Consider the following 102,707-nt stretch of genomic DNA (forward strand, 5'->3'; position numbering starts at 1 on the left):
GCCTCAGCTGGGCTGTCTAGGTACCAGGACCATCAGTTCTTCCAGTGGGTCCCTAGGGGGTTGTCTGAGCTGGTACTGTATTTGTATGGGCTCCTGGCAGGAGCCTCATGTCTGCCCCCATGGTACTCCCTTCACCACCAGCAAACTGCCCTAGGACAGGAAACCCTGTAAGTGCCCACAGGGCTGTGCAGAGGGCAGCATGCAGCCGAGGCTTCCCCCCAGTCATGCAGGAGCAGTGACCACACACCTGTATCCAGCACGTCCGAAGCCACACGCTCTTGCATGCTCCATAGACGGCCATGGTTGGACTCCCACCCAGATCGGGGTGGGGTGGGGCCCTGGAAGGTTCAGAGATCCCCAGATGCTACAGTCTGATAAACTGCTCCTGGGGGGTGGGGTGCAGTGGCTCCTGGGGGGACTGCCTAGGTGCCAGGCTCCATGCTGGGCATTTCAGGCACCCTGGCTCCCTAAAACTGCCCAAAGCCCAGCCAGGGAGGCACAGCAGGCAGTCCATTTTCTAGCTCTGAAGCCACGTGTCCCAGGTGACAGCTTGGGGACTTAATACATATGCCAGCAGGTCTGAGCCTAAGAGCCTGGGCCCCTCTTCCACTTGTGCAGAGGGAGCTGGCTATGCCTGCTCAGGTGAAGTGTGGCCTCCCCTGTCCCCTCCCCCTCCGCCCCAGAGAGGAGGGGAGCCGCAGGTCCAACAGGGAGGGTGCGTGGCCCCCTGGAAGCTGCTGCTCTTGTGCATTCTAAAGCTTTCCCCTTATCTGCTCGCTCGTGGCCTCTGCCAGCCAGCAGCGGGGAGTCGCTGGGGAGGGGGGAGAAGGGAGAGAAAAGGGGAGGGGAGGGGCGCCGCTCCTTCCTGCCCCCACCCGCGTCCCCGCGGCCTGGGAAAAGGCAGCATATTGAGGCGCGGGGCTCCCAGCATCAGGCCCCGGGATGCTAATGAGGGCGAGCGCGTTCCCACAGCCCGGACATTGTGCCGCGCGGCCCACCTGCTCCTCGGGGAGCGCCCATTGTGCCCGCGCCAATTCACAGGCAATTTAGCGTGCGCTAATGGGCCGGCGCCTTTGTGCGGCTCGCGCCGTCATTGGCCGCCGAGTGTGGGAACGGCCGCGGCGCCCGGGCCCCAGGCGCCAGCCCGCCGCCCGCGCCTATATAGGGGCCGGGGTCGGCACCAGCCCGGGACGCGCCCGCTCCGCTCCCTCCTTCCGCGCCGACTCGCCTCGCCCGCGCCAGGCATGGCCCCCAGCACCGTGGCCGTGGAGCTGCTGAGCCCCAAAGAGAAAAACCGAGTAAGTGCGCGCGCAGCCTGCCCGGCGCGCTGCGGCCCCGCGGCCCCCGCGACCCCGCGCCGACGCGGCCGCGCTGACGCCCCTCCTCCCGCAGCTGCGGAAGCCGGTGGTGGAGAAGATGCGCCGCGACCGCATCAACAGCAGCATCGAGCAGCTGAAGTTGCTGCTGGAGCAGGAGTTCGCGCGCCACCAGCCCAACTCCAAGCTGGAGAAGGCCGACATCCTGGAGATGGCCGTCAGCTACCTGAAACACAGCAAAGGTGAGCCCGGCTCGGGCGGCCCCGGCCCCGGCCCCGGCCCCGCCGCGCGCCCCGCGCCCCGGCCCCGCTCACCGCCTCCCCTCCGCTCCCCGCAGCCTTCGCCGCCGCCGCCGGCCCGAAGAGCCTGCACCAGGACTACAGCGAGGGCTACTCGTGGTGCCTGCAGGAGGCCGTGCAGTTCCTGACGCTGCACGCGGCCAGCGACACGCAGATGAAACTCCTCTACCACTTCCAGCGACCCGCGGCCGCGCCGGCCGCGCCAGCCAAGGAGCCCAAGGCGCCGGGCCCCGCGCCCGCGCCCGCCCCCGCCAAGGCGGCCGCCGCTGCTGTGCGCCAGCCCGCCTGCGGCCTCTGGCGGCCTTGGTGACCCGCGGGAGCTGCGGACAGGCTGCCTGCCGGAAGGACCAGAGGGCCAGCGCGATCCCCTGGCCTGGGGAAGGGCCTTCCCGTAGTCTGTCCCCCCCCCCCCCCCGGCTTGGACGGGCCCCTTCTCCGGAAGGCTCTCTCTCCAAGCTGGCGGGCCAGCAGGAGGAACATTCTCAGAGAATGTGCGCGCAGCGTCCTTGTTTAGAACAATCAAGGCCCATCTTCTGCCAAATGTCTGACCCCATGGGGTTGCTCTGTGTTTGCATTTCAGCAAGTGACTTCTAGGAAGTCCCCACTGCCGGGTTCTATGATATTTGTAGGCGGCGGGGCTCAGCCAGCCGGCACCCCACGCGTAGAGGGCTTTCTTCAGGTCCGGTGCTGCCCGGCCAGCGGGCCTGGCGCAGGCCGTGCCGTGGGCACATTTGCCTTTTGTGAAGGCGAAACTCAAGGTGTATCCTCATAGGAAAGAAAGTGTCAGCCTGGATGGGTGAGGAAGGGCCAGGCAGAGCTGAGGCAGAGAGCCCTTGCACGTGCCTGGTTGTCTGGTGGGGTCTCATAGTGGGCTGTGTGGGGAGGGTGGGGGTCTCCACCCCCCACAGAAAGGATTTCTGTGTGGGTGGGTGCACACGGGCACGAATTGGTACTCAGAATGTGAACTCTCCGTCACGTGGGAGCCACGGGACTGCTCTGCAGGCTTCTAATAAAATCTGACTATTCAGCCCCTCCATAGTCCGTCTCTTGTGCCTCACTCATGTCCTTGGCATCAGGCAGGCGGGGCTGCAGGGATGAAGGGGAGTGGGCACTATCGTGGTATCAAGGACACAGGTGTCCTTACCAGGGACCCTCTAGACACAGGAAGAATAGCCAGGCACCGGCTCAGGGACAGAGGGAGGGAAGAAAGAGAGAAGCTAGAAATGAGAAGTGAAGGGTCAAGTCAGGAGGCAGGGGGGAAGGACGAAGTGTGGAGATTGGAGTGAGAGGCAGAGAAGCAGGGGAGAGGCAGGCTGGAAGAGGAGAGGGCCTTGTGGACACATTAGCTTCCCCAGTGCAGTAGGAGGGGATGAGAGACCTGGGTTACCGCCCTAAACCTCTGGCTAGCTCCTGCAGTGGGGAGAGGGGTAAATGATGCTACAGGACCTTCCAGCACTGTCCAACTGAGAGAGACCTGAAAGCCATAGCCTGCAGTGGAACTCTCGCTGCAGCAAAATAGTTTTAACTGGGTCAAACACAGATGTTTGCCCCACCAGGGCCCTCCCCACACAGCCAGAGCCCCTGTCCTTGGACAAGCTCCTGGGGCACCTTCTTGGCTGGCCCACAAGTGGCTGCCCTGCCCTGCAGGTTGACCACTCACCACGGCTGAAACAGGCAGCGCTGGCGATGAACCTGTCAAGGCCAGGCCCATGCCTCAGAAAGGGTATCTATTTTTAGACAGGCCACTGGGTGTTGGTTGAGTCTGCAGGAAACTGGATGCACGCCGGCTGGCCCTCCCCCCTTCCCGCTCGGCACCTCTCTTCCCTCGGCCTCCCATCACTCTGTCCACAGCACCCCTTCCAGGCCAGCACGGTGCTGCTAGGGGCCTTTGGGGTCCCTGCTGAGCCCTGAGAATGGTGAGCAAGGGACAGGGAAGCCCCTCCCCCATCCCACACATTTACTGCTTGTGTGGCAGGCAGGTCCTGCCCTCACGGGTGTCCCTCTGGCCAGGCTGACCTGCAAGGCCGCCTCCCCCATCCCGAGCCTTGCCTGGTGTGCTGAAGCACCTTCTCCTCCCCTGAATCACCCCTAGAGCTCTGAATTTGTGCTGCTCACAGGCCTGTGCCCCCAGGGGCCCTGCCAGGCAGCTAGTGGCATGCTCAGATGGAAGCTGAGATCCAGAGACTCAAAGTAACTGGCCCAGGGTCACCTAGGAGGCAGATGCCAAGGCCACCTTAGGGGCCCTCTGTCAGCCTCCAGCACTGAGCTCTTTCTCAAAGTGCCAAGTGCCTCTGATGGGTACACATCCCTTAAGAGTCTCCACACCTTCCAGGGTTTTCTAGCGACTTATCCTGGAAATCACTCCCCAACACCATTCAGGAGCTTTCTCAGCTCTTTCCCCGCAAATTCCCATAGACTCCTTGTTTTGCCAGAAAGTGGCCTCCTCCAGGCAGGCTCCCCTGCTTTCCACTGCACTTTCTGAGGATCTCACCATCAAAGTACACATCGTCCCCAGCTGCAGGGGAATCTCCTACCTCTGGCGGGGGTTGGACTCCTAGAGGGCGGGGTCCCCGACTGCCCCTGTTTGCATGGGACTTTTAGCACCGACAGTCCTGCGCTCCTGGAGAACCAGGCTGGACCCTCCCGCGCAGGTGCCAGGCTTACAGCCACATTCACTGAAGGAGCAGTTCTCTGGTGGTCTGCAAAGCCCCAGGTGCCCGCTCTGCACTAGCTCAGATCATCTAAGGTCAGCATCATCGGGCCAGCTCAGTGAAAGAACAGAGACGACGACAGCCCAGATGTTTTGTGTTGAGCTGCCTCCCTGTAGGGCCTCTGAGACCGGTGCCCGGGCCCTACCGAGTCGGCCCTCCCGCCACGGAGGGGCGGGGCCGCGCCGAGAGCTTATTAGCATAATATATGCACGGGAGGCGTTTAGCAGTCAAATATATGCGCATATATCTCCATGGTTGATGAGGCTAGCCGGGCACATTCAAAATGGCGGAGTGTGGAGCGAGCGGCAGCGGGAGCAGCGGGGACAGCCTGGACAAGAGCATCACGCTGCCCCCCGACGAGATCTTCCGCAACCTGGAGAACGCCAAGCGCTTCGCCATAGACATAGGTCGCCGCGGGCGGGCGCGGAGAGCGGGGCGGCGGGAGAGGGAGAGGGCGCGGGCGAGGGCAGCGGGGCGGCAGGCCGGGGCGGTGGCAAGGACGAAGGGCGGGGCGCGGGCCGCCGACCCGCACAGCCTGTCGGGCCTTGTAGTCCGCGGCCGCCGGCACGCACAGCGTATCGGGCTCTGTAGTCCGCGGGCCGCCGACGTGTAGGCTCGCTGCGGCGGCCGGACTACAGCTCCCGGCAGGCGCCGCGCGGCCAGAGCGTGGTATGCCGGGCCTCGTAGTCCCGCAGGAGAGGCGGCCCGGCGGCCGCTCAGGCATCCTGCCTCAGGAGAGCCGCTGCGCTGGGCCTCGTCCCGCCCGCGGGAGATCCGGGGCCCGATGTCTGGGGCAGGGAGTTTGGACGACCTGGGCGCGGACCTCAGGTCGAAAGCCCCCAGTGTCCCACCCCAAGCCGCTGACGCCTCCCTCCCTTCCTCAGATGTGGACGCTGAGGCGCGGGGACCCGGCTGGTCAGCGGTCAGCCGTCGGTCGCTGCCGCTTTGCCCGCGGGCCGGGGCGGCGGGCTTCCCGAGGGCAGCTCACCGGCGAGACGGCCTCGCACCCCGTCGTGGCCGCTCAGCACACGCAGGAATCCCCAGAGGGGTTGGGCCGCCCCGCTCCCCTGTTCTTGGGGTCACTCGAGTCAAGGGCTTGGGAGAGGGTGGTCTCCAGGGAAGTGGGGAGTGGAGAGGGAACACGTGCAAACGGCTCAGAGGGCGGGTGCTCCGAGGGGACTGGCCTGGAGGCCCGGCAGAGCCAGGCAGAGGGTGGGCATGGGCAGCTCTGGAAGCGTCCAGCTCGTCCCTCCGTGAGGGAGCCTGCTGGAGTGGCCCCTGGCTGGGCGTCGGGCCGGAGATGGTGAGCGTGGAGGCCCAGGTTGGGGGCTCAAGTCAGCCCCTGCCCCCCATCCCCAGCTCTGCCGACACCCCGATGTGACGCAGTCGACAGGTGTGTGCTCTGCCTCCCTAACCCTTGGGGGTGCTGCTCCAACCAGTCTGAAGTGTGCAGAAAACCTGCGGCCACAGGGCTTACTCAGCTCCGTGTTCTGAGTGGTCCCCAGAGGCCGGCTTGCAGCTGTGCAGGAAGGAGGGCCTGCCTGTCCTCCGGGCCAAGCCTTGTCCGGGTTCCTTGGCAGACGGGCACCCAAAGGGATATTTTCAGCCTCGATATTTACCTCCTCTGAAACTTCACCCTGGGCCTGGGTCCTCTTGTCTCCCGTTCTTCAAAGGACATGTTCGTTACACTTTTGTTGGTGCAGCTGGTGGGAAGTCACAGCTTAGGGCAGGAGTCCTCAACCCAGGAATCCGCAAAGCTTGTCAGCAGAGTGGTTTAAAAGCAGGCTCCCCAGTTTCCTCTTCCCTCCCCAAGCCTCTCAATCCAGGAGAGCTCAGCTAAGCTGTTCTCCCTCTCGGATGGGGCACTCACGTCTGCTAGGGGAGTTCCCTCCTCTGAAGCCTTGGGGATGTTTTGTGTCTCAAGAGACTTGAAGCTGACTTGACTCCAGGTTTCTCCTGGGCGGAGGGGAGGATCCCTCAGGTGAAGCCGAAGGGGCCACAGGGCGGTGATGTGCGCTGAGGGGTCGTTTCCCCACTGGTGTCCAGCTTGGAAGGACAGCCCCGTGCCAGGCCCCCGTGGGTCTGGATGACCTGGAGGGTCTTGGCCCAGGTTCCTCCTGTCAGTCAGGGATGCTTTTGGTCCTGGGGTGGAGCGTGGGCAGGACAGGAGAGCCTGTGGTGTCCACCAGAGAGGATGGGGCTGTGCCTGTTCGCCTGGTCACTGCCCTGGTCTGGTGTGACGTGCAGGGGCTGGGGCCCGGCTGGCATTTGCTCTAATTCCAAGGGATCCTGAGAACAGAAGAGCTCTCCTGCCCCTGCAGACTCCTGCTGTCTGTTCTCTGAGTTCATTCCGGTCCCAGCTGACCACCCTGCTCCACCTGCACCCCAGACCTCCGTCTGTTACTTCCTGGTGGACATAGGGAGAGGCGTCTGGGCAGCGCTGGGCAGTGCCCCACTTGGGATATGTGATATGCGGTGCAGAGAAACTAGCTCACCGCCCACGGCCCCCCATAAACCCCAGTGCTTTGTGCTTCGGTTGTGATTTATAGCTGACTTAAAGAACACATCCTCTGGAATTGGATTTCTGTGACCCAGGACTTTGTTTATGGGAACTTTTGATGAGCTTCTTAAGATGTATCTTCATCCCTTTGTGTCACCTGTCTTTTTAGGAAACTATTCATTCACAGAGGTAAGTCGGGCAACGAGCGCTTCAGCGAAAGGCGCTCTGGACCAGGCCAGGACCGGGGGCGGGGAGGGGGGAGAAGGAGGCTTAAGACCAGTCCTGCATCTTGAGCTCGTGGTCCAGGGCTGAGCACAAGCCCGTGACGTCATGGGCCCCTCTGCGGCCCGATGGAGTGGGCTGCAGAACATCCCCAGAGGCCTGTCCGCTGCCAGGCAGGCATCTCTGACAGGACAAGTGTGACTGATCTCGGGGACGGAGGTTTGATTCCTGTTAACCTGGAAGAGCCCTGGCCCTCAGACACCTCAGTGTTTCCAAATGTTCTCTGACTTGAGCGTTTCTCGCATGTTCCCCTAGTATCTTGTCACACAGCAGCGGTTGCTGGTAACCTGAGCCTCCTCCTCATACCCAGGGTTTTCCGCCGTGATTTGTCGAGCTTCCTGGGAAGGGCCGTTTGTTCCAAGGCCACTGCAGCGCTAAGCCTTCTGCTTCTCCCTGCCCTGCCACTCGAGGGCCTTCCCAGCTGTGGGTTACCTGGAGCCACAGAAGCACATCCTGACCCGAAAGAGGGGCTCACCAGAGCTCTTCCTTGGAGAGGACTGCTCTGGGGTCTTTTTAACTTGTCCTGAAATGTGTTTCAGGCAAATAAAGTCCTACTCTGCCTTCTGGTATTTGGTATCTGGTGACACTACAGGGGCATCTGTCCTTCCGTCTGCGGGGCCTCCCTGGTGACTCTGGGCCTCGGGCTGCCTCCCCAAGCCGGGGAGTGGAGAATCGGACAGCCTCCTTTTCCACCTGGGACTGAGGAGAAACAGACTCTCAGAGAAAGCAGAGTGTGGGTCTCACTGTTCAGTCCCTTCCTCTGTCTGGCCCCCCGCAGGGCTTCAAGCGCAAGCAGCACCACGGCCCTGTGGGCGGGACCCAGGTCCCACGGAGGCGAGCACTTGCAGGTCCCCTCTGGCCCGCTTCTGAATCTGTTCATTTGTGTCTCCCCATAGGCGGGTCACTGACCAAGTTGGCCTACTACTCCACCGTGCAGCACAAAGTCGCCAAAGTCAGGTCCTTCGACCACTCAGGCAAAGTGAGCCTCCTGGGGGGCCAGGGCAGGGGCTCTGGGGTGAGCCCTGTGGTCCCGGGCCTGGTGCAGGTCCGGGAAGTTTGTAGTGCTGATACTCCTCCCTGCCTCCTGGCTCAGTTCTCCTTCCATACCAGACCCGACAGGAGCGCCCCCACCTGCTCGTGCTCCTGCCTCAGCCCTGGGGCCCCACCCTCTCTGTCTACCACCCTCCCCGTCTCCCACCCTCCCTGTCTCCCACCTGCATTGCCATAAAGAGTCCCCATACTTAGGGGCAGACAGAAATCACTGGTGCTGCTGGGCAGGTGCTTGGGGGCTGCGTCTCAGTGCCGTCCCCTCCCCAGGCCAGCACACATGGGTCCCCCAACTTCCTCCCCAGGACACAGAGCAGGACCATGAGCCGCCCTACGAGATCTCTGTCCAGGAGGAGGTTACCGCCCGGCTGCACTTTGTCAAGTTCGAGAACACCTACATAGAAGCCTGCCTGGACTTCATCAAAGACCACCTCGTCAACACCGAGACCAAGGTCATCCAGGCGACGGGGGGTGGGGCGTACAAGTTCAAAGACCTCATCGAAGAGAAGCTGCAGCTGAAGTAAGTGGAGACACAGGTTGCAGGGCTGGCCTCTGAAGTCATGGCCACAGCGACCCTGCTCCTACACCGCCCCCTTCAGCCTGCTCTGGGGAGTTCTGAGGCCCCACGACCACAGTGAGGCCGTGGGCGGCTGGTGGGGGCCATGAGCCTGAGGCCAGGCTCTGGACCGGCTGCAGCGGGGTTCTGGGGGCTGCGGACAGTGGACGGGCCCTGGGGAGAGGCGAGTGCTGAAAGGAAGGAGGTGGAGCCCGGACACGGCCTGTCCCCTTCCCATGGCGATGCTCCCCGTGCACCTGGCAGAGGTTCCTGGCTCCGTGGCCCTGCCGTGGGTGCGGCAGCAGGGGCCCTTTGTGCCACGGCCAAGTGCCGGTTCCTCGGGTGCGTTCAGCTGGCCCACCCCAGAGATTCTCCACGTGAGGGGTGGTGATTCGTGAGCTGCCCTGTGTGTGTCTGTCAGGGTCAGAAACTGAGTCCAGCCAGGCAGGCAGCACCGTCTCCAGGTGGGTCCCTGGACAGCTCCGCCTGGTGCTGCGCTGCAGCAAAAGATCGTGCCGTGGCCTGCGCCGGGTTCAGTGGCCGGGCTCCTCCCTCGCAGGGTTGACAAGGAGGACGTGATGACCTGCCTGATAAAGGGCTGCAACTTTGTGCTGAAGAACATCCCGCATGAGGCCTTCGTGTACCAGAAGGACGCTGACCCCGAGTTCCGGTTTCAGACCAACCACCCCAACATCTTCCCATACCTACTTGTCAACATCGGTTCCGGGGTCTCCATCGTGAAGGTGAGGCCTGGCTCCTGGACAAGGGCGGCACTTCGGCAGTATTTTGTCAGGCGCTGGTTGTGTCAGAGCCGTGCCGGGTCCAGGGACGTGGGCAACCTCAGGCCTGGCTCCCGCGTTCACGAGCCATCAGTGGGACAGGCCCTCCGTCCAGCATTAGCACCTGCCGAGCCCACCCAGATTTGACCATCAGGAGCGTCATCACCCACGTCTAGGGATGCGCTGAGCCAGCACATCCCGGGACCTGCTGGGTGGGGGTGGGGGGTCCCTACCCGCTAACACACCTGCCCGGTCTGCTCCCAGGTAGAGACCGAGGACAGGTTCGAGTGGATCGGTGGCAGCTCCATTGGAGGCGGCACCTTCTGGGGGCTCGGGGCTCTGCTCACCAAAACTAAGGTATTTTGGCAGCTGTGGGAGGATGTTCCTGGCTCCACAGAATGTTCTGGTTCCCGGTCCCTCAGGAGAGGATTGGTGGCTGTTGGGTTTGAGGCTTGTGGTTGGCTGGGTGTGCTGTGAAAGTGGCTCCTTCCTGGGCCTCATCCTGTTCCCTGAGTCTTGGGAGGACGGACATCCAGGAGGCCAGAGCATCGCCTGGGTTGGGTGGTCTCCAGGGCCTGCCTGTCTCTCCCCACCTTCGGTCCCACAGCCAGCAGGGCTTCCACACCCAGCCCACCGCTTGCTTCTTTTCAGGGGCTAGGTCTCCGGGGCCGTGGGGATTCCACCAGCTCCCAGTGCCCCATATGCTTCTGTCGGCCCTGTCCCCACAGAAGTTCGATGAGCTGCTGCACCTGGCCTCCAAAGGCCAGCACACAAACGTGGACATGCTGGTGCAGGACATCTACGGGGGCGCCCACCAGACCCTGGGGCTGAGTGGCAACCTCATCGCGAGCAGCTTTGGGAAGTCAGCCACCGCTGACAAAGGTACCTGCCCTCTGTTGCCCACTGCGCTCGCCGGGGTGCCCATGTGTCTGCCTGGGCCGCTGCCCAGCCGCTCTGCTTCCATCCCCTCCCAGAGTTCTCCAAGGAGGACATGGCCAAGAGCCTGCTGCACATGATCAGCAACGACATCGGGCAGCTGGCCTGCCTGTACGCGCGGCTGCACTGCCTGGACAGGGTGTACTTCGGCGGCTTCTTCATCCGGGGCCACCCCGTCACCATGCGCACCATCACCTATAGCATTAACTTCTTCTCCAAGGTAGCGGGATGCTGCTTCCTCCTGCTCTGCCTGGCGCCGCCTGCCCACCGCAGGAGGGGAGGGAGGCAGGTGCCGAGAAGCCAGCGCCCCTGCCCAGCTGCCCTGTCCTGCCCATCCCTGCCCGCTAGCTCTGGGTGTCGTGGCCGTGCTGTTTGGGCATGTCACCTGGTGAGGTCTGGGGACTGTGTCACTGCCCAAGAGCTCCAGGTGAGCTTTCAGGCCTTGGGAGCACTGCAGGAAGGAGCGCTGCGGGGGGTGCGCTGCAGGAGGGTGCACAGCGCCTAGCAGGCAGGGTGAATTGGGTGGGCGTTAACTTCCTGGAAGGTATTGTTCGCTCTCCAAACGGCAGGCTTTTACATCTGTGTTTGCATGTAGTTGCACGGACAAGTGCGTTGTGGGCAGCCTCGCCGTGTCCGGGGAGGCCTGCCCACGTAGGTGGATTTGCAGCCAGGGCCTTAGCCGTGTGCAAGGTGAGGCCCTTTAGGTGGGGTTTTTCCACGGCAGGGTGAGGTCCAGGCGCTGTTCTTGAGGCACGAAGGCTACCTGGGAGCCATCGGAGCATTTCTCAAAGGAGCTGAACAAGACAGTGAGTAGAGCGTGGCCATGGGGGCGTGGCCCGTGCTTGGGGTCTGGGCTGCCTTGGGCATGCGGCTAGGGGAGGTGGGGAGGGTGAGGGAGCTGCTGGAGTGGGTGCGCGTGCTACGTGATGATCAAGGGAGGGCCCTGCCCTGGCAGCGGCAGGAGCTCTGCTTGTGATTCTGCTGAAGGGCCTGTGGAAACTTGCCATGTAATCAACCACAGGGTGTTTGAGAGTGACAGGGCTCCATGCAGGGGACGGCCTCGGCCCTCCCGTGCCCAGGTCCTCATCACCATCAGCTTGGCTGTCTCTGCAGATGCACATCCGGTCTGTCCTTTTTGGAGAACACATGTAGGAATTGCAGGCCCGATTCTACCCCAGCAGGAGTCAGGCCGGCTGCTTGCGGGTCGGCACCGATCAAAACAGCTCAGGCTGACCTTCATGTCCTTAAATGCAATTTCTTATGGAAGTAACTCAGGGAGATCTTTAAGAAGCTTTGAAAGGTCTAAGTGATCATTTTACAAGGCCTCATTGCCATTGGGAAATAATACAACAGAACAAAACCCCGGCTCACCCAGCATCAGGGAGACCGTCGGCGGCTGGTCCTCTCCCAGATGTGGTCAGGCCATCCCGAGGTTTGCCCAGCCGCTTGACCCTAGGTTGACCCGGTCTCTTGTCCCACAGACCCGAACCAGTACAGCTGGGGAGAGAACTACGCTGGCAGCTCCGGGCTCATGAGCTCGTCGCCCGAGCTCTGCCCGACGCAGCGGGCCAGGAGCGGCACGGTGAGTATAGGACAGGGCGGTGCTGGGCCCCTCGGGGGCTGCTCACTGCACATGTCTCCTTAGTGGTCACCAGGAGTGTCCCCGCACTTTCCATTGCAGACCAGTCTTGAACCAGAGGCTCTGGGGCAGCAGTAAGACATTGTGTTCAGCCGGAGCCCTGGAAGCCATGCGGGCCACCCCCTGTGTCTGCAGAGAGAATATAGAGTTAAACTGAGGAGGACAAGGGTCTTTACTCAGGGCTCTGGGGCCGTTCTCAGCAGAGTCGGGTTAAAACCCTGGGTCATAGGAACTAGCCCAGGCCCCGTCTTTTAGACTGCGTCCTCTGCGTGGTGGTTTCAAGGTGGCAGTGAGCATGCAAAGTCTGCTCTCCGTGGAAGGGTCCCGCCTGTTCCTCAGTGCCCCCTGCTTGGGTGAGGCCTGTTGTGGGGCCTCCTGGGCCTGCTGAGCCAGTGTCTAGAGGGTCTCTCAGCTGGGGCCAGTGTCAGCCAGACAGGGTGGTACTGCCATGGCCCACGGAGGCGTGGGGTGCTGTTGTGTGGGCTGTTGCCGGCTCGTTAACCTTGTATCCCAAACGTTCTCAGAACCCGCGCGCTGTGCTGGAGGGCGAGGGGTGTGCGCTCAGGTGCTGGTCTGGGCACACAGGTCAGATGCCACCTTCAGGACTAGCCAGAGGGCTGTTGTTTTTGTTTTGTTGTTTTTTAATTTATTTTATTATTTTTGATGGGGGAGAAGGAGGTAATTAGGTTTGTTTGTTTATTTAGAAGAGGTACTGAGGATGAACCCAGAACCTCGTGCTTGCTAAGCATGCGCTCTGCCACTTGAGCTACACCTCCCCTCGCTGAGCGGCTGTGTTGAGGAAAAGGTGCTTTTCAGCTGTAGACACAGGTTCTCTCGTAAGTCAGTGTAAACGTGGCAGGAACATGTCCCATCTGATCTCACTCCCAGGAGAGCCCCCCTCTGTGGCATCCCCCATTCGCGTAGCAAGGCCCCTGCACTGCACCGCGTCCTTCGCGCCCAGCCGTGCGGCTGTAGCTGGGCCCTCCTGAGGGCGGGTGCCGTGGGCGGTGGCGGGGCAAGGCCAGGCCTGGTCAGAGCTGTGGCTGGTGTGCAGAGAAAGGTCTGACATCTTCCCAGCCCCGTTTCTGATCCATCAAAGGGCAGCTCGGATCCCTGCCCCACAGACTGAACTTAATCGGATGAGTGGGCAAGAAACCCTTAAACCAGCACTGAAGTGCCACATGGTCGCCCTCCACGACAGCTTGGGGGCTTTGCGCGCCTGTCAGGCTGGGCTCTCGCGTGGCCCTCCAGTGGGTGTGGGATCCCCGCATTACTGCGGTGGGGAGACCCGGGGCAGCGGACCAGGCCTGTTTCTGTGTTGTTCACAGCCAAGACGAGGCTGAGCTCAGATCTGAACTCTGTTGGGGAGGCAGGGAGACCTTGCAGACCAGCGAGGCGGGAGGCAGCCACGCCACCTTTCTTTGACCTCCACCTTTCCTGTGGAGACACACCAGCTCTTTCCCTGTGTCCTAAAAGCCGGGTTCCCCCTCGTGGTGGATCAGTTTGTCCAGACCGCCCCTGGCTCAGAGCACGCCTGCCTCTCCATCCCCGCGAGTTGGCCCATCAGAAGCCCTCCTGGCAGAGCAGGGCCAGCTCCCAGCTGTGCGGCTCCATGGAGGGCAGGGGCGAGGCCTGGCGGGTCAGCCCTGAGCTCACTCGCTTGTTGTGGCCTCAGAACGGCTGCCTGAACAGTTCTCGTCCGAGTTCAGGGCCAGGCCCACAGGACCATTCGTTCAAGAGATGCTCGTGCCTGCAGAGTGTTTCGGCCGTCGCAGAGCACGGCTGGGCGGTGGTTCTGGTTGTGGGGGTGTGAGCAGCACACGTGCTGCAGAGGAAGGGGCCGTGTGTCCAGTCAGGTCTCCATGGCCTGGCCCAGGGAACAGCCCTGGGCCAGAGCCACAGGATGAGGGCCTGCCAGGCAGGGAGTGAGGACGGCAGCCGCGGGGGCTCTGAGCAGAAGCGAGGACCAGGAAGGCGTCCGGTGTGAGTGGGGTCATGAGTGCAGAGGGAGGGGCACGAGGGTGCGGCGGTGGCTGGAGAGGCCACCTGGGAGCTCCGAGAGCCCAGGGCTCTGCACCTCGGGGTAGCGGGGAAGAGGCAGGTGTGAGCAGAAAAGTGGAGGGGGCTCTGCTGCTGAGAGAGGACATGACAGGGTGATGGGATCCAGAGATGGGGAAGAACGGGGCGGTCCGTTTACCTGCAGGCAGATTGTACTCGATCTCTGCCCTTCGTGCAGAGAAGCTGCTGCTAAAACTTGTAGGAGGATGTTTTGGTCTTTCAGGAAGAACACAGCTGATGTGCCCACCTGCTTCTCGTTCTCCCAGTTTGACTTGCTGGAGATGGACCGGCTGGAGAGGCCGCTGGTCAGCCTGCCGCTCCTCCTGGACCCGCCTTCCTACGTGCCCGACACGGTCGACCTCACGGATGACGCCCTGGCCCGCAAGTACTGGCTCACCTGCTTTGAGGAGGCCCTGGACGGGGTGAGAGCTCAGGCGGGGCCGGATGCCCCCGAGGAGGCCCTGACGTCTGGGGAGACTGGCTGTGGGCATTTGAGGTCCTGGCCCCGTCTCACCATCTCAGGTTCCCCAGGGGCAGTGAGAGGCACGAGGAAGGAGGAGGGGGCTTTTCCAGGAGCCCTTCCACCCATGTGTTGGAGGTTGAGTCGTAGTTCGCAGGTGAAACTGCGACCCTAGAGCGGTCTGTTGGGAGGTGGTGTTAGTGAGCGCGTCCTCGTGAGCTCGCCAGGCAGCTTTGCAGTCTGCTGTGTTTCTTCAGAAAGCAAACGACTTGCCTGGGGGTGGCGATGGCGGTAGCCCCTCCAGGCTCCAGTGGGTCATGTCTCAAGGCCACTGGAGCCCTGTGGGAACACCTACCCCTCCATGAAGCCCCTCGGAGAGGCCCGTGGGGTCTGTCCCCAGGGTGAGGGGGGTCGCCCTGCCCAATCCCTGCGAACTCTGAGGGCGCTCCAGAACCGCCTGCCCCTCTGCAGGGCAGGAGCCGGTGGCAAGGGGGCCGTGGGGCTGGGATCAGAGGGTGTGGATCTGAGCTTCGGATTGGGGCCAGCGGTGACCTCGTTTCCGCCAGGCCAGGGAGGCCCCCAGTGGGTAGCTGTCAGTGATGCCTGCTGTCCGCAGGCGGGGGCTGCTCTGAGCCCCAGTGACCATCTCGTCCTTGGCAGGTTGTGAAGCGCGCCGTGGCGAGCCAGCCTGGCTCCGTGGACGCAGCTGAGAGGGCCGAGAAGTTCCGCCAGAAGTACTGGAACAAGCTGCAGACGCTGCGGCACCAGCCCTTGTGAGTGTCCGCTGCGGCAGTGCCGGCCCCCCCCAGGGGCCGGACGCTCACCCCCCCCCAGGGGCCGGACGCTCACCCCCAGGGCTGCGGCGCCCTTGGGGCTGTTTCTCCAGTTCTCTGGGGGCTCTGCGCCCATCCGCTTTGCCCGCATCTGCGGGGAGGCTCGAGTGCGCCCACTCGGCACCGTTGCTCTGCAGGCTGCCTGGCTGCTCCTGTCGGTGCCTGGACCCCGCAAGGGTGCCTCTGGGGACAGGGGGTGTGATGGTCAGTATATTCGGCCATCCAGCCCGCTTGGCCTCCCTCACCTGACTCTGTCCCCAGCGCTTACGGGACCCTGACCGTGCGCAGCCTCCTGGACACCAGGGAGCATTGTTTGAACGAGTTTAACTTCCCGGATCCCTACTCCAAAGTGAGTGCCCTCTTCTCGTGGGTGGCTGTGTGCTTGCGGGGGATGCGGGGAGCGGGGGCGTCGGCCCTGTCCTGACCAACAAGCAGCTTTGGTAGCAGCCCTGACCCCCAGTGCTAGTGGCAGGCCACATCCGGGTCTCCCCTGCAGAGGGGCCATCTCCCGAGAGCGCTGTGCGGCCCCTCTGCCGGCAGCGTCTGCTGAGCAGCTGTGGGCACGGGCACCGCAGCAACTCCCTCAGCAGAGACGTGTCGGGGGGGCTCTGGTCAGCAGCCAGTTAGGGTGGTGGGCGTTCAGCGCTGAGGCCCCCCTCCCGTCTTCCTGGCCTCCTGAGGTCAGCTTGGAAACTCAGTTGGTACCTGAGGAAGTTAGTCCTGGTCTCGAGGGTGTGACAGGCCACTCAGGGCCTGAGGGGTGGCCTGGCGGGTGGCATGGAGGTGTCTCCTTGGGCTCTGACCAGGAGGCCACGTGCCCCAGAGCAGCGGGCGGGATCCAGGAGCGGCACAGCACACCCATCCCTCCCTCCCATCCCCCCCCCCCGGTCCCCTCGTGCAGGAGTGAGGACGGCGGTCTGGGTGCTGAGGGTTTCACAGCCAGGGCAGCAGGCACCCGTGCGGGTCTGCGCCCTCTGCCCTGGCCCTCCACCCTGCCCTTGGCCACAGCTCCGTCACACCCTGGCCGGCGCCCTCCTGAGCCTCAGCCCTCTTGCGTACGGTTTACATCTGTGTGGCCATCAGCATCGCCCACCTCTCGCTCTCAGCCCGTGCTGTTCCGAGTCGGGCAGTTTTCACCTGATGCAGCCTTGGTTTCTTTAAACTCTCGCAGTGATGTCACGTCAAGTGTTCTGTCCCCTTAGAGCAGGCTCACGGTTGGGGGTGTCCTCTGCAGTGTCCCCGGCCAGGTGCCCCTCCTCCCCTCTCTGTGCTGAGGGCCGGGCTGCCCAGACCACGACTTCACCCACATCTCCCCACAGGTGAAGCAGAAAGACAACGGCGTGGCGCTGAAGTGTTTCCAGAGGGTGGTCCACTCGCTGGACGCGCTGGGCTGGGAGGAGAGGCAGCTGGCCCTGGTGAAGGGGCTGCTGGCAGGCAACGTCTTCGACTGGGGAGCCAAAGCTGTCTCTGAGTAGGTGCCTACTGTCCTCACAGCCCCTGGGCCTCATCCCTACCCTGCCTTGTTCCAGCTTGGCCCGAGAGGAGGTAGCAGTGGGGGCACCAGGGGTCTCGGGGGGACTCAATGCAGCTCAGGGCTTGCTGGGCACCTGTTACTCGGGACAGGCCCTGGGACCCAGCCTCCCTTCCCTGGCAGGAGAGCAGGTGTGTGGAAGGCTGCAGGTGTGGGTGTTTTCATTGGCAGAACCCACGTTCACGGTTACTGCACAGAGTTGTGGTTAAGTGGAGAGTTCAGCGGGTCCCCTGCCCGTGGGGCACGCGCCTTCTGGGCTCCCCACGTGTCCTGTCCCGGAGTCCACCTTAGTCTCACTGAAGCAGTGCTCTTGTGTGGGGGTCTTGCTGCGTCCCCCCACGATGCCCTCGGGCACGGATCCCTAGAGGAGCCCCTGGCCTCCGCCCCCCCCCCCCCCGGTCACTGCTGCCCTAGGGTGGCATGCTGGCACGCGGGGGGCTGAGGCCTGGGCTTCTGGTGACTTGGTTCTCTCCTCTTCTGTGCAGAGTTCTGGAATCGGACCCCCAGTTCGGGTTCGAGGAGGCAAAGAAGAAGCTGCAAGGTAGGCCGCGGGAGCCCTCTCAGGCTGGGACTCGGCTGGCGGGGAGGAAGTAGCGAGGGGGCTGCGCGCATCCCCAGCGAGTTGGGGGAGGTGAGGACTGGCTCCCTGGAAAAGCCAGTGGTGGGGTGAGGGTGACGGCTGCTGGGAAGGCAGGCCTGACCGCGTACCCTGTGTCCCGCAGAGCGGCCCTGGCTTGTGGACTCCTACAGCAGGTGGCTTCAGAGACTGAAGGTACACAGAGTTGTCCCCGCCTCTGTCCCGGGGCCAGGACTGCCTCGAGGCTGGGAGGCAGGGCCCCAGACAGGGTTCACAGGAGACAGTGCGGGGGCCGGCATGGAGCTGCCGGGGGTGGGGACCAGGGCGTCCGTCCAGGCCCACACAGGGCACCAAGGGCCCCCGCGTCTCACCCGCGCAGCCCCGAGCTGCGAGTGCAAGTTGACCACTCCCTGCCCCGAGTCTTGAGTCCTGTGGGGCCGGTGCTTAGGTCAGCTGGCTTCAGTTCAGAGGTCCTTTGGGCCAGCAGTTCTGGAAGAAGCAGGGGCTGGCCCCACCCCCAGTGCACCCAGCGCCCGCAGGACCCGGCGGGCCGTGGGGAGGGTGGAGTGTGGAGGTGTCTGGAACGCTTGGACGCGCCTGTTCCCAACTGAACGTCCTGGTTTTGTCTTACAGGGGCCCCCTCACAAATGTGCCTTAATTTTCGCAGATAACAGTGGAGTAGACGTCATTTTGGGAGTCTTCCCCTTTGTCAGGGAGCTTCTCTCTAGAGGGACGGAGGTGAGTGTGGAGGGCTGCGTGGCAGGACCCTTGCTCCTGCGCTCGGTGGGGTTGGTGTCGCCGTGGGCCCTGGGCGGCGGCCCGGGCTCCTCCGTGAGCGCAGGTAGGTGCCGGGGAGGTGGCGGGAGGAGGAGAGGCCCAGCTGGTCACACCTCGGGGCTCAGGTCAGCCTGCCCCCAGTGTTGGAGGCCGTCTTCGTCCTGCCCCAAGAGCTGGCCCTCTCGGAGCCCCCGGGCTGCGTGTGGCCGCACCCTTCTGCTGGCAGCCCCGGGCGGGCAGGTGGGTGGGCGAGCCCAGGCCGGCTGGGTGCCGGCGGCAGAGGTCCCTAAAGCGCCCGGGCGTCCTGCCACAGGTCATCCTGGCGTGCAACTCAGGTCCCGCCCTGAACGACGTGACCCACAGCGAGGCCCTCCTTGTGGCGGAGCGCGTCGCGGCCATGGACGCCGTCGTGCGGTAAGCTGGCCGGGGTCGGTGGCCCTGGCACGGGGAGGGGGGTGTGTAGGGGCAGTTCCCCGGGGGCGCCGGCTCACTCTGCCTGGCCCCTTGTGCTCGGCAGCTCGGCGCTCAGAGAAGAGAGGCTGTTGCTGGTGCAGACAGGATCCAGCTCCCCATGCCTGGACCTCAGGTACCCGTGGCCCCTCCGCCCTGGTCCTCCCCAGTCCCCCCAGGTCCTCCCTGGTCCCCTGTGCACCATGGTGGGGGGGCAGAAGTCAGCAGTGCCAGCAGCAGCCCTGTGATGGTGTCTGGGCAGCCCTTCCTCAGGGACCTGGGCAGGCAGGCTCAGGGAGCCAGGAGGAGGGAGCAGGCACCCCTGTCCCTGTATGTAGGTGGCGGGGGCTCTTCCCCTTGAGTCTGGCCTTAGGTGATTAGTTCGTCGCTTTAGTGTTTTCTGCCCTGGGGGTTCTGGGAAGTGAAGCCCTGGGAGCCAGCCCAGTGCAGGACGGCATGTCTGGACTCTGGGACCCTAGCCTTTGAGTCTGTTTTGTGGGAGGTTCTCCAGTGCTGACTTAATCCCCCCCTCCAGGGCCCTTATTAATATAACAAGTGGAGAAGAATGATAAAGACCTCTGAAAAGGAGTGAGGTGTCTTGAAACTCAGAATAGGGGAGCGTCGAGGCCCAGTTTCCAGAACAGGCGCCTTGTAGTGACGGGAGCCGGGCCGCGGGGGGACAGCCCCCGTGCAGGCTGGGCTTAGGGCGTGTGGGGTGCAGGGGCCGAGGGTCGGGGTCCCCTTGCTGGGTGCTGCCCACCCCGGCCTCACTGCCCCCTTCTCCCTGAAGCCGCCTGGACAAGGGGCTGGCCGTGCTGGTGCGGGAGCGCGGCGCCGACCTGGTGGTCATCGAGGGCATGGGCCGCGCCGTCCACACCAACTACCACGCGGCCCTGCGCTGCGAGAGCCTCAAGCTGGCGGTCCTCAAGAACTCGTGGCTGGCCGAGCGGCTGGGCGGCCGGCTCTTCAGCGTCATCTTCAAGTACGAGGTCCCGGCCGAGTGAGGCACCTGCCACGCCAGACCGCTCTGCTCGTCACTTGTCAGGGACAGATCGCGACTGGACAGGGCGTCCGCGTTCGGATCGGAGTATTTATATCGTGCTTCCGTGACTCAGAGCTGGGCGCGCCCGGGCGTGGGCTGGGCGCTCGTGGCTCGGGCTCCGTGTTCCTTTAACGCTGCCGTGTTCGTGGTGGGGAGACACGACTCTTGTCCCGTGAGACGTTCGTATTGGAATATATTTAACTGTTAAATAGTCTTTTATATATATATATATAAAAATATAAATATATACATATATGCCTCTGACGGAGGACACGGGAGGCTCGGGCACGCACCAAATAGAGTTTCCAGAGTGAGAACAGAGCTGTCTCTGCCTTTGCTGTTCGGTGTGAGAGCAGGCAGCGCGCCCGGGAAGCCTTGCTCAGTCTGGGCGCTTGCAGGCAGGCCCTGCCCACCCCTGTCCGGGAACCTGAGAGGGGGTTCCCTCCCTTCAGTTGCCTCTGGAACTCTTAGGCCCACCTTGCCTGTGGGCCGTGACTGCTGCCCCATCACGTGGCCTCCGTCATCTGTCCCACCCCCTTGCCCCTGCTCCCTCGGGCTCCGGCCCCAATGCGTCTGTCTGGGGAGGCTCCTGCTGCGTCCCCCACCCTCCCGGGCCCCGCCGCACACAGGAGGACAGAACAAGGCTCTGAGCAGCACTCCTGACTCGGCTCACTCGGAGGGCCCTTGAGGGCTCTCGGGCTTGGTGGCTGGTACCCTCTCCTGCTCAGAGCGCGTCAGACCACAGGGGTTTGGTCACCACAGCCATGACAAGCGGGTGGGGGAGCTCACCGGGCCCGGCCTGGGGGTGCGGGGAGAGGGCAGGGCTCCCCCCAAGCTGGGTGTGCCCCTCAGGGTGTGGGCCTGAGCCCCAGACGCCCATCACTACAGGAGAGCTGGCCTTGGGGTGAGCTGTGCGCCATCCGTCTCAGGAACAAAGCTACGCAGGGGACCTGCTGTTGTGGCCCCCAGGCCTTGGGGACCAACCCTGAGCACTGAGGAGACCCCACAGCCCAGCGCCCAGGCCCTCCTCACCTCTGGAGAGCCCAGGAACGCGGGGGCAGGCTGCATAAGGGGAGGCTAGCAGGCCTGTGGCCTGCGGGGGCCTGATCCGGCCCTCTTTCCCCACTGGTCTTTCTACCGTCCTTGTCACCCAGACCCGCCCTGCACCTGCTGTCCTGCTGGGCCCCCTTCTAGGAGCCTGTGCTCAGCAGTCTGGGGCCTGCACTGAACCTCGGAGAGTGTGTGACAGGTCCTGCACCCCGCCAGCCCCCGGGGGACCCCTGTGCTGCACCCCAAGTCCTGCCTGCAAGTGGCTCCCAGACCAGCCCCAAAGCACCTGCTCGTTGGCAGAGGCCTGGTCCTCCTGTGGGCGGCCGCCAGGGGGAGCCGGGGGCGCGGCCATGTGCCAGGCCGGGCCGGACTTGTCTGGCAGGTAGTCCCTGCGGCCCCTTCTCTGTGAGCATGCCCTGACTCTGACCCCAGCACAGTGTGGCCTTGTGCTGCCATCAGCCCGCACCCCAACACGGCTCAGCTCCCTGCGGCCACCTTCGTGAGGCCTGGCCTGGCCCCCCCTCAGCCAAGGCTCTTCTCTGTCCTCTGTCCCTGGTGGTGGATCAGCACTGGCCTGGCTGGTCTGGGGCTCTCGGTGCACAGGCCGCCCAGCCCTGACACCCAGGGGAGCTCCAGAGTCCCGGCCAGAGTCCAGCTCAGCCTGTGTTGTGACGTTCGGTGGGTGCTCTCACCTGTCGGGCCCCGGCCCTCAGGAGGGGGCTTCAGCACCCCTCCCTGGGGGTCCTGGGCAGAGAGGCTGGGAGCCTGCGGCGGCCACACTGTGAGCAGGGCACCAGGGCTCTGAGCACAGGCTCCTGAAACCTCCCCTGCCCCCTGGTCCCCCTCCTGTGTCCCCCTACCCCTTTCCCAGCTGCGGCAGGAAGGCTCTGGGCCTCTTGGGAGCTGAGGGCAGCCGCCGGACGGTAACTGGGCACCAGGAGATGGCGCCCACCCAGGGCTGGGCGAGGTTTCCCGTCCCCGCATTTCTTCTGAGCCATGGCAGCCAGCCCTCACCCTCCTCCTGGGCTCAGACCCCTCGGCTGAGTCCCTCCCTGCCCCGGCCCCGCCACTGGCAGGCAGTCCACCCCTTCAGAGCACCTGAGGTTGCAGGGGCCCAAACACCCCGCCTCGGTGCTCCCTGTCAGGACGGGGCCATAGCTCCCCCAGGCTGAGTGCCCCCCAGTGGAGGAAGGAGGGGGGCTTCCTACGTTCCAAGGGGTGGGGTGGGTCCCCGGCAGAGCCCCCCCCCCAGGCCCCTTTGTGAATTTGGGCAGGCGGTCAGCACAGGTCCCTGGGGCCTATGAGGGACACAGCAGGGAGAGCCCCCCAACTCAGCACCCATACCCACCAACCCAGCCTTTCAGACATGGCGATCCGAAGACAGGGCTTATCCTGGTGCAGAGGCCCGAGGCCTCCCCGAGCTGAGCCATGGGGGGGGATGCCCCGAGCTCCCTGCCAGTGGCACCCAGAGCGCAGTCCCTTGCAGAGGTGCTTGGGCTGTCCTGACGCATCAGGTGGCTCCTGTAGAGGCCGGATGCCCAGGGGTAGCAGCCAAGCCCCCCCTTATGGCCCAGCCAAGCCCCCAGTTTCTCTAGGGAGGGACAGTCCAGGAACCGTGTGCAGTGAGACTTCAGGGGGGGTCAGCCCCACAGCTGGTGGTCCTCTGGCCTGGAGTCCCTGCCCAGGGCCATGGTCTGTCCCCAAAAAGTGGGACTGGGAGGGAGGGAAGGAACAAGGGTGTATGCTGGGGCTCATGGCTCCAGCTCCGGGGTGCCAGTCCAGCTAAGCCCTCTGTGGGCAGAGGTCAGTGGTCCTCTGGGCGCGGCACAGGCTGTGGCCCAGGAACACTGGGTACACGGCCACGGAGGGAGTGGGCCAGTAGCGCCCGCGGAGCAAGTGTCAACGTGTTTATTGGAGTTTACGAAGAGTCTGAAACATCCCGTACAGAGCAGGGTTTGTGCAGAACAAGCTGCAGTCCGGGTGGGGGCACAGGCAACGTTCTGGATCACCCTGGGCACATGACAAGCATCCCCAGGGGCCTCGCGTGGCAGGGCCAGCAGACGCGCGCCGGCACACGCCCACGCAGCTAAAACCAGGTGGAAGTGGAGAAGAACACGGCACCATTTTTGTGTTGTAGAAGTTTTGTCTCTAAAAGTTAAATATCTCTCTCTGTATACACAGATCTTAAAGCCCAGGGCGGGCTCCCTTCCTCCTCAGGAGGCGAGGCTGGGGGCCCAGGGGCACAGCCACACCAGGACAGGCGGTGGCTTTGGGAGCAAGCAGCTGTGTCCTGAGCAAACAGCGGCCTGCCCAGGCGCCGGGCTGCAGGGAGGGCGCACAAGTTCCCCGGGTCTGCTCAGAGTCTGAGCAGGAGGCTGGGGACGGCAGCACCTGATGGCCGGTCAGCAGCACCCTTGGTGGGGGTCAGCACGTCCCCGCAGCCCTCTTGGCCCACGGAGCAGGCACCCTCAGGGGTGCCCCGCTCCTCCTCCGGGGGTCCCCTCGGGCCCTGCAGCCGCTGCTGCCGCTCCTGGGCCTGGCGGGCCCGGCTGGCAATGGCACGGACGCGGCTCTGGCTGCGGGAAGAGGAGCGTCGCAGGAAGCCTTGGCCTCCTGCCACCCCCTCCCCAGCTGGACCCAGGCTGGTGGGTGACGTGATGTCACCGGCCTGCTGGAACCCTGTGAGCCAGCGTAGCTGCTCTGTCAGGGTGTCCGGCCGTGCACCCGGCCCTGCTGGCCTCTCCCTGGCCAGGCCCAGGCTGCAGCCCAGGCTCTCCACACGGGGGGCAAAGTCATCGGCGGTCAGGTCCCCGAGGCTCTTGGACTTGGCAGCCACAGTGCAGTCCCAGAGGCCCACCAAGGGGAGGCGGCCCCAGGGCAGCCTAGGAGCTAGGGGGCGGGGCTGTAGCTCTCCAGGCACCACAGGCAGCTGGCCCGCAGCCCGCAGGTTGGGGTTGGATTTGCTCTTGGTCACAGTGGGCAGGTCCAAGTGGGCGGCTGAGGCTGAGCAGGTCCGCAGGGGGAGACGTCCTGCCGGGGCCCCTGTGAGGCTCTCACGGCCTGGGCCCAGGCCCGGCAGAGAGAGATCAATGACCGTGTCACTGGATGACACGCTAGAGGATGAAGACACGCTGCCACGGTGGCTGCCTGGCTCCAGCCGCTGCCACAGCCGGTCATTGCCTGTGGCATCTGAGTACACGGCGGGACAGGGCCCGGCCAGGGGCCACCGCCCACCCGGGGACTCCGAGGGCACCTGCGCCTCGCTCTTGGCCCTTCTGGGCAGATGGGTCCGGGGGTGGCCCCTGCTGTCTGTCTGGCTGCTGGGGAACCCCTGGCCTGCCCTACCAGTGCCCCCGCCGCTGCACGCCCACTGCCTGCTTTCAGGGGCTGGCTCGGGGTTCCTGTGGCCCCAGGTCCTGAGCTGGAGGGGCCCAGAAGTTTCCAGAGCCAGCCCTGGAGGGCTCGCCGAGTTGGTGCTGGGACCTGCGGAGCACTGAGGCCCTCCAGAGGAGTGGCTAGGGGCGGCAGCCACCAGCGGTGGTGGGCCGGGACTCAGGGCTGGCTCCTCGGCAATGGTTTCCAGGCTGCACAGGGAGGAGACCGACCTCTGCACGGAGAAGGGGCAGGTGTCTGTAGGGGAGAGAGAGGAGTGTGTCGGGGGCATCCCTGTGGCTCCTATGCCCACAGGACCCCCCAGCCATCAGGACCCTCTATGTCCACACAGCTTTCCCCCGCCCTGCCCTCCAGCTCCACAGCTGCTGGGGTTGCAGGAGGGAGATGGGCCCTGTGCCCACAGGCAGGGTCTACCGGGCCGGCCGACAAGGGGGCTGGGGCAGCTCAGGACACACGGTGGGGCCGGGCCCTGTTACCTGGCACTCGGCTGCGCTCAGTTCCTAACTAGGGAGGCAGCGTGGGGACAGAAAGGAGAACAGCGTGGTCAGCGTGGGGGTGGGGCTGGCCAGGGGACAGGCAGAGGCAAGGCTGGGCGGGTGCAGGGAGGGAGTGGGAGGGGGCTCAGCTTCCAGCCTGCCCTCCCCAGGCTGGATCCGCTCCCTGTGCTGGGGGCCCCCAAGTTCTCTGTCACACCCAGCTGGGAGGGGGTGGGGCTTCCAGAACAGAGCTGCTCCGGGCCTGCAGGCCTGAGTCCGCAGGGCCAAGTGCACATGCGATCTGCTCCCCTCGGCACTTTGCGAGCTGAGGCCCCACTGGGGCTCTGAGCCCTGTCCAAGAACCCACACCAGACTTCCCAGAGGACTGTGGTGCTGGCCGGGAGCTGGGACACCTGCGGCTTGGCCCTGGAGGAGGCGGGAGGAGGGCCTGGAAGCTGCCCCCAGGTCCTAGCGGTCAGGCCGGGGAAGGAGGCTCGGCCCAGGTACCGGGGCCCTTGTCCAGAAGCCCAGCTCTGGGCTGTGGGCCTCAGCAAGCACAGCCTGGCCCTCAGACTGCGCAGTCCCCAAGCCGAGCGGGAAGCTCCAGGGTGAGTACGCCTGCGGCCAGACCTGCTCTCACTTCCCCACCCCCTCTGGAGGTCAGATGAGGGGCCCACGGGACCAGCCAGTGGAGCAAAGGGAACGAAGGCACAGAGAGCACATGGAGGCGAGGGTCGGGACACAAAGCGCAGCGGGGACTCCTGGCCCAGGCCATGCAAGGGCGGTGGGGCCAGCACGGGGCGCTGCAGAGGAGCGTCTGGGCTTACCGGTGGGGAACACGGGGGATTTACTCCTAATCTCCTCCAGCCTTTGAACGAACAGGGCATTCATCTCCCTCTGCAGGGCCCCCGCCTGCCTGCGGGCGCCCTCAGGCCTGCGGGGGGCTCCCTCGGGACTGCCCGGGCTGCTGGAGTCCGAGGACACGGAGTCGCTGCTGCCCAGGCCCCGCTGCTGGGCCCCGGGGCCTTTGGGGGCACCTTTGCTTCTCCCAGGGGCGGCACAGGGGGCCCCCAGCAAGTCCGCCCAGGCGGCACGGGGCTGCTGGCTGATAGCCACCTGCCCGCCCTCAGGCCCCGGGCTGGGCAGCTGCCCCCTCCGCAGGCCCTCGGCATCCTCACCAGCGCAGGAGCCCACCACACATTTCATGCAGGTGGCGGCCATCCCCGCAGGCCCAGGGCCCTCGGGCGCACGTGGGGGCCGCCCCTGCACCGGGCTCCTCTCCGCCGGCGCCTTACCTCGGGGGCTGCGGCGGCCGGGCTCCTCCCGGGCCGGGGCCTCGGGAGCAGGGCCGGGGCTGGAGGGTGCCGTGTCGCCGGCCTCCCCCTCGGAGCCCACGTCCCGCATGCCCAGGACCAGCTCTGGGAAGGCCCTGCGGCCTGGCTTCTGACTCTTGGTTGGGGCGCTGGCTGTGCGCCGCAGGAGCCTCTGGCTAACGGAGGGCCGGGGCGGGGGCCGCCCAGCAGCATGACTGTCCAGGGAGCCGGGCTTTGGGCCTCGGAGGAACAGGCCTTTTAGGCCCAGAGCCTGCTTGACCTGCAAGAGAAGGAGACACATAGCAGACGGCCGGGCAGCGGGGCCGGGGACCACCCAGCCCAGTCCAGCCAAGCTCCAGCAGGGAGCGGCCTGGGTTGGGCCTGCTGCAGCCCGAGGGGCCAGCTTGCTGAGGGCACCGGCGGCTGCGTCAGGCTGGGGCCACTCAGGGCTGTGCAGAAGGGAGAGGGTCCCCATGGCAGCTCTACCAGGGACAGCGGCTGCTGCGGCCTCAGCACAGAGGACCGCGTCTGCCCACACTGGCAGGGAGCCAGCGGGCGCTGGCGGGAGGGCTGCAGGTCTCGGAGCAGGTGTGCCAGGGAGGGCTGGATGGGGCAGGCCCAAGCAGGGACCTCGACCCTAGCCCTCAGCGGCCAGCTCTGGCAGAGCAGGCTGGCCCAGGCCCCCAGGGTGGCACTGGTGTGGAGAGAAGGACGGCCGAGGACCGGACAGAGCAAGCACCGGTCAGGTTCACCCGGCCTCAGGCACCGCGGCCGAGGAAGCAAGCACAGCCAGGTGCAGACCGCGGTCGGCTCGCCCATGCTCCTGCCCGGCCCGTTCCCCTGGAGAGGCTGCCTCTTCCAGGAAGCCCTTCTGGATTCCTGTCAGGCAGTTTTTCCCAGCCTCACCCTGCTCTCTGGTCAGGGGGCCTCAAGAGCAGGGCCCCCACTGGCTTGGTGCCCCCAAACCACTGCTGGCCCAGGGCCTTCCCGGACAGCCAGGCCCAGGAGGTCCGCACAAGGCCTCTCCCTGCGGCCTGCCTGCCCGAAGAGGGTAGCCAGGGGCCCCCATGACCGGCCTGGGTCAACCCCAGAGAGGCCGGCAGGGGCCTCACATGCAGAGACCCTGAAAACAGCCATGGCCCCCCAGGGACGCAGAGGCGCCTCTGGGCAGAGGCGGCAGTGGCCAGCACTTGAATCAGCTGCGCGATTCAAGATCCCAAATCCAGAGCAATTTGGTAAAAGTTGGCTGGAAAGTCATTTACAAGAAGGTCCAGAATTCAAGCTCGGAGCTCCTGGTCCCTGGGACCTCCCCCTCACCCCTTGGCACAGACAGAGTCAGAGGGGCACACAGGTGGGGTGCACAGAGAGAAGGGAGGGGAGAGGGAACGGGATGCCGGCAGCTAGGGGCCCCGACATAGGGAAGGACAGGGCAGGGAGGAGGTACGGGAGTTGGAAAGACCAAGGGGCCGGAGGAGACGGGCCAGACCTTGGGCAGGACACGCAGGATGCCTGGCTGAAGTCCTGGACCTGCCTCGTAAATGCTGCTCTGTGCCTGAGGATGGCCCAGGGGACCCAGAATCACGTCCCAACCCATGTCACATAAGCTGACAGTCTCCAAGGTGCTACCAGGAGTCACAGATGCTAAGGGGGCGGCCTGAGCATGCAGTGGGGACGGCAGGCCGCGCACCCCGGCGCTGGGGTACCTTCGAGCTCCTAACAGGGCTGTGCTTCTAAAAGTAGACTTTGGACATAGAGAAGCCCACTGCAAGACCAAAGAGACAGAGTGAGGCCGTGAGACACCGACAGCGGGCACGGAGCTGCAGAGACGGAGACAGGACAGACAGGACGGACGACAGATGCACGGCGGAGCTGGGAGGCCTGGGGGCCCACGTCCGGCCAGCCTCGGGGCCGAGAAGCGAGGCAGGAGAGAGACGGTTAGTGCTGGACCTGCAAGGACCCCAACGTGTGCCTGACAGACCACCGTGTATGGCCCTGCTAGGCCCTGAGCACAGAACCCAGGACCCATGGGCTCTGCAGACTGGGGAAGTTGGAGCGAGACCCCCATCCTGGGTAAACTAGGGACTGGTGGGGATCTGGGGCAAAGCCAGACGCCTTCAAGGAGGGATGGAGAACCTGGGGACCCTGAGAAGTAGAAGGGGAAGGCCCAGGAGAGATGGAAGGTGGGCAGGGGGTGCCCAGGAAGGGCTGTGGTGTCCATCTCCTGATGGCCACAGTGGCCCCAGGACATGGAGGTCAGGGCTGGCAGAGGCGTGCCAGGGGCCCAGCCACTCATTTCGCAGGTGGAGACACAGTCCCAGCGAGGTGACCGCTAGACCTCATGGCCCTGGGGGCATGGATCGGGTGGGGCTGGGGCTGGGGCTGGCGCTGGTGCGCCTCTTCTGGGCAGCAATTGGCCCTGCAGGTGGCACTCACCTTACCACTGATGTCACTGACGGCCACGTGAACAAAGATGGAGGCCTCTTCCATCCCCTCCAGGTACACATGCCGATAGCCTGAAATAGTCTGGGTCACAGCTCACCCCAGCACCTACCTGCCCATGTCCCCCACACTCTACTTAAAGGTCCTAAGGCCCTGAATACAACCTGTGAGTCCAGTCCTGGGGCCTCTGCCTCCTCCAGGAAGCCTGCCGGTACTGCTCTGGCCTGCAGGGATCTCTTCCTCTTCCTGGAGACTGGGGGACTCCGCAGCTGGGGCTCCCCTCCCCCACCCTGTCTATGGAGTGCTGTGGCCTTGCACCCTCCTCCTCTGCTCCCTCCGTGTCCCCACGCCCACCCGTGGCAGGAGTCAACTCGCTGGAGGAGGTTGAGCCCTGCCCTGTGCTGGAGCCCTCTGCTGGCCTGCAGGGGATGCTGACCCAGGGCTCTGCCCTCCCCATCCGCTCCCGCGGTGGCCCCCTGCCCACCTGGCATCATGCTGCTGAAAGCCAGCGTCCTTTGGCCGATGAAGTCACGCCCAATGGGGTCGTGGTCCCAGACAAGGAAGCGCACCAGCGCTATCTCGGGCATGTGCACCGTGAACACCAGGGTCTCTTCCCACATGGGGTTGAATCCTGGAGATCACCAGGAGGAAGTGTCACCTCTTGCCCCAGTGCCACCTCACAGATGGGCCTGTCCCCACCACAGCTCCAGCCTGGAGGCCAGCTGAGCCCATGCCCTCTCCCAGAGCCTCCTCCTGGGCTGGCCACCCGGCAGAGAGAAGCAACACCTAAAGGCCGGGCAGCCATCACTGGGCTCCCAGTCGGGGCGAGGGGCAGGCTGGCTGGTTACCTAGGTCACAGGAGGGGGCCCTCGCCCTTCCCTTCCCAGCTGACTAGCAGCACCAGCAAAGGAGCTATGATGGGGCTGGGGGCACAGGCTGGCACCTGGGTGCCCACAGCCCCCTGCAGCCCACCTGGGCCAGGACCCTCACCATTGTCGTCCACCACGCGGGTCTGCTCCTTGCTGCAGTCCACGGGGAGCCCGATGACCTCCACCTCCACAAAGGGGTCGATGATCTGCCACAGAGAGCGAGGGTAGCACCAGGGCCGGGCGGTTTCCCCAGCCCCCTCCCCGTGTGCGCCCAGGCCCCCCTACCTCCCCTCGGTCCCCCAGCATGGAGTCCCGTGGCTTGGGGAGCTGCTGCCCACTGATGATGCGAAGCACCAGCTGCTTTTTGAGCTGCCCTGGCAGGGGGTCCTCAGAGTTGGGGTTGAAGACACCTAGAGGGCCAGGGTGTGAGGCTGAGCAGGGAGGGGTGAGCCCCCCACTGACTCTCCAGGGTGGAGATCCCTCCCCTGCCTCTACCCCGTCCACTGGACGGGGGCCCGGGCCCAGGAGGAAGAGGGAGGCAGCGTTGCAACGTGGGGGGTGCCGGGTGGCTGTGCACCGGTCACCTCTGCGACCACCCTATGACGTGGGCCCAGGTCGTCCCCTCCCACCAGTGAGGCACGGGTCTCAGCACATGTGTGAGGCCACGCTGCCTGTGGGCGGGGAGCCGAGTACTCTGGAGCCCGGTGGGTGAGAAGCTGGTGCCCAAGGGCAGGGCGGGGGGTGGGGGGCAGGGGCTGTTCACGTTCACAGTTGGAAGAGGTGAGTGCAGACAGAAGAGGGGTGTGGGCGGGCTAGGGGTAGAATGGGAAGAAATCCACAAGTGGTCTTCAGCACATCAGAGGGAACACTGAAGCGGGCAGGGCAGGGGTGGCCAGGGACTCCAGATTCCCAGCAGAGTGGGGGGCCCTCCCTGTGCCCCCTGCAGTCTTCATGCAGCCGCCCCGCATCCCGGCCTGTGTCTTCACCCTGGCACATGCACTGGGGCTTGAGCACGTAGCCACAGCTGCCGTTGGCACTGAACTTGGCCCGGTTCAGCTGCAGCATCCGCCCCTCCGACTGGTAGTTCAGGGCGACTGCGGGGAGGGAGGTGGGGCGGCCAGGTCAGCCTGCGCACTGCCCACGAGCCCTCATCCGCCTATGTGTGCCGGGGCATCCTGGCAGGACCCTGCCCCCCCAGCTCAGGCGTCACCGCTCCCTCGCCCTGGGGTCCTAAGGGCTGGGTGCCCAGGCGGGGGAACCATGCCCAGCAGCCTTGGCTCCACGCCGGCACGCACCCATCTGGCAGCCGGCGTTCCAGAAGGGCTGCGGGTTGTAGTTGCTGGAGTCCACGCGGTAGGAGGAGGGGTAGATGCGGGACAGCTGGTGCTGGTTGAAGCGCAGGTACCGCGCCGGTTTCTGCTGCAGGATCTGCTGGGCCCTGGTCTCGCTGAAGGACGACACCTGCCAGCTGGACGCCACTGCGGGTGCCGACGGGCGGCGTCAGGGGCAGCGCGTTGGGCCCCGCCCCCCCCCCCCCGGCCGGCCCCGTGCCCTGCTGGCCCCTCACCCTCCGTCTCCACGTCAGGGGTGCCCACGGACTTGGTGTACTTCACCAGGTCCGAGAGGGCCCGGGACAGCTTCATGGTCTTCTTCTGCCGGGCAGCCCTGCGGGGAGGGCGGGGACGGGGTCAGGCAGGCCGGGCCCTGATTCATGCTGAATGTCCATCAGGCGTCCACTGCGCCCCCGTGTTCCAGGTGTCGGGACACGCAGTGGTCACGCTGAGAGCTGACACGGTGGGGAGGGGCAGGTGCTGAGCCCACCAAAGGGCGCTGACCGTGACGGGCTACGAAACGAGCACAGGACCCACTGGCCAGTCCAGCCCCTGCGCTCCAGGGTCCATGCCCCGGGCCCCCACGCCCCCTCCCCGCTGTGCGGTCCCTGAGCCTGCGCGGCTGACTCCTGCTGTTGCCAGGACAGCACCTCCCCCACTGCTGTTTCCTCCAGGGGCCGGGGTGGGGGCAGGGCGCTGACCCTCGGCTCTGGCTGCCTTGGGGGTCCAAGTCCTCGTCCCCCTCCTCCACGCTGGCTGCCTTCTTTAGCTTGCTGCTCTTTTTCTGTGCAGAACGAGGGCAGAGTCAGGATCTGTGGAGCTCCAGGCTCGGCCGGGCCATCGGCAGAGCCCGGGAGGGTGCTGGAGGTGGGCCTGCCGTCCGTGGGTCCGGGCGCCCACCTTGCAGGCCTGCCTGCCCCGTCCTCTGCCTTGCCCTGCTTGGCCTGGGCACTGGGTGACCTGAGCTCTGGGCACTGGCCAGTGTGAGGCCACTTACTCCTTCCAGCCCTGACCAGGACTCCAAACCTAGCACCTGCAGTCAGGAGATGCAGCCAGGAATCCCAGGGGCCCTCGAGGCTGGAGGAAAACCCCCACCTCTGGCTGGCACAGGGGCAGCTGGTGCACACGGGGGCAAGAAGCATGCTGCACTCTGGCAGGGCCCCACCCAGAGGCCCCCAGACCTTGCGCTTGGAGAAGCTGCCCATGAGAAGCCGGCTGTTCCGCCTGCTGGTTCCAGCATCGTCCCCGGACTCCACGTCCTCCTCGGCCTGGGAGGAGAGGAGACAGAGGGACGGGGTGAGCCCAGCCTCAGACCAGGCAGCTCCTCCCAGCAGCTCCAGGCAGCCTTCCTGGAAGAGGGAGAACCAAGAGCGGGAGGAAGGGGGAGCCGGGCCCTGGGCTGGCTGCTGCCCCAGGCCCTGGTGGCACCGTCTCCAGCCCACCCTGGGTGCGCACAGGCAGCTGCCGGGAGCAGGGGCCTGAGAGCCAAGGCGAGGACCAGTGGAAACGCTCGCTCACGTGCCCGCATCAGCTCCCCGCGATGTGTTGTTTTAAACTCATTAAGTTCCCAGTTCTGACTATTTTTCCCGTGCATGGTGACTGCATAATGAATGTTGTCTGTGCATCTGGAACATTCCTCAGCTTGCCTGCTTATATAACCCTCACACAAGGGCCCTGCAGCCCCGGAGTCCTGGCCTGCTTCTTCACCTAATTAGACAAGTAACTTGGCTCTGCTCCCCACAGAGTGGCGGCCGCTTGCTGTCCACACTCAGGGCTGCGGCAGATCTCCTGAAGTCTCAGGGCTGAGCCTTCCTCGCTGCCGTTTAGAGAACTCGCGCATCAGGGGCTCCCCTCCTGACGCCCCTGCCCCTGCCCGAGGGGCCCCCGGGCCTGGCAACACCACAGCCTGTCCCCCTCTGGGGCCAAGGCACAAACCCCTCGTCCATCCTGAAGCTCGTCACACCCCTGGAGCAGCTGGGAGCCTGTGCCAGGGTCCCCGAGGCCACTGCCACCGCCACTAGCCACCCCTCCACCTTCCCCAGATGCCCCCCAAACTCTCCCAACTTTGCTCATGATGTGCCCACCAGGGCAGGAGCTGGCTTCCCTCAGGCTCCCGGGAGCCGGGCACCTGCGGCCAAAGTTCTCCATTAGCCAGGGGCACACGCATCTGCACACACACTCCACCCGCACCTCTGCGAGCTTCTGCACTTGCCCCCGTGGACGCTCCTGCACACCCCTGACCACAGCCCCTCCTGGCCGGCCTCCCACCCAGCAGAGGAGCAGAGCCCCTCAGGTTTGGGTTCGAGTCGCCTGGCAGAAGAGCCTGGAGCTTGGGCTGGGGATGCCAGCCCCGCCTCCCCCCAGCCCTGTGCCCAGCAGAGGCGGTCAGCATCTGTCCCGAGGGCAGAGAGCGGGGCAGCCACAGGGCCCATTACCTGGACATCTCCTCGGCTCACACGCTGGGAAAGGGAGGACCTGGCTCGAGACACTGCCTGGCAGCATCTGCCAACTCCGAGCTCCCACCACTCCACGGACCCCTGTCCACTCCTGCTCTGGGGAGCAGCTCAGCCCACGCTGCTCACCCCCATCCTTTGCCCTCTGCGGGGTCAGGATGGGCGCCTCTCTGGCTCCTACCTCGGACCCGGGCTGCCCCGCCGTGCCCCTCGAGCTTGGGGCTGCAGAGACAGGCGCTGGTCCGGAGCCCGAGGCACAGGTGCCGGAACCGACGTGCTCAGGACTGTCCGGTCCCACCTGCTTCTTTTTCTCTCCTTTTATTTTTCTCCTTCTATGATTACTCTTTCTTAATGGAGGCACTGGGTCTTGAACCCAGGACCGCATGCATGTGTTTCCACCTGCTTTTAGAGCTATCTCTCTCCCGGGGCCCCCGGCTTCCCTCCTCATGCCTAGAGGGGAACGCCGCTGCTGGCAGAGGTGCTGGCGGCCCTGTTCACGGTGTGTTTGGCACCGGAAGAGGTGGACATGCTTCTCAGCCCTTTAACCATCGCCCGAAGCATCGCGGTCACAATGCACATGAGCACCCATCAGTCTGGGCACCACCACCATCCTGAGGAAGTGCTGGGCCCATGGCTGGAATCCGCTGTCACCCCCGCACGAGCTGGCAGGGGAGGCGGGCCCCACCTCGCCCTCCCTCGGGGGGTGTGGCAGCAGGGCCCTCCCACCCAGGACACAGCGCCCAGGGCACCTCTGCTCCCCGAGGAGTGTCTGCGCCTCAGACAGAGGGCAGCCTGCGGGGCCGGGCCCGGCAGGCGCGTTCTGACTGAGACGGTCTAGTCCTGACCACACTTGGGGGCTGGGTCCCCCAAAGAGGAGCGGGCTTTTCCTGGGACAGCACCGAAGTCCCCTGGAGTTGTGCGTGGCACTGCGGACGGGCATCCATCCTTTGCCCGTCCATCGCTTCTTTGCCTCCAGATAGCCACTCCAGCTGCACCCCGGGCCTCCTGCCCCCTCCCACAGGGACCCTCACTAGGGCCCAGGGACAGGGGGCCATGGCCTCGGGATGTGTCCACAAACCTGCTGCCCAGATGCTCCCCTCAGAGAACCCCGTGGCTCCAGCCCCCTTGCCCCTCTGCCCCTGTCCCAGCAGGGTGGAGGGGTGGCTGGTGATGCTGTGGGGGTCAGGGATGGGGTGGGGTTCCCTGCTGCCCAGTCAGCTCCCACACCTGGTGGCTTCCCTGAGCGCCTGTTGTCCCGCACACAGGAGGCCACACAGACACGAGGTCCTGGGTCCAGACTGCCCTCCTGGGTGCCCATGCCCCGAGCCGGGGGAAAGCAGAGACCTCACGTCGCACCCCCGGCCGGCCGCACCACGCCGCACACGCTGCCCGCCCGCCCGCCAGGGCCACAGGCACCCTGCGTTCACCTGCCTAGCCAGCTCAGAACTGAAAATAACCGACCGCCTGTCGGCACGGGGCCAGCGGGACCCACCACACAGAGAGCCACCCTCACATTTCCGGGGGTGCCAGCTACCCCTTGTGCCCCCATGGGTGGGACACAAACACCCACATCCAAAAATACTGTCCTGGAGGCACCCAGCACCCCAATCACCCAGCCAGGGAGAAGCCACCTTCCCAGGCCCCCCAGAACTTGGACAATGGCGGGGTCGCACTAGAGGTACAACCGGGCCCCCCAAGAACAGGGCAACACTCCCCAGCGCTGCTCACCTGCAAAATGGGGTCTGCAGGACCAACCAGCACCCACCACCACCCCTGCAGCCACTCAGCTAACCTGACCGCCCTTCAGTGTTTGCTGAGCCCCCTCCAGCTGCACCCCAACCGCTCAGTGTCACTGACACAGCCCAAGGCCCCCCACGCTTCGCACCTGCCATGACAGCCCCACAGCACTCTCTCCATGGGGGTCCTTCCCGGAGCTTCCCTGGGGGACTCCGTGCAGGAGCATCAGGACAGCGGCCCAGGACTGCCCCGGCTCCCGGGTGGGTGGGGCCTGGCCTCTGGCCCCAAGCCGTGCTCTAGGCTCTTCTGCAAGGAGGGGCAGGACCCTGTGGCCGCCTCTCCTGCCCACGGCTGGGGGAGGGTGCGGGCCTCCAGAGGTCAGATCGTCAGCCACACAGACGGCCAGCCCCTGCCCGGCCACCTGCCTTGTGACACAGTGGCGTCTGTGGGTCCCTCACGATGAGAGTCAGAACAGCCAGGTGTTCAGGGGGCCCTGGGGCAGAAAGAGCAGCAGTGGGCAGGTGTGTGTGTGCAGGTGCACGTGTGCAGGTGCACCTGTGCAGGTGCGTGTGTGCGGGTTCCATACGGGTTCCAGTACGGGTGTGGGCGCAGCTGTGCACAGGCCACTTGCCCCAGGGCCCGGCCCAGCCACGGGCTGACCCCGCTGGCCTCAGAGGTCTCACCTTTTTGGCTTCTGCCCTGTGCCCGAGTTTCCCAGGCTGAGGCAATGTGGACACGGTGAAGTCGCTCAGGTCCTCACAGTCCCGAATCTTCGACTCCTTCAGTAGGGAATCCAGTTTCCTCTTGGCAATGTTTTCCACGCGCTTCCGATTGGTGGAGCCCTGCAGAAGCCAGCCAGCCAGGCCTCAGCCTCGGTGCTCAGCCATGCGGGCAGCAGTGGCGACAGCCCCTGGGGTCTCGGGCAGGGCCGCAGGGGCCTGCTGGGAGTGGGGCCAGCGCCACCCCACCTAGACTGACACCCGCGCTGGCCACCGACTCCTACCTGTGTCCCGCTGCTGGTCCTCATGCCATCTGCCTCTCAGGATGCGGTTTGCCCCCAGGACCACAGACAGTGCTGAGCAGGTCCTGGGCCCAGGCCTGTCCACCCTGACACCTGCCTCCCCAGGCTGCACAGTGCTGCCCATAGGGCCCAGCAGACCACTCATCGGCGCCCGGCAGCCACTCTGGGCTCTGAGAGCCGCTTAGGAGCTCAGGATCTGGGAACCCCCCCCCCACCAGCCACTACGTGCCTCGAGGAGATGGATGGGGGTGGGCCCAGCCCGCCTGGTGGGCCGGTGCCAGGGGCTGGCCTGGGGAGCCTCCGGGCGCCCTCACTGTCTGAGACAGCCCCCAGTGTGGCCTTGACAAACCTGGACTCCTCCAGGCAGGGCCCAGGGTACGCCCAGGCCAGAGTGGGTGCGAGGTGCGCATCACAGAGAGGGGGTTTACCTCGCCTGCGGCCCAGCAGAGACCGGGCAGGCACACCCAAAGCAGGACGGGTCTGCTGCCTCAGGGCTTTCTAAAACAATCAGCCCGTCTGGCCGGGAACGCTCTTGCACAGCGATTTTCCCACCCGATGGCCCCTCAGGGAGAAATAATGCCTTTACAGCGCCCAGAGGAGGGAAGATGCTAACTAGAGAGCCCCTCCAGCTCTTTGCTGCTGACTCCACAGCCCGGAGCGCAGTTCCCAGCCCCGGCCCAGCAGCTCGGAGCTCCTGACAGAGCGGGGGACGCAGGCAGGGGCCCCAGGCCCAGGCCCAGTGCATGCCCAGCAGTCTGGCAGCTAGCAAATCACCCTCAGAATCTGCCCAGTGGCCCTCGCCTGGCCTTGCCACAGCTCCCCTGCCCTCAAGGAGGCCCCGCCCCCACTCACATCCCCATCGAGGAGCTTGCAGTCATCGTCAATCTCATCTGCGCTGTCCTCGTCAGACACCTCGCCCTCCTCAGCATCCTCGCTGATGTTGGAGGGCAGCTTCTTGCCCTGGGGGAGGAGGTGGGCCGTGGGAGGGGCCCTACAGGAAGTGCGGGAGCAGCGGCAAAGGGTAGGAGCCTTTGCCAAGCTTCCCTGTGGATCTCAGGCCGGGGCAGGGCGAGCCCACACCTCCCTACGGCAGGAAGGGAAACACCAGGAGTGCGGAGGAGGGCCCCAGACTGAGTGGTCACCGTGGGAGACTGAAGACAGGCCAGGGGCAGGGCTTGCCCTGATCCCTCAAATCTACCACAGGTCGTGTGGAACCCTAGCCTGGCTGGAGCAAGGTCCTGCGCCTGACCTGACCCCAGGTCCCCAGTCAGAGGTCAGAGGCTCAGCCCCGGGAGGGGCAGGCAGGGGCTCACCTTCACCAAGATCTTGCCCTTGAGCATCTGTGGAGACGGTAGCATGGTGGCATCCTCACTGCTCACTGATGACAAGTCCAGCTTGTCCCCAAGGATGTCGGTCAGATACTGGGCCATCTTCTTCTGCTGGATGACACTGCAGTGGTTCTCAATGGACAGGATCACTGGATACCTGGCCCCAAGGTGGAAGGAGCAGGGTGAGGCCAGGGGAAAGCTAGGCCCCACCGATGTAGGACCCCAGGCCACCTGCACCACTGAATGAGGAGGGATCTTCACCAGGAGCCCGAGATAGAAGGGGCTGCCAGCCACTCTGGGAGGGGGCTATCATGGCTTTCAAAAGCAACTGAGTGTGTGGGAAAGAAGCTGGGAGATCTTAGGGGTGGGTGAAGAAGACATGCACTTCTCCCAATAAGAAAAACAAAGGCAATAGAAACTCCGGGAAAAACAAAAGGAAACGTTCAAGCAAGTCATGGTTTAAAAATGATGTGAACTAAAATGAGGCGCAACGTGGAACAATGGATCAACTGTGAGAAAGATAATCCCATTCACCTATTTACTGGAGACACTGTCCTGTGCATGGCCCTGGGGTCCCAACATCGGCCCCCCCATAGCCTGGCACACACGATCTGGGGGGAACATCACTACTGCCTGCATGGTACAGGATGAGGAATGCAGTGCAGCATGGGGATTTTCATGATAACTTCTTCAATTATTTTTTCAGCCATGTATACATTTACTTGGGGTTTTGCCAAAAAGCAATGTGATCCTTTTAGAAAAGGTAAGTGACTCCAACCTACAAGTCATAAACTAGAGCAAGAGATGGGCGAGCCCCGTGATGCAGAGAGGCAGGGCATGGGGCAAAGGTGCTCGTCTCCCCATTTCTCAGGCAAGGGACTGAGGTCCGGGGGAACCCTGTGCCTGCAAAGATTGTGCTGGCAGGTAAGGCACAAGCCCCACCCTGAGACCCCAGCAGGCCCCTGGCTCCTCGACAGCTACAGGAGACCTGTGTGTCCCAGCCCCCTGCCCTGAGACGCCCCCCCTCACCAGCAATTCCAGAGGCCAGGCTCTCTCCCACTCCCAGAGCCTGGGCCGGATCCTCCTAGAGGGGCCTCTCTGTTTCTGTTTCTTAATTCAGCCTTGCTTCTCCTCCCTTCTTCATTCTTGGCCTCGCTGAGCAGACTTGGAGGTAACTAACAGTGAGGGAAGCCCATCTTCTATTTCCAGAAATGAAACTGGGTTCTGTCCCACAGGGTCTATAGCCACAGCAAACTGAGTCTGGATATAGCTTCTTAAGGGCAGCTCGTGCCAGAGCCACCATGTTGCAGGCATCAGACCCCAGGGGTTGCCCCGACGTGGGTGTGGACGGGGGCTGCTGACACACACTCTGTATGGCCCCAGCTTGTCATGCTGTTACTCCAGCACCCATCACCTACCTTTCCCTGCCCTTCATCCTCAACAAGAAACCCAGTAACCAGCCCCTCGGCCACTACAGCCACTGCTTGCCCCAAAGGACATGGGGGAGGGGTGGGAAGAGCCCCTGGCGCCCCTCCCCACAACCCCCTGGGCCCGCCCCCCAGGCCCCACCACTCACTCGTTCTTGACGAAGGCATATTTGTTGATGGTTTCAATGACGTCTTTGAATAGGATCTTGGAGGTCAGGGTGTAGCCGTGGTGCACAATGGGCTCCCCATCAGGCCCATCCCAGCAGTCCACTGTCAGCAGGCAGACCTCGGTCAGCTCCAGGGGCCTGACCGCCAACCCCCAGAGACTCCCAGCCTGTGGACTCTAGTGGGAGGCAGCCCCTTGTTTCGGCAGGAGAAGCCTATCCCAGCCCCTGCCCAGAGACTCCAGAGGGCTCTTCAGGGCCGCCCCACCTCCCACAGGAGATGCCGGCCCACGGCCCAGGTCCAGCCCCCTGGGCTGACAGGGGGCGCAGGATCCCAGAGTCCCCAGCACTCACCCTCCACGCAGCGGCAGCCGGCCTGCAGGACCCAGGCATACATGTCTACCCTCGACTGGGACATGAGCTGGTCGCCCACGAGGTAGGTGTTGTGAGAGGAGGTGATGAAGTAGTGGCTCAGTGGCCGCGTCATGTCCTGGTGCACGTGGTGATGCTCTGGGTTGAAGATGTCACCGGCGGGGCTCCGCGTGTAGTTGGTGAAGCCTGCCGAGGGAACATAGCAGGACGCAAAAGGGCTCAGCCCCTGTATGTCGGTCCTACCGCCGGGCTCATCCCAGGACCCCCGCCCCCACGCCACGTGGATTGGCACACAGGCCGCCCATCAGCGCCCCGCGGGCCCGGCAGGAAGGCTGGCCCAGCGCGCGCCCACTCACCATCAATGCCCATTGCCCCCTTCCTCTTGTTCTCTGGGCAGGGCTCAAACTGCTCAATGATGTCGCGGCAGCTCTCAAGAGTCACACCCGTCATCTAGGCCAGAGCAGGGGCCTGAGCCCAGGCTGGCCCATCTCTGGCCGGGGCCAGCCCCAGGTAGCCCCTCGCCCCGCTCCAGAACGGCCACCGCCTTCCGCCTGCTCTCTGACCACCGTATCGCATGGGGCTGACCACAGAAGGCTGAGGCTCTGGTCGCTGCAGCGTGCTACCCGCTCTGGGGGCTCACTGGCCACCCTCATTGTCACCGGAGACTCAGGGGCCAGCAGACTACCAGTGGGTCACATGGCTTTGGAAGAGCTGGCGCTACTGCGGTCCTCGGCAGGGGAGGGGTCTTTGGCCTCCTCGGCTGGGCCACCCCCCACCCCGCTGTGTGAGGGGTCCTGAGAACCGTGGACCAGGGTGGGCCGGCAGGGAGCAGGCCTGGTGGGAGAAGGCGCAGGAGAGCCCGGCCCCACTTCCCACCTTGGAAGAGCCCGGGGGGCTCTCCTGGCCCCCTGCTGCCTGCCCAAGTCCCTGGCGAGAAGGCTGCGTGTGGCAGCCAAGGCCGCGGCGGCTGTGCCCATCTGCGCGCCAGAGGCTGAGCGACCTCCCAGGGCCCCGAGTGCAGCCCAGGCCGGGACCCCCCAGCTCCCGGAGGCAGGCCCACCAACGGGGCCTCCTGGCCAACCCCAGGAATGAGGGGGTGGGTATGGGCAGTGGAGGCAGAAGGGCAAATGAGGCCAGAGCTCGGAGCAGCTGTGGCCCCCAGAGGTCCAGAGTCCAGGGGTCAGAGCTCCAGCCACCCAGCTGGTGGACAGCTTTGGCCCCAGACTGTGGGGGTAGTTCTGCAAAGCTTAGGGCGAAGGTCAGGGAGCAACGGGTGGGTCAGTTCTGCCCGTCCCAAACCAAGCCACATTCCTTCTCCCCACCATTGGGCACACCAGCTGTTGGGACAGAGGGCCCCAGCCGCACTCCAGTGGCCAGGCTGGGAGCGAGTTGCCCTGAGCATCTCCCACCTGGGCAAGCCCCCAGTGCTCCCACCAGCACGACTGGGGGGAGGCAGGTGGGCTGCCACAGGAACAGAGTCCCAGAAGACTGAGGGACCTTGAAAGCACATTCTGGGGAGACAGCCCCTGAGTCATGCCCTGGGTTTGGTGCGGCCTCGTGGGGCCCTGGTGAGGGCAGGTCCCGGACAGACAGCACCCAGACCAGCCTGGGTCCCGCAGCGTCCAGCCGCTGCTCCCAATGCCCAGCCCCCAGCCCTGCCCAGGGGCCCAGGAGCAGCCGTGGAGGCGAAAGGAGCGGTGGAGGGCCCTGAGCAGTCCCCTGAGGCTGTCTGGTCCCAGAGACAGCGGGGGGCCTGAAGGTTGCCCCCAAATTCCACTCTCACCCAAAAGTGGGTCAGTCAGGGTCCCAGGAGTTACTCCCTCTCAGCCTGGGGGTGGGGCCGCACGCTGTCTGAGGTCTGAGCATGCCTCTCCTCCCCCACCACAGACTGCCAGCCTCCGTCCACCGGAATGGGCAGGACCTGGTCACTGCCCAGGCCCAGGCCAAGAGAGGCAGAGCCCAGGGAGCAGCTCGGAGTCGAGGGAAATAGACAGGACACCCTGCCAGCCCCCAGAGCCCTCTGTGTGTCTGCTGGACAAGCGTTTGAGGGGAGTGGGCCCAGGGCTCTGGGTGTGAGCTGGGCCCCCGTGGCAGGACCTGGTGGGAAGGCTGGGCCATGGAACCCTGGTCCCAGGAGATGCTCAACACTAAAACAGGACCATGGGCTCCCCTCTGGAAGCTCCAGGGGGCCACGGTCAGGCTGGGCCACCCACCTTCCCCACCTGCTTGTGGCTCCTGTGGGACACACCCTGGAACGGGCTGGCGGGGCCGCAACGGGCAGCAAGGCAGGTCCGGTAAGGGGACCTCGAGCGCCAGGCTGGTGCCCACCCTTCCCCCAGCCCTCAGCCACACCACAGACGGATGCAAGTGCCCAAATGAGGTGAGGCCACGTCCCCCAGGACCACCGCTCCTGCTGGGGAGCCCGCACCTTCTGCTCCACCTCCAGGAAGCGCTGCAGGTCGGCGGCATCCAGGTGGTCCTTGTGGCCGCTGTGGGCCAGCATGAGCAGGTAGAGGTCCCGGCGGGTGGACATCGCCTTGTAGAAGGCGCAGAACTCCTCGAAGCCCAGCGCCCCCTGCTGGTCGTCCGTGTCCGCTTCCTGTAAGGGGAGGCCTCTGGGTCCCCAAGTGTCCCACCTTGGGCCCCGACCACGAGGGGGCCTCCAGTCCACCCTGAGTCACGTTGCCCCCGCCCCTTGCCAATGTCACTACCCATGTTGTGGGTTCATGGGTACTCGCCAAGCCCCGCAGTGCCGTCTTCACTGGGCTCCCCTCCGACTCTCCCACCAAGAAGCCACTGAGTGACCTGCTAACATAGACCCCACCTGCCTGCCTCCAAGCCTCCCAAGGGCAACCTGCATCTGAAGCCGGAAGGCCACAGCCAGCCCCATGTCCCCGACCCCAGAGAGGCTCCCCAGAAGGCTGGCCCTGGCTGGTGCTCCTGGCCGCCATCTTTGCCCCGCATTGTGGCCTGGCACTGAGGTGGGCACCCAGCAGGACCCCAGCGTCTCACTCCAGGGCCAGAGTGCCCTCTCCAGGTGCCCGTGCTGAGGCTGGGACAGGGTCAGGTGGTAGGAGGGGCTAGCCCACAGCCACCTGCTCCAGGGCCCAGCAGAGGCCAGACGAGGACCCCAGTGTCCATTCCAGGTTTGAGGGCAGCCCTGTGTCCAAGAGCTGGCAGGATGGACAGGGCAGGGCCCTCACTGAGGGTCAAGGGCTCTTTGGGACAGAACCGGGCTGGTAGCCCTCCCCAGAGGCCGTGGCTGGAGCTGGGCAGAGATGCCCGCAGGCCGCCCCGACCTCCCACTGGGCTCTGCGGGCGGCACGTCCGAGGCGGCGACTCAAAATGCTCTGTGATGAGAGGCCCCCAGGAGCCCAAGAGGACGGACCTGGCCCCTCAGCCCCAGAAACACCCTCCACAGGCTCTGCGCTCTTCTCCCCACAAGGGAGACCGCCACGGCTGAAAGCACCCACCGGCCGGAGCTGCTCCGCTGAGCTGGGCTCAGAGCCGGCCCAGGGCACCCACTAGGGTGAGGGCCAGGGCCAGGCCGGGCCACGCCTCCCCCGCACTGGGGTTTTAGACTTAACGAAATTACGCCCATTTGCCCACCACAGTGACCTCTCCTTTGATTAGGCAGCTCAAGGCAGGGGGAACGATACTGAGATTTCTCGACAATAAAACTGATGCTAATTATCAGAGCCACTCGGCCGGCTGGAGGTCTGCCCTGCGTCCCTGGGCTCCAGAGCGTCTGCAGGGGGCAGCCATGCCCACGGGCAGGGAGGCCTAGGCACCTGGGGCCACCGGGGACAACGGCTGCCTGGGGTCTGGGGTCAGGAGCTCCTGGCCAACAGGCCCTTGCTCGCGTCTCTCGGGGGCCGGCTCTGAGCCGGCCCGCCTGCAGGACCCAGAGGCCTCCTCCAGGTGGCCTGGATGCAGCCCAGACGCAGCCAGGCCCGGAGCTGGTCAGAGGGCTTTGGGGGAGCCCCCCGTGCCTAGACGGCGCACGAGAAAGAAGTCCAGCCTCCTTACAGGAGGGGCAGGGGCTTCCCAGGGCTCCCGGCCGGGGGCATTTTCTTTCTTTTTTTTTTTTCCACGCTATGTATTTTCTAATACCTTTACTGTGGCATGATTCCTGCAGAGTAAACTGCACGTAATTCAGATGTACAACTTGATGCGTCTCGATAGACGTCTGCACCAGTGAAACCATCAGCACGGTCAAGATTCCATCACTAACACTTCCACCACTTTTGGGGAGGGGGCAGGAGGGAGGTAACTAGGGTTATTCACTTTCCCCTCTTTTCTAGATGGCAGTGCTGGGGATTGAGCCCAGGACCTCGTGCGTGCTACCGCTGAGCTACACCCACCCCAAGGGGGCATGTTCAAGCCAGGACTTCACAGCGGACCTTCAGGCCCCAGGAGGCAGCAAGCACTCACACCCTCTCTGTGAGGGGCCCTCATCTCTCGTCCTGCCTCCGAGGGTCATCTGAGCCCCGGGTCCTAAGCCAGCCTATTGCCCGGCACAGCCTCACGGGCCTGGAAGGGGCTGCTGACCCCACAGCTGCCCTTGGAGGCAGGGGAGGCAGGCAACTGGTGGGCTGCTCTGTGAGCCTGAGCCGTCTGCCTGATCCTCACTGCCCAGACAGGCTCTGCCCCCTGGGGCCTCCAGGAGGGGCCCTGCGAGCCCCCAGCCCAGTCCTGCTGCAGCAGTCTGAGAGCATCCTGCTCCTCCGCACAGCCCACCGTGCGCACACAGACCCGAGGCTCAGAGCAGCTGAGCATGACCTCCTGCCCGTCGTGAGAGCACAGGAGGGAGCCTCCAGGGGCCACGCCCGGTGGAGCAGTTGGCTGTGTGTGCAAGCGAGCGTGCGTGTGTGCATGTGTGCGCGTGCATGTGTGTGTGCGTGTGTGTGTGTCGGGGTGTGGGGCCTGGGTCATGCTCACGGAACACTCTTTCCAGGCAGCAGCAAGACAAGCGAGGACGGAGGGCAGGGTCTGCTGGCCCAGTCCCATGAACGGGGACCCGCTGACACAGCATCGCGCATCCCCCACCCCCGTCCCAGCAAGGGTTCCAGAACGAGACAAGCTGATCACAGACAGTAAGGGCTGCTGCTCAGCTTACGGATGCATTTTCCTAGGTGCTCACACCAGGGTAGCTGGGGGCCAGAGGCTCCAGGGATGGGTAACTGGAGCTGCAGCCCACAGGGCAGGGCCGGTGCACCCCATGAAGGCTGGGCAACTGTAGGAGGGGCTGGAGAGGGGTGCAGCCTCCTGTGGGTGGCTTCCCTCACTGACCCCGCGCCTGCCCAGACGGCCACTGGCCTGGGGAGGCCCTGGGAGCCGCTACAGTGGTGCCTGCACAGCTGCAAGAGGTGGCAACCTGGGGCATCCGACCGCCGCCCCCCAGAGGCCCAGGACGGCTGGCCGAGCTGCCTCCCCCGCCACTCGCTGCAGCTGGGACCGGGCCAGCCGCTCCTGGACGCACACACCTGCGCCCCGGGAGCCCACGCTTGCGCAGCGTCCCTGGGCCTGGGCCCCGGGCAGCCCCACCAGCCTCACCTTGAACATCTGCTTCACCCTCTGCCGGGGCAGGTTCACATTCAGCTTGTGCAGCAGCTGCAGGACCTCGCCGATGCTCAGACTGCCGTCCCCGTTCTTGTCGGCCTCGTCAAACGTCTGCTTCAGCCACTTTGGGGCCAAGTTAGGGGCCAAAGTGGGTCCAGCAGGGCCGCCACCCACCTCTCCCCGGGCAGGAAAGAGCCCCTCCCCCAGATCCGTGGGCCAGCCAGGGCCGGGAGCTCCACCCGCGCTGGACGGGGGTGCCCGTCCTGGGGCCTGCCCTGCACCCAAGGATATTGGTCCCTGGTGCGCTGGCGGCGCGCCAGGCTGTCCTCGTCCCGGATGCCGGCCATGAGGTAGCGTAGGCCGGTGACCCAGGTGCGCGCCTCGTCCCTGCTGGGCGAGACCAGGTCCAGCGACTCCCGGTGGCTGCCGTGGTAGATGCTGAAGCAGCAGTTGGGGTCGAAGCTGCCGTCGGGGTGGCGCTGGAAGATCTCCGACTGCCGCCCCTCGCTCACCTCCTGGATGGAGTCGATGGAGACTGCGGGCGGGGCGGGGGCGGCACAGTCACAGCCTCCCCGGGGCCAGGCGTCCCCCAGCCGCGGCCCCGCGCTGTCACAGCAGCAGCTCGGCACAAACGCCCTCTGCCCCGCTCAGCCCATGGGCAGCAAGGCTGGTGCCCCCGGGGTCTCCCTTCCCGTGGGAGGCTGGGGTGCTGGGGAGGGGCGGCTCAAGGGGCCCACCAGGCAGGAGGAGGAAGAGATGCAAACCTGCTGGTGAGCCGCCTCTCCCCGCTCCACCCTGACCATCAGGTCTGCTCGCCCGCCCTTCGGGAATGTAAGACGGAGAGGAGCTGCCTCCCCCCGAGAGCCCCCCAGGTCCAGCTTCTGCATCCAGCCAGGCCTGCGGAGTGAGGCGGCCCAGACAAGCTAATTCCATCCGTCAAGCTCGGCCAGCGTGTCTATCCGTTCCGAGAAGACAATCACGGGCCGGCACGGCCGAGATCCAGTGGCCACCTCAGTAATGAACTCTGGCACCAGTGGGTGGGGGGCCAGGGTGCCGCAGAGTCCAGCTTTTGTGTGCACCAGCTCAGGCTCCATCAAGATTTTCATTAGCGGCCACAGCGCCTGGGGCGCGCAGAGCCTCCGTTCAGAAGCTGAATTTCCACGAGTAGATGAGCTCAAAAGGATGCTTCTAGGGTCTGCGCTCGTGCACATGGCAGGGCCCCTCGCAGATGTGCGGGCACGCGTGGCCAGCATCCTCCCTGGGAGGCAGGCAGCCTGGGCTCAGTACAGCCCGGACCCCCGCCCACACCCCGTGCCCGTCTCCCACGCCTCACTGGGGCAAGCTTGGCACCATTCTGGGCGTTACTGTGTCCAGTGCAACGACAGTGGGGCTTCCCCACCCGTGCAGTGGGGGGTGGCCTCCCCCTCTGTCCTCTGCCCCCACGACCCCCTCTCTGGGAGCTCCTGCCTCCCCTGCTCCCCCAGCCATGCAAAGCCCCCTTCCTGGAGCTGCCCTCTCCACCTCCCTGGGTGCACCGTGTGTTCATAGCAGGGAGGCAGGGGTTTTGGGCTCCAGATTAGGGGGAGCTGACAGTCAGGAAACAGCTGCCCCTACACCGTGTTCCTCCCTCTCAGGGACCCCTGGGCCAATCAGCTCTAAATTCCCAGCTGTCTCCCTCAGTCCCTCCTGCTGGTTTCTGCCCTATCACCCCACCCCCAGAGGAGCCTCCATGACCTCCACCCACCCGTCCCCTCTATGCGCCATCCTGTTTTCCTCATCACTCAACACGATGTGAAGTTATCCCACGTTAGGTGGTGTCGCCCACCTCACACTCAGAGACCAGCTTCATGTCGGCCAAGTTCCCTCAGGATGTCCAAGCCAGGAGCAGTGCTCAGCATGGAGCAGGCGCTCTGGCCGGGGCACAGGGGCTCCTCCTTCCTGCCTGCACAGCACACGGCGGCTCCACCTCCCCGGGGCCCCAGGGCGGCCCCAGGCCCCTCCTCCAAGACACCCTCCCAGGGTGCTCCAGGGCGTGGCTCTCTCCTGGGCCTGTGGCGGCAGTACCCCTAGCAACCACGGGGCTGAGGCCCTGCCCGGGCACGCCTGGGTCTCTTCAGTCGCCAAAGCCAGAGGAAGGGAGGTAGGGTCCCTTCTCCCACCTATGAGGACTGCTCTGTGTCTCCTCCTGACCCGCAGGCCCCACCGCCTGGTCCTTGCACAAATCCTCACAGCTCAGGACACCCCTGCCATGCCCCTCCAGGCGTGCCCTGCAGCCTCCACAACCCTGCCAGCTGCTCGCACCCCAGGCGGCCTGGGCCAGCGTTGGGCCCCGAGGTCCCCCCCGCAGGGTGCCTGGCGGGGTCCCTCTCTCTGTTCAAGAGTGGTCTCACCTCCCCAGCATGATGAAGGTCCTTCGGCCTCTCAGCCCATCACAGGGCGCAGGAGCTGCTCAGTCTCCACCAAGCACCAGAGGGCCCTGCTAGGTGGGCAGCAGGGCCAGGGCCCTCCCCCACCCCTTTGTCCAGGGTCACCCTGGAGCTCCGAAGCCAGCTGAGCCCAAGTGCCAGGCCCGGAGCCAGCTGGAGACTCCCCTTCAGCTGCGCAGTGGCTGCTCTGGGAGGGACCCCTGCCCCCTGGTGCTGGCCTGGCCCCCCCGCCTCACCCCGCCCCCGAGCTCCCCACTCACTCTTGGCCTTCTCGTTCTTGCGGGAGGGCCGCCAGCGGATGCAGGAGCGATGCTCGTCCAGGAAATAGAAGCGGACCAGGCCCTTGGAGCTGCCCCGGAGCTTCACCATCTGCGTCCCCGCCTGCATGGCGCTCATGCACCGCTCCACTGCGGGCCCGAGGACCCCAGCACAGGGACAGACCAGCACAGGGACAGACAGACGGGGCACCTGTGAGCACTGCAGCCACTCCCCTGACTCACCGCAGCCTCATGCCCCCACCCCGCATGCTCAGGGGGGTGCAGAGACCACCCATCCACCCACCCCCCACCAGGGAACCAAACTCAGACCCCCAGGTGCCGGCTCAGGTCACACGTCAATCTGGGACCCTGCTCGAGGGCGAGTCCACACAGAGGGTCAGGCTGATTCTGCCCAGTTGGGCTCCTACCGCCCTCCCAACAGTCTGGGGCCTGAGGGCCAGGAGAGGTGCCAGCCGGGCCCCTGCTCCTCCCTGGCTCTGCCTGCTTTCAGAGCCCGTCCCACCCACCTTCCACCAGCATGACCTGCCCAAAGGCTATGACACACGGGAGGACACATGGACAGGGTGCAGAGCCGGCTCTCAGGAGCCGCTGCCTAACGAGGCCTCCGTGCCAGGCACAGCATGGGCTCCAGGGGGGTAGCAGGCAGGCGGCCCCCACGGCGCCCAGCCTGGCTTGCTGGCCCAGCCATAGGCTGCTCCTGGGAGCCCGCACCTGCTTCCTGTGGCGTCCTCAGGATAGCCGCCTTCCTCCCATGTGCCATAGGGGGACCCCACACACGTCCACCCCGGAGGCCATGGCCCCGTGCAAAGGCGTGGGTCTGGGAAGGTGCGGCACCTCAAATGTGCTCCAAGCCCAAACCCTTCCCCTTCATGCGCCCACCTGCCTTTCCCCCCAACCCTTCTGTGCATCCAGCCTCCCTGCAGCTTGCTCCCAGGTCCCAGTGGAGGGGGGTGCCCACCAGGACAGCAGCACCCGGGGCTGGAGAGGCTGCGGGGTCTGGAAGTCCAGGCCAGGGTCAGTGGACTGGGCCCAGGCACATTTCCATCCTGGCCCCATCGGACCCTTCACAACTGCCGCAGAAAGCGCAGGGCACACGTAGTGAACAGTAATAAAACCCACGAGGTCCCCCAGTGAGGGACCCTCAGGCAGTGCTCGCCGCCCACGGGCAGCGCCAGCCTCGGGGATCAGTCAGTGAGGACTTCTCGGAGGAAGCCAATCCCTGACCTTGAACTGCAGACACTGCGGAGGGTGGCGGCAGCGCAGGGAGTGGTACCCAGGGAGGCTGGGCTCCACGGGAGACTTCGGGAGGTAAGGACCCAGCACCATGGGACGCAGGCAGCAGGAGGGAGGGGTGAGGCAGGAGACAGGGCAGAGACAGGCCCCAGAGGCCTGGAACAAGATTCCGGAAGGTGGCACCTGGACCAGGCCCCATCTGCCAGCTGGAACAGAGGCCCGGCGGGGCAGGAGGATAGACCCGAAACGGGCCTTCTGTGGGCCGCCCCCGCCCCCCAAGACAGACATGCCACCCTCCCGTCACCTGCCGGAGTCTCACAGCAGCCAAGGGCAGTCTGCCTGCCTCGAAGGGCCATCACGTGCTGGCCTCACCCCACCTGGGCTGAAGGTGCCACTGCCCCCAAAGAACCAGAAACCCCCCTCAGAGAAAGCTCTGGAGCTGCCTGACGGCCCCCAGCACATCCACCGGGGCCCCACCCGCACCCCCCTTCCCCTCGACTCCTTCACCCCCTCCTTCCCCACTGCCCGGCTGGGGTTCTGCCTCCAGGCCGAGTCAGGGTCAGAGACGCAGGCCGGGGGATGCTGCTGGGACCCCATGACCCCACAGGGAAACCTGAGGGGTCAGGAGGTTACAGGTTTGAGTGGGGGTCGGGTGAAAGCCCCTGGGACCTGCACACCCCCAGGAGCAGCCCCCACCCACCTGGTCCTGTGACCCTGGGGCTGGGTGGGGCTCTGGCCAGGGAGGATCAGGCCAGTCCCTGTCCCAGATGACCGGGCAGGCCAGCCCCCTTACCTAGTGGGCCAAGCTGCCACTGCGGGGACACAGCCACACTCCCGCTGACCCAGAGGAAGGCCTCTGCCAGGCAGGCCACTGTTCCCTTGGTCCGGCTGGGGATAAACGGCCAGAGGACGGACATGCCTCGATGATGGCCAAGGGTGTGCTCCCGGAGGCCAGAGAGGGCCAGCACCCCCCACCCCACCTCAGCAGCAGATCAGCCAGTGGAGGGCAGTCCCCTTCTCTCCTCTGCTTCTTCCTCCCCTTCACTTCCCTCTGAGGCCCCCGAAGGGCTGCTCCCAGGCCCCTCTGGCATTGGCCCAACTGTCACCTGCTGTCCCAAACGGCCCCCAGGCCAGTCCACCCGCCCACGCAGCCGGGCCACAGGGGGGTCCCAGCAGAAGCAGCAACCCAGGGTCTGGAGGCGGGGGAGCCGCAGTGCCTCAGCCAGCCCCGCCCATCCTTTGCCCAATCCCCTGCATTAATCCAAGCCTGGATCCAGCCCAGCTGGCCAGAGGATTTAGGCCAAGGGAACTCCCAGCTGGGGACCAGGAGGGGACTGGGCAGGTGGCAGTGTCGTCCAAGGCCCCAGGCCACCAGCCCCCACACTCCGGCTGAGTAACGACAGGCTGGACAGATGGATGGCCTCCCTGAGGACCCAAAGAGCACATCTGTGAGGCCTGGAGAGACGGTTCTCATGGGACCCCATTGGGGGCGGCCTCCCCACCATCCTCTCCACACTGATGCCCTGCACCATCGCCGCCCAAGCCCCAGAAGAAGCCTCTGCTCTCACCCCACCTCTGCAGTACTCACGGGGAGCTCTGAGTGGTCTCCTGAAGACCCTGTGGGCCAGGAGTTGAGACAGAGCAGCAGTATCCTGCCCTCCCACCCCCGCTCCCCGTGGGCTGGAGACCTGGAGCCGAGTTGGGGTGGGCTGCCTGGCCAGGCCTGTCTGACCCAGGGAGGACCCAGGCCACGCTGGGCCCCTTTCGGCTGTGACTCCCGGCACTGGCTGAAGTGTGCGGGTCCCCCAAGCCTGGGGGTAGCCATGCCTGCCTCCCTCATCCAGCCCCAGGACCCGGACAGGTAGCTGCAGCCCCCAGACTCTGCTGTTCATCACAGAATGCTGCCCCCAGGGGCTGGGCTGGCCTGGGCCCACTGCCCTCCTCATGACCGACCGGGCCTGGAGGAAGAGGACCGGACCCAGGGTGGATGTGCCCGCTTCCAGCAAACCAGACACAAGGTCCAGTCAAGGCCACACCAGCTAAGGCCCACACAAGGGCAGCTGAGGGCAGCAGAGCCCAGAAGGAGCCGTCTGCCCCGTGGGCAGCTCTGGGGCAAGCAGGAGAGACAGAGAGGGTGATAACACCCTCCTCCCGTGGGCCAGGGGCCGCTGGGTATCCCAGGCTCCCAGGGAAGGCCTGCCTGGCATACAGTGACCCAAGGCCGGAGGGGCAGGACCCCACCCCAGCCACAGCAACTGGCAGCAGCAAGGACGGGGACCTTGTCCCCAGAAACTCAGGGTCCTCCTGCCACTGAGCCCACGAGCCCCCAGCCCCCCGGAGCCCCCTCCCAAGCACCGCAGGCACAGCACAGGTCCCTGTGTCCCCAGCAGCCCGTAGCGGTGCTGGGCTTGCAAGCCCTCATCTTCATGCCATGAATCCCACTGCTCCCGGGCTGTGCTGAGACAGGGGCAGTCACCTTGCCCTCCCCAGCACAGAGGGGAGGGGCGGGGGCCCAGGCCACAGAGCCAGGGACGGGAGGCACCAGAGGCCGGCAGCCTGGGACACTGGCTGAGGTCCCAGGTCAGGGAGGGAGGTGGCAGCAGGCTCTCAGGGGACAGCGATAGGCCGCCTGGGCTGACCACGAGGACCAGGCCCCAGCGGCCAGGCCCGCTGTGACGGACTCAAAGCCAAGCGCCAGAACCCAGTTAAGAGCCTCTGCCCAAGAGGCACTGGTCGGCCCCTCGCAGAGGCAGTCCTACTTGGGAGCTTCTCGCCTCTGGAACGGGAAAGGGGAAGGAGTCCCAGGTGTCCTCAGGAAGATGGGGCCTGCCGGCACCCCTTGCCTTGGGGGTTCTGGAGGGAGGGAGACCCAGACACCCCAGGGGAGCAACAGGACCAGCCCAGAGCCAGGAGGCAGGTCCAGGGACAGGCCTGGCTGAGGCCCGATGGCGCACACTCTCAGTGCCCTGGGCCGGGCGTGACTCCACCCCTCCTGAGCGGCTGATCCTCCTGTGGTCACTGCCCCCATCCTCTAGGCGGCCCTGGGCCATTCCCTCCTGCACCAAAGCCTGCAGCTCCTCCAAACCAACTCCCAGCTGGTCACACCGTTCTTCTCCCCTGCACCCTCCACCCACAGCTGGCTCCACTCTGGGGGTATGCTTACCTCCCACCCCCAAAGCCCCCTCCTCAGGTCACACCCTTGGGCTCTCAGCCATCAGACAGGGAGCCTTGAGTGCCCCCATCTGCCAGGGCAGGGGCTCTGGGAGGGAACACAGATTGAGGGGGCCGGGCCCCGGTACCCCAGACTCCCTGAGTGCTCCAAAGATGCCCAGGCTGTAATCCTCTGCTGACCAGGCAGATGAGGTTCCAGCTAATCCGGCCTGACCCAGGGCTCTGCTGGTGGGGCCCCTCCACTGCCCAGGGGACCCAGGTGACCCACAGCCCCCTCTGACTCCCCATGAGACAAGTGGGCAGAGAACTGTAGCCACTGTACAAAGCCGGCCCCAGGACCTGGGGACACTGGGAGGGGACACTTGGTGTAGGGGGTGATCTGTGCCACCCCCTGGTGCAGCTGAGCACACTGGGTCAGAGACCACACCCCAGGTAATCGCCAAGCTGGGCTTGAACCCATGACAGGCCCCAAGCCTGCAGGGCTCAGCCCTCAGACCAGGAGGCAACTGCACCCTGCCTGCCTGCTCTCCCGAGCTCTCACCCCCTCTTCCAGGACAGCTGCTGACAGTCCCGGGCCTGGAGCAGGTGCAGGGGCAGCAGCACCAGAAGCACAGAGCGAGGGGAGGTGGGGGGCAGGGGAGGTGGGAGGGAGCGTGGGGAGGTGGGGGAGCACGGGGAGGTGGGGGGGAGCATGGGGAGGTGGGGGAGAGCGGGGAGGTGGGGGGGAGCGTGGGGAGGTGGGGGGAGGGCAGGGAGGTGGGGGGAACATGGTGAGGTGGGGGGCAGGGCGCACCCCAGCCTCCCATCCCCCACCAGCTCCCCAAAGGCACCAGGCCAGCCATACCAGCTAGCACCCCCACAGCTACACGTGGTCGCAGGAGCCAGCCCCACCCTCCACCCCTTCAGAGTCACACTGGGGGCCCAGGTCCCAGGACCTGAGAAACCCCTCACCCTGGGGCTGCCTGAAAGCAGACCCTCTGACGCCTGGAAGGAGAAGGGCTTAGCCCCGCCCCTGCCCCATAATGGGGTCACAGATGCGGCCTGGGGACACCTTTCACACCTGGGCCAGGCTCACCCGACCCCTACGCCGGCAGGAGAGCCAACCAACCCCTACCCAACGCGCTCCCTACTGCTGGAGTCCCAGCACACTGCCCAGGGGAGGCTGCCCTGTCTCAGAAGGTCCCAGACCCCAACTGTGGTCCATACCCTCGGGTAGGGAGCCTCTCTGCTGGAGCCCAGACGCCTGGTGCACTGCACTGGCCCTTGGGTGTGAGGGTGCTCAGGTGGAAATGGAGCAGCCGCCTCTGGCCTCTGGGCCCCCACAAGTCCCACCCTGACCGACAGGCCCAGACAGGAGGCTCGCCCTGCACTGGAACCACCGCGGGCCCCCAGACCAGGACAGGGAGCCAGCAGCCCTGGTCAGGAAGGAGTAGGGGGTCCCCAGGCCCCCATCTGCAGCTCCCCAGGCCTCTTCCTCCTCACGCGCGCCCGGCACACACCAGGGGCACCACCTGCAAGCCTCTCTGCAGCACTGCCCTCTCCTGGTCCTCTGTCTGGTGACCCTGAATTATTCCCTCAAGGCTCCTCGCTGCCGCTTGACGGGACCACATGTACACGTCTGCACGCTGTGTCACCCCCGGGGCACTCCTGGGTGGGGATGTCCCGTCCCATCCGGCTCTGCCCCTGCACTGCTGGGACCGGCCCCCGCAGCAGACACTTGAGGGTGAGCGAGCACAGGGCCAGGTCGCCAAGCTAGCCCCTGGAGGCGGCCCGAAGCCAGTGTCTGGCGTGGTTGTCACCAGCACTGCCACAGCAGGCCAGTTCTCCGGGGCTCAGCTGTCCAGGCAGCGCCAACACCTCCAGCTGCAGCCCCGGGGAGCCTGGTGTACAGAGGTGCCCAGCAGACAGGGAGCGCCACCTCCCGAGGCGGGGAGAGGGCACAGGGAGGCCCGTGGTGCTCTGACCCCACAGGGACACCCACAGAAGAGGCGCCTGGGACCCTCCTGGCATCGGCCCCCGCACCGTGGCAGAACCACTGACCTGGACAGCCTGGCCTCATCTAGCCCCGTGCCTCAGTTCCCCGTCTGTCAGCAGGTGACCCCAGCCCCCTCACTCCTTCCTTCCCCAAGCTCTGCAGAGGATGGTGGCCACAGGACACAGGCAGCCACAGGACACGGGTGACCGCTGCTCCTAGGAGGAAGAGCCCTTGCAGTCGGAAGCCGGGCAGCACCAGCTTAATTTTGTTTTTACGGTAGAGATCGATCTTGTCCTAACGCAGCAGGCAGCGAGGGACAGCGGCAGCCAGCATCTCCGCCTCGCCCCCAGGGAAGGCTGGAAAATCAATTTAATCTTCCAACAAAACCCACAAATTACACCCACAGGCTTCCCAGTGCGAGCGCACACACACACACACACGTGCGCGGACTTTCTAGGTGCTGCGGGCCCCTCCCCAGCAGGTGCACACGCCTTGTTCCCTCGCCCTTCATGGGACAAATGGGACAAACCAGCCTTCTCCTCTCCCTGCATGTCTGCCTCCAGCCCCTCCCTCCTCTGATACCTCTTTGCCTTCTCGAAGAAACTTCAAACGGGCCCTTCGGGGTTCACTTCACTTAGACCGGTCAGCAACAGTGGGACATCTGGGGCCCGAGGCTCTCTGGCCCTGTCCCCCAACTCTGTCCTGGCCACAGCCCCTCATGGGGACCTCAGCCCCTGTCAGCCTCCTCCCTGCTCTGCATCTCGGCTCTCTGCTGCAGGACCAGCTCGGCACACAGTGGGCGCTCAGACTGTGCTCCGGCAAACAGGAGGGGGGGGATAGACGCCCTGCCCCAGCCCCTGCGCCAGCTCCAGCACCCCCAGGCCTCGGCCCGGCCCTGGCAGCGCCTCCAGGAGGGAGGAGCAGGCCCACTCACATATGGTGGAGATTATTTAAACGTCTGGGAAGCTGCTCGTCCCCCCCGCACGTCTGGGTGCCTCCTCCCCAACTATTTTTATTTTATCAGGGAGTCTGAGTTGGCTCCCTCAAGCCCACCCCCTGGGCAAGACCCCAGGGTGGCTGTGCCTGGGGCCAGGGAGCGGGTGGGGCACAGGGGCCCAGGCCGGCCCGAGGGCAGGGCAGCAGAGCCAGAGCAGGGTGTGGCCGGGTCCCAGACAAGCCTGGGGGAGGGCTGAGGGCCAATGTGGGGGCAAGGAAGCAGCCGGGGAGGGAGACACCCCTCGCCAGGATGTGCCCTTTTCCTCCCGCGAGCCCTCTCCACGGGGCAGGCAGCTTGTCCTGCAGCGGGAGAGATCAGCATTTGGTGGGCAGGGGGCCTGGCCCCCCCCGTATTGCCCAGCTCCGCAGTGAGGAGGGCCAGAGGGGGACCTGGGGGCCAGCAGACCAGGTTCTGCGCCGCCCCTTCTCCTGGCCTGTGCCCCAGACCTCAGGGAGTCAGGGACTGAGTGTCCTAAAGGTGGGAGCTGACTCTCCATCCACCACCGACAGGCCAGCTGGCTGGGCCGGCACCGTCCACCAGCTCTCAGGAGCCCCCGGCCGCTCCTGCTCTGGGCAGGGATGGCAGCTGCCTGGCCCATCCCCAGCTGGTGGCAGGAGCCCCTGGCAGGATCAGCTGGAGGCAGGGCCAGCCGGGCCTCCCTGTCCACCACCCAGCAGAGCGAGATGGGACAGAAGCACCTGTGCTGGTTGCAGCCATCCACAGCTGTCCCAGGGGGCATGGGTGGACAGGAGGTTCTCTAAGGTAGGGGGGTCCAGTGTCCTGCATGGCCCCCTGGAGAAGCCCCTTCCCGTGCAGTGAGCCCCCATGCCATTACAGAGCCTTCTGAGCACCGCAGGGGGCCTGGGGTCCTCAGGACAGCAGGGTCCCAATAGTCAACATTCCTCTGCCCTCCCAGCAGAGCCCGGGGCCTCCTCGCACCAGCCCTAGCAGCCCCTACTCCTCAGTCACGCCCTACAGTCCTTGTGGGGAGTTCTCTGCAAGCTGCTGTCCGCGGCCTCCTGCCCTCCAAGATGCCCGGTCCACATGTGCCCGGGGCTCCGTCCCGGCTCCCGTGCTCACGTCTGTGCACTCACGGGTGGGGGCTGGGGAGGCGTGCCTGAGGGCCGATGTCCCCGCTTTGGAGGCAGGTGCCTTGCCTGTGCTGGGGACGGGCCCCAGGGAGCACCGGTGAGCACTGCGGAGGGAGAGAGGCTCACAGCGGTGCCACAGAGTGGGGATGCTTTCCTGAAAAGGCACCAGTTGGAGCCTGGCCTGCCTGTTGGGAGCAGCGGAGATTCCTGCAGGGCGGGCAGGGCAGCTCCGACGGAGGGGTCCTTGAGGTACTGGCACGTAGGCCCTGGCTCCACCCCACACCCACCCAGGCCAGCGTGGGAGGCCCGGCAGCAGCTGGTGGGGCTGGACGGCTGCTGGGCAGAGCAGGCACAGAGCCACAAGGAGATGAGAAACAGAAGAAGGCCGAGTCCCCTGGCCCGGCCCCTCCTCCCAGCCAGGGCAGCCGGCCACCTCGAGGCAGCTCCCCGGAGCCCTGGAGCCTCAGCGCAGAAAGGATGTTATGGAAAGTTGGGCCTCCTGAGGTTTCCCACACCTCGTGCAGGACCCCCACTCCCACCCAACCTGGGCCCTGGGCCAGCTGCCCAGCCCTGCCACCTGCCCTGTGGGGCCAGTGGGCCCTCCCTGGGTCTCACCCTGACTCCCCTTTGTGACGACCCCCCACGCCCACCACTGAGTCCCCTCCAGAGGAGCTGCCTGAACCAGCCCAGGTCACCTCTACCACAGGGGCCTGACCACCAGGGAGAGTTTCCGAAGGAAGCAGGGGCTTAGCTGATGGAGACTGGGGCCTGGGCCGGGCCAGCTCGTGCTCAGTGTGAAGGTGGGGCCACCCTAAGTCACCTAGAGGCCTGTCTGTGGGTCCCTGGATCTGAGCAGCCTGGGGGGACCCCAGGTCAGGGCGGGGGCTTCCTCACGGCTCCCAAGGACCTGCCTGCTGACGGAGCCTCCCCTAGGCACCGCCCCAGGACACCAAGCTTGAGGGGGTCCACAGGCCCCTGGTGCTGCTCAAGCAGGTGGGCTCTGGGGGCTGACTCCTCCCTTGGCCGACTGGCCAGCACGCAAAGCCCCATTCTGGGGTCCTCCACTCACACGGCCCTGGTGGGGGAGGGGGCCCTGGTCAAGGGCTGCCCAGGCAGGTGACTTTCTCTCTCCACAGGTCCCCAGGAGCCAGGGAAACAGGCCATCCTGGGGAGGGGTCAGCTGCCCCACCTGGAGGCCCACGCCCACTGGCCTTTCCCGCACAGGAAGTCCATCCAGCCGGAGGGAGCCCACGTATGCCGGGCCGGCAGCGAAGTCCCAGAAAGAAACAGGCATTTTGGATTACTCATCCCCCTCCTCAGTGCCCCTCCCACCGACAGCTCTCTGTGCACGGGGGGCCGGCCTTGGCACAGCGCAGGAGAGGGCCCCTCGCAGCCCCCCGTCCACCCCCTGCCCCAGGACAGGGGCACTTCCTGGCGGGGGCCCAGCCACTGTCTTTCCAGGAGAGAGGTGACAGAAGCGGCGAAACCATCACCATCAGCTCATTAGCTGTGCAGATGGAGGCCAGACCCAAGACTCCACTGTCTGCTCCGTCCTCAGCTGCACATTTGAGACTGCTCTCTCCCTGGGAGGGGCCGCCAGCACGCTCGTGCCAGCACAGGAGGGCCATGCCGCGTGCCTCCTCCCTGGAGACTGGCCGAGCCCCCCGCCCAGAGGATGGGGCGTGGAGGGTGGGCTCCCAGCTACTCCTGCTGCTGCCACCCACTGCCCTCCCAAGACCAGACTCTTCGCTTGCTGGCTGTGGACCCTGGCTGTGTCGACACTCCCCGGACCTTGGGGCTTTGAGGCATCCTGCACCCAGTGGTCCTGGCCGAGGCTGGGCTGGCCCCGGAATGCCGAGTCCACGGGGCTCTCTACAGGCCAGATTGGCAGGAACGGGCTGGGCCAGGCTCTGCCCAGGGACGACCCACCCATGTGAACGCTGCCCCGTACTAGGGACTGCAGTCGAGGAGTGGGTGCCCCCGTGGGGGCCTGAGCACGCAGCCAAGCCAGGAGTGTCTGCACCACCAGTCCTGTCTACACCTGCCACGCTGTCCTCCAGTCATAAAGGACATCTCAGCCGGGAGGGGTGGCCCGGGAGGGGACAGGCATTTCTGGAGCAGACACACGGGCCCGGCACACTCTTCTCACAGCCACCATATGACGGCAAACTCATGCAATCCCTCTCTTCCACCAGAAGCTCAGAGAGGGCCAGTGCCTTGCTTGAGGTCACACCGCTCATCAGAGACACTGGCAGGGACCCATTCTCAGTCCATCCACCTAGCAATGATTTCCCTGTTCCCTACACATGCTCTCCAAGGCTCCCCAGTCCCTCCCTTGTGTCCACGTCAGTCAGAGAGCAGAACAAATCAGGTCCAGGACAACCAGGACCCAGACAAATTACCAGAAGCAGCTTCTACTGTCCTTGGAATCCCAGCCCTTAATCAGGAAGTTCTTCTGTTGTCTGGCCCAAGTTCCTCCTGCTGCAGCCACGCCACTGGCCTCCCCTCCCAGCCCTGGTTCAGAGCAAGTGCTGCGCTGGGGGCAGACAGAGGCTGCCCCAGAGACGCTCTGCCCCAGAGACGCTCTGCCCCATTCCATCCCTGCAGAATGGGGCCTTCTCGCACCCAAGCCCCTTGGTTTTGCTCAGGCCCCTGCTGACCTGTGAGCCCACCCAGGGCAGTGCCCAGGCCCCCAGGTCAGGATAGCGTGACAGATTTGAGCAAGAAATGGTCCACACCCCGGTGCCAGTGTTCAGCAAACAAGGGCAGGTCCCTCAGGGAGAGTGGATGCTGCCCTGTCCATGGTGCTGACAAAAGCTCCACCGCCCTGGATGGGGATGAGGTGGACAGGCAAGCTCCCAGGGCCCCACAGGTGAGGACACCCCCAGATCTGACCCACCCACTGAGGCTGATGTCCGCTGGGGGCAGGCTGGTGGTCAGGGAACTGTCGGCTCTGCCGGGGCACCTCCTCCCGCCGCCCATCAGGATTGTCTCCACCCTTCTGAAGGAGATGCCAGCACAGGTAGGGGTGATGTGGGGGGGAGCTATGCAGGTGTTGATGGGAACGGGGTTGTCCTGGAGACCCCTGGGGGAGGGGGTCAAGCACTGCCCACGTGGGGTCAGTGGGTCACGGATGGGCAGCTCAGCACCTGGCCCTGGGCTCCCCGCAGAGGCAGTCACAGCCTCTTCCTCGAGCCCCTACTGTTTCCCTTACCTTGGTCCCGGCTTAGCCCGCCGGGGTCCCCAGGAGCTTCCATGGCCCTTGGGCGCCACCCCCGCCACTACCTGCACAGCCTGAGGGGTCCCCGGGCGGCGTGCTGGCCCCGCGTGTCCCCGTGTCTGAGCCAGGTGCCCCTTGCACGGTGCCCATGCCCGATCAACACGCTGCTGAGCCGAGCCGCTGCTGCTGCTGCTGCCTGGACCGCCCCTCCCATGGGAGCCCCGCCTGCCTTAACCCTTCGCTGCCACTGCTGCTGCCTCTGCCGCTGCAGGGCTGGGGCCCACGGAGGGTGAGGGTGGTGCATGCCGGGCAGGGGTGGGGAAGGGTGGTGGGGTTGGGGTGCAGGGGCAGGGGCATAGGAGGGCGCAGTGCTGTGCACTCCTCCAGCAGGGGCTCTGGCCACCAACCCCGGCCATCCCTGACCTCTCTCCCATCCTCCAGGTTGGCCTTTCTACCAGGAGACAAATGTCCCCCAAGACTGGCGTCCCCCCACAACCACAGGGTCCCTCTGAGCATTGCACAAAGCCTCCCCCCAGCACATGGGCTGGATCCAGGACACCACCCAATCCCCAAGAAGGCTCAGCACTCCCAAGGTGGCTGTCCTGTTGGGGCAGGGGTGGGAGGTGACAGTGGGTGTCCAGGAGCCCCTGGTGACAGCCCAGCCCCTTGGCATCCAACTCCCTCTTGTGTTCCCTCCCTGCCTCCCACATGGCCTTCAGTGAGGGTCCTGCAGAAGCCTGTGGGGTCTGGGAGAATAGCCCCCCACCCCAGCACACTGCTGGGTCCTGCCCAGAGCCAAGCAGGGGGCAGAGTGCCTGGCAGCCCCCACCTGGTCCTGACCCCCAGCAAAGCCTGCCTCTCTCTGGCTGTGTTTGGGTTTGACCTGCTGTGTCCAGAATCTGAGGGAAGCAACATTTCCCAGATCAACAAGAGATCTCGGTCCCTGGGGTGCTGTTCTAAAAACTGCCGCTTCTGCCGGAAGCCCCGTCTGGCAGGGCTGACCCACAGCCCAGAGGGTGGCCCAAGGAGGTGTACGGGGATGAGGGAGCCCAGTTTGGTGATGGGCAGGCAGGCGACAGGCCTGAACAGGAGGACCCAGGGCTCCTCAGAGCTCTCTGAGCTGCTGTCTCCCCAAGACGTGACTGCTTCTTGCCAGCAAGGCCCCCAGGTATGGACGGGAAAGGGAGCCGTGTCAGCTGTCACCACTGCCACCTGGATCCCATTCAGAGAAGGCCCCAGGGCCCGCTGCCCAGCTCCCTTAAAGGGAGAGCCACCCTCCCTCGGCTGCAGCTCCCGGAGCCCTGGCCCCGGGTCAGAGCGGCCACCAGCTGGGCTCTGGAGACCTGCCCTCTTGAGCCAACACTGCAGCCCTCGTGTGTCCACACTGGCCCTACTATGTGCAGCGCAGTCAGGGTCCTGGCCTGTCCGAGGGGCTGGCAGAGACCGCAGGCGGGAGGGGTCCTACAGCTGAGCTGGGAAGGCTGAGGTGGGGTCTACCAGGCCAGGCGCGGGGGCCAGTCCAAGCAGACGCACGAAGTGCAAACGTGCAAGAGATGACCAGGGCCAGGGAGCAGACGAGCAGGGGCGGCCCGGCAGCCCACCCCGGGCTTCGTAAGTCCAATCCCCTCTGGGAAAGGGCCAGCAGCCCCAAAGTCCCAGAAGAGGAGGTGAGAGGCAAAACCCAAGACAGGCCCCAGAGAGTGAGGATGGGGCGAGGGCGTTCAGACCGCAGGGTTCCACGAAAGCGCCCCCCAGCCCTCCCCTGCGGAGAACCCGGATGAAACTCAAGTTCAGGTTCTAATGAATAATCCAACGGTGTCGCCAGCCCCACCCACCGCTCACAGCCCAGCAAGACGGTTTCTGTTCGCCTGCGATTAAAGGCGGTGATTAAAAGCTGCCCGCTGCACATGTTAATTTGCTTAAGATTCTGATCTCCTAAATCTCCTTTCTGGGCATTTAAGCAAAATTGCGCCTTTGCAAGCATTTGGCCTGGCTAGCGGTGGGTGGGGCTGCACGCGGACGAGGGGCCACCCAGCCCCCTGCAGCTTCACTCCCTTCTTGTTTGAAGAGGGCCTGGGATAAACAGATACTGTCAGGTGACAGGGGAGTGGGCCCCTCTCTCTGGGGTGGGTGCCCTGTGCCCTCAAGCCTCAGTTCCAGCCTCCCAGGCCCTGCTCCTCCCACGGGGCACACTGTCCTTCTGTGGCCTGAGCTGCCTCCCTCCCTCCTGCAGGCCTGGCCCTGCACCAGGATGAGGCCCAGCTACACTAACCTGCCTCGGAGCTGACCTGGGGGGTGGGGGGTGGCAGAGGGCCCCGCTTAGTCCTGGGGTTACCAGGGAGGGGCTTCCCCACCCCGGGGGACAGAGCCCGGACTTGGATGCCCAGGGAAGGAGTGGTGGATGTGTTCCTGCAGGTCAAAACAGCTGAGGGGGACTGAGCCCGGAGCTGTCACCCCACGTACCCCTGTCTCTGGGACCAGGTCTAAACCACTGTGTCCAGCAGGGGCCAGTCTGAGGCTGGATCTGGCTGTGAGCTCCAGCTGGGTCTGTCCTTCGATTTCCAAGCATTGGCAGGAGGAGGCCAGGGGACACTACGCCCTAAGACATGGGGCTGACCTGGACCTTGGGCCCCAAGCCCTGAGCTCCAGGCCAGGCCTGTAAGTCCCTTGCCTGTACAGTGGGTCACTGCACACGTGTTCCCGGGACCTGGCTCTGCACAGGAGGGCAGCCACTCACCACCGGTTCCCGACAACCGGACCACAACAGGACCCTGCCAAGCTCTTCCCTCCTCGAGGGGCAGGGCTTCCCCACCCAGAGCCACCCCAATGCCCAGCATGTGCTCTGTGGGTCGCCTCATGCTGGCACCATGCTAGGTGCAGCCCAAGTCTCCTGCTGTCACCCCAGACCCCACAGCGTCTCCTTCTAGTTCTGTCTCAGCTGGAGGGGCTTCCCTGCTCTGCTCTACAGACTGGACAGGGACCCCAAGAGGGGCCGGGGCTGCCCAGCGTCCCAGTGGGCAGAACATGGGTCCCCGACCTCCACGCCCTGCCACACCCTGAAACCTGCTTTCACTCAGTTTCATGATTTACTTAAAGGATATGATGCAGCCCCTTTTTCCACAGTCCTGCAGGGAACGCTTACACCTCTGATCTCCAAAAAAAACCATTTAGGCAGCCCCTGTCCTGGGGTGGGGTACCAAGACCTGGGCCACAACCAGGCCAGGGCCTCTCCTGTCTCAGGGGGACCCCCGAGGGCCTGTATGTATGCACGTGTGTGTGCCCAGTGGCAGCACCACTGTGCACAGCCTGTGTCAGGATGAACAAACCACGTGCCTCCGTGTGACCCTTGGGAACTCACCGCCCATTGGCCTCAGCGTCCCTACGTGTAACCAAGGGAGGCCCAGCTGTCCTGAGGTCCTGGCTGGCCCGGAGCCTCCAGCTGAGGCCGTGGAGGTAGGTCTGCAGGGCAGTGAGGAGCAGTGGGCACTAGGTGGGGGTCCCAGCTGGGGCCAGGCCATTCGCACCAAAGGTTCAAGTGCGATGCCCTCTTGGTGGCCACCAGGCAAAGAGGACGGGGCCCAAGCCCCAAGCGCACTGCCTTGCTGTCCTCAGGGCCGCAAGCCCTGATCGGTGCCTGAGTGGCCACAGCCGGGGTGTCTGACCACCTCCAGGAGCGGGAGGCTGTGAGAAATCCCCATCCCACCGGGGGAGCAGAAGCAGACTTACGCCCTCAGAAACCTCCACGGGGCACCTTGGATTTTGGCTTCCGGATTCTGTCCTACATAAATCTCCAAGGAAACGCTTCCCCATGACCCGCTGCAAGAAACTGATTCGCGGCTGCAGCCCAGTTACTGGCGGGGCTCTGGCAAGGGCCCGCCGTCGCTGCAGGACCTGCCGCACAGCGTAGGGCTCTGGGGGTCCCCGATTCTGCCTCTCCGAGGCTGCCTCCCAGTGCCTGAGTTAGGAGGGACCCCGGATGTCACCAGGTCTGCTTTTCCGATAGGAAAACTGAGCAAAGAGGTCTTGCAAGGGATTCACAGCCAGGCAGAGGCAGAGCCGAGAGCAGGCCCCAGGCCACAGCCCCTGCAGCTCCCCCTCCAGACGGGTCACCCCAGCAGTCACACTGGCCCCTGTGGCCGCCGCGGCTGTGAGCACCACGGCCCACCCCGCCAGCTCGGCCCGCCTTACTCACCTCTCCAAAGAGCCAAGCGCAGGTTGAAAGATGGAAAGGCAGCCCCTTGGGTGAGGAGACGCTGCTGACAGCCCCGCCCCTGGGAGAGACACACCGCCCAGCAGCCGCACCGGGGAAGTTTTATTAATAATTCAACACTGAAGCCAATTTAGCATTGCTTTCTTAGTTGGTTTAAGAGTTCTATAAATGTTACAGCTTCTGTTAAGAGATCGAGCCGCTCGGGAGGTCCTCGTGGGTGGCTGGACCCATCCCACGGCCTGAGACGCACATTCAACATGCCAGTACGGGCTGAGCAACGTCCTGCCTTGGGAAGTAGCCGGGGAGGGAGAGGCAAGTGGCATGGAGGACCAGCCAGGGGACACTCCTCCAGGCTGGGTCGCACATGTCCCCCATGCAAAGGTCCCCTGCCCTGCTAGGCTCTGGTCCCTGCATGGAGTCACCACTGTGATGAGCTAAACCCAGGGCTCGGGCTTGAGATCAAGGTCATGGAGCAGTGCTCAGCCCAGCTGGAAAGGAGGACAGACCAAGGGAAGCCAGGCTGACCACAGATGCCCGGGAGAGACGGAGTGGGGCCAAGTAGAGTGTAAGGTAGCTGTCGGGGAGCGGCCGGTGCAGGCCCAGCTACAGAGGAGCCCAGGGGGAAGAGGGAGAAAGCGGATGTGAGCAAACCCAGAACTGGACAGAAATGCGGGGCTGGGTGAGTGGCCCAGGAGACCCCAGCGCGGAGGCCCTGGGTAGGAAGGGTGCTGCTCCGGGCCTGATGTTCCCGCCAGCCCCAGCGTCCCCATCCAGTCCCGAAAAAGGGCAGGACCCTGCTTCCTGGTACCCCCCAAGCCCAGCGGAGCCAACAGACAGCTTCAAAAGAGCATCGCTAAATGCCCAGGCAGACGAACGGAACAAACAAAGTCCACACAACAGCAAGGAATGGCTGGAGTCAAGGGGCAACAGGGGAGGTGGAATCCCACTGGCTGGGGAGGCCCTTGTCCCACAGTGTCCCCAAGGACTGCTGGGGCAGGAGAGGAGCTGAGGCCCCAACAATCTGGCCAGAGCCCTGGGGCCGCAGAGGAACCTGCAGGAGGAGGCTGGGAGAACGGGTGATTCGGGGTGATGGCGAGCTGGCCGGGAGAGGTGGCCACAGACAGCAGGGGGTGAGAGGGAGCTTCCAGAAGGCTCTGCCTGAATGGTCAAGGCCAGGCCCACATGCCCAGGCCCCCAGGTGCCCATGGGCTGGGTCCCCACTGGGACAGACCACAGACCACACTCACCCCCGCCCGTGGCACTTGCAGCCACGACACACCCCCGCGGCCCCAGGACAGCCCCGAGCCCTGACCAGGCCAGAGAGGCCTGGCGGAGGTCACTGGGTCAGGGCCCAGCCCCAGGCTACCGAGGCCCCAGTGGACAGAGCCCGCGGGAGCAGGCGCTGCCCTTCCTGCCCAGCCCTGCCTCATGGCACCAGCCTGACCTAGATACTGTGCCCGCGTGCAGCGGCCAGGCAGAGCCCCGGCCGGCCTGGCACCAAGACAGCGGGCCAGGATCCAAGCCAAACGCAGCCGCACAGCCACCAGCCCAGCCCACCCAGGACCACCCCGGCTGCGATCCCCCAGCAGGGTCTGTCCACCCCCTGCTCCACCTCAGGCCGGGCCAGCCCTCCAGGAGCCAGGTGACCCCTTTAGTCTTGCCAGTCCGTACCGCACCACACGCCCACCTTGGCCCCCGAGTGCCGCCTGGGCCCGGGGATGGCAGGCCACTTGGCCACTTAGACCGACTACAAATACAAACATCCTTGAAATGAGAAGCGCGTGCACGTGGGTCAGACGCCTGCCTGTTGCCACCAAGCCTGCAGGCCCTGGACAGACTCCTGGGCCAGAGGGGGCGCGGGCAGCATGCACGCCCACAGCAGGGCCAGGCTCAGCCACACGTGCGCGCCCCGGCTGCCTTTCCCTGCCCTTCTCCCTCCCACCTGTCCCACTGCCACCTCGCACCCCTTCAATTCCCCACCCCCCACCCCAACAGCCAACATTATTCAGCACCGGCTGCGTGGCAGGCACTGCGCCTGGGGCTGGAGCGGGAGTGATGAGCCGATCAGAAGCAGTCCCCACCGTCAGGGAGCATCTAGTCTAAGGAAGTCAGAGTAGCAGCCAATGGTCCCAGCTCCCTGGGGGAGTCCTGGGCAGGGGTGAGCAGAAGTTGAGGACCCCTGGAGCCTCACAGCACTTGCAAAGCCCCGGAGAGAACAGGCCACTCCACTGGAAAGCGGGGATCTCTGGGATCATGGGGTTGGGCCCAGAGCAGAAAGTGAGGGGGCTGAGGGCGGGCAGGGGCCAGGGCAGCAGCAGTCTGCCAGCGGGACCACGCTCACCGCGGCAAGAAGAGCTCTTGGCCCAGAAGCCAGAGGAGAGCGAGTGGAGTGGGAGACAGTCTGCTGGACCCCCACCTTGGGCGTCAGCCTCCGCCCGCTCCCTGGGCCAAGGACAAACGGCCCTGTCACAGGGTGCTGGCCTGAAACCAGCCTCCAAATGTTGCCTGCCCCAGGTCTTCCCGATGGTGCAATTTTGTGTACAAATTATTTCTAAATTTACTCCATCACTCCATTCAGATAACTGCTTACGTAGCACTCATTGGTAGAACGGAAACCATTTAAAAATCCTGGGTGACAGCATATGCATCTCCACACCAAACTGCACACACAAGTCAGAAAGGGCTCACCAGTGTAGACCTTGTCATGAGGGCCCGTTCGGGGGAAGGCAAGGCCACCTGGGATGAGGCCACGGAGGGTACAGCTGATGGTTTAGCCCCAGTGGGCTCCTGGCGCAAGGACAGAGCGTCACTAACCCACTGCACCTGCAAGGTCCGCAAACCGTCCCGGCAGCGCGTCCTGAGCCCCACCCCCGATGCGGACCGGGGCGGGCTCCAGGGCTGACTCTGCCAAGAGGGGCCCGTCATGGCCATGGTCAGCAAGCGGGCCAGAACATCCTGTGTGTCCTGTGACCCTGCCAAATGGCCAAGTGCTGCCCGGGTCACTGGGAGGGGCGGCCCCAGTGCAAGGAGCCGGCCGGCCCCCGTTACCGCACACCCCAGCACCCCCAGATCTGATTTCCTTGGCACCAGAGGAATAAGGGCTGCGTCAGCACAGAGGATATAAAAGCCAGCGAGACTCTGGGACCCAAGAGGCTGATGAAGGGGATTCAACTCAGCCTCGAGACCAACCTGTGGAGACAGGCCTCTGGGGGGTAATTCTGTACCACCTTCTGAGAGCTCAAGTCTGCCGAGGACGTCTCGGCCAGTGTCCAACTCAGAGTCTCTGTCCCTCCCCCCGCAGTCACTGGTGTCAGAGTGGGTTCTAATCCTGACACGGCTCCTTCTGAGACTTGGGCAGTGCCGTGGGCAGCCAGCAAGTGGGAGGCAGCGTCTGGCAGGGAGTGGGTGTGAACACAGCTCAGGGAGGGGGGGTGCGAACACAGCTCAGGGAGGGGGGTGTGATCACAGCTCAGGGAGGGGGGTGTGAACACAGCTCGGGGGGGGGTGTGAACACAGCTCGGGGAGGGGGGGTGTGAACACAGCTCGGGGAGGGGGGTGTGAACACAGCTCGGGGAGGGGGGGTGCGAACACAGCTCAGGGAGGGGGGTGTGATCACAGCTCGGGGAGGGGGGTGTGAACACAGCTCAGGGAGGGGGGTGTGAACACAGCTCGGGGAGGGGGGGTGTGAACACAGCTCAGGGAGGGGGGTGTGAACACAGCTCGGGGAGGGGGGGTGTGATCACAGCTCGGGGAGGGGGGTGTGAACACAGCTCAGGGAGTGGGTGTGAACACAGCTCGGGGAGGGGGGGTGCGAACACAGCTCAGGGAGGGGGGTGTGATCACAGCTCGGGGAGGGGGGTGTGAACACAGCTCGGGGAGGGGGGTGTGAACACAGCTCGGGGAGGGGGGGTGTGAACACAGCTCGGGGAGGGGGGGTGTGAACACACAGCTCGAGGCCAGGACACCTGGAAAATATATTTTCCTTCAAGACCAGAGAGAGACCCTGAGACCCTACCTGACCAGGGTGCCTACCCTCAAGATAGCCGAGGGGCTTCAGGGCCTGGTGGGATGTGGACCCTGTGGGCTGGTCCCTGAGCAGCTGCCTGGGGCAGGGAGCATTGCCCACAAGCCTGGGCACCTGGTTTCCACGAGCCTCCCACTTAGCCTCTCTGAGGTCCCCAGCTGTCACCTCTCCTTGGCTCTCGGGGCTCCCAAGGACAGATTGGGGTGGTGAGCACCACATGTGTCCCCTCACACACACTCTCACCTACAGCCCAAGGCGAGCCAGGTCCTGGACAACACGGCGCTGGGAAGCCTAGGCGCCATGCCCTGGGCCCGCCCTCCCCTCACCCTCTGCCCCCAGCCCCACCCGTGGACGCGTGGGCCCCAGCACCCGTCAAGCGCCACGTGTGCAAATGTTTATTTTTCCTTAAGGGCAAAAAAAGAAAGGAAGCAAGAGGGTTGGCCTATCCGGCTGGTGAGTCACAGGGGGTGTTCAAGCAAAGGGTGCGGAGCACCCCCAGCACCCCATGGGCGGGCCAGGCACTGCCCCCCACCCCATTCACCCCTGCAGGTGCTGCCTTGACCTGGGGCGAACGCTGGTTAGACTCTGGTCGGAGGCTCCGGGGAAAGCTGCCTCCGGGGAGTCCTCACTGAGTACCTGCAGCTCCTCTGTGGCCCTCGGGGCGGAGGCCGTCCCACAGGCTCAGTCCCCCCACACCCCTGGGAGGGGGGGGCCTGCCCCATCTCGGTTCCCCTGGAGCATCTGAGTGTCATCTGTTTAGACAACCCAGAGAGAAGGTGCTGGTGGCTGGAAATGAAGGCAGAACGGACAGCGGCCCTGCATCACGGCCCACAGGCTCAGTGAGGTGTACAGCTCACCCAGACCCCTGGTGCTCTGCAGCCCCCACCCTGTGGCTGGACACGTCCCCAACCCCAGAGGGGCAGGGCAGGCGGGAGTCCCAGGAAGGTAGGGAGAGGCTGGCCCAGAGTGGCCACTCAGGGCCAGACGGCATGCCTGTCCCCCAAGGATGGAGCTACCAGCCAGTCAATCCAGGCTGGCTCCCAAGAGTGGTACCCAAGGTTTGGCCCACCCTGAGAGAGTCCCGTGTGCCCCAAACCCCAGGCCACCCTGGGCAAGTGCTGGCCAGCGTGATGACCAGGGCAGGACCAGAGGCCACAGCAGCCACATGTGGGGGCCCAAGGAACCGAGAGGCCAGACCCAGACAATCCAAGGTCAGAGGAAGGCCCAGCTCCTCAGTCTCAGGAGGGAACCGAGGCCAGGGCAGGACAGGGCGCTTCAGGTGGCGGGGGCTTCGAGCCCAGGTCCCCAGTGTGGAGCAGCACCCCACCTCTGCCTTCCCTCCTGCCCTGCAGGGAGCGGTCTGGGCTCCACGGTAGGCTGCCAGTCAGGGGCCGCCTGAGTCCCCAGCCCAGCCTAGGGGGTTTCAAAGAGGCCAGGCGGCACCGGTGACCTTGTCATCACCAGGAACAGGGCCCAGTGGTGACAGCTGAGTCACCATCCTGGGCTTTTTAAGGCACAGCTGAGTGCAAGAGGGCAACTGAGGTCTTTCTGAGGAGACAGGAGAGCACATGGCAGAGAATATGAGGTCGGGGCGGAGCACGGAGCCACGTGCCCCTCAACGTGCTACCCCCCAGATTCTGCAGGGGTGGGGGCTGCAGCTGCACTGGGGGGACTCAGTGGGACAGGGGCAGAGCACCCAGCGGGGGTGTGACGGGCCTCTGCCTCCTGGCCCGGTGGGGGGCCAGGGTGGGCCTCCCGGCGCAACGGGGGATGAAAGGGGTCATGTCCCAGAGAGGGGCTGGGCCCTTCCAGGCTCTTCCTAGGAGGGAGGGCCCAGCAGCACCCCCCACCCCACCGCTGTCCTGGGCAGGCAGCAGCTGGAGGAGGACAAAGGTCAGTAGGTGTTGGCGATGTGGTCCGACGTGCAACCTGGTCCTGGCTCTTTGCTGAGCCCACCTGCAGCTACAGGCCCAAGGGGTGTGGGCTGATGGATGTTCCCGCACCGGTGTGTACTCTCCCAGGGCCTCCATCAGTCCCTGTCCATCTGTCTGTCTGCCTGCTCTCCTGGGAACAGCCTCCCAGGGGCATGCACTGCCCAGTGCCTGCCCTTGCCCAGCTCCTCGGCCGTCCAGCTCAAGCCGGCAGGTCTCTGCAGAGCATCCCCTGGCCAGTGAGGCCAGAAGAGGATTCCCTGGACAGGACCATCAGAACCCATGGGTGGGGCAGAAGGGGGCAGCCCCAGAAAGAAGCCCACCCCTCCACTCTTACAGTCCCCAAGCACCCGCCTCGCTCCAGGCCCCACTTCCGAAGACACATCAAGTGCCCCCGACTCAGCCTGATGATCCCCGGGAGCCGATGCGGCCTCCTTACAGACGCAGGCACCAACCCCCAATAACACCAAGCCCAGAATAGCCCACGATGCGCCACGTGCCAAGCTCCCGCCGAAGCGTGTAGCTGCACAGCTGCAGAGTCGCTTTAAAAATACTCTAAACATGCACACACAAACACACACCGCCCACGAGGATGGTAGGGGGTGACGGTGGGGGCACCGGTGGGAGGGGGCCCTGCCCTCCGCCTCAGGGCTGACAGGAGGCCCCAGATGGCAGTGTGGGCAGAAGGGTGCCCTCCCACCCACGTCTGCGGCAAGTGCCTGGGGCTCTGACCCTCCAGCCCTCCCAGCCCGGCCCCAAGACCTCCCAGAACAGGTGCTCCCCCAGCGGGCAGGCCTGGGCAAGCCCACCTCTGCAGGAAAGCAGGGCTGCCCCCGGACCCGAGCCGGGCCCTTCTAGGCCCTCAGCCCCAGGCTGCTCTCCTGTGCTCCCCGCACCAACCTGGGGAGCAGCCGGGGAGCTGCCACACCTGAGGGAGGCACTGGTGGGCCTGTCGGGCGGCCAGTCCACCGGCTCCACTGAGAGGGTGGCGGTAGCCATGTCCTCCAGCCGGGGCCTCTCCGCGTCCAGGGTACAAGTCTGGGCCAGGGCAGGTCAATGAGGCCCCTGCCGGGCCTCTGGCGTCTCCAGACCCAGGGCAGCTGGTTCCCAGTTCCAAGTGCCCACTGACCTCAGCTCCCAGGCCAGACGGTCCTGGACAGGCCGGCTCCCTGAACCCCACAGCTGCTCCTCTTCAGAGGCCGGCCTCCTGCACACCGAGAGCCCAGCAGGCCCCAGGTACTGCAAAAGCCAGGCCGTGAATGGCTTGGAGAAGCCCACCGGTGCCCAAATCCTCCTCCTCCCCAAACTCGGGGCCTCATGTGAGAGGGGAGCTCCAAGGGACCTGCTGGGCTCTGCACCCCAGGGTCGCGACCCCAGGATCCCCAGGAAGGCTGGAGCTGGCCAGGCCCACACAGGGCACTGCTGGGCCAGCCCCTGAAGAATGAGACGCCTGGGCCTTGGACCCCCGCGCTACAGTCCCTCTCCCAGGGGCAGCCACGCCGGGCTGCACGGTGACGGTGACCAGGGTGGGCTGTAGGACCTGCATTTGGAAGCTCTGCTTGGACCCCCGGGATGCAGCTCTGCCAAGACGGTACGGGCTGGCCTTGCCCTTGGGGAGCAGAGCCCCCGCCTGACCCCCTCACCGTGAAGCCGCCCAAGGCAAACGCAGGGCCGCAGGCCCGCTGAGCCCCGCCCGCTGGCCTGGCCGGCGGCCACCTGCTGCTCTGGAATTTCGCGGCAGCTGAGAGAAGTGGGCCGCTGCCTGGCCTGGAAAACGGCTGCTCAGATACTGGCTCCTGTGGTCACGGGACCTGCCTCTGCGGCAGGCAGCCCGGCAAGGAGCCCCGCACAGCAGAGGCGCCCGGCCCCAGGCGGGGCTGAGCCCAGAGCCCCTTCCGCAGGGAGCGCCTGCCCACCGGGCCCGGGGAGGGTCTCGCCCACAGTCCTCTCCCCACCACCTCCAGGAGAGCAGGTCTGCCCGGCCCCAGCAAGGCTCAGGCATGGTGCTGGGTGAGGACGATGCAGAACCTCGGCTCTCAGGGCCTCCCCACCCCAGGGCTGGGGTCTTCCCTCGCCACCCTCTGCCCACTTGAGAAATGCAGGCAGGGCCGTCCTAGCACCCCCTGCCTCACTGTTGGCCACAGTCCTGGGGACGCTGGGAGCTCCCGCAGCCCACCTCAGCTGGGGGAAAATGGGGGACACACGCAGATAGGGCCACTTCAGCGTCTACTGGAGTGGGGTGGCAGCACCCCTGGAGGCTGTGTGCACAGGCATGAGGACCCCAGAGAGGCAGCAGGACTTGGACACTTGGGCACGGCTCTCCTATGGGAGGACAGCTTGGGACGTGGACAGAAAGGTGGAGGGTCCTGCCCCAGCCAGGAGTGGCCCTGCCCCTAAACCACGATCAGCTTGCCCAGGGCTCCATGGCTCCTTCCATGAAGGAAAGAGGGACCAGCATCCAGCAAGTGCCCACTGCGTGCACAGGCGGTCCTATTTAACAGACAGCCAAGGGTCTCGCTTGTTCCTCTGCCTGCCAGCCCTGGACCCTGGCAGTCACCCCACCAGGCTGTGATGTCCTCATCTTCTCAGTGGAGCCATGCAGGGCCCAGGAAACTAGCACTGGAAATAACATGCCTGAGGGGGCCTCCCAAGACCCAGGCTGACGGGCAACGCCCCAGGAAGGGAGGCCGGTCCTCCTTGGGGAGTCCCGGCCAAGCCCTTCCCCACCTTCCAGGAGTTACTTAGGCTAGGCGTCTCCCCTGGCCCACCTGCTGCTCCTGCGGGCGGGCAGGGACAGTGAGTGGCCTGTGAGGAAGCTCCCCTGCCTCTGCAGGGGCGCGTGGACCTGCCCCAGCCCCAGCCTCCCGCTGCTCATGGTGGCAGTGGCAGCTCCCAAAGCCAGTGACGCTGTGGCCAGGGCAGGAGGGGAGGGCTGGGGCAGAAGGGGCCGGGGCAGGAGGGGAGGGCCACGGCAGCCTTGAAGACCCTGGTCCCCCTCTGGCTGGCCCTCTCCCGGGCTCACATCAGGTCAGTAGCAGCTGCCCTTGGGCGGAGAGCAAACACTCCCATAGGCTGCTCTCCTGTGGGCAAGGGGGTGCCAACAAGCATCCAGGGGAGCCTGGCCCAGGCATTTCTTTGGGAACCTCTGGTTTGCTCCTTGTAGGGTCCGGTCCACAGTCCAGCACCCAGGCCTGGCCGTTTCCTTGGCCTCACCTTTCATTTTGTAAACCTGGGTGGACGCTGTGCCTGTGGATGGGACAGAGTGACAGCCCCACTCTGGGTCCCTGGGGGCACCCCTCCCGGCAGGAGGCTGCCCTCCCCTGCACTGCCAGAGGGGCTGATGGGCCTGCTGCCCAGACAAGAGGCCCCGCCCAGCCTGGCGTCCCCAGGCCCGCGGGGAGCACAAACTCCACTTCACCGGTTGGCATTTCTGAAGGATGACAAAGATCCCGGGCTCTGAATGTGTTTTCTGTGTGAACAGACACTTGCTCACCATGTGCCGGGTGCCAGCAGCCCCCCCACAGCTCCTGCCTGGATCACTGCCTCCCGGCAGCCCCCGTGCAGGTGGGGGCAGGGCTGGGGGCCCAGAGCACAACTTGGTCCAGGGCCCATGGGGCCGCCCACCCCTGCCCCTGGGATGCTGGCTCAGCACCCCAACCGGCAGGGTCCAAGCCACAGTTACCAGGAAAACACTGCTCCCTAGAGCAGCAGACGCTCTCGGGGGTCCCGGCACCAGGAGAGGGTCCCTGGCCGCCCACACCTCAGATCTGCAGGGTGCCCACCACCCCCTCAGCGAGGAAAGTGGGGGTCTCGGCTCTGTGGGTGGTTAGCTGTGGCCCGTTAGCTGTGGCCCATGGGGTCAGTTCCCAGGAAGGTACCGCTCGAGGGGCCAGGAGTTAACTGGGCTTCCTAGCGGCCAGCACTGCCCCGAGATCCATCTTCATTAGCCACATTCTCAGTGACAATTTCTGGCCCATCACTGCAGGTTGCAACCCTTGGAGACACTCCCAAAACAATTGGGTGGGAACGGGGAGGCACCACTGAGCACACACACAGCTCTGGGCTCCAGACCCCATAGTTAGGAGCCAGGCAGGCCCCGCGCCCCGTCCTCGATTCAGAGACGGTGGGTGGGGGGCGGGGCAGGAAGGTGCACGCCGGAGAGGCCCCAGGGCCCCTCGGCGATGTGGAGGCCGACCTGGGCTCCCTCCTGGACCACCAGCCCAGCCACTGTCCCTGCCTGGGCTCTGCTCTAAGTTGCACCCTGGGTCCTGCTTCCAGGGGACTGAGTAGTACCGGGAACCCCCTTCCCCTGAGGGCGAGCAAGGAAGCCCCGGCTTTGGGGGCACGATCACCCACTTCCGCACGCTCCTCACCTTCTCTACAGGATAACCCATTTGCTCCACAATCACCGTCGGCCCTGCGGACAGATGAGGACGCTGAGGCTCAGGGACCCACGCCCAGGAAGTGACGAGGCAGTGGCTCCAGGGCCTATGGCCGAGGACCCCCGAGGGCAAAGCCGAGCAAACAGAAGGCTCAGGGGCACAACGGGCGGGCCGGGAGGCACTGGCTGGGGCCAGGCTGTGAATTCGCTCCTTGTCCGCTTCCTGAAGACTGCAGGGGGCATCTGCTCAGGGAGGCCTTTGGAGAAGGGGGGCGTACGGCCATTGGCCCGGAACGCACCCTGTGCTGAGAGGCCACCAAGGAAGAAGGAAGCGGCGAAGACCGTCTCCTGAGAGACTGCAGGACGAGGGGGGCTTCTACCATCACTCGGCAGATGACCAGCCAGGCCCCTCGTGGGAGGGGCTCCTGGGCAGCTCAGCCACAGGAAGGGGACGACCACCTCTGACCAGCCTCGGGGTGCTGGACACCGCTGGGCAAGTGCTGTCGGCTCCCTGGGGGGGGTCCCTGGTCAGGGCTGAGCTCTCGGTGCGGAGAAGTGCCCTCGCCACCCACATCCCAAGGCTCTCAGGGTCCAGGCGCTGGCCCAACCTCCCGATCCAGGAGCCAGCGCTCAGCACTGGGCACTCAGAGTCAGAGAGGCTGAAGGCTGGCGGTTCTCCAGGGAACAGCCAAGTCCAGGAGAGCGACAGGGCCAGGGGAGCTCAAGAGAAGGGGAGGAGCAAGGGCAGCAGTGTCCCCACTGGTGGCCAGGCCGCAGACTCTCATTTACTGCACTGCACACTACGATTAGCCCGTTTCACAAGTGGAGACGTTGAGGCTGAACCCCTGCCCCCGGCCACACAGAGGCTGGTGGCAGAACGCGGAGCCAACCCTCTTCTGCCCACTCTGGGGTGCGGCCTTCCCACCCCCGCCAGCCTGGGGGCCCAGCCTGGAGCAGAGGGTGCCCCCTGGCAAGCCACTCCACCCTCCACCCACCCTCACCTGAGATTCAGTTTAAAACGCGTATTTCTACAGAAATAGCCCTGACTTCTCTTGAATCTGCATTTTTCATGCTTCCAGGTAATACCAGCTACAGTTCCAGGGCTGCTCAGGGCCATACTGGGACCAGGAGGGCCTGGTCGGAGCAGCTGACCAATGCACTGGGGCTGCCAGGTTCATTCCGGGTCCAGAGATGCACTGGAGCCCCCAGACTGCAGGCCACCAGCCACTCAGCCCAGCATGGCCCACCCCTCCCCTGCCAGCAAGGGGGAGGACTTTGACGAGGGGCCCTTGGGGAGGCCTGGTCTGCCTTCCCCCCAACTGTGACCAGTGGCTGGCAGGATCTGGGAGCAGCCATTCACTAAGGGAGGGTGAGACTCCTGTCCAGGACCCACTGGGCCTCCAGGACCCACTGGGCCTCCACATCCCCCGGGAGGCCCAGGAAGAGGCTGGGAGGCTGGGGACCTGGGAGGCAGCAAGGCGGGGGCTCCACCGCCGGGCGGCTCTGCTCATGCTGCCCAGGGACTCCGGCCCTGCCTCTGGCCCACAGGTCTCCTCCACCAGTGGGTGTGGCGGGCAGACAACACAGCCCATCGGGAGCTGAGCTGCGGCCCCCAAAAGATGCCTCTACGTCCCAGAACTTATCTGGAAGAAGGTCTTTGCAGATGTCATCACTTAAGAATCCAGAGATGAGATCACCCTGGATTATTCAGGTGGCCCTGAATCCAGTGACAATGGGGGACAGGACACACAGGGGACTAGGCCCTGTGAAGAGGAGGCAGAGGCTGAAGTGATGCAAGCTGAGGAAGCCGGGGCCCCAGGAGCTGGACGAGGCAGGAAGGACCCCAGCCCCGCAGGGTTCAGAGGGAGTGTGGCCCTTCTGAGACCCTGAGCTCAGACTTCCAGCCTCCAGAACAGGAGAGAACACTGTCTGCAGTCTTCAGCCCCTAGTCTGTGGTCATTTGTCCCAGAAGCCCCAGGACACTCAAGCCGTCTCCGAGTTAGGAGGCAGGGCACGTGCGTTCAGGACAAAGGAGGCCTTCCTGCCAAGGCGGGCGCCCCTGCCCTGGTCTGGCTGCCCAGGAGGCCCCATGGAGAAGGACCAGGAGGCCTCAGGCCCAGGAGCCTCCCCATGCTGGCAGGGAGCTCTGTTCTTTGCTTGGGGGACTTGGTCAAACCCACAGCTGGAGGAGGATGGGGAAGGCAGGCAGCTGGTTGACAGGCCCAGGGTTCCACAGCCGCTTAGGGGACCCAGAGGGGAAGTGGGGTGACCGGGGGTCTCCCCAGGTCAGAGGCCTCACTGGGCCCTCCACGCAGGACAGGGCCAGGGGACATTTCAGAGGCAGTCCCCCTCCCTGCCCCCCACCTCCCAGCCTCCCTGTCTCCTGGGGTCAGCAGCTCAGTCACACGTGGGTCAAACAGGAAGCCTTGAGTCACGGCCCCCCGGCCCCCTCCGTCACACCTCTCCTGTCCGGCCCACGTCCCCCCGCTTGCCACACTGAGCCCGCTGCTGGGTCCCCTAGCTGATGGGAAGGCCCCCATCTGAGCACATGGGAAGTGGGAGCCCCAGCGACGCCAGCTCACCCTCGTCCCCGGGAGGCCTGTGAGTGAGCGTGGGCACGAGCCCGAGGGTCCACACCTGGCTCGTCGGCCCGGCAGGGAGGTGGCAGTAAAGGGGCTCCTGACCCCGGGGGTGCGGGTGAGGTAACCCTTCCGGCCTTTCCCACAAAGTCCGGGCTGTGAGTGGACGGCCCAACCCTGGGGCCCCCCAGGCCCACTGTGTTCACCACCGAGCCCAAGCCTCCTGGAGCCCCTGGCCCACCCGGGTCCGGTGCGGAGCAAGAGCTGCGAAAACAGCTGTGGGGAGTTGGCTCTGATCCGTGGGGGTGGAGACCCCGAAATCAACACCCCAGAGGCTGCCGGGAGCACAGAAGCAGGGGTGGGGGTGAGGGGGAGAAGGCAGAATGAAGAGTCGTGAGGGGCTACTGGGAGCGGGGTGGGCGTGTCCCCAGGCCACTGCGCCCCCTGGGAAAGACAGAGAGACTGACACTCGCGCGGGCGCACACATGGCCCTGCTGGAGCTGGAGGCTAGGGAGCCCCAGCCTGGATCAGCCCCAGGGAGCCAGTGCCTGCCTGCCCCGGGCTGGGCTGGGAGGCCAGGCGGCCTCCTTTGTCCCTTTGTGCTGGGCGGTGAAGGGACCAAAGCCCTGCTCCCGGCTGGCTCGCGGCTGCTGCGGGAGACGGCTCCCAGGAGCCCTTCCTCCCCGTGCCATGGATGCGGGCCTGTTACACAACAGACCTAAGAATAATCCGGAGGGCGGGCAGTGCAGGGGAGACGGCCGTCCTGCCTCCTGGGACCCCGCACGCTGAGGTGGGGGATGGAGCCAGCTGCATGTGGTGCTGCTTCTGCCTGGGGCCTGGGGCCGTCTCGGGGCACGCCCGCCCCCAGCCCTTGGGAAGCCAGGCCTCCCAGGGACTGACCTGACCAGTCAGAACCCTAGAAGGTTAAGGCCTTTTGTGCCCAGTGGCCCTTGGGGTCAAAACTCCTGGCTGGGCCTGCAAGGGCCCGAGAGCACGTGGCTGCAGAGAAGCTCAATTTCAGCTAGTGGGATGTCTGAGCTCTGAAGTCCATCCCCTCCCAGCAGCCACCAGCATACCAGGCCAGGGGGCTACGGTGGACGTGGATGCAAGACGAGGGAGGGGACGGCTGGCCCAGCAGTGACAGGAGTGCCCGCCGGCAGCCCACCCCTCACTGGAGCAGGTGGCAGGTGGCCGCCCATCTCCAGACCAGACTCGCTCCCTTCCAGGGAGCAGGAGGCAGGGCGGGATGGATGGTTACCTGCTAATGAAGTAGTTCTATGAGGCGCAGAGTAACAGAATACATACAAACTGGCCCATAGCTCTTCATCTATGCAGACATTAAAAATTAAAATCCAGTTACAACTCGTATTGTCAAACCCGGCTGCTGCCGCTTTGGCAGTCTGTGTGTGTGCCGGGCGGGGGATTACGTAACGCGAGCTCTCAGCGGCCCTTAGCAAGGGCCTCAGGGAACCTCCTAGCAGGTCTGCAGGGGTCTCTCCCACCCACAAGCTCCCCTGGCACCTGTGGGCCCCACAGACGTGGCCCAAGCCCCAGGTGAAGGGGTCCCTGCCTGGTCACCCCCAGGAGGGGCTTCAGCCAGCCTCCCCGACATCCTCCCAGGGCCGCCAGCTGCTCCCCAGTAGCAGTCCCATCAGCTCAGCCAGTGGCTGGGTGACAGGCATGACCCCTGCAGACCCCACCCCAGCCTCGGTTTCACTGCGCATCCTGGATGGGCCGGGTCCAAGACATCAAGACCACTAGACCCACCCTCCGGGAAGCCCCAGGCGCACCACACACACTATACGGCCTGACAAAGGGTCAGCCCCCTCACATCCTGGGTGCAGGCTGGGGCAGGGCCACTAAGCAGTTGGGCCCCAGAAAAGGGGGCTGTGGGGACCCTTCAGACATGGCCAACAGCACACGCTCCACCTGTCTCTCCACCCTTTCTGGAACCCCCCCCCCTCCAGGTAGAGCCACACAGAGAATGTGACTATGGGTTAAGCACAGAGGGACTATGACAGGGCTGGGGGCTGCTGGGGGGTCTTTAGAGCCCATTTCTTCCGATATCGCAGGGTCTGGGGGGGCAAGCAGGCTGGCTCCCGTCCCCACCAACCGGGATAGGTGACAATGACCTCTGACCTGCCTGAACTCCCCTCTCTTAATGAGCTTTGGGCTCAGAAGACCCTGGAACATCACAATGGGGCTCCCCGTGACAGCACTCGGGCCCTGTGGACCAGGCGCCAGGGGAGCTGAGTGTCACCTCTCAGAGGTCAGGCATAGAGGGACAGACCAGGTACATTTTCATGGGTGAGGGGAGCAGAAGGCCATGGGAGAAAGGCCAGCCTCAGCAGGAAGTCAGTGGTCACTCTGTCCACCTCAAGGGTCACCGGGCAGGGTTGGGGCGGAGAAGAGGGAAGGGGACACCTCCTGCTTCCTCCGCATCTTTGCCAGCTCCAGAAGTGTCCACATTCCCTAAAGGATGCCTGCCCCAGGCCCAGAGCCCCAGGAAGGACAGCTTCCCCCCACTCCCCACCAGCACCTGCAGATAGCCTGGGCAGAGCTGCCCCGGAGCCTGGCTAGGTCTCTCCTGGCCCCAGCAGCGCCCATCGCACCTCTGCCTGCCAGCGCTGGGAGAGGCTGGCCCAAAGCCAGAAGCAGCACCCGCAGCCCAGGCAGATATGCCATTCCCCTTTCTGCGCAACGTCCACTCAGAACTTCCCCTCAGACCTAAACGGTGAGTCCCTGCGGTACCACTGCCCGCCAGCGAGGGGGTGGGGTGCCCTGGCCTGGCCTCAGTCTCAGCTCAGGGTCCCCAACGAGACATCCGTCCTCAACCAGGGGAGGAAAGTTAGCAGGAAGGCGGCCCCCAGGTCCCTCAGCCCGCAACTGCGGCCTCGGAGAGAGCCCAGGACCCCTCACCTGTCCGGCGCCATCCTAGACTCACACCCCTCCCCTCTGGGACCCCGACCTCGGAAGCAGCTCGGCCCATCAGGCGGCCCAGGCCGCCGGGCACGAGGCGAGCAGCGCGCGCCCCCTCCCCGCGCCGGCTGGGACGGGCCGCCCAGGGCAGCGGCGCCCCCGCGCGTCCACCGAGCCCCAGGCGCTGCAACAGGAGCGGCGCGGCACCTACTGTGCTTCGGCGGGGCGGCTCCCGCGTCCATTGTCTCCGCGGCGGCGGCGGCGGCGGCGGCGGCGGCGGCGGCGGCGGGGGCGCGGGCGCGGGCGGGGGCGGCCGGGGCAGGGGCGTCGGCGTCAGCGGCTGGCCCTGGGCTCCGGCTGGGGCTGGGGCTCGGGCGGCATCGCCCGGCCGGCTCGGACGCCCGCTGCGGGCTGTGCGCACGGCGGGCTCGGCGCGCTGACACCGCGCCCCGTGGAGGCGCCGCGCGCGGAGAGCGCTGTCACTCGTGCAGCCCGCACCACACCCCCTGCCCGCCTCGCGCGGGGAGGGGGCGGGGGGCCGCGGGCGCAGAGCACAGAGCCCGGTGCGGGGGCGCGGGGCGCACAGTGGGGCCAGCCGGCCCGGCCCCGCGCCCGCTGGGCCAAAGTACTTTCCCCCCAAAGATGCGCCCGCAGCCTCCCCTCGAGACACTTCCCCCTCCCCCCTCTCCGGTTGGCCCCAGCGGCGGGACCGGGAAGGGGGCAGGGCCGAGACTGCTTCCCATTCCGAGGCTGGGAACTTGCGAACCAGGCGGCTCAGCTCCGAGAGCGACAAGATTTAGGCACAGCACGGTCCTACTCCCTCCCACCGCCGCCCTGGTGGTTGAAGCACCCCTCCCCCAAGATGCAACGTGGCACGTGCAGAAACCTGCACAAGTGCCTGGAGCTGGTGGGGGAGGGGTGCAGCCCAGCCCCAGAATGGCTCCTCTGCGGTGCGCCAGGCACCCCCTAGCTCACAGCAGGGCACAGCCGGCCCGGGCTGGGGGAAGGGCGCTCAGCACTGCTGTCTTGGAAACTATGACCTGCGTGTCTGGACAGAGCATGAAGACCCAGAGAAACAGTGGGAGCTGGACCACTGCCTGCCCTCCCCAAACTGGCCCCATGCCCCCAGGCAGCCACTAGCCCCAGCACACGTCCCGTCTCACTGCATCACGTGCTGAAGGGCCACCAAAGCAGTGACAGAGACAGGTGCTGGACCCTGGGGACCCTTCTTGATGGGATCTCCAGATCAGGCTTCCTGGGAGTCACCCCACCCCCACCCCTACCCCTACCCCTACCCTACAGGCTTCTGCTGCAGTGGAGGAGGAGAGGGAGAGGCAGGTCAAGGGAACAGGTCCAGCCAGGCACCTGTGTCCAGAGAGGCCAGGAGCCCACTGGTTGGCCCTGGTCTAGTGGCAACAGGAGACAAGATACAGGCTCATGTCCCAGCTCCCCATAGACCCAGTTACAAGACCCGCTGTTTTCTAAGGTTTTTTCCAGATTGCTGCAGCCCAGAGAGGTCCCTGGCTTCCCTCAAACCACACAGCAGAATCCTTGGCTGGGCCATAAACTCCCAGGCGGGCCTCAAGATCCCGCTCGGTGCAAAAGCTGATCCAAGAGACAGCATCCGGGCAGCGCACCTGCCGGGGCCAGCTAACCTCTCACGGCTTCTGCCTTCCAGGTCACTGGACCAGGGCTGAGCTTCAACCCCAGCTCAGTCCTGCACACCTGCCCTGGAAACTGCACCCGGGTGTGCATTTGGGCAGGCTGTGTCCCCCAGCTGAGGCTAGGCAGGCTCTGGCAGCCTCCGCTCAGGGTGGCATCAGGCATTCCAAATGGTCTGCAAGCCGGTGGCACAGACTCTGCCCACATTTCTGTGAGGGGCTGTCAGAGCTGCAGAGGCAGTGATTAGAGAAGCGCCCCCTCCCCCAGGACCACCACAGGGGCTCCAGGTGCGGGCTTGGTGCCCCCCATTCAGGGAAGGCTGCCTCCTGGCTCCCTCGGCTGCACCCTGCCCTGGCTCCCTCTCCAGGAATACTTCTCTGCCCACATCCCACATCAGGGCCTAGTGCCCAGGCCAGGCCGGGGCCGCCCACGCCTCTCCCTCCTCCCCAGCCCTGCCCTGGACAGCAATGCCCCAGGACCCTGAGATGGGTGAGAAGGTGGATACGCAACAACAGGGCAGAGGATGGAGGCAGCCAGAAATTTGCAGGGCAGCTAAATGGGGCAAGAGGGAAGGCTGGGTGAGAGTGAAGGAGCCCCACCAGGTCCTCCGGAGCTGGCAGCAGCCAAGCCCGGCCAGGACGGGACTCCCACCCAGCCGAGTCCTACAGTGTTCTGTGGTCACATGTCTGGGTACTCCAGAGACATCACAGCAGGAGCCCATCAGGCAGGACTGGGGACTTCCTTCCTGCATTTTGTGCCCACCCCCAGCCTTCCAAGGCTTTCCTGAGTGACAGCCCCTGAGCACCCCTCTCATCACTGCCTGGTGGAGAGGAACTGGGCTGGGTGCAGGCAGATAGGGAAACTTCCTGGGTGCCCCAAGTGGGCAGTGGCTCCCACCTGCACACCTGCACACCTTTCCCAGGCAGCAAGGGGGCTCTGCTTGGAGGCAGGGTGGCTCTTCTCATGGGGACAGAGATGCCAGTCCTGGGAGCGGGGCTGCCTGGGCACAGTGAGATTCCAGCAGCCCATGGGGATGCGCCCTCTGTGCCCAGGGGACCTGGCTGAGAGTCCAAGACCCGGGACAGAGAGACACAGAGACACTCACACCCAGAGACTGAGACAGAGAGACAGGTTTGCTCCTGCATGAAGCCAAAATTAAAATGCAAATAGGAAACCTTGAAAGAAATCTCCATTGTGAGCCAGAGACGCCAAGAATCACCAGAAAGAGGCCACAGGAGCTCTGGGCAGGCAGGGCTCCAGGCCTTCTGACAAGGCCTGCCTTTGGGTGGAGGAGAGTCTGCTGCACATAGTATGCGGTGTGTGGACAGACGTGACTGTCACACCCACCAGGTCCTCCGGGGTCAGCTTCAGCAGCCAAGGCCGACAGCCTGGACTCCAGCTCAGCGTCATCCCCACTGAGAGCCACCCCAGCCACTTGACATAAGACCCCTCAGCCTGGTACTCAGGGGGCCCCACCAACTGGCTTCCTCCACTCCCACTTGGTTCCCAAGGCCTGGAGGGAGGCCCCTCCTCCAGGAAGCCTTCCCTGGTTGCCTCATCCGTAGCACTCACCCATTCCAAGTCTGTGACAGGACTTCCCCTGAGAAGTCACAGGGGCTATGCCACGTCTCGGATCTATGCTGCCCAGCAAGATCGTGAGGTCTCTGCAGGCAGGGCACCCTGTGCACACTGCTCTCCCAAACACACCAGCCAGCCGGGCTGCAGGTGGCTTCAGGCATGTCTGCTCATCAGACAGACCCGCTGCCCTGTGTACCCTGAGACCACCCCTACGGACAGCATGGTCTGGCTCCGGGTATGACCGGTGGCCCCGGCGAGAGCTCAGCTCAGAGACCCTTCTGCAGCCCGAGGTCACCAGTGAGGACACGGGGGCCAGAGACACACACACACAGAGGCAGCAAGAGGCGCAGCAAGCACCGTGGGCAGAGCGGGTGCACATTTGCCAGATCAATAAGCTTAATTGGGTGAATGTGCAATTCTCACCTGCTAAATATAGAAAATGCGTTTCAGTTTTCACCAGCATCTGGTCTTAAGACGTCTTGTTCTTGATCAGAACTCAAGTCAACGTGCAGGATCAGATCCCAGTCCCCACCCCCCACCCCCACCGTCTCCTGCCTCCTGCTCACAGAGCCCGGAGCCCGGGGCAGCAGTGGCCAGGCTAGCCAGCGCCCGCCTGGGTGGTAACCAGGCTTCTCCGTGGGCACAGGAGGAGGTCTGGGTGACCCGGCCCCCAGCCCAGGGCAGGGCTGACCTACCTGCCCCAAGACCCCAGGGCACTTTGCTGTGCCAAGCTGGTGCCAACTAGAGATGGGATGGGGACACACCAGGCAGGCCATCTCTGATGGGCCAGAGGTCTTTACAGGCACTGCTGGCCCTTAGGAACCATTGATTCCTGACACCACTTATCCTTTGAGGGGGAAACTGAGGTGCAGAGAGAGGAAGGCACCTGCTCCAAGTCCCCTGAGACCAGGTATCCTGCCCCTAAAGGGCCTCTTTTCATTGGCAGGGATGGGGAGTTCCTTCTGGGTCTGGCAGGACAGGGAAGGTCTCCTTAGCTGGCTCAGGACTAGGAGGGCCTGGTCAAGGCGGCGTCTAACACCGCTGTCCGCAGGGCCAGAGCCTCAGCTCTCCCAGGCAGCCTGGAGCCCTGGGTGGGGCAGCGCAGCCCACGTCCAGCGAGTGAGGTAGCAAAGGTCGATGCTCACGAACACGTGAGCGCCCCCTGCCCCGGGGGCTCTGGAGCCCTGGGACCTGCCTGCGAGGTGCCCATGGATGGGGAAGGGTGGGAGCCTGGTGGGCAGGGAGGGGGTTAGCCGAGGCCGCCGGGGAGAAAATAGAGCAGCTGCATCTCACAGTCGACGTGGACGTGGACGTGGATGTGGAGGCCAGAGGGCCAGGGAGGAGGGACCGATGGTGCTGGGGCCCAGGGTTCTGTGGGGGTGGGAGGGGCGCGGGAGGGGAGGGCAGGGCCCTTGACCTCCCCAGGCCAGGGGTGGCTGGAGGCGCCCTCCCCTGGGCCCCGGGTTGGGGCAGGACAGGGTGAAGAGGCACCGCCCCCTCCCCATCCTCCCACCCCACACCTAGTGCCCAGCACTGCCTTCTCACCTGGCTAGGGGTCACTGGCCTGCAGGGAGCAGGGAAGGCCCTGGGTAACAGGCGGGGAGAGAAGTGGGGGAGGGGAGCGTGTCTTGGAATGTGGGGAGGGGGCGAGAGAGAGAGGGTGGCACGAAGGGGTCATCCCTAGCGAGAGACCTTCCGCAAGGCCTTCCCATGACCCTCAGCCCAGGGCCGCACCAGGGGGTCTCTGGACCACGGGGCACTGGGCCCTGCCCCCTCTTCTCACCCCCACCCAAGCCCCTAGCCTGCCACACCCACCTCTGCTATAAACCAGCTGTGGCCCTCTCACGGTAGCCAGCCTGTCTGCTGTGCTCATCGTTAGTTCATTCATTCATTCACTTGTTCACTCCTTCATTTCTGTAACCATTGAGACTCTCTGTAAGTCCCCAGGGTGCCTGGTTGAGTGGCTAGGAATTCAGTGGGCCCCCATCCCAAGACCCCTGCCCTGGAGGTGGCCTCTGCCTACTGACCAGCATGAAACACCAACTTGCCACACTATTGACAAAAACTGTCACAGCTGAGACTAGGAGGGTTCCTGGAGGGGACACAGCAGGAGGGGGAGCTGAGCAGAGGGATGGGGTTGGGGGGACGAGGTAGGAAAGAGATACAGGGGCCAGATCACAGAGGGTCTTAGAGACAAAAGCAAGGAGGTTTTCTTGAGTCATGCCCAGAAGAACATTGAGATAGATGACTGTGGGGGAGGGGAAAGGAGTGAGGGAGGTGGGGGGCTGTGGGAGGCAGGAAGTCTGGCTGCAGGCCCCTGCCCAGCAGGACACAGGATGAGGTGGGAAGCCCCATAAAAAAGACCCACAGGACCCCCAGGCAGGGCCACTGCTCTCCTGCCAGCACCATCCGGGTTCCCTAGCCCAGCAGCTCTATCTCATTCTTTGCTTCTCAAACAGCTTACTTCTAGGAAAGTGGAATTTAGCCCTAAAATTCTATTGGTTCCCTGAGCTAACTCCTGATTGGTCCATTTGTAGTGCTTCATTTGCATGGAGCTCACTCCTGATTGGTTATCTCTCTCACTCCTGATTGGCCCATTTCCCTCACTCCTGATTGGTTATTTCTCTCCCTCCTGATTGGCCCATTTTTACAAAGCTTGCTCCTAATTAGTCAACTTTTGTTATACCGTATTTGCATATGATGTTGCAAAGTGTAAACTGGCAGCCTATAAAAGCTTGTGTAACCCTGCAGACACGGTCCAGAGCTTGGAGTCTTAACTTCGCTGGGCGTGCTGTTGTAATAAACCCGAGTTCTCCAATTCCCGGAGTGCTTGCTGCTCGGTCTCCTGCCCAGATCCAGGTTGCTGTCGCACTGAGCTGTAATACGTCTTTCTGCAACAAGGACCCCCAGCTGGTTCAGACAAGCAGGGCCACAGAGGCGGAGAAAAGTGTGGAGACCTGAGACACTGAGGACAAGGACTCAGGCTCCAGGACCACAGGAAAGATGCTGTCCACTCAGACTGGAAAACTGGGGTGGGGTCTGAAGTAGAACTTTCGTGCCCATGAGTTTGAGATTCGGGCAGATTTGTCCTGCTGTCCAAAGTGCACCTGGCCAGGAGTAGGGGCGGGGCACTGCGAGTTGGATGGTCCCTGGTGAGAGTGGACATCAAGTCTCTGGGCTAAGAGAGGCAGGGGCCTGAGCTGGACGCCGTGACGCCAGGCTGCTGCCCAAGTCTATCCATCACGGGATGCTGGAAAGAAAGCCCTTCGTCCCAGGGCAGGTCCAGGCTGCCTGCTCCTTCCCTTGCCTGCTTGGGGCACGGAGCCTGAGCCCGCATAGAATGCCTGCCATGTACCAGCCCACAGGGCTGACTGCAAAAGACACGGAAACGCAGCCTCCCCATCAAATCACAGCAGAGCCACCTTGTACTTGAGCCCCACTGACGGCTGGCTGTTACCACCGCTGCCCCCACCCCCGCTCTGTACACCAGGAGGTCCTGCTGCCCAGGGCAGGGAGCTTCACCAGGGGACCCCTGTTAAGGTTCAGGGCCCCTTCCGGTCCCTGCAGAGGGCCTCCTCCCACCTGCCACCCCTCACCTCACAAACACATCCACCCACCCTTTTGCTAAGCTTGGTGCTGGCTTCCTGTGGCCTGGGTGGCTGGGTAGGGTGCTGGGGAGCCAGCCTCCAGCACCAGTCGGCTCAGAGGAGTCCCAGGCCCAGTGCATCGGGCCCCGTGCTCCCCTGGCCTCACTCAGTAGAGGCCCAAGACCAGATTTCCTCCTGGCAGGAAGCAGCCTGCAGGCCCCAGCTGCATCCTCAGCCTGACTGCTGGCACCCGACAACCAAGGTACCAGCTCGCAGTTCCACCCCTTGCTTCTAACCACAGCAGCCCGTTCCCTTCTCCCTGACGGGAGTCCAGCTGTCTGGCTCTCCTCCCCGGGCTGAGCTGTGGGCTGCCCTCTCCCCTGCAGTCTGGGCAGGATGGCCTGGGGCCTGTCTGCCTCTCCAGCAGCCTCAAAGCCAGGCCTCCGCCCCAGGGCCCAGCACGGTTCTAATGCCTGATAGGCTCAGAGCCCATGGCTGGTTGGGAGGGAGCTGGAGCCTCACACTTCTCAGAATAAATCTCCCTGAGCAGCAAGCTCCAGGGGAGACGTCTCCCATCCCGGTACTTGGAGGCCCCGGACACAGTGCGGACGCCTGAGGACAAAAACAACTCGCAGCTCCACTCACACAGCCTGCCTGGGATCCGTGATGACAAGGAGCCTCAGGACCCTTGGCACCAGGGACACAGGCCCGCTGGATCCCAGAGGGGGCCACATCCAGAAAGGCTCCATCCTCCTGTCCCCCTGGCTAGGAAACCCAGCAGCTGGATGCTTCTTTGCTGGCGCTGGTGGGGCATTTTCTGGAGAAAAGACCCTTACCACGCTGTTGAAGACGAGAGTCGAGTTGGCTGGCTGGCCCTGGGCCGCCTGTTAGAACCGTGCCTAAGCTAAGAGCCAGCAAACCATGAGTGGGCACCAGAGGGAAGCGGGTGGGCTCACAGTGTTCACTGGTGCTTCACCTGCTCAGAGGCACAGAGGCCCCCCAGGGGAGCCCAGAGAATGAAGGCGCTATTGTCCAGGGAGCCTTGCCCGCTTTCCCCCGGCGGGAACACCCTGAAGGTGAGTCCACACACCTTGCCTCCTCTGGAAAAGCCTCTGACCCTGCAGCAGGCGGGGGCTGATTCTGGAAAGGCGCCTCTGGCCACCGGGAGGCTGACGGCGGGAGCTTCAGAGAGCTCCGCGCACATCAGACGCCGCTGCTGCAGTTCCCAGGAGCCGGCCGGAGGCACAGACAGACGCGTGTGCGGGAGTCTTCCCGCAGCCTAGTTTGTAATAGCCAGCCCTCAGACATTTCCTAGGCGTGCTGACAGCTGCAGGGCCTCGTCCACCAGAGCCCGGCGGCCGCTAAAAGTCAAGCTCCAGAAGGACGGGCAAAGGTCAGAAGGGAAGCAGGGGGTCTGAGCCCCCAGGGCTGGGCTCGTCCTGGTGGGCGCAGGGCAGCGTGGCGGGAGGGGCCGGGGCAGGCAGTAATGGAGCAGAATCAGAACCCAGCACACAAAGGCTCATGGAAGGCGATTTTTTCTGTGCTTCCCGAAGCGTCTCCTCGGATGAGTGTTGCTGTCACGGTCCGGAGAAGAGAAACGCGAGTGAGAGAAACGCGAGTGAGGCCAACACAGCCGGTGTGGAGGCCCCGGGGAAGACTCGAAGCCCCTGGGCCTCACGCTACACCCCAGGCCCCTCCCCCGCCTCGCGCCCAGAGTCCCCTGGGCTGGGATGCGCGTCCCCTCCGCCAGCAGCACGAGGACCAGAGCCTCCTGCTCCAGGCACTTGTGGGGACAGGAGGCGGCTGGCTGGGACGCTGAGCCAGCCTGGGCCGCGGCTCCAAAGCCAGCTGTGGCTCAGCAACCTCGGGCCAAGTGGCATTCTGGCTGGCCACCTCGTCCACCCAGTGGGGCGCCAGGGAGGACTTGCCGGCCCTCAGCGGCCAGGAGACCCAGGCAGGCAGCCACTCCTGCTCCGTCCACCCTGCTGAGACCTCCCTGTCTCTGGTCCCTCGGCCTGTCGGGTCCAGCACTATGACTGGCCCCTTTGCTGATCCGCCAGGCCTGGCCTAGCTGGCATGGTGACCCTGGCAGCACCTCAGGCCAGCAGCTCACAGAGCCTGGTGAGGGTGCTGCCAGGACCAGGGAGGGGCCCAGCCTGGGGCAGCTGGGGCCCTCATCATCCCCAGCAGTGCCCCCACTGTGCCTCAGGCCCTGGGCGTGGGGCCTGTGCCAGACCCCAGTGCCGCAAGCCCCAGGGTGGTGGGGGCCAGATCGCACCCTCCCGGTCACCCCACAACCTTATGGCAGCTCATTTGCATTCTCCCTCCCCCTCAGTAGCTCTAAATGAAACCCATTACCAGGGATACCAAAGACCACACTGTGGGGGCACGGCCGTCCTCCACCGCTGTCTCACGGCCCTGGCCTCTGGCCTGGCCCTCACCCTGTCCACCTACCCAGGCTCAGCTGGCTTCTCTCTCTGGAGTGCGGGTGGTCTGCTTGGGGCCGAGGGGCCAAGGCCGAGATGAGAGTCACACTCACTGCCTGGGCTGGAGAGCAGGGCTTGTGCCCCATCACGGACATGGTGGCCACAAGTCCCAGTGCGTGTGGCACAGAGTGAGCGCTGGGTAAGTCACCAGGCCCCACATGAGCAGCCTGAGCCTGGCTCCACAGCCTGAGTGTCAGGGCTCCCGAGCAGACCCCAGGCCCAGCCCTCCCAGGCACCGCTCTGCCCTCACTGCTGCCCACACCCACTGGGCCTGCGGCCTGGGGACAGAGCTGACACCAGCCAGGACAGGCCCTGCGTTCACAGGAGCCCAGACATGCTTCAGGCCAGACCAAGAAGGAGCCTTCTGACTGCAAGGAGACCAGATAGTCTCCAGGACACACTGACCTACTTCACAGGCTCTGAGCCTGTCGCCTGGGCCCAGGGGCCTCCTCTGCCCTCATGGCTGAGAAACCTCATTGCTCACTGGAGTCGCCTCCAGAGCCTTCTGGAAGGGCCTCCAGGGCCAGAAGGACCCGTCGCCTCTGCCCTCGGCTCGGTGCCCCACACAGGGCCTAGCCTGCCGTCAGCTTCAGCCAACCAGGCGTGGAGGGGGACGGAGGGGGACAGGGAGCAGTGGGGAGCCCCGGGAGGGGTCAGCAGGCTGAGGGTGGAGCCCCCTTCCCTAGACATTAGCGTTCCCAGGTCTAGTCACCTCCCCACCCCCAGAGCTGCAGGCCCCTCCCCTCCCCTCCCCTGTCCCAGCCGCCCCTCCCTCTGGGTGTCCACTCCAGACTGCGCTGAAAAGGGGGCTGAGAGCTCAGGCAGGGGACGGCACGCCTCTGAGCAGACATCCCCCTCGGGCAGGAGAGACCTGCCTGGGCACATCTGGGAAAGGTGGGAGGAGCAAGTTAGGGCCAGCGCCGGCTCTGGGGGTGCAGGGGGGCCTTGGCACGAACGCCTACACACACGCGTGCACGTGCGCAGACCCTCACGGGCAGGCACTCAGATTCGCACTGCCGCTCGTGCACGCACATGCAAACAGGCTCTCCACCACAGCTCTCTCCTGGGGGCATGGGGACCCCAGCAAGAGCAGGTACTCAGTAGCACGAACTCGCGTGCACGCACACGCACACGCACACCTCACGGAGATGCCGACCTGTCATCACGCCCACAGGCCCCATGCTGGCTGGGTGCTGAGCAGACCCTCACCCCAGGACCCTCCCTCTTTGCCCTCCTCCCCCACTTTCCAGGAGAGCTGAGTCAGGGTCCCATGAGCTGCAGAGGAGCCACAAGGAAGCCGGTCCCCTCAGCCACGACGCCAGAGGCAGCCCTGCCATTCAGCAGGGGGCCCACAGACCAGAAATCTGCACTCCCTGGGGTCGCCCCCCTTAGATGGTTGGGACCTCAGAAGCCCACACAGCGGGAGACCCCCAAGCCCTTCTGTTTGCACCCTGGCACCAGGCCCAGCAACGCTTATGAGAAGAAAACATCTCCAAGATGCAGGGACGCATCTGCCCCTCCAGCCCCCCAGACCCCCGGCTCCCCGAGCCCCTCCAGCCCCCCCAGCCTCGCTGGACCTGAGCCCCCACAGAGCACTGGGCGCCTGGGAGCTGCCCCTCAGGCGCTCCCCCACCCCCGCTCCCCAGTGGGCTGAGCTCCCCTCATCCCGGAGCACTGGCTCCAGGTCAGGATGGCACAGCACACCTGCCTCAGCTCAGCCCAACAGGCCGGACTCCTGGAGAGAAAGGCGCCAGCTCTCCGGGTGGGAAGGAAGAACCCCCACCCCGTCCCGTCCCGGACAGCCCAGGTCCAGCTCAGCGTGTCAGTCTTCCACAGGGGCACATCCGTCTGGCTGGACCTGGAGCAAACCACCCATCATGGGAGGCTGGCGTTGGCACCTACGGGAGGAGCAGGGCCCTGCCAGGCACCGCCCTCCCCTCGGGCCGGGGCTCGGACACCTGGCCAGGCTCCCCTGCATACCCTGTGATTCCAAACATTGAAAATCAACATGCAGGGAACACATCTATAGGGAGCGGTGAGCCCTGGGGTGGGGAGGGTACAGCCGGGCGGGGGGGCCCACTTCTTGATCTGGAGTACGGGGCGAGGTGCGGTCACGCTGCAGGGCCTCGCCCAGCTGCGCACTTGGCCTGTGCACTTCACAGTCTGGAGACTGTAGCCCCGTCTTGTTTAAAGCTGAGAGAGAGAGAGAGCGCGCGCCTAAGCCAGCACGACTTGCTTCCAGAGGCCACCAGTGTCACTGCCAACAGGCCACAGGAGGTGGAGAAGTGGCACGTGGAGGGCCAGAGCCGGCGGCACCAAGCACCACCCAGCAGCCGAGAGACCAGCTAAGGACCCGGGGCCAGCACAGGGCCCGCAGGGGTCTGATGGAGCTGGGCAGAGCTGGAGGGGGAGCTGGCAGCCCCCAGCTGTCTTCCTAGGACGTGTGTGCTCCCCCAGCACCAGGAGGGGTGCATGCCCCCAATGTTGATGCCCCCTGCTCTGGAGGAGTACGCTGGGTCCCCTTTCCCCAGGTGGGACCAGGGTGTCACGCTCGCTGGGGACTGAACACAGAACTGCATCGCCGCCTGCCCGGGGGCCTCACTCACCCACTGGCAGGCTGTTGGTGCTCAGGAAAGGCCGTCCCCTCTCCAGACCCGGCCATGGGTCCTCGGGCGAGGGAGCCATCGTGGAGGGGGCGGGGGCTCCTGGCAGGGGGAGCAGCAGGTGAGAGGTGGGACGGTCCTGGCTCACCAGCGGGGCCGGCCACCTGCAGGAGAACGAAGAGGCTGCTCTGAGGTCCCCCCGCCCCAGGGCCCCCCAGGTCCTCTGCTGGGATGGAGTCTGGACCCGCCACTCGTCACACCCAGAGAGGGCAGGGGCAGCGGGGCTGGTGGGTCAGGCCTGCCCAGCCATCCAGGTTAGTGCGAGATGGCAGCCCAGCTCACTACCCCGTGGAAACAAACAGCCATCTGTTGGGGGAGGGGGAGCTGGGCAGGGAGGCAGGAAGGACCGAAGGGCGGTAGAGGGCCACCAACACCATCCCACCCTGGACATAGAGGCTTCGGGGGAGGAGCAGGTGAAGCCAGAGGGCTGTGCCCACGTCACGGCTCCATCACCAAAGTGCTGGTTGTTCCTCTGTGCTGGGACTCGTTCCTCAGCTTGATAAAGTTCAAAGGCAAAACAAGAATCCTTTTACAGGAACCGGCCAGCACCTTCTGTTACGATGGTGCTGGAGACTCTGGCCAGCCCTGGACCTCGCGGGGGCCCCACAGACCCCACGGGGAGCCCAAGGCACAGGGCACTCCTCAGCCCTTTCTCCAGCCTGCAGTTCCCACTGTCACTCCCAGGTCCGGGGTCTCAGGCCTTTCCAGCCACCACTCAGTCTGTGCAGTGGGTCACGGCCACGCTGGTCTACCAGGCTGCCATCTGCCCCTTGGCTGTCTGGCTGGGCTCTGGGCCCCTAACTTCCGTTGCCCCACAAGTGGGCCCAGGCCCTGCCTGGCCTCTTCATGGCCTCCCAGAGTCTCAGTCCCACCCCAGCCTCTGCTCAGGCCCCTCTCCTGCTTGGAGACTTCCGTTCCACCTCCTCTCCATCCATCCAACCACCCCCACCCAGGCCAGCTCTTTCCAGAGACTTCCTCTGTGCCTCCTCCCTCCTGTGAGCCTCCTCCCTGGGGGCTGCGGGGAGACCACAGAGGCGGGGATAGGCCTTGGCCGCTGGGTTCTGGAGCAACCTCTGACGTGCCCAGGACAGAGCTTCCGGGGCCTAGTCCTCGGACTGATGCCAGGACACGCAGGCCGTCCACGTCCCCAGAGCCGCGCTCTGCCCAGGAAGGGAGAAGAGCTGGGGGTGGGAGGGCAGCACCCCCCCCCCAGGGACCCCCCTGAGCAGCCCTACCTCATGCTCTTCTCCAGCCCAGCCTCCCAGGCTCCCCAGGACCCCCAGGAAGGAGGGCCCTCGGCAGCTTGCCCTCCTCCACCCTGGTGTGCCCCCCGCCCTCCACTTGGTCTGCCTGCCCCCAGATCCTCGGGGAGGGGCGCCAGGCAGCCCAGAGGCCCTGGGGCGCCCAGGGCCCGGGGCTCTCCCTTCAGCCCAGAGGCCTCACCCACCCAAGCCTGGCGGGCCTGCTCGGCCCTTCACAGGCCCGCCCCCCTCCAGGGTGCCCCACCAGCTGCCCAGTCCCCAGGCTTACCTGTGGGTGGTTCCTCAAGGCAGCTAGACCACCCCAGGCCACTGGCCACACAGCCCGGGAGGCCGCTGTGGCTCCAGCTGGGTTCCCGAGCAGGCACCACGGTTTCCTGCTGCAGCGGGAGTCCCGGAGCCATGCCCGGACACGTCTGCCGGAGCGCAGGCCAGGCGTGGGGCTTGGGCTGGGCTGGCACAGCCGAACCTAATTAGGCAACAGCTCCCACTGCAAGCCGAGGCGAGGCTGCAGAGGACCGTGAGGTCAGCTGTTAGCGTGGGCCTGGCCGCGGCGTCCCCGTAAGTTCAGTCCCTGGGGGGCAAAGGTGCCCGTGAGCCCCTCGACGCCCAGCCCTGCCCCACAAGCCATGCCCGGGCCCTGATGGTGCCCCCACGGCTAACCAAGCTAAGCTTCCAGGGACAACAGCTCCTCTGGGGAGGGGGCTGAGGGTCAGGGGAGCTGTGGGGCCATCCCCAGAAAGGCCTGCTCCTCCTCACTGGTCAACCCCAGGAGCCCAGGCCCCCAGGCCAAGGAGGTGCCTCCTGCCTCAGGCCTCCAGCCCCTGCTCAGAGCCTGGCCCAGGTGCCAGTGTCACACTCTGGGAACTGGCCGCTGCCCACTGGCGAGCACCCCCGATGACATCGTTCAGAGCCAGGCCAGACCAGGCCAGGGCCAAGAGCCACTGGACCTCTGCCCTTCAGAAGCCAGCCCCATTTAATTGGGACATTTGACACAAAGCCAGATAGGCCAGGGGTGGCCCGGCCCAGGCTCGAGTGCCCAGGGTGCCATGCTCACACCCAGACCAGGAGGTCGGCTTCCACCAAACGCCAGCTCCCCCAGGCCCCAAAGACCCCAGGGATGAAGTGGCTGCATTCAGCTGGCCGTTGGGATTCCGTAGTGCCCCACCGCCCCCGCTGCTGGGGCCTGCAGGGAGCGTCCAGGTGTCCCGCGGGGGCCGGCTTCCCAGCCCAGACGACTGGCTACTATGTCCATCCGGATACCTGAGGCGCCCCCTCGCCATGCCCGACAGAGTGGCTGGCTTGCAGCATGAGGTCCAGAGGGACCCCTGCGGACCTCGCCCACCCTTGCCCCCTGCCCTCCCCCTCCTGCCTCCTACCTTCTGCGTCAGCGCCCAGGACATGGCGCCACCACACCCTCTGCTGGCACCCCTGGTGTGGGAAGACCCCCTGGGGGAGCGGGCAGAGGTGGAGGTGCCAGCCTCCAGAGGCGTGGGTGTCGGGGTGGGGCAGCCCCCTGCGGGCCACCTACACCACAGACACCCCACTCTCAGAAGGGAGAAGCTGGCCCAGAGAGGGCAAGACGCCCCCACCAACCCGGCCAGCTCTCCCCTGATACCCACTCTTTTCCAGACCCACTGCCCAGTTCCCCCGGTGTCACCCCAGCTAGCAGGAGCCCCTGAGGATGGCCCGGCAGCCGGGTCCCCACCCCAGCCTTGCCCGACCGCCCCCTTGCTCCCCCTAGGCTGCTGAGGCATGTCCTCAGAGGGTTGGCCCCTCACTGCCCAAAGCCTCCGCTGACACCATCCTCACCCAGAGCCGGCCCATCCCTGTGCCCTTGCCACCCCCGAGCACAGTCTGCAGGCTGGGAGTGGGGTCCAAGGTGGAGGAATCCGAGGATGGAGAAGCAGGTCAGGGCAACCCCGTGCCAGGGAGTCTGGAGCCGGATGCTCCACCAGGAGCTCCCTACGCCCCGAGCCATACCTGCTCCCCACCCTGGAGCGGGTCCTGCTGGCAGAGCCTAGTCACAGAGGCTGCCGGCCAGGCCGCGTGCGGCAGCAGTGAACCCAGCAGCCCTGACCCGGCGGCTGAGCGGGAGTGACCGGGTGATTCGGCCACACGTCCGGGCCAGGGGGTCACCTCAGGGAGCAGAGCCCCCGCCCCAGGGCAGGAGAGAAGAGCTTCTGTTGAGGGGCAGGTCTGGGGCGAGAGTGGGGATGACTTGGCTTGGGCAGGTGTGCGACCTGGGACCCAGCCCCTCTGCTCCGGGGGCAAAGCTGCTGCCCTGCCCTGGCCCTAGGTGCAGCCCCCGGACTCTGTTTTTCATCCAAAAGAACAGCTGGTAGACAAAGCGTGGCTCTGCCATACAGCTGTGCGTTTGCATGCCGGCTGTGCTCTCGGAAACAGACGAGGCAAGGCCGCCACTTAATGATGCAGTGACAGGATCTGTCGCCAGCGATAAAAGTCGTAGTTTAATGAGCGTTAGCACCTGGGAGAACTTGTATCCACCATGAGAGTTTGTCAGTGTAACTGAGCAGGACCCACCGGGGCCTTCCTGGAACAGACTTCCCCACCCCACGTCCCCCGCCAGCCTCTTGCCTGTAGAAGAACTTTAATCTCCTGGGACTTCCCCAAGTTCCAAAGAGTACGTTTTATTGGAGAAGTGAGAAAATGCAGAAAGAAAGGAACACAGTCTAGCAAGACAACATAACAGTTTAGCCATTAAACGAAGTCCCGGACCCCAAGTTCCTCCTCTAGGGCTGCAGATAATATTCTGAGCCAGGTCCTTTGAGCTGTTTTGCAGACACTGAAATACCTACCAGGGGGAAGAAGTTAACTGTGTGCTGCCCACGCAGACCCCAGACCGGTTGGAACCAGAAGGCTGATGGTGTTGACTTCCGATGACCTCACCACCAGCCAATCAGAAGAACGTCCACGGCTGACCACGCCCCCCCCCCCCGCCCTGTCTTTAAAAACCTTTCCTTGAATGGCTTGGGGGAGTTTGGGTCTTTTAAGCAGCAGCTGCTGGGACCCCTTGCTTGGCGCCTACTGTAAACGCTGCCCTTTACTTTACCAGCACCGGGGTCAGGAGTCTGGCTTGACTGCGCGCGGGCCAGCGGACCTGAGTTTGGCTTGGTACCAACAGCTTCCAAAGACTGAAAGGCTTTTTCTCATGAGAGCAGTGGTGATGTTAATGTGATATAATGAAATGTGCCAACATTTGGAGAAATCCACTGAGCTCAGCAAACCACCGTTCTCCGGATGACCGAAACACGTGGGTCCAAAATCGCGCACTGGTGAAGACCTTTCCAAGTGAAAACCAGGCCCAAGGTGCTGCCGCAGCAGAGTCCCTGACGGCCATCGATGTGGCTTTGGTTCTACTTTTCAATGCCCTTTAAGAAGCTCTTACCGGTGGGGGAGGGCATAGCTCAGTGTTGGAGTGTGCACTTAAAATGCACAGGGTACGGGGTTCAATCCCCAGTACCTCCACCAAAGATAAATAAAAGCTTAACTACCCCCCGCCCAAAAAAGAAGCTCTCATTGGTCCAGTTTTGATGAAGCATCAAAGCATATCCACGGTTGCCCGAAGGGCAGGCTTGCTCGTCATCCTCCCGCCACCACGCAGACGGGGTGCACCAGCAGGCAGGCGCGCCCAGCTGCCTTCTCCACCCAGTCGTTTCAGAGACTCGCAACAATGTAGAACACTTCTTGCCGAATTTTCCATTCTGGGAAAAAATAGTGTTTTCCATAAAATGTTACTTATATTAACATGTAATGAGTCGCTTGTTATTTTTGGTGAGATGCACCCCTGTCCCTTAAGTGACCAGCTCTAAGCTCTCCTGTGGTAAATGTCAGATGACGGCCCGGGGGGCCCGAGGGGGTGAGCGTAGTCAGTCCGCCGCGCTCCGGCCAGTCAGGAGCGGCGGGGAGTGTGCCTAAGGCCTGCAGAAGGGACTGCTGTGGAAGTGGCGTCTCGGGTCAGAGCTGGCTTGGAAGCCTGTCTCTGTGTAGCCCAGAAGCTCTCTCTGAGCCTCGGTTTCCCGATCTGAAGAGCAGGGGCAGAGAATGCCCTCCCCGCAAGAGACCGCAGGCGCAGGGCCCACCCAGGGCAGGAGGAGCCCGGCCTGGCGGGGGGCCCCTCCGTGTCTTCATGCCCCGGGACCCCTGCCCGTGGGGGCTCTGTCTCCACCCTCGAACCAGGAGCACATCTCACAGGGGCCGGCCCGCAATCACAGGGTTCCACCCCACGTTCTCCGGGCAGATCTGAGCCCCACTCACTCCACCCCAGAGCGTCACTGGGGTCCAGCTGGCAGCTCCATGCTCTGCCTCCCCACAGGAGGTGGGCACTAGAAACATCTGGTGAGCTCAGCCTCCACATCACAGTGCAGGGGGTTAGACGGGTCAGAGGAAGGGGCCGGAGGAAGGACAGCACAGGCCCTGCCTGGAACACCTCTGTCGGACACCAGCCCCCTGCAGCCCCGAAAGGAACCCTGAGTCTTTGGTGGGTAAGAGGGCCCAGCTGAGCTCAGGCTGCTGCTGTGAGCAGGGGCCGTCTGTGGGAGGGGGCACTTCAGGCAGAAGGGGCAGCATGTGTAAAGGCCCTGTGGCTGGAAGGAACTGTCTGGTCCCTGGGGCCCAGGGCTGGCTTAGAGTCCCAGGTCCCAGTCCAGCATCCTTAGACAAAACTCGCAGCCCACCTCTAAGGGTTCCCCAGGGGAGCTGAGACAAGGCACTTCTCAGCTCTGTCGCCTCCATGGCTGGCACCTGACCCTGTTCCTCTGTTCCTCTGTTTCTCCCTCACTGTCCCCATGCCCCCTGTGGGGGACCACCGTGGCACCCACACCTCACTGCTGGGTGGGCATCAGCCACCAACAATCAGAGGCCCCCCTCTGTCTGCCAACAGCTGCGCCCCAGGGCCGGCCAGCCTCCAGCCGCGTCGGTCACTCGCATGCAGAGAGTCCAGTGCCCATGCAGCCCTCTGTTTTCTCCTGGACGTTTGCTCTGTCTTCAACCTCAGCGGGAAACTCAACAGCAGACAAAGGGGACAGACACCCAGGACCAGCCCCACCCTGGGGTGGCCGTTGCAGACCCCTTCCCGGAGGACCACAGGCTGAGGGGCAGCTGGGACCCCAACGAGAGTCCTTCCTGCGGGTTGGAGAGGCTGGAGGAGGGCACCTGGGGGGAGCGGCCCCTTTGAGAGGCGTGGGTCTGCGGCGGCACAGCGGGCGGGGGGCTAGGAGGGGGGCGTGGTCTTCAGAGCCACCAGTGAAGGGCAGGGGGCATTGAGGTCACACACAGGCGGCCCTGGGCAGGGAGGGGACTGCCACGGTGAGGGGCGCCGGGGCCAGCAGAGGGGGCCCTCCTCCGACTGTGAAGCGGGAGAGTGGGGGCTGGGCTGGGAGCCAGTGACCCCAAGGAGCCGGCACAGGCCCTGGGCAGGCAGAGCTGGGAGTGACTAGGGGCTGAGGGGAGGGCGCTCCCGGCCTGAGGGGAGGGCGCTCCCGGCCAGGGGAGGGGATGGCCCCGATGAGGCTGCGTGCACAGGAGCAGTTGTAACAAACCAAAATATCAGCGGGCCACCAACTCCAGGCAGGACATGCCCCGCCTGAGGCCATGGGCAGCCATGGTCATCCACCTCCCCACCCCGAGGATGACCGGCCCACCCTTCGGCGGCTGCCAGCACTGCCCACCCTGCTTCCAGACCAATCGGGGACAGGGCTGGAGGCTCGGACCCCACCCACCCTCCCCCAGTCTCCAGACCTGGGCAGCAAATGCCTGTCCCCCGGCCCCTCCCAGAATCCAAGGTCCCAGTGAAGGAGGACAAGCCCACTGGCCTGCCGACCCCCTGTGCCTCTTCCAACGGTGGAGCTGGGGAAGAAGCTCCCCCACCTGTCTGATGGTCCCGGGAGGGACTGCACACACGCTCGCCTCTGCGGCTCACCCCTGCGGACCAGCCCAGGGACACGGCTGTGCTGACCACCAGGAGGCATTGCCCCCAGCCTTTGTCCCCAGGGCCAAGATGGCACAGGAGGGCACCCTGCAGCACCAGATCAGCAGGGACAGTAAGAGGAGACGACTTCCAAAGTCCTCCCTACTCCAAGTTCCACCTTCACCTGAGGTGCCTCCCAGCCAGGGCCACCCCCTCAGCTCCACCCAGACCCCCAGGAGCTCCCATCATCGTCACCTGAGTGCACAAACAAAGCACTTTTGCTGCCAAACGCTTACAAGTCCCTGCACTGCTCTCTGAGATCTTTACCACCGCTGCTCCCTCCTCCCAGCAAACCCTGAGCCGCTCAGCCCCCAGGGACCCACCCTGAAGGGGAGCCACAGCGAGCCTCAGGCTGGCGCACTGCACACACGGGGCTGCCACAGCCCAGGAGGAAACTGAGGCACAGGGCAAGGAAGCACCTACTCAAGATCACATCTGCAGCACAGAGACGGCAGTCCCTGTCCCTGTCCCTGTCCCTGTCCCCATCAGGAGGATGCTGTGATGGGGACAGTGGCACTGTGGGAGGGTCTCTCCAAGGAGCCTCCAGCACACGCCCCTCCCACGCTGGCCACAATCCCCACAGCTCCTTCCACAATGAGCCCCCAGGTCAGGGCCTGACCTCCCTGTGCCCATCCACACACTGGTGCTGGAATGGATGCCACTCCTTGAGCTGCAGTGACGGGAGCATGTGGCTGACCTGTGCCAGTCACTGTCAACACCCCTGCCCAGCCAGTGTCCTTGCTCAGACCTCCATCTCTGGCCCCCCTTGGTGCTCAAGGGTCCTCAGTTTTCTGGATGCCCCACCCTGCAAGGCCCTGGCTTGTACCCCTCCACCTCCAGCCCTAAGGGAGGCTGGGGGATGGCCTCTTGTCTGGATGGAGCCCTGCCTCTCCTGTCAGTACAAAACTTCCTCCTCCAGGAAGCCCTCCCAGACTGCCTCTTCCTTGGGCCAATAGTGTCCAGGCCTTAGTCACCAACCAGCTCAGACTTGGATGATGGCTGCACTCACGTGGGGCCCCTCCCCTACCTCCAGCAGCAGGCAAAGGCATTAGGATACAGATGTGGGACCCAACAGACGTGAGACTCACCCTGTGCCTGCACATGCTTTGGACCAGACATAGCCTCTCTGAGTTTTGATTCCTAGCTCCACCACTTGGATGGTACCCTCTTCCCTCCTCAGCCCCCCAGGCTCCAGGTTCCTGTCTGGCTCCCTGGAAGCCCTGGCAGTGGACCAGAGCCCCGGAGCCCCAGACCAGCTCTGCTCCTGCCAGACACACTGTATGGCGAGGAATCGTGCCTTCCTGTCCCAGGCCAACACAGGGACACACTGGCCCTGGCCACAGGCAGAGTCCCTGGCCAGCCACCTGAGCCCTGGAATCCTGACATCACTTCCCAGACCAGCCCAAGCCCCAGGCAGCCCCGTCCCAACCTCACCTGGCAAGCCCCTGGCAGGGCACTGCTGTGAGTCCTGCAGCATGAGGTCCCCCACCCCTCGGCTGGGAGGCCTCTGCCCCAGGGGCCGGTGGGAGTCCCAGCTCGGTTCTGGGGTGCCTTCCACCTACAGCCGTGACTCACCTCCCACCCCTGGCAGCCCTCACCCAGCCCACCCTGTGCCCACTGCACCCCGACCCCACACACCTCCAGGGCCCAGATCCGCTGCCTGGTGGGGTGAGGGGTGCTCCCGGGCTTCCCAGCCACCGCCACCAGGTTCTCTGGGTTTGTCCCAGTGAGGGCTGCGCCCCAACAGTCAGTGGTCAGTGGTCAGGGCGCAGGCTCTTCCCCAGTCCCTCCACCTGCCCAGGCTCCCACCACAGGGAAGGGGAGAAACGGGCCATGCCAGCCCCACGCCTGGGGCCAGAACTATGGCTGCTCAGTTCACAACCCACCCCACCTCGGACAAGGTGGTTCCCCCCACAAAGGGCAGCAGTGCCCACCTCTGCTGCACACCCCTAAGGCGCCTGTCCAGTCAGGGATCCTGGCCAGGCACCAAGGTGTACACGCAGCTCTCTCTAGCCACCCCCACCCCCAGGTTGGCATCTCAGCCTCACTGTCCCCTCAGCCAATGAGAAGCACTCGCTCCTTCTAGGATGGGCCCAGGAATCCAGGGGGTCCAGGGAAGGCTCTGCCTGGGAGCACCCCACCCCCAGTCTCAGGGCAGGGGTGCATCCAGCCCAGTGTCCAGACAGCCTGGGGGGACCCCAAGCCCTGGAGATTTGGGGGGTGAGTGAGACCACCTCAGCTAGACTCCGGGGCCGGTTCCTCCTTCCTTCCTTCTCCTGATAGGAGTTCCCGAGTGCCTACGTGGGCCAGGCTTGACAGCACCGCAGCCGCCCAGGCAGGAAGGCTGTGTCGGGTGAAGCAGGCCTCGCGGCCGAGGGACACAGACCAGCTGGCCCCTGGCTTGCCCACCAGGTGCCGGGTGGAGCTGGGGAGGGTGGGAGACGAGTGGCGAATCCAGGAGAGTGAGGTGGGCAGCAGAGCCACCCCTCCACCTAGCCAGGTTCAGTGAGGGGCCAGAGCAAGTGACCTGGAGGAGGGACAATCTGACAACTGGAGGACTGAATTCAGTGGGGACAGGACTGAGAACCACACTCCCACTGACAGGGCGGCATCTGCACCAGCCAGGCGGCGTCCGGACCCAGATCCCTCCCCCCAAGCCTGCTTCTGTGGATTCGTGCACTGGTTCTTAATAAATGCCAGCTCGTTACGTTGGCAACCCCATTGCGCAGACCAGAGAACTGAGGCCGGGGGTTCTGCCGGACAGAGTGAGAGCTCCACCAGGTAGAGGATTTACAGCTGCGGTCACAGCGGGCTCAGGCTCAGCTGCTACTGGAGGGAGGGGGCAGCAGGCAAGAGGTAGAGCACATGCTTAACACGCACAAGGTCCTGGATTCAATACCCTGTTTAAAAAATTAAAATAAAAACAGAGCAAGCCCTCACTGCAGGCACAGTGTTGGATGTCAGGGCCTCACCTGGGGCTGGACTCTGGTCAGATACCTCTGCCCCACTGGGGCCGCCTTCCCTGAAGACCACCTGGCCCTTCGCCCACCGTCCTGCCTCAGGGGCCACTGCTGTCAGAAGCCATGCAGTGAGGCCTCCAGCAAGAGCCCCCGGCCCGCTGGCCCACCCCAGAGTCCCAGGCCCAAGAACGCGGCCTCTCACAGGGCTCCGGGCTGCCTGGTTGCCCAGGGGCACGGAGAGCTGCCTTTCGTCATCAGGCGAGGACTTCCCTCTGGAAGCCAGCCCTGTCCCCACCTCGGCCGAGTCCCCGTCTCCACACGGAGGCCCAGCAAGCCGGCGCTCCGGTCTTTGGTTCTGATCCAGATTCTCTCTTTGGGGTGAAACTCACTCACTGATCCCCTAAAATTCTACGGCTAACCTGGTGGAGCGGATGGGCCGATGGTGCCACCTGCCGGCTGTTCTGGAATGTGACCCCCCTTCCCAAACTCGAGTCATCTTAGCACACGATCTGGGGCACTAGTGACCACCGCTAACAACCAGCCCCACCGCAGAGGGCAGGAGACTGGGTGGATCTGAACCCGGCTGGACCCCAGGCCCCACATCCCCAAAACAACTTGATAACACTGTTTCTGGCCTTGCCCTGCGCTGCAAAGCTGTGCTGGTGAGAAGAAAGGCCGGAAAATGAAATCCTGGACAAGGAGCTGGGACCTGCTAGTGGGGGACAGTGGCTTCTTGGAGGTGCCAGCCGGCGACCCCAAGGAAGGGGCCAAACCTGCCTCCAGATCCGACCTGGTGCCGGTGGGCACAGGCCAGGGCACCTCCCGGGCCAGGAAGGCGTCTGCGTTTCAGCCTGTTACATGAGAGCTGGCCAGAAGCTGGTGAAGGCCTGTCTCCACCTGCCCTCACCCAAGGGTCCACCCCAGGCCGAAAACCAAAGCAGTGGGTGGCCTCTGCATCCAGAAAACGGGGTACACAGCCAGGGGTGCACTCCAAAGGGGCACAGGGGCTTCAGCAGCAGGAGGGGCTGGGGGACCACCCAGGTCCTGCCCTGTCCCTCCAAGAGGGGCCTGCCCACAGCTGGTGGAGCCCCGAGGAACTCGGAGCCTGTCCCCAGGGCCTGGCTCCGTGTCACGGAGCTGTGAGAGCGGAAGTGAGGCCAAGAGCTGCAGCCTGTCTCAACCAGGCCCTCCCACCAGGGTCAGTGGGGCCTCAGAGGCTGCCCACCCCCCCCCCAGCTCACCTGGCTTCTTTCTCTCTTGCCTAGTCTCATGGCTCCCTTAGTGCCCCTGGAAAGGGCCCTTCTCCTAGGCTGGGATCCCTCTGGTTAGTCTGGGGGTGCCCCCTACCCAATGGGGCGCA

The 102,707-nt window shown here is 64.8% G+C and overlaps 3 protein-coding genes across 3 annotated transcripts; 2 read left to right on the top strand and 1 right to left on the bottom strand.

The window, feature by feature from the left end:
- Nucleotides 1-1,201: 1,201 nt before the first annotated feature.
- On the top strand, nt 1,202-1,925 carry HES5 (hes family bHLH transcription factor 5). Its single transcript, XM_064494157.1, has 3 exons — nt 1,202-1,298; nt 1,393-1,558; nt 1,654-1,925. The coding sequence occupies exons 1-3, from the start codon at nt 1,245-1,247 to the stop codon at nt 1,923-1,925; spliced, it is 492 nt and encodes a 163-aa protein (XP_064350227.1). The 5' UTR covers nt 1,202-1,244.
- A 2,667-nt stretch (nt 1,926-4,592) lies between these two features.
- Nucleotides 4,593-20,110, top strand: PANK4 (pantothenate kinase 4 (inactive)). The gene is made up of 19 exons (XM_031463844.2): nt 4,593-4,733; nt 8,005-8,087; nt 8,461-8,675; nt 9,271-9,454; nt 9,755-9,847; nt 10,219-10,372; nt 10,465-10,646; nt 11,151-11,232; nt 11,908-12,008; nt 14,390-14,545; nt 15,244-15,356; nt 15,678-15,765; nt 16,736-16,887; nt 17,433-17,488; nt 17,670-17,719; nt 18,158-18,262; nt 18,615-18,715; nt 18,819-18,887; nt 19,542-20,110. The coding sequence occupies exons 1-19, from the start codon at nt 4,610-4,612 to the stop codon at nt 19,753-19,755; spliced, it is 2,322 nt and encodes a 773-aa protein (XP_031319704.1). The 5' UTR covers nt 4,593-4,609; the 3' UTR covers nt 19,756-20,110.
- A 2,501-nt stretch (nt 20,111-22,611) lies between these two features.
- PLCH2 (phospholipase C eta 2) lies at nt 22,612-49,597 on the bottom strand. The gene is made up of 22 exons (XM_064494158.1): nt 49,459-49,597; nt 47,415-47,561; nt 45,010-45,263; nt 44,723-44,851; nt 41,595-41,765; nt 39,523-39,616; nt 39,149-39,352; nt 38,780-38,900; nt 37,189-37,360; nt 36,728-36,835; nt 35,538-35,696; nt 31,846-31,932; nt 31,366-31,448; nt 30,901-30,998; nt 30,629-30,811; nt 30,320-30,427; nt 29,619-29,743; nt 29,455-29,539; nt 28,949-29,095; nt 28,459-28,538; nt 26,008-26,305; nt 22,612-24,473 (listed from the first exon to the last, which is right to left on the bottom strand). Exons 1-22 carry the CDS (start codon nt 49,580-49,582, stop codon nt 23,200-23,202), a joined length of 4,251 nt encoding a protein of 1,416 aa, XP_064350228.1. The 5' UTR covers nt 49,583-49,597; the 3' UTR covers nt 22,612-23,199.
- Between the last annotated feature and the right edge of the window lie 53,110 nt (nt 49,598-102,707).

Source organism: Camelus dromedarius, chromosome 14 (assembly GCF_036321535.1).
Source record: "Camelus dromedarius isolate mCamDro1 chromosome 14, mCamDro1.pat, whole genome shotgun sequence".
In the NCBI taxonomy this organism is placed as follows: Eukaryota; Metazoa; Chordata; class Mammalia; order Artiodactyla; family Camelidae; genus Camelus; species Camelus dromedarius.

Coding starts and splice junctions, on each gene's coding strand:
- HES5 (XM_064494157.1), top strand. CDS start 1,245: ATGGCCCCCAGCACCGTGGCCGTGGAGCTGCTGAGCCCCAAAGAGAAA. Junction 1,299..1,392: donor GCCCCAAAGAGAAAAACCGA/GTAAGTGCGCGC, acceptor CTCCTCCCGCAG/CTGCGGAAGCCGGTGGTGGA. Junction 1,559..1,653: donor CTACCTGAAACACAGCAAAG/GTGAGCCCGGCT, acceptor CGCTCCCCGCAG/CCTTCGCCGCCGCCGCCGGC.
- PANK4 (XM_031463844.2), top strand. CDS start 4,610: ATGGCGGAGTGTGGAGCGAGCGGCAGCGGGAGCAGCGGGGACAGCCTG. Junction 8,676..9,270: donor GAAGAGAAGCTGCAGCTGAA/GTAAGTGGAGAC, acceptor CCTCCCTCGCAG/GGTTGACAAGGAGGACGTGA. Junction 17,720..18,157: donor GGTGGCTTCAGAGACTGAAG/GTACACAGAGTT, acceptor TTTGTCTTACAG/GGGCCCCCTCACAAATGTGC.
- PLCH2 (XM_064494158.1), bottom strand. CDS start 49,582: ATGTCCGTCCTCTGGCCGTTTATCCCCAGCCGGACCAAGGGAACAGTG. Junction 38,901..39,148: donor CGGCTGCCGCTGCGTGGAGG/GTGAGTGCTGGG, acceptor GCCTGCTGACAG/TGGACTGCTGGGATGGGCCT. Junction 31,449..31,845: donor GCAGCTTCTCCAAGCGCAAG/GTCTGGGGGCCT, acceptor CGTTCTGCACAG/AAAAAGAGCAGCAAGCTAAA.